The sequence below is a fragment of the Lactuca sativa genome, chromosome 4 (genome assembly GCF_002870075.4).
Source record: "Lactuca sativa cultivar Salinas chromosome 4, Lsat_Salinas_v11, whole genome shotgun sequence".
In the NCBI taxonomy this organism is placed as follows: Eukaryota; Viridiplantae; Streptophyta; class Magnoliopsida; order Asterales; family Asteraceae; genus Lactuca; species Lactuca sativa.
In genome coordinates, this window is record NC_056626.2 from 148,629,846 (window position 1) to 148,774,024 (window position 144,179).

The 144,179-nt window shown below is 36.6% G+C and overlaps 2 protein-coding genes and 1 non-coding gene across 3 annotated transcripts; 2 read left to right on the top strand and 1 right to left on the bottom strand.

The window, feature by feature from the left end:
* Positions 1–55,014: 55,014 nt before the first annotated feature.
* Positions 55,015–55,098, bottom strand: TRNAL-CAA (transfer RNA leucine (anticodon CAA)). The gene has a single exon. It is a non-coding gene; the product is annotated as a tRNA-Leu (tRNA).
* A 33,604-nt stretch (positions 55,099–88,702) lies between these two features.
* LOC111892290 (peter Pan-like protein) lies at positions 88,703–91,332 on the top strand. The gene is made up of 8 exons (XM_023888364.3): positions 88,703–88,920; positions 89,419–89,463; positions 89,616–89,798; positions 89,900–90,130; positions 90,228–90,320; positions 90,402–90,589; positions 90,677–90,870; positions 91,116–91,332. Exons 2-8 carry the CDS (start codon positions 89,446–89,448, stop codon positions 91,211–91,213), a joined length of 1,005 nt encoding a protein of 334 aa, XP_023744132.1. The 5' UTR covers positions 88,703–88,920; positions 89,419–89,445; the 3' UTR covers positions 91,214–91,332.
* An 11,947-nt stretch (positions 91,333–103,279) lies between these two features.
* LOC111892240 (CBL-interacting serine/threonine-protein kinase 25) lies at positions 103,280–105,002 on the top strand. Its single transcript, XM_023888311.3, has one exon. The coding sequence runs from the start codon at positions 103,558–103,560 to the stop codon at positions 104,881–104,883; it is 1,326 nt and encodes a 441-aa protein (XP_023744079.1). The 5' UTR covers positions 103,280–103,557; the 3' UTR covers positions 104,884–105,002.
* The last annotated feature ends 39,177 nt before the right edge of the window (positions 105,003–144,179 follow it).

Consider the following 144,179-nt stretch of genomic DNA (forward strand, 5'->3'; position numbering starts at 1 on the left):
GAATCCATGTAATCGTAATCCATTTCTTCGTGATCAGACTCATCTTGCTCTTTCATCAAGCTTCCTCTCTTTTCACTGATCCTGCAAAAACATCCAAATGTAATCTTATCACATCATGTATTAAGAATCAATGAATAGGAACTTAATGGAGTTAGATAGTGGATTTTACCTGAAGTGGAGCCATACTCCTTGACTCTCCTATCTCTTAGATTCCTCAGGTGATCGGGGCATCTTCATATCCAACGCCCCTTCTTTTGGCAGCAGAAACAGGTGACTTCTTTTGGAGCGACCACGGAAGCATGGTTGGTTGAATTACCAGACAAATATGCTTCATTACTTTGCCAAATCATTTCTAATTCAGCAGCAATAAGCATGTAAGTTAGGTCAATGAGGGTTGCGTCAAGATCCATCATATAATACTCTCTTATGAACTTATTATATGATTAAGGGAGTGAATGAAGAACCCATTCTATAGCCAACATCTTTGGGAAAGTTGCACCCAACATTATCGACCTATCGATGTGTGATTTCATCTCTAGGACGTGAGCACACACGGGTTTTCCATCTTCATATTTCATAGCCAACAAGGCTTGAGTGAGCTTAAACTTTTCAAGCCTTTGAACTTGTGGGTTAGGGAGCACAATAGGAGGAGGTGGAGGAAGTGAAGCATGATCTCTTGTTCCTCAATCGAATCGTGGAATATCGTCTTCATGTGGAAAGCTTGTTCCAAGAGATTTGGGAAGACCATAATTGTCATACTTTGACATCTACAAAACGGGAGAAAATTCAAGTTAGTTGATTGATTGAGTCCTTAATAAAACACCCAAATTAGATATTAAGGCTAGGAACCAACACGATACTCTACAACTTAGGAGAGGGATGTCGTAACCCAAATTGCATAACATTTTAAGGTAAGTGAATGACGATTCACTAATTTTCCACCATGAAAAACGATAAAGATATTAAGTTTTAAATGTATTGAAAACTCCTAGATCCTTTGAGATTCATTGAACTTTTCAATGGCATGTTTAAATCTTGATATGCCCCTCGATTTGTGACTGGGATGTCGAGGATCACAAAACAGGGTGTGAATAACCATGCAAATATACATGGTGCCCCCATTAAACGACCATTTTATAGGTTAGAACCTAATATCACCTTCATAGATCGGCTTCGTGAATGAGGCCTACTAACGGTAAGACTAGCATTTAATTTATACATATCTAATATTAGACTTTTTAATTTTATATATAGTATAATGGTGTATTTTACACTTTTAAAATACTATATGGTCTAATTTAATAAATTACACTTTTAATTTAATTAAATGCAAACCATATCACTATGGATTTATTAACTCTCTTTTAATTATACACTTAATTAATTTAATAAAACCATAAGGGTGCAATTTGAACTTTTCAAAAATTAGGGTGTTAGAATTTAACATTTTAAAATTAAACTTTTAATTAAAATTTAAATTCCAAAACTTGAGGGCAAGTTTTGAAACATTTCAAATCATTAGGGTTTTAATTAAATTTAAAATTTCTGAAAATTAAAATATTTTAATTTGAAGTTTTAAATATTAAAACTTTGATTTAATAATTATCCCAAAATTAAACACTTAATTTGAATTATCAAATCTTGAAGGATTATATATTAAATTAACAATTAATTTAACCTAATCCCTTAAATCCCCTAAAATTCAAAAATTAGGATGAGATAATTCAAAATCTTTAATTACCATATTAAACAATTAAAGGGATAATTACAAGATATGACATTATGCAAATCCCTAAAATTTAGGAATCTTATCTTGGGGAGGAGGCAATTTCGAAAACCCTAGGGTAGGATAACCCTAAAATTCAAAATCTTGGAGGTTAAGGAAAGGGTTTGGGAAACCCTATCAAAATTTCGAAATCTAGGTTTTAGGAACCCTAATTTCGAAAATCAAACCCTTAGGGTTTATTTGCTATAAACCCTAATATGTCAAATTCATACTTTTCTAGAAAATCGAATTGAAAACAAAACCAAAAAGCTCTGATACCACTGATGGGTTTTTTATACAAACAATCTTATGTGCGCATGCAACCCAAGATACGAATCTATGTTCTCACTATTAGTCATATAACATTATGAACACAAAGGAAACTTAACATGCTCCTAGGTAATTTCGAAAATCATGAGGAAGAATGGAATACATACCTCTTGTTGTTATGTTGTAATTGATGGGTTTTTAGTCATAAGAACATCCTATGTACTCATACAAACCCTAATGCTTGGATCTAGGTTTCTCTATTGTACATGCAATTTATCCAAGACTATAAACCCTAGATCTAGCATATGATAATCAATATAACATATAATTAGGGTTTAGATCATACCTTGATTGTTATGCAGCAATAACAATCTCAAATCCTCCTTGTAATGACTTTAGAAAACTTAGAGTCACAAATGTCACTCCTCTAATAGTTCATAAACACCAAGAGCAAGAGGATGAAGAAGAGAAGAGAAGGAGGCTGCCCAAAACGTGTGGAAACCCTAGAAGGAAGCTTGTCCACGTTTTTGGGGCATAAGGGCTCTATATATAGTGAGGCTATTAGGGTTATCTAACAAGGAAACCCTAATTTGGATGCTTAAGCCCTAAGCAACCCATGGACTCCTTTCCTTAAAGGCCTTGGACGATTTCTAATGGGTTTCCCGATAGAATTCGTCCACTCCTTAATATAAGGCAATCCATAACCCAAATTGCAATTATCTTATAATTACAATTCCAGTCCCTTAAGTTTAATTAATCTCTTTTAGTCAAAAACTTAATTCTTATTAATTCTTGACTAATATTAATTAAACAATATGATTTCTCCTTTAATATATTATTCTCATAATATATTAATAAATCATATTTAATCCTTTCTCTCCATAATTCATCCTATCAAGTTGCTTTGGTGAAGGCAACCCAAAAGCACCATGCACCATCGGGTCAAGTACATACCAAAATAGTTATGGACTTAGACACTAATCCAACAGTCTCCCACTTGGATAAGTCTAATAACTATTCTGCGTATGACTTCAGATCCTGATCTGCAATCGTAGCTTTCCAAAGCCGCTGTCAACTCTGATCCTATCAGATACGCGTGTCCTTTAGATAAGGGATCATATATTCCTCCATTCTAGATATCGTAAGACATGATTTCTAATCATTTTCTCTGTACTATTTCTCGACTTCCGATTTATGACGACTGACTAATTGAACAAATCAAATTAGCCCTAGCCTGACCGAGCATTTACGTTTGTCATCACTAAATCATCGAGGGGCCCAAAGATATCGCTTTTATTCTACTTTGAATAAAAGGAACGGATAAACTTTGATTCAACGCTCACTTGCACTCACTAACCGGATCACACACAACAATATGTTTTATGACACCAAGTTACTGGTGCGTTTACATATTATCAATGTGCAACCGATTTGCAAGATACAACTCACACATCTCGGTTTCAAGAATATAAGATGTTATCGTCTCACCAATCACTTGCGATACAATTCATGGAGTGATTCAAGTGAGCGTGGGTTTAATCCAATGCTCAAATTACATTCATAAGCACTCATGAACGTTGCAGCAAACATTTGCTTATGTCTAATACTCTTTAGACAATCCACACACCAATTCACGACAGTCTTTATTCATACCTACTTCCAACATATGAACGACTGTGGCCCGTTCGAATAATTTGACTGTTCTAAACCAATTAAATTATTCAGGAAGTCAAAACATGCAATGTGAAACACAAGAATAATACTAATCCCATATGGCCTCAAACCTTTGAGCATAAATAAAACACCTTTTATTTATCAACATATCGATTACTCATTATTTGTTGTTTCGGGTAATCAACTTTTTACTTGAATTATTAGAACACTTGTCCCATGCTCTTAGCATGCACACAATGTTTACCTATGGTTCTTACTTTGTGAAATAGATCAAATTGAACACATTTCTAATCACACTCATTTCACAACTCCGAATCCTTATCACAAGTGAAAGAAATTCTTGCCACTTATGGAATATGCTAGATTCTAACATTTTATGCAATGATCCTTTCGTAATGTCATAGCACAAAACTCACAATGACTATTGCCAATGATATTACAAAGTCCTCTATCGGAGATTGTTACAAGACAATTCCTTAGATATGATGTCTCTCACTCAAAGTACATTCCTTTGAACATCCTATTGCATAAAAGTTTCTAATCTAGACACAGATTTTCAATATTCAATTCCCAATATGGAAAACTTTCCATACTTACCATATGACAACTCATTCTCAATAGAATCTTATCTATTCAAAATAATGTCGATATGGTCCATCCAATACTATACTTCCAACTACTCACAAGCGACCAATCCTAGGCGAACTTTGGATTGTCCTTTGATAGTTGTTTAATTATCTTAGTCAAAACCGATTCTTGTCCCTTTTCCCTCTAAATGTGCTAGACATTTGGGAAATTTTTAGAATGGTGAAATATTATAGCATTTGCAATCTATCTTATACCCGAAGCGTATGGACACGATGCATAATGTCTTACATGAAGATTCGATACTTTATCAATCTTCTGCCATAATATTTTATGTGCTACGTTCTCAAAATTTGAACTATGAAGAGGAATGGCGTAATCATAATCAAAATTTGTGAAGACACTATGTTTCCTTGACTAAATTATTAACATTCCATAACCTAAGCCTTTAGATTTCAAATGAAGCATAATATTCTCTCCCTTAATTATAGTAAAACAACTATTCAACCCTTACAACTTTGCAAGGTATGACTCTTGTTTTCTATAATTAATATTGCTAACTTGCAATACTTGCCTTAATAATCATACAATCATAACATTTATGCTCCCACTATCAAGATGATTATTATAAACATAACACTTATGCTCCCACTAGCTTTGACATGTATTCAGAAACCGGCTTAACTTCTAGAAAAACAATACTTATTGAATTTCTTAAGTTCATGTTTCTAATACCTAATGCTTTGATAATCCTTTATCTAAGCTTATACACCTTTCCTTTAGATAGCTCATATGTGTGTCTAAACAATTTAGACTAATTGCTAAATCTTACAATTCAAATCATGGAAAGGGATACCGTAACCATAATCGAATTCGAGAATTCAATTTCACAATCACTATCTTCCTAAAATCTTTCTTAGTGAAAGCATTTCCTCACAGTCACTTTCATGAAGGAGGGAATCTTAAGACACTTAGATTTTAATGGTGTATGTGTTCCTATCCATGTGAATTTGTCAAAACCAAGGTTTACGACAAATTCAAACTCATATGGACCGAACTTTCTTAATCTTGATTTCTTGCCTTATGGTAGCACAGCTGCCCACCATGTCTTCCAAGTAGTTAAGCAGCTCACCCTTTCCTGTCAATGTACCTTTCATTGATCAAGGTCCTTGCCTTTTATGCATTCAAATGAGAACTCATAGGGCTCACATGCATAATTAACTCAATTGGAACGGAACAGAAACAATATAGTGTCAACACGATAGGTTGTAAACCTCAACTCGTGTGCTAGTGATGATCAATAAGGTCTATTTTGATTTGTTCGTGAAACCTTTCAAGACCATTAAGACTCCCACTGACTCCTTGACATATAAGATTCTCTTGTCAATAAACATTTCTTGACAAACAAATATTCAAGAGTTAGTGTAGTTTTTATCAAAACACTTCATAAATTGGTCCTAGTTGGTCTTTGTCTTATCCAAGACATCACAACTTTCCACCTTTGATGAATGTTATAAACCTTCTTAATACTTATCACTTAATTTCACAATCTTAACTCTAAGACTTTTTTTGGAACGAAGTATGATTGAGTTCTTGGTTTAACCATTTCTTCAATTCTTGATTCCTCTTCTTAGACATACAATTGTACTAAGACTCACTTAGAGGATCAATTGAGATATGGTTCTTAATCATTAAGACCTATCATAAAGCATAAAATGTACTCTCCCTTCTTCTTAGAATGGAGAAACTTTTATCTTTCTGCCTACTTGATTCTTCTTATTCGTTCTACTATTGACTTAAACTTTTTCAATCAATTCAGAATTACACTTAATCTTATAAGTACAATCATATTTATTAAACCTTTAGTAAATCATGACGAATATCTTGTTACTCTTATCGTGGACACAACTTTGTGTACTCGATCTCCTAGCCCTTCACTTGACACTTTGTCAATGAATTAGTCTATTTTTCCAAATATGAAATTTCTCATTCATCGTGCAACCAAGTTGCATGATTCCAAGTTTCTGTCCAATTGAAACTTGGGCGATGAGAAATTCTCCTTATTTGGTAAATTCTCGACATTTCCACAAACAACATAATTAAGAATCAAATCCATTATTGCTAATATTAGAAACATTCAAACATCAATTTTTCATATATGCCATTGCAAGGATAAATAAATAATATAAAATCAAAATTTATTTTATTGCGGAAAAATTTGTCCTTACAATGCAATTCATTGAAAAACTATGCTAATACATCTTTCTTAGCAATCTAATTCTAACTCTAAGTAGTAGCTCAAGAATCTAATCTTCAAGTAATGCGATCGAAATCCATTCCTTCACGGTTAGATTCTACTCACTTCTTCCCTTAAGCTTCCTTTCTTTTCTTCGATCCTACAAAACATCAATTGTAATCTTATCACATTATGTATTAAGAATCTAGAATACAAGCTTAAAAGAGTTAGTCAATGGATTTTTTACCTAAATCAGAGCCATACATTCTGACTCTCCCATCTCTTAGATCTCTTAGGTAAATAGGGCAGCTTCGTCTCCAATTGTAACATCCCCCTCTGGCACGTATCACAATATTGTCCGCTTTGGGCCACTCGGCACGAGGACTTCCCAGGGGGTCACCCATCCTGGTACTACCCCCGCCCGAGCACGCTTAACTGCAGGGTTCTTATGGGATCTGCTGCCCTCGCGACTTTAAAAGGCGTTGTGATAGGGAAGGTATCCACACCCCTTATAAGGAATTCTTAGTTCTCCTTCCCAGCCGATGTGGGATCAGATCTAACCCACTTTCACCCCCCATTATAGGGTTCGACGTCCCCGTCGAATACATCGACCCGTGCCTTGGCTCTGATACCATTTCGGCTGGGAAGGAGAACTAAGCATTCCTTATAAAGGGTGTGGATACCTTCCCTATCACAACGCGTTTAAAAGTCGTGAGGGCAGCAGATCCCATAAGAACTCTGCAGTTAAGCGTGCTCGGGCGGGAGTAGTACCAGGATGGGTGACCCCCTGGGAAGTCCTGTTGCCGAGTGGCCCAAAGCGGACAATATTGTGATACGTGCCAGAGGGGGGTGTTACAGATTGGTATCAGAGCATTGTTTATAGTGAGCTAAGTATATCAATTCATAAAAGATATACGACCTATAAACACAAAGGGATAAAACACTCTGACCAAGAATTATACTTTAAAATATAACCATATTTTACCAAAGTATAATAACACCCAGAATCTAAACACTCGAACAAAAGTATCACAAGAAAAACAAGAATAAAAGTCTTCGGATGTTGAGCATTACCATCAAACCTGGGCAGTTATGTAATCGTAAGCTGGAATAAATATAACCTGATCAACTACATTTATTCGAGATGCGATGAACGTGTGCTTGGGAGTGATAGTGGTGTTGCAACAGGTCCGAAACTTACCAACTAGGAATGCTAGAGCCAAACACCAAGATAAAATACTATAGGAGTATTTTGGAACACTAAAAGATTCACACTAATCCCAGAATTCATACTCAGAAGATAAGGAAACAAACAAGAATTAAAATACCATAGGGGTATTTTAGAATACATAAACAACCTTGCGTGAAGAACTAAAAAGATCCTCATTGATATACCTACAATTACAGAGAGTATACTCCCAAGGTTATATATAATAAGGATCCCATAGGTTGAGAATGTGTGGTTTCGCCCTATTTCCTTTTCCTTGTTCGGATGTGGATCTAGAGTAGTACCACATATTCAAAGGCCTATCGGATCTAAGCTATATATGATTTGTATACCCTATGTATTCGTAGCAGGACTCGATATGGATCATCCAGTGAAATGTTAATAATCTCTTAGGATTCTTTAGACATTTCCATTCTCGCACGAACCCTGTAGAAAACCCTACCCTCTTCAGTGCTTGACAGAAGGGTTGATTCCGACCCCGAAGAAGTTAGTTGAGAAGATTTCCAACTAGGAAACGAATGAACTGGGTCGAGGCTATTGAATTCACCAAGTGCCTATATCATTTTAGGGACATCGGTGAGAGAATTCGCCTAAACTTCGGAGATTCCCAGTCATCCATCATGAAGTGATGACACCCAGAGTCGGAATCAGAAAGAAGGCGGAGTAGAAATTCAATATGTCCATACGAGGAGAGAACCCTAGGTAACTACCCGAAGGAAACCAACGCCGATTCCAGTCAAAGATACGAGGCAGACCGAGGGAGCCAGTACATGGAACCCGGGAATTGTCTTTTCCTTGTGTTCGTCACGCTAATACACCCATAAAATAATACAATTTAGTGAGTTAGTGGTTACACTACTCACGCTATGTGTTAGGTAAATCGTCGTTTCCCATTGCCAGATACACGATTAGGGCGGATCATCGCATCTCTATTGAGAGAATTTAGTCATTTGCCCTTGTGAGCCTCTCTTTCTGCAGTTTCGTTCCGAACTGTTCTCAAATCTCTCCAGGCTGGAGAGTGAAACCTTTCCCAATATAAAGGTAACTTAGTAGGAACGACTCGCATCTTATGGCCTTTTTCCGATACTCATACTCCTACCTTGATCACCAGGACTACATCATAGGGATGTAGGTCGACACCCAGACAACCAGTACCCGAGGCACGGGGAAGTTTATGCCTAATACAGTCAGGATAGATATGTCCAGGGTTAGCCATTGTCTCTCATTACCTTGTATTCCTTTCTGTGTAGGAAAAACCATGCCACCGAAGAAGCGTAACCAATCCACAAGCGAGAAACCTACACTCCTATTCAATGAAGCTACGTTACAAGTTGCAGTCTCAGCAGCCGTAGCAGTTGTCATGGCTCACCTAAATGCTAACACCGCCAATGTTAGCAAGGGCCCTATCGAGATTTCCAATCCTGACGATGGACAGCAGCAACCAACACTTTCATACCCAGTCACCCGAGAACCTTCATCGAACCCACTAAAGAGAAAACTCAAGAATGAAGAGGGAAGTACCTCGGCTCAAGGATCTTCTGAAGGGCAACGAGCTGAGACAGCTAAAACTCCTATTAATCCTTCCCTCCCGACCTCAAGAAGACCATACCTAGGAGACCTTCCCCACTGCAGCAAGTGCAGCTACCATCATCATGGTGTCTGCCGAGAGCTCTATTGTGCTAGGTGCCACATGTTGGGGCATACTGCTTGCGTCTGCGGAACCCCGGTTGAGTTCATTACATCAACCACCAATGTGGCGACCCGTACAGTTTGCCACCTATGTGGTAAAATGGGACACTTCAAGAAGGACTGCCCAACCGAAGGGAAAGGCAATGACACAGAAGGAACCTGACACTACTGCTTAGGGAGAAGCGACAAGGAACTCGTTAAATTTTGGTACGTCTCTCGATCTCGGGTAACTAAACTAAGAACAATAAAAGACTAATTCAAATGTAGATATTTCCCCAATAAGGCGAAAGTCGCAGCACTGTTTTAAAATTTAAAAATTCATTAGGTAAAACTATAATGGCTAAACATATACGTTACGGCCATCTATATTTAAGATGGACAGACCTAGAGTGAGCGAATGCCGCCTCATTTCCTGTTCCTCGTTTGGTTGTGGATTTAGGGCGGGGTCGCTCAGTCAACAGTCCTCCCCACCTTAAATATACATGACTAGTATATGTGAGGCGATTATAGAAATGCCTCATGAGAATCCGTTCATGAAAAGGTACTCTATTCGAAAACACTTAGGACTCTCTATAGTTCCGCGTCGACTCTATCGGTCCAAGTATCTGCGGTAGTGATACATAGGACGAAACCCGAGACGCCTAGAACTTGTGTGCCTATTCGGCACATGACTCTTTCGATCTTCATTATACATCATGTCGGAGTGTGCCAACTTCGACGAATCTATTGATCATGGTTTGACTTCGTGCAACCATGTGTATATCCTTAAGTGTTGTGTAAAAAGAACTTTATCCATAGCCATGTCGGCAAATAAAGGTTCTCCCGAACCTAAACCTAACACAAATAATCAAACATAATGCGATCCGTCAATCGTCCCTCTTATCTCAAACCTTCCGAAGTACCCAAGAGAGGGTACCCCGCACTGTTGACCGACCCCTCGTAGTCAGATGGACACCGAAGTGAACGACACTACAGATACTCTAAGAAGACGACCACCAACCGAAGCATACTCCGTAGATTCCCCCGGGAGACCCTTCGCACCTCGCACATCAGGTTCGTGAACCCAGAGAATAGAACTCATGAGGCTGACCACTATAACCAGGTATACTGCCTGCATACACCAAGTATTGGCGGTTAGGCTAAGTATGAGCTCTACCACGGACCTCTTCGCAAAACACTTTCACCCTATTCCATAACATAGGAGCCGGAGTCAAGGGAATCACTGCGGGTTAAGCTTGTAAAGTTCCAAGTGATGAGACCCTATACTCACTAGAATTGATCTAGACCGAGGAAACTCAGAACCTTCGGAAGAGTAGTTGCAGTAGATGCTCTTACTACTCAGGCACCTTGCCCACCCTGTTATAGACAGGTAGTGCCTATCATCCTCCACCCTCTCGCATGGAGGAAATCGTCGTCGCCCTGTAGACGATGAAATACACTTGCCGAAGTGAACACTAGAATATCGAGAACCACAGGATAACCTTCACAGCCAAGAATACTTGGTCAAGTGCGGGAGAAGTTGCGTTAAAACTCATGACCCAGATCCCGAAGAGATTATAGACTTGACACTAGCCTTGGTGTTAGTCGAAGGGTTATGCAGGAACATACGCTTTCCGCACTAGAATAAACCAAAGTCTTAAGGATTCATTGGACTATTAGGTGTTCCACGAATACTATCTCAGGCAGAGATAGTAGAACCACCTCCCGAGATAGTCCAACACTCGTCTGGTGAAACCCTATCTCCCCGACCCTCGGGGTTTCCGTATCTCAAGATTCGTTAGTGCAGGCTCATTTTGCACAAGCTTGAGATAGACACTCTACAGCAAACCGATAACCAAAGTCACGCAACCCACTCGACGATCTAGAAAGTCTCTATCAGCCAGTTGACGGAAAACACGAAACCAAAGACCACTCGAGATTTCTAAGAACCAACTTGAAGGACTACACTACCAGCACGAGTGAGAACGTTAGGAACTTTGGAATGGCAATCACGCCAGTGATGATTTTGCCATAGAAGTACACTATGTTCTTAGTACTGAAAAGCTCTACCCATTCCGAGAGCTTAGGACCATATGAGAATCCTTATGGAGATTTGGTCCAACCCTTTTCAGGCCGCTACTACCTTCGGATATACCACAACATTCACACCCGATTGATCCACTCCTTAGACTTGATATGTGACTTCCCGACAACACTCTTCGTACCCCACTCATATCGATAGAATCCATTGATAACCCTAATCTCATAGATACACCAGTTGGAACCCACTAGCTACACGAGACGGAATCCACATCCCGTACGTGAGGGTTTGTTGAAATGACAAACACAGACCAGAGATCACTTGGGAATGCGAGGACAACCGTATAGGAAGTACTCTCTTACCTCTACTTGGCCATCCATACCTACTTCCTTGCCTAGACCTGAATTTCGGGATGAAATTCCCTCTAACGGGGGGATGATGTGACAACCCAAGTTGTCCCGTTACATTTCCCCGTTATCGTTAACGGAATATTCCAGTTATAAAAGTTTCGTTAATTGGAGGTCATCAATTAAATAAACATTTCAATTGTTCATGTTTAATAGGCCGTTAATTCATGATGAAAGGAAATAAAAACACATAACATACATTTCCATTTAATTGGAAAAAAAAAAGTTAGTTTTTATTATTACGACCACTAAATCGGGTGCGACCAAAAGCCCCGTTTAACAGCAGTTTTGGGTAGCATTCCACTGAGCCCCGACTCAAAACCCTATATAACGGTGAGTGGAGTCCATTGGAGACTTTTTACACACTCTCTCTCTATACTCTCTCTCTCTAGACCCGTTTTCGCCCTAAATCCGCCACCAAACGCTTCCAAATCGCAAGTCCGCTTACCCTAGCTTATTCTAAACATATTGATTCGTGTTTATAGCTAACAATTCGGACTTATAAGCTGTTAGAATGGAGTTTACGGCCTAAGCCCCTCCTTAGGCCGTAAACCCCTTAAACAAGGCCAAAATGACCCAAACTTGTCCCTAACGGCTTGGAAATAAATCAAGGAATTAGCCTAGGAGTGTTTGCACATTTAAAACAATCATTTTGAGGCCTAAAAGAGAGTTTACAGCCCAGGCATATGCCAAGGCCGTAAACACCTCTAAACTATGTCAAAATGCCTCCAAAACACTCCCAAACCACCCTAGGGCTTAACACATAAATTAGGGGCTTATCCTCTTGGGTTTAGATCACTTAAACATTAAGAATTGGAGGATTAAAAGGAGTTTACAACCCAGACATGTGTCAAGGCCGTAAACTCCCCAAACCAAGCCAAAATGTTGGTTTTTGTCCCCCAAATGGCCTTAGACATTTACCACAAAATACTAGGATTGAAACAAGGGCTTAAACTCAAAGAATGGAGGGTGTATGAGAGTTCACGTCCAAGCCATAGAGCTTACAGCCGTAAACTCTCAAAGGTTGGTCATTTGGACCATAAACTCTAAAGGAGACCCCTTTTGGAACCCCAAACACCCCTATAGCCTTGAATAAATTACTAGAAGTGATATAAGGGCTTGAAACTTCACAAAACTCAAGGGATGAGAGTTTATGGCCGTAAACTCCCTTAAGAGTTGTCCCTAGGCCGTAAACTCCATTATAGTGCCCTTAAAGACCTTAAACTCACTCATGCCTTTTGGATTTGGACTTAGAATAATTCCATGAACAAGCTAGAAGCCTTAAACACACTAGAACCCTTCACCATGAGTTTACGGCCGTAAACTCATGGTGAGTAGTCCCTGGGCCGTAAACTAAGTGTTAAGGGTTTACTCTCAGAGAGTAAACTCCATTCCTAAGCCATACACACCTTTAGACGCTACCCGGGACACCCAAACACTTAACCAACGTGTTTTCCGCTCCTTTGAGTACGTATACGTGTTTAATTAGTATTAAATATACTAATTGTATGTGAACATATGTTATCATATGTTAAATAGGTCATTGAGAGTGTTTGAGTCCTTACGTGACACCGAACGCCCAAACGGCACCTTCGTCGGACCTACTTACACCAGGTGAGTTCATACCCCTGAATGAGCCTTTTAAATGTTTTTACATGTTTTATAGGGGGGGAATACAAGTTAAACATGCCAGTTATCATATCAATCACATGTGATTGATAACCCGCATGCACATAATTTTACCACACTGTATACTGTTTTACCGAGTAGGACACTATAAATGGCTTTCTAAAAGGTTTTCACTTGTTCAAGTTCTTACTTTTACTGTTTTATCAAAGTTCCATTTCAAACTGATTTATGAAAGGTTTCCAAAGAATTTCTAAAAGTTTTACATCCAACTTAATTCACAAAGTAATACCAAGTCGTGATTTTCTCAAAATATAAAGGTTTTCCAAAGTTTACGTCTATGCTTTTATACTTCTACTCGATAATGTTTCCACTTTGAGATACACTTATACTTGATAACGTTTACACTTCGTGATACATTCATACCTGATGGTCGCTTATACTTGTTCACACTCTTACTTAGTGATACGTTCCTACTTTACTTATACTTGATATCGCTCCTACTTCACTTATACTTGTAGTCGCTTATACCTGATAGACACTCTTACTTCACTTATGTTGTCTCTACTTCGTGATACACTTATACTTGTTCGACACTCCTACTTCACTTGCGACCGCTCCTACTTCACTTGTTAGACACTCCTACTTCACAAGAATCACTTTCACTTGATACACACTCAGTCGTAGTTAGATGTATGACTGTACTTATATAGATACATATAAGTAATGATTGAAAGACTTAGGAAGGTTCGTCCACCCTATTTCCTTTTCTTCGTTGAGATGTGGTTTGGTGGGATCGGATGTCCGTCTGAAGGTCGTTTGGTTCATTAATTATATACTATGTATATGAGTATGGGAGTACAGGAATACTCTAGTCGATTCTAAAAAAGAGTCTCTACCTCTGGTCTACACTTACATTAGAAACACACTACCCACTATTTGGAAGTCTCTACACACTATTTGGGATGCATCTTTAGGACACGGCCTTCTCCGTCGTCTAGTTGGTAACCAGAGTCTCCTGTACGGAGAGCGGACATTTTGTGTATAGATCTATACGAGATTGACAACCCCGCACCCAGACTGCTAGCTACAGTCCCGGCCTACCAAGCCAACGGGTGACAACTGTCACATATTATAGACGCTTGTGGGGCGTCTGGAACTCTAGTCAGTATGGTTACGAGTATCCTGGGTTACCTTATAATTCATGGCTTTAAGGTAACGGTATCACACCGGCAATTTACACTGTATGCTGGTATCACTTTTTCAGAGTCACACTGTTCTGACCTTACAAGACGTATCTTTCATTTGATACTGTCTGGGGTCTGTATTCTCTGTTTTGACCTTACAAGACGTATCTTTCATTTGATATTGTCTGGGGTCTGTGTCTCTATTTGTTAGACTGAACCAGGCGTGTCGTTCATACGATACTTTCCTGGAGTCTATGATTCCTTGCCTTAGTCAGCAGTCCTCACTGCTGAGGCATATGTTATTCCCTGATGTCGTTTGCTTTCCTCAATAATCAAATTTGGTATTTTGATAACGATAACAATTTAGGGAAAACTACTTTCTACCACATAACACTGACCAGTCTTGGTAGAAGGCTGCTTTTATTAAAGAAAATATAGGATTTTCTGGAAAGAACTCTAATGCACTGTAAACACTTAAACTATTACTTCATAACGTTATTTGACTAAATGACACTAAATACTTATGAACTCACTAGCATTTGTAAAAATGCTGATACTCGCTTTTCAAATAACTTGTATTCTCAGGTTAGCATTAGACAGGTACACCCCCGGAGCTGTTGATGAAGATGGCTTAGTACCCGACTGTACTTACTATATTTGTTTGTATACTTTGATGTATCGTAATGTAACATGTAAAACTATTACTATTAATGCAATGTTTTGTTGTACTTTGATTACTATAATGCATGTGTTGTGATACTTGACATAACGTCATCCACCCCAGAACGTTTCCATCGTTCCGGTTTTGGGGTGTGACACCAATGCCCCTTCTCTTGGCAATAAAAGCAAATTGACTCTTTTGGAACAGGACATGGAACTACTTCAGACATTGCCTTTCTCTTATGATCAAACTTTTCTATCATAGCATGTCTTTCGTTGCCATTGTCTATATCCATAGAGGTCTTGAAGTTAGATTCACCAATCAACTTTGCTTTTCTATTGCGCCAAACCATTGCTGATTCAGCAGCAATAAACATATAGGTGAGATCTATAAGGGTCACGTCGCAGTTCATCATATAGTACTCTCTTACGAACACACAATATAAGTTAGGAAGTGACTGAAGAACCCAATCAACAGCCATCTCCTCACAGACAACGGATCCCAACATTCTTAACTTATCAATGTGTGACTTCATCCCTAGGACGGGTGCACACACTGACTTTCCTTCTTTATGTTTACTTTCCAAAAGGGCTTGAGTGAGCTTGAACCTTTCAAGCCTTCAAACTTGTGGGTTAGGGAAAATAATAAGAGGAGGTGGAGGAATTGAAGCATGATCTCTTGTTCCTCGATTGAATCGTGGAATATCATCTTCATGCGGAAAGCTTGTTCCACGGGATTTGAGAAGACCATAGTTGTCGTACTTTGACATCTACAAAACAGGAGAAAACGAATTCAAGTTAGTTGATTGATTGAGTCCTTAATAAATCACCCAAATGAGATATTAAGGCCAGGACCCAACACAATACGCTACAACCTAGAAAAGGGATGTCGTAATCTAGTTGCAGAATATTTGAAGGTAAGTGAATGACGATTCACTAATTTCCACCACGAAAAAACGAAAAAGAAATTTAAGTTTTAAATCTATGAAAACTCCTAGATCCTTTGAGATTCATTGAACATTTCAATGGCATGTTTAAATCTCGATATGCCCCTCTAGTTTGTGACTGGGATGCCGAGGATCACAAAGCGGGTGTGAATAACCATCCAAACTTACATGGTGCCCTCACATGTTACAGTCACCTATTCGATGTGCCGGTAAACCACACACACTCCACCGAACTATGACAAACATTGAGTCACCCTTTGCTACCTTTGCTTAGAAACATTTAGTGTGCCGGTTAACCACACAAGCTCCACTAACGTCTTCGCAAGGGCACAAAGTGTAATTTCATGGAATTGCATCAATTTACTTTTGCCTAAGTAACTAAGATTGGGAATTTGTAAAACATTTAGTTACTTTTGTACTTCATTATACTTATAATGGAAGGTTTTGTCCTATCCTACCCGTTCGGCTAACAACCCTCCACTAGTTAAGAGTGCGGTGGGTAAGAGTGGATACCCATTCAATCGCCATTTTATAGGTAATTTCCTTAAACACCCCTTATAGACCAACTTCGTGAATGAGGCCTACTAACGGTAAGACTGACTTTACTCATACATATATATAATGTTAGACTTTTAATGTTATATATAGTATAGGGTGTATTTTACACTTTTAAAATACTAGGAGGTCAAATTTAACAATTATACTTTTAATTCAATTAAATTGTAAACCTAAACTTTTATTGATTTATTAAACCTCTTTTAATTATACACCTTAATTAATTAATAAAACCATAAGGGTGTGATATGAACTTTTCAAAACATCACTAGGGTTTTAGAATTTAACATTCCTAAATTAAAATTTTAATCAACTTTTAAATTCCAAAACTTGAGGGCAAGTTTTGAAACATTTCAAAACATTTAGGTTTAGAATTTAAATATACATCAAAATTAAACTTTTAATCAAAATTTAAATTCCAAAACTTGAGGGCAAGTTTTGAAACCTTTTCAAAACATTGGGGATCAAATAGCAAATAATCTAAATTAACATTTAATCACATAATTATCCATATTTGATTTATTTAATAATTTCTTGCAAAACAATTTACCTATTTAATCAAAATAATTAATCAATTATCACATAAGGAAATAAATATTTTATTAATTGATAAATATCTTGAATTAGATCAAAAATATACTCATATATATCATAAAATCGGATTTTTATTGATCTAATATGATAAAGTCAAGTATCTCAAAGATAAACAGCAAGAAATCCCGATATTTGCTCTTTCTGACGCTTGGACTCGCCGAGTACCCCAATGGACTCGCCGAGTAGGGGCCTACTCGCCGAGTCCACAATGGGACTTGCCGAGTTCATCAGGCAGTTTCACAAAAATCGAATTTTTCAACTTGAACAAACATACAAGGCATCAATACAATTGAAACCAATCAAGGCTCTGATACCACTGATGGGTTTTTAGTCATAAGAACATCATATGTGCTCATACAAACCCTAATGCTTGGATCTAGGTTTCTCTATTGTACATGCAATTTATCCAAGACTATAAACCCTAGATCTAGCATATGATAATCAATATAACATATAATTAGGGTTTAGATCATACCTTGATTGTTATGTAGCAATAACAATCTCAAATCCTCCTTGTAATGACTTTAGAAAGCTTAGAGTCACAAATGTCACTCCTCTAATGGTTCACTAACACCAAGAGCAAGAGGATGAAGAAGAGAAGAGAAGGAGGCTGCCCAAAACGTGTGGAAACCCTAGAAGGAAGCTTGTCCACGTTCTTGGGGCATAAGGGCTCTATATATAGTGAGGCTATTAGGGTTATCTAACAAGGAAACCCTAATTTGGATGCTTAAGCCCTAAGCAACCCATGGACTCCTTTCCTTAAAGGCCTTGGACGATTTCTAATGGGTTTCCCCATAGAATTTGTCCACTCCTTAATATAAGGCAATCCATAGCCCAAATTGCAATTATCTTATAATTACAATTCTAGTCCCTTAAGTTTAATTAATCTCTTTTAGTCACAAACTTAATTCTTATTAATTCTTGACTAATATTAATTAAACAATATGATTTCTCCTTTAATATATTATTCTCATAATATATTAATAAATCATATTTAATCCTTTCTCTCCATAATTCATCCTATCATGTTGCTTTAGTGAAGGCAACCCAAAAGGACCATGCACCATCGGGTCAAGTACATACCAAAATAGTTATGGACTTAGACACTAATCCAAAATGGTCCCTCCTTCCCCCATTTCTTTCAAATTTAATCCAATATTTACCATTTAAACCCTCAGCAATAAAATCCATTACAATTTAGGTACAAAATTTACCAATTACACCCCTGCTTCCATAATTCCTCTCAAATTTTATCCCTAATTTACCAGACAGCCCCTTAGCCTCAAAAATCTCTTCAAATAGAAATTAACATTTAGTCCCTACCTTCAATAATACTTACAAATTAAGTCCATATTTTACACTTTTCACCCTCAAACTCTCAATTATGACTTTTATCTCCTCGAAACCAACACCTTCATATATAATTATTGATTTTAGGGCTACTATTCATTCATTACCTTGTCTATTTATTTATTTAGAAAACAGGATGTTACAATCTTGCTGAACCAAAGAAGAAGGTATATGAGAAACCATTGAAAGTTTATAAATGAAGGAAGGAAAAACATGATACCGACAATGAAAATTTAAAACCAGATAAGGAAGTTAAAACCTTTTCACATGTGGCTTCTCGAACCAGGCATGGGTCATCTGTAAAATGTTCACAGAGGGTTATGGATGCAACATATAAGAAAATTGGGTGATTGGAAGCTTGATACATGGAAGTGGCCCAAAAAGAAAAAGACATGTAGAAATATGAGACAAAATGCAAAACTGAAAAACACATGTTCTATCTTCTATAGTTAAGGGTAGAAATGATGAGACGCAAAAAGGGAACTTCAGGGAAGCTTTCTTCATCTCAAGTCTAAGGATGAAAGCACACTTTGCTTCCATATACAGGTTATGTGACATCCCCAATTTTCACGGCCAGAAAAGACCGATTTGTTTATGCTTTGTTTTAAAATCAGAGTAATCTTTTAAAGAAAACAGTTGCGGAATTTTTTCCTAAACAAAATATGATAAAACTTTATCAAAACATTTCTCAAAGAGAATGTACTTTTCATTAAATAATAAAACATCGGGATGTCATGTTCCGATACATACCAAAAAGCATAAACAGTACAATTTAACCTTACAACAGTTATTTACAACTACTGGTCTATAATCCAAAATCTCTCGTCAAGTCAACCAACTTATACTCTTATGCCATTACCTGTTATGCAAAGAAAACTGAGTGGGTCAGGCTTGGGAACCTGGTGAGCATATAGGGTTTTCGACCCACAATAATATAATTATTATATTCAATCATCAATCAATCAATCAATCAATCCAAATTACCCATCCCCATTATCTCCTTTATCTGTTAAGGATTTACCCTAAAAATCAACTATCCTTTATTCATTTATTCCTAAGGATTGACCTAAGGGATTAAAACAAAGTCCACCACTGCCAAGGTCCTCAAATTACAACCGCTAAACACTTAGTTCAACATACTTAATGAACACCTAGTTCTAACACTCCTAGTGAAAACTTAATTCAAAACATCTGGTGAATACTTAGTTCTAAAACACTTAGTGAACACACTCAGTTCAACAACACTAAGTGAACACATCTAGTTCAAAAATACTTAATGAACACAATCGTCTAATGAACACATAGTTCAAAAACACTTGATAAGCACATAGTTCAAAACATCTATTAAACACTCAGTTCGAAAATACATGATGAACACATAAGTTCAAAACATCTAGTGAACATTTAGTTCAAATATACTTAATGAACACGTTGAGTTCAAACACCAAGTGAACACATAGAGTTCAAAATACTTAATGAACACATTGAGTTCAAAAACACCAAGTGAACACATAGAGTTCAAAAATACCTAATGAACACATTGAGTTCAAAACTACTTATTATTTCGTCTCACATCAACTATTTCATCTACCCATGTTCTAGCCAACATATTTGTAGATGCAAACACATATACAATTTAAATCTTTTAAAACCTGTATAAAACATTATTTCAACATCCATCTCAAGTAAACAAACAATGTATAAACACATAGCACGTACTTCATAGCAAATACTTCATATCTATGTGTTAGAGGAAAGTAACTACCCACTCACCTGATAATACGATGATCGGACAGCACTACGGCTCTAAATGTAGTATTCTTTGGTGAAATCGGGATGCTTCCTTGAAAATTGGGCCTCTCGCGGGCAGAGTTTCGGCTCGGAAACTTTACTTCTCAGGATCTTCAGGGCTTCGGGACTTGGTTCAGGTGTCGGATTGATACCAGGGCTTTGGGGGTACAACTTGCCAAGAAAAAGGAAGAATAAGGGAATGAAAGGAAAGAAGTGAGCAACCAATTCGGCTGGACTCGCATCCTATTTATAGGAGGGGTTTGGCCTCCGAACGCAGCGTGTTCCCTGAATGAATGCAGTGCGTTCCTTGGATGAACGCAACGCGTTCCGCCATGCGTCATGGCTTACGAACTTCGGACTTGACATGCGACGGGACAGGCTCTGGGCTCCGAACACGGGGCGTTCCCCATTTCGTAAGCGTGCCTCGTACTTCAGAAATTCAAATCTTTCGCATACGAGCTTTGTTTTCGACGTTCTTTATATCCACGAAAAGGTGAGATTATGCTCTACAACTCTCGTTTAGAATTCGTTGGCAAATTTCGAATTTATTTTTATTATATTATTTTTAGTAGGCCGGGACAGGAAAACTCCATTAGAAATTCATAACTTGTTTATCCAACGTCCGTTTCCATCTGTCTTTCTTCCTTTGCACTACTGTCGATGAGATCTTCGATTCTCATTTAGATTGTTTTGGCTAGAAACCACTCGATGTCATATTCGAACTTTGGGTTGCATACCGCTAAGCTGAAACTTAGAAAAATCATAACTTCCTAATACAAAGTCAGATTTGGACGTTCTATTTATGCACGCTCTTGGTTTAACGTATTCTACGACTTTCGTTTAGATCGCTAAGGCCAAATATCGCTTTGTCGTAAATTCACTATTTACGCCGTGTTGTGTCGTGCCTGTCGTGTCGCGAATGTTTAACAAGTCATATCTTCTTCGTTATATCTCAGATTTCGGAATTCCTTATATATTCGGAATCCTTGTCACGACTACTACAACTTAGCTAAGATTACTCCATCTTAATAATCTTCCATCAGAGTCATTTTCAACGCTTATCGTCTCTAAATTGACTAGCCCGGATCTGCGGGCGTTACAATTATCTCCCCCTTAGGATGATTACGTCCCAGAATCATCAACGAAATAGGACTTGTATAATGATTCCATACGTTATTTGTTCATCCTTGGTAACAACCGTAACTTCTATGTTTACTCGAAAGAGTATCTAACTCTTGGACTTCTCGATAGCAGGTAGTGCTCAATCCTGCATCTGCTCTTCATACTATTTTGGACTTTCAATCGTAACCTTCGAGTTACAAAATAAATCCTTATTAAGGACTCCTTCTTCTAAGGATAAGTACTTTCCTTTATCTATTGTAACAAACTGATGGGTCATGTTTTAACGACCTCTCATCGTATGAAGCAACGTTTAGACTCAGGTCTCTTAGAATCAAATTCCAGAATGGAATATACCTTCCCTCATATTCTAATGTGATATAATCATATTTTAGCATGTAGCATCTCTAGCTACAAACTTATTTATCAACGAGCGCGATGCTATCGGTCGCATTGATTTCAATCTTCTGACCTCAGTCAGATGCTACATTGAACTTGGTTCTCCGAACCACGTAACAAACTCATTGTAGTCGGACTCAATTTGAGATGACCACTAGGGTTGGAATAAAAATCATCTCCTTAGTCATTACCAAAACAATGATAACGACATACTTGAATAAAACGAGACCAATCACTAGCTTCTTGGTAACCTTGTGACTTTCCTTGATCCAAGTGCGATTCATGTGCTTCCAGTAGTATAGGCCTCTACTACCATTCACACCTACTCATACTCGTCCCAAGTATTGTCTCACAGTCCCCAAGTCTGATGAAACAAAGAATCGAGAATTGAATTAATCAGAGTGTGAATTAAAAAAATAATTTCAAGATTTGAACACCGATGTAAATATGATCTGTTTGGCTCTATTACGCTTTCAGGTTTTACAGAGTACAAGTGAAAATTCTGTAAAGACTTCGTACTTAGAACTCTGGTAAACACTCCTATTTATAGGAGAGGAAAGTGTACAAAAAATATACTAAGGACCAAAACATTAAGCTTCGAATATAATTCCCTAGTAAAATAGATTACAAAAATGCTCAAAGACTCTAAAGTAAACTTCGACTTATTACAACACTTCGACCCTAACAATCTCCCCCTTTGTAATCAAATTCAAAGTCTTCAGTTTGTAAGTAGTGTAATAGAGTACATCAAAACTCTTCGAACCTCAGTATACCAAGAAATAATTTTCTTCAATTCCTTCTTGTCTCCTTCATTGTTCTTCTTGCAGTGGTTCATACGAACAATCAAATTCGTATATTGAGATGTAGAATATCTCTCCACTTCGCTGGCTTGAAACAAAAATCTCTTCGCTTTTCCAGCTTTGTCTTTTCCCACGAAGACTAGTCCAAAAGGCTTTAAACAAATTTCTCCATCAGCATATTTCTTCAATTCAGCCTAAGTCTTCGAAGGAGCCATTGGGGCTTTTATCTCCATTCCCTTGGCAGTAGCCAACTCCACATCAGTTAGTGCTAGGCACTCATAGTAATTTTCTATGTAGATCTTGATGTGAGCAACTCCAAGCTTGAATTCCTCTGGATTTGTATTTTGAAGATAAGAAAAAGATTTGTCTTTCAAAAGCAATGCAACTTGTATAAGATCATACAAGTTCATCAGAGGAAAATCTGCAATCGTGAATTCGCATATCTTTTCATTTGCCCTAGAAACCACATACTTTATATTTTGGACTGTGTTTTCGAAAACCACATCCTTTTTCATGCTTATCACCATTTTGATTTTAATCAATGACCAAACCTCTTCAGGGGCTTTACCAAGAACAGCATGAAAACGAATTTTCATGTGTGTGCCTTCATCTTTTTCCTTGAAATTCCCTTCAGCTTTGAACTGTGGCATGATAAACATCATTTCGCTTATTGGGAAATCCAACTGGCATACATCAGTATTTGTGATCACATAACTCTGCTTTGGCTTCTTTTCAAATGAGTACATGTGATTGAAAGCAACCTTGGCTTCGATTGTTTCATAGTTATAGTGTTTTGATGGATCACCTTTATCCATCCCCTTCGGATCATTAGCCCTCTGAGTCATGATGGTTTGAATGAGCCTCATTTTCTCCAGTTCAGCTTCTGCTTCTGCCTTCTTCTCTTCTTTCGATTTTTCAATAAGAATTGATTTCCCTTTGACTTTTGAAGCAGGTTTTTCAGTTACTTCTTTTGGTTTTGAACCACTCCCACCGGTTTCCAATGGTTTACCAGTCAAAATTCTTTTCGAAATTGGTCTTGCAATTGGCAACGTTGTTACGATAGTTGAAGTCACTGGTTCAGCAGATACAATTATTGGTTTTGTTGAAGGGATGTTCGAAGGAAACACTTTTCCCACCACTTTTGCTTCTTCTTCTGCTGACTTCCTTTCTCCCCCTTGCACCCCTGTGAAAATAGGAGGGACAGTTGTTGTGGGAAGAAGACTTGAGATATGAAAGAGTGGTGCAAGTTGTTTATTGAGAATGGCTTCGAACTGAACAAACTTCTAGGACAAAAATTCTGGAGTAATCAGTGGAGACAAAACTAGCTTTGTTGAAATCTCCTTCAACTCCTTGAGCAACTTTATCACTTCCTCAAAACTTGCATTTTCGGATGTTGAGATTTGAGTTATTTAAGGACTCAAACCTTCATTTAGCTTGACAAAATGAGTTACTGCATCACAAATAATGTCAACCTTCTAATGCAAGGATGCATAATCATGTTGAACAGAGAGTATTTCCTTTTTCATATGTTCACGAAGTTCGTGAATCTGCAAGTTAACATCCTCCTTCACCTTCTTCACCTCCTGAACAAACAGAACATGTCGTTCTTTTTTTATGCTTTTTAGATCCTTAACTTCACCCATAAAATAAGATCGTTGATTTTTAACACGAAGTTCATTATTCTGATCCGTGTAATCAACCTTTTCCAAAATAACTGATTCTGATGCTTTCAGCATCCCAGAGACTTTGGTAATGATTTTGATTCGAACAGCTTCAGCATGGAATCAACCTCCAAACTCGAAATAGATGAACTTCCTCCAAGATCGCCTTGAGATTGAATAATGGAGTTCAATTTCTGATTAAGAATTTTATACTGCTTCATAGTCATCAGCATATGATCAGGAAATTCTTCTTCTTCATTGAGAAACTCCAACTTTTCGAATGTACCACCAAACCCCTCATTATCAGTTTCAGTCTCCATTTCAATGTTTTCGTGAATAGGTGAAGGTGGTTTGGGTGTATCAGTGGATTGACAAGAGAAAATGGAAGTAATGGGTTGATTGATAATGTTTTCGAAGGTAGGAGAGTTTGTGGTTGATGTGATAGGACTTGTAGAGGATGATGTAACAGAAACAATTGTTTCAAAAGGAGTAGAAATAACTAGACCTTGATCGGCATTCTTCGAACCATCTTTACCCATGTCGACATTTTCATCCGTATCACATACATGTGCAGGGGTGCCTGAAGTTCGAACCTCCTCAAAAATTAATTTGGCAACCGAAACTTCGGGTTGTATGGAATCTGTCATCGCAGGAGTAAAATTTTGAACAATATGAGTGAATTCTGGTGTTTCGGGTATGCGTTCATCTTCTTCTGTGGACTTAGTAGATAAAAAAAGCGTTCAAGTCTTCTTCTTTTTCTTCTTTTGTGACAAGTGTTTTGCCATATCTTCAGCCATCCCTTTCTTTGACCCTAGAGAAACATGAGTAGGTACTTCACGAATTAATACTCCTTTATGAGTAAGTTGATGCTTGCGAAGCATTTTCTGTGTTGGAGACTTGTGTTTGTGAGTGGATTTCATCTTGATTCTTCGAAACATCCCAGTTTTCGAAGGAATAATCACATTTTCTTGAGTTTCTTCAACAATTGGCTCAATCACTTGGGTTTCAGCAACTGTTATTTCAACATTTGCAGTCTTCTTCTTTGGAGACTTTGAGGATTTCGAACCCTTTGTTTTCTGTTCAGATGAAGCAGGATCAGCCTTCTTTGACTTTTCGACTTCTTCTCTTCTTGAGGCAACAAGATCCCTGTTGGAATAGAAGAATCTATTGTCTGTAAATATGCTACCAACACTGAATTCGAAGGATCAATCCTTTTTAGCATCGCGTCTGGATTCCGAGCAACAATGGGGAATTCATCATTATCATCTACAACCTCCTTCGGATAATGAGAAGATTGAAAAGTAACTTTCTCATCGTCATTTGGGACCAAAAGACCTTCCTTATTGTAAAAATATTGCAAAATAAGGCTCCAGTACCTTGCACACGAAATGCCATGAACAGCATTTGTATGTTCTATACCCTTTTGGAATTCCTTCCATAATTGTGTAGAATAATCTGCTTCAAGATCATAATAAAGACCTGCAACCATGGCATACACTTCCATCCATCCTTTGTCTAACCCAAGAGTTCTTCCGGTCAAACATCTTAGAAAAATTCCATAAACGTGGAAGTCTTGACTTCTTAAAATCACTGATTTTTGTCAATGGGGGCTGATATCCCATTTCATTGAACATTTGAACTATTTGTGGGAATGTAAACTCAACAAAAGGAGGTGAATTCGGAATATCAAGAATCTGACAGAAAAGTTTAATGGATAACCTAACCTTTTTGTCATTCACAAGATGGAAAGTTATCGTAACAGAGGCTTTGTTGTATGTTACAGTAGATCCTGCTTGAGAAAGCCAGGATAATGGAACAGAAAACGAATTGAACATCACCGTTGATAACACATAATGTTTAAAGGCCACAATAAGCATCTTCAATTCTTCGGGATATTGAGAAACTTCACCATCCACATAGTAGTTAGTGGATTGTCTCTTCATTACTGGTGCAGATGAAATATCTTCAGTAGAAAGATCGACATGAGTAGAAGTCTCCATTGTTAGGGTTTGAAAATTATGATGAACAGAGGATTTGGGAATTTTTGAGTTTGATCGCGTAAACGTATAATGCACTCTTGAACCCCCTTTTATATGTAACCCTGAATTTTTGAATTTGAAGCAGGATGCATTTAATGAGATCCGACCTGGCACCTTGAAAATCGGACCATTACTGCAGAAAGGTAGCCATGCGTCAAAAAGTGGCCGTCACATCACCTAGAAAACCGGAGAGAATACCATACGTCATGTATTAACAGCCTGTCATTTTCCCCCAAGAGAATTGTAACCGTTAGAACCCTTCGTATGGAAGCAAGGTTCTTTCACTTTTGGGATAAAAAGCGAAGTCGTATGCCAGATGTTCGAAATCATCAGCCTAAGTTGGTATTACTCAGAACCTCAAGGATTTCGTGTGTGCAGTGTTCCAAAAAAAATTAGACAAGAAACAATTAAAAAAAATTGGAATGTGGTGATGTCAAAAATTCAATTTAACACGAAGCCAGTTAAACCCAGGCAAAGGTTGCTTCGTTAATCATCAAGATAGATGATCAACAGCTTGTGTATGTTCCCGTGAATTACAATCGAATACTTTTTGATAAGTATCAAAGGGATTCTTTTGAGAATGCTTCAGGGGTAGGTTCAAAATTTCGTTACATGTCAACCTAAACATAAGGTGATAAATTGTAACAGAAATTACTTGTATGACCAGTGTAGTCAGTGACAAGTCGGGTTTGAAAACTTTTAACATGACTAGGACATTCGAATGAAACTCACACGGAAATCATATTCAAGAAAAAAAATTGTGTACTGGATCTTGTTAGCTAACAAACATCGTGGGTTTCGAATGTTTGATCAAGACCACGCATGCGAAATGAATATGATTTGGAGTTTCAAACTTTGGTACAGAAACAAAAGTGTCGTGAAAATCTGGAACTTAGTTCCCCGTCAATTCCTTAATTTGCAAGAAATTTGGGTTTCACTTTCATCATGGACTCATGATGTTAGATCATAAACACAGAGTTTAGATATATCTAAGTCTCAATGGGTTTGATCAGAGACCTCTCGGACATATGTCTTTGTGTGTGATCGTGTAACAACTTTATGGATGAAAAAGATGGGTTGAAGACACGAAGTGTACGTCTGTTATGATTTTAGACCAAACAGAAAACTCTTAACTCATTTTGAGAAGAGTTAGGTAGCTCAGAGACTAATGTAAATATAAGCCTGATTAGGAAGAAATTTTCGTATGAAAAATTTCATTAAGGCTTTCGTACACACACATTGAGTCATGGAGACTTTTGGGCAACATGCAGCAGCATGCTTCTAGGGACATCCTAACGAGTTCGAATAATGAAAATTTTATCTATTCATATGAAAATTATACCTTACCCTAATACTGCGCGCATAGTCCCCTCTGAATCATCATGAGAATCCGCAACGAAATACTAAAAAGAAGTAAGAATCAAAATATTTTTGTTTTTTTGGATTTTTCGAAAATTAAATAGCAAAAGAAAAACAAATCTTTTTGGATTTTTTATTGTTAGTAAATTGAATGACAAAACAAAATAAAATCTTTTTTGGATTTTTGAATTTTTCGAAAATTTAAAGACAATATAAAAGAAAATCTTTTTGTATTTTTGAATTTTTCGAAAATTTAAAGACAAAATAAAAGAAAATTTTTTTGTAATTTTGAATTTTTCGAAAATTTGAAAATATACAGTATTTGTTGCAAACAGACGAATGTTTATCATTCCTTTATGAGTGATAGATGAATGAATTCGAAGCGGTCAAAGCGTTGACCATGAACAGTAACCACTAACTTAACGCTTAAAATAAGTGACAATCATGCGAATTCGAAGTGGTCGAAGCGTTGACCATGAACAGTAACCACTGAATGCTGAATGACTTTGCATTATCTTTTATTCAGCATCTCTGCTTCATTCTTTGTCACCCATTATTCTACTTTTTTGCATGGAACAGAATTTCCATCGATCATTCCAAGCTCTTCTATTATTCTCACAAGTGACTTTTCATCTAAAGGTTTCGTGAAAATATCAGCTAACTGATCAGTTGTTTTCACGAAATGTACTTCAATATTTCCATCCTCCACGTGATCTTTAATGAAATGATAATGAAGAGCTATGTGTTTAGTCTTCGAATGCTGCACAGGATTATGACAAATTCTTATCGCACTTTGAGAATCACAATATAATGGAATCTTTTTCATATTAATTGCATAATCACGCAATTGACTTTGGATCAATATTATTTGCGAAGTGCAAGCAGCAGCAGCCACATATTATGCTTTAGCTGTGGAAATTGAGACGCATGTTTGCTTTTTCGACTACCAGCTGACTAATTTGCCATCAAGTAATTGACATCCACCACTTGTGCTTTTTCTATCAAGATTACAACCACCCAAGTCTGCATCTAAGTATGCTTATACAAAGAATCCAGTTTTTGAAGGATACCACAATCCTAACGAAATTGTTCCTTTAAGGTAACGAAAAATATTCTTCACAGCAGTGAGATGTGGTTTGTGTGGATTAGACTGATACCTAGCACAATTACACACAGAAAACATGATATCAGGTCTACTTGTTGTAAGGTAAAGTAATGAACCAATCATGCTTCTATATAACGTTATATCAACACCAGGTTTGTCTAAAGAAGGTGTTAACTTTATGCCCGTTGCCATTGGTACACGAAGCTTGGTACTATTCGTCAATCAAAACTTTTCTAGCAGATTTTTCGTATACTTTTCCTGATTAATGAAAATCCCTTCTCTGCTTTGACAAATATTCAATCCAAGGAAATTATTGATTTTTCCCATCATGCTCATTTCAAACTTGCTTTTCATCAAATCTTCGAATTCTCTAGACAAAGTAGGGTCAGTCGAGCCAAAAATAATATCATCAACATAAATTTGAACAAGCATAAGATGATTCCCCACTTTCTTTCGAAATAATGTGGGATCAACTGATCCTTGTTTAAATTTAGATTGTTTCAAAAATGATGTAAGAGTTGCATACCATGCTCGTGGTGCTTGTTTCAAACCATAAAGTGCCTTATCTAAAATATAAACATGATTAGGATATTCTTCGTTAATAAAACCTGGGGGTTGTTCCACGTAAACAGTTTCTTCAATCTCTCCATTTAGAAATGCACATTTCACGTCCATTTGATAAACATCAAAATCTTTGTGAGCTGCATAAGCCAGAAATATACGAATCGCCTCGAGTCTTGCGACAGGGGCAAAAGTTTCTTCATAATCGATTCCTTCTTATTAAGAATATCCTTTAACAACAAGTTTGGCCTTGTTTCGAACAATCTTTCCTTCTTTGTCGGTTTTATTTTTGACAATCCGTTTTAACCCGACAATCGAAACATTTTCAGGTTTAGGAATTAATCTCCAAACCTTGTTTCGTTCGAATTCTGACACTTCAGATTCCATGGCAACAACCCAATCTGAGTGTTCCATTGCATTCTTAACTGTTTTTGGTTAAATTTTAGAGATGAAAACATTAAACATGCAAAATTATTGATGAGTATTATGTACCTCATTCTTCTCACGAATTTGAGCTCTTGTCAAAACTCCTTCTTGTGGATTCCCAATAACTTGATCCTTTGGATGATCTCTTGTCCATTTTTCCATTGGTGGATATGTTGGATCAAATTCCAAAGGTGCATCTTCCTACAGTTCATTGTTTTCTGAACCTGCAATTGAACAAGCATCATCAACATTATGCTCCCCCTCAACATTAAGCTCCCCCTCAACAATTTCCCCTTCAACATTATCATTTAACTTTTCTTTCTCCCCCTTGAAAGAATGCTCTTCATCATCTAAGGTATTTGAATCCAAGTGCTCCCCCTCCACTGGATTATATTGCATACGTTCTTCTTCTTGAGGAGTTGATGTTGAATCTTCAGTAAGCTTCGTAAATTCTAGTATTTTATTATCAGAAGCATGAATTTCAGCATCAACTGCATGATCTGAAATACCAAAAATCAAATCATAATCAATATTATCCATTGGTAAAGATTCAGTTTCAACTTGTGTTTCTTGTAAAATTGGATGAATTGCAAATTTATGATTATTTTGTTTAATATAATAATCATCGAATGTGAGATTGAAAGTTTCTTCCACTTTTTGTGTCCAATTATTTAACACTCGATATGCGACAGAATTGTGCGAATATCCAAGAAAAATTCCTTCATCAACTTTTGCTTGAAATTTCGAAAGATGATCCTTGAGATTCATAATAAAGAACCTACATCCGAAAACATGAAAGAATTTCACATTAGGTTTGCGATTATTCAGAATTTCGTATGGTGTAATATTAAAACAACGATGAATGAAGGATCTGTTTTGAGTAAAACATACGGTTGAAACAGCTTCAGCCCAAAGAAATTGAGGTAAATTTGCATATGCCAACATAGTTCTCGCTGCTTCGCATAATGAGTGATTCCTTCGTTCAACAACTGCATTTTGTTGTGGTGTGTATGGAGATGAAAAATTATGTGAAATTCCTTTGTCCACCAAAAATGAATCAAGAACATTGTTCTTAAATTCAGTTCCATGATCACTCTTGATTTTTCGAACAGTCTTCTTCAGCGTAGTTTCCATCTTTTTGATAAAGTCAATCATAATTTGTGCAACTTCAGATTTGAGCCTAAGAAAATAAACCCATGTAAATATGGAAAAATCATCAACAATAACTAAAATATACTGTTTATTGTTGAGAGTTGAAACAGTCGAAGGACCACACAAATCAATATGTAACAATTCCAGAGGTGCAACAATTTTCTAATCAATCGTTATTGGATGACCTTGTTTATGTTGCTTGCCAACTTCACAAGCTGCACATAAAGAATCATTGTCAAATTTAAGAACAGGTAAACCTCTTACCAGATCTTATACCACAAGTTTATTAATGTTTCGAAAGTTGAGATGTGAAAGTCTTCGATGCCATAGCCAACTTAAATCAGATGAGGCTTTCAAAAGAAGACGTACAGCTGGTTTACCTACAATTGGATTGATGTCCAGAGTGAACATGTCACCTTTCCTTTTAGATTTCAGTAATATTTCTTTTGTGTTAACATTCGAAATAACACTTCCTTCTTCGTTAAAGAGAACTTGATTGTTAGTGCCCACAACAAGTTGAGAAACACTGATCAAGTTACGATGAAGACCTTCAACATATGGAACACGATTCACTGTGAATTGTCCATTCGTGATTTTCCCATATCCTTTGACTTGACACTTTTGATTGTTTCCAAACTTTACTACTCCAGCATTTTTTAGACTTCGAAAATCTCATAAATTCTCCTTCTTCCCAGTCATGTGACGAGAGCAACCACTATCAATGTACCACTTGTTATCATATTGCTCGTCACACAATACCTGCAATCAATGGAAAATTTTAGGTGCCCAAGGCTTTTTGGGTCCTTGGAAATTAGATTTCAATTTCAAATCTAATGAAGAACTTTTAACCCAATGACAAACTTTGGTTTTCAGACTATCAATTAAGTTTACTTCTTCATCTAAAGGAACCGAAACATAGGTGTTTGATGGTTTCGAATGTTCACTAACTTTACCCTTCGCATTTAGAGTTTGTGACTGAACTTTCTTCGCTTTTGTGACTGGTCTCCAAGCTTTGACCGAGATGTTCGAATCCTTTGATGATAAGCTTCCATTCGAAGAAGTGTTCACATATTTTTCATATGCTTCATGAATTTGCTCTTTTGAAGATGTATTTGACTGATACATTTTTCCTTTTCCTTCAAGCCGATGATCAATGTTCTTCCTTGAAGTCACTCCTTTTTCTCGTGACATTTTCATAGTTTCTCTCTTTGTATAATTAGGAAAATTTGGCTTTTGAGGTACAAAATCAACTTTGGGATTTGTTACAAAAGAGTAAGCATAGGATGAATCAACCGTTGATTTAAAATGTTGTTGTTGAAAGACTTGTTGATTTGAATTAGATTTCTTTGAAAAATTGTTTGATTTGTCAGTTTCAGAAACTTTCGAAAACTTTAGTTTTATTTTCACATCAGACTTTGTATTATTTGATTGAGATGAATGTTGGGTTTTTGTTGAAAAAGAGGAACTTTTAGGTTTGAAAACATTTTTGGTTGTTTGAGATTCAGACATCTTTTGAGACTCAACATTTTGCCAAAATATTTTCTTTCTTGCTTGTCGTTTTGAAATGTTGTTTTCCTTAGAAAATTTGTCAATTTGATCTTTAAATTCCTTAGAGTTTAGTTTGACAACTTTTTCATTTTCTTTTTCAATCGGTTTTGAGTACTCTTTTTCAATTTTGGATTTTTCAACCCATTTTCTTTGTGGTTTTTGACGTTGAAAAACATACAAGTTCTTTGTTAAATTGTTTTCAACTATGCTTTGATTTGCGAAAAAAACCTTCTTCAGTTGTTTTTAAAGTATCCTCCTCAATCGACTTCTTTAATTCTGGTTTGATATTCTCAACATTTCCAGTAGTTACGAAAACTTGATTTGGAAAAATGATATCTTCTGTGCATTTAAAATTTGGATAAACCACTGTATTCGTTTCAAGATAATGTTCACCTTTCTCATTCAATACTTTTTCGAACTTTTGTGTATCATCATACAATTGATCAGCAACTATTCGTGGAATTTCTTCTTCCTTTGAAGATGTCTTTTCTTTCGAAACTTTCTCTACATCTTCATCATCACTATCATCAGTTTGGCAATCTTTGAGATCCACCAAGTTCATATTACAAACTTTTGAAGTCGAGGGTATATCAGTTTCATTTTCAACCATCAAATCCTTAACTTTTTCTTTCCCTTTAGATGTTGAAGCAACATTAATAATAGACAACTGAGAGTAATCAACATCTTCAAGCTCACTAATTTCACTAATATTATCAGAATTATCTTCAATATTAGCAAAATTAGATTGAGAATCAGACGTTGAATTCTCAGACTTTTTCAAAATTTGAATTTGTTCAGATTTAGTCAAAGTATCATTCACAATGTTAACTAATTCATTCTCATCAAGACATTCATCAACTTTGACTATTCCATATCTATACTTGTCATTCAGAACTTTGTTGAAATCAGCTATTTCTTTTTCACAGTCATACGAAATCTTATCTACCGTAGCTCTTTCATAAGCTAAAAATGGTAGCAATTTTCTATGTTGTTCCTTACTGATTTCGCATGAATGATGAAGTTCAGTTAATTTCCCATACAATCTTTTAGTCGAATTACAGTAAATGTTCCTCTGGGCTAACAACAATTTATTATCACTAGACAAATTATCCCTATCAACCATGATATTAGTTATTTGGAGTTCTAAACAATCTATCATAGTGATTTTCGAATCTCATTTCTTCTGTGTCTCTAGCAACTGCATAGACAGCTTCTTAGCCTCATTGCTAGCAGATACCACAATTGAATCAAAATAAGTAACAGTTTCATCAAAAGATACTAATTCAGAATTATAAGCATGTACTGGAATATTGAAAGATTCAAGAATATTTCGTACCTTTGTGGTCATTGGAGATTTGTCAGCAGCTTTTGATACGAAGCATCTCCCATGCACTTCGTATTCCTCCTCCTCTGATTCCTCCTCCATTTTTGCAAACATTGCTCTGTGGGTTGGATTTCGCATCTCCTCATCATCTGATCCATATGACCAGATTTGATAAGTGCCTTCTCCATCCTCATTCGCACCCTTTGCAACCAGAGACAAATTTTTGGGTTTAACACGAACCACCTCCAACTTCTCAGCATAGTACGCCTCATCCTTGACCTTATTCTTTCTTTCATCCTTCTTTTGAAGCATACAGTCATTCGCAAGATGATTTGCACCATTGCAATAATGACAATCAATCCCGGCATCTCCCTTTAACTTTTTCTCAGTCTTTCCCTCAACAGGCTTCGTATCTTTCATCTAATCATTCTTCTTCTCATCCCTAGCACTTTTACTCATAAAGTTTCCTTTTGTCTCAGATGACTTTGCCTTCGGATTGAAAGGATTTTTGAAGAACTTTTTCACACGATTGTTTGAATAGAAAACAATTGCCTCATCATCTGAGTTCATGATGAACCCTTCATCTTCATCCGAAATGTCTTTCTCAGCTTCTTTTTCAGAGATCTTCGAAACCAAAACTAGTGGACCTCCCAAATTTGCCTTTGATTCTTCATCTATTTCATTCACTTCAATTTCATGAGTCTTCAGTTGATTGTACAAGTCATTCAAAGTTGACGTATCAAAGCTCTATTGATTCTAAGCCACTCCTTACGAAGTCCCATAACAAAAATTAGATTGAACTCCATGGCTGATCTGGTGATACCATATCGATTGCATCTATAGATCAATTCGTTAAGACGATCATAATAAACTTCAATGGTTTCACCATCTTTCTGTCTGGAGTCCTTTAGTTCCACTAAGCATTGCTTCACAGAGTTAACTTTTGTCTTCTCACTTCCCTGAAATTTTTCCTTGAGATTGTTCCAGATTTCCTTTGCAGTTATACAACTCCTCACATAGTTGTCAACAACTAGAGGCAAAGCTCCTCTTAGCTCTCTTACACACCTCTTCTCCAGCTTTTTCAGTCGATCAGTTTGATTCTCAACTTCAGAATTTCCAGAAGATGATCCTGTTGGGGCTTATTGTGTTGTATCTTAGGGCTTTTTGTATATATCCGGATTGGGCCTGTCCATCCGTGATTATCTCTTAGGGTTAGACTATATATATGCATGCATGTATGCATTATGGTTTACACGTCTTATTAATTACGATTGAGTTTTGTAACCCTAAACACCTCTACAGTCGAAGTTCTTAATCGAGCTCTTCTTAGGTGTTGAAGCATTAATCATTCAACGTCTTCGAGCCATATTCTTGTTCACTTTACGTACTTTCTTGTTTGCGCACCTAGAATCAATCGATCCTGATAGAACTTTGTCCTAACAATTGGTGTCAGAGTGGGAGTTTGTGTGATCAATACACATTCCTTCTGTATCCAGAATTCCTTAGGGTTTCCACTTTTATCGTATAAATAACAAGTCATCTTCTTTGTTTCGAAGGAAACTTTGTTTTAGATAAAACCCTCATCTCGACTTTAACAGTCTGATTCTAAAAACTCAACATGTATCACAATGATTCGCAAACAAATCCCATCAATATCTCAAACAGCATCGGATCTACAACTAGGATACCCATACTCTATACTCAAGACTATGAAGTATGGGCGCTTCACTTTGAAGACTACGTGATCGGTTCTGAAGATCACGGCTATCTCATCTGGGAAGCCATCACTCTTGGACCGTTTGTTCATTCGGGAATGAACACTACTGTCAAGACTCAACAGGAGTACAACAAGCTGGTAGCAGATGAACAGAAGATGCCACAGGATGAGAAAGACAAGTTGCTATGTAATGTGAAAGCCATGCAAATGATGAGATTCGCCTTGCAATCTGACACCTTTTGGTTAGTTGGTTCATGCACGACTGCTAAACAAATCTGGGATAGGTTGAAAGAACTCTATTCAACTGATGAAGATCTGGAACACTCAACTCAAACCTTGTTACTGTCAGAATTTGGCGCTTTCATACAGAAACCAGAGGAGAAACTCGTACAGACGTTCGATCGGTTCAATCATCTCCTCAGCAGAATGGTCAAGCATGGAATAGAAAGAAAGTTAATTGAGCAAAAGGTGACTTTCATGAACGGACTAAGAACCGAACGGATGGCTGTGGTCTCTACCGTAAAAGCGCATGAGCAGTTCAAATCTTACTCGCTTGCAAAACTTGTAGGAATCCTTAAGTCCCATTAAAGTGAAGTAACCAAAGAAGCGAAAGTGGTCTCTGGTATGGGATCACTAGCTCTTATATCAAAAGGAAAGGGTGTTGCAGAAGAAGAAGAAGAGTCAGATATGTCTAAATATGACCTTACAAGCAAAGAATATGCTATGATGGTCACCAATCCAAAGAAGTTTGCTAGATTAAAATTTACTGTCAACAAGAACCAAAACTGGCAAGGAAGTTATAGTTCCTAGAAGGCGAAGGATGAAGTGAAGATCACCTCTCAAAAGACTGAACACAAGAGTGAGAGCAAACTTGCAGGAGACTTGGGATACGACTGCAACTACTGCCATGGCAAGAACCACTTTGCCAAGGATTGTATGTTAAGAAAATTGGCTGAGAAGAGAGACGGGGAAGATGATGAGGCATATTACATGCACAAGCTAGAAGAGATCAAGAACAAGAAGACAACTAACGGTGCAAAAAATACGATGAATGCTTTAATTGTGCAGGAAAAAGCTGATGAAGATGAGTTCGGTGGCGTGGAAGTATGGTAAACCGACTCTGAGGATGAGGAAGTAAGAAAGCCCACTCATTGAAGGGCTTATGTAGCAAAGGAAGCAGGTTCGGCCGGGAAGTGCTTAATGGTCACCGCTGGATCATCAACCGAAAGTGCAGATGAAGAACTGAACCTGAATGAAGACAAATGCTTCGTGGCAAAGCCCGTCAGTGAGCAGATCAACGACTGCGATCGGTTGATCAAAAATGTACAATCCATCCTCGAATCACTTAAAATTCCATTAACTAATTATGAAGAAGAATTAAATGAATTAAAATTTAAATTCTCTAACTTAAGTGGTAGTCTCATGCAAACTCGCTTAGCGAATTCTAACCTAACTGACCAACTCAGCAGGGTGTCTTCAAAGAGTGAGGAGAGAAGGATGTGGATCGAGTTGAAGGAGGCGGAATTAGTTAAAGCTAGGGACGAAAGTTTTTATTTACAAAAAGACAATTAGAAATTTTTGAAACAGAGAAATGTTTTTTGTATAATTGCTAAGCGTTTATACACTAATATAGCTCAATTGCATTTAAGCTGTGAGATAGGAAAGAAAATCCATAAGATGATCTTTCCATTTCTTGAATTCAAGGAAGATGAAGTAATAGCAGAATGCGAATCAATAGTATCATCAGAAGAGACGTCCATGTCATACAAAATTGGTCTGGACAAAATAGAAACCTTCATAGATTCAAAAGAACACAAATGTATGTTAGAAAACATTTTAGATGAAAATGATAAATTGAAAATCAAATCGGATACTATTCACTCATTTGATCAATCCAATGCCAAACTAACTTCTAAAAGTAAAATAGACTTAGATAACGCATCTGAATTTGATGAGATGAGTGAGATATCTGTAGAAGATGTAGTTGATTACTCTGAGTTTACGAAGAGTGAAACTGAGAATGAGAAACCATTAATCTCAGAAGATTCCGTTGAATTTGCTCGTCTAGCAAAGGATAAGGAAAAGAAGCTCAAAGAAAAAGTTGTGGTTTATCAAAAGGTTCAAACCGTGCAAAATCAAGTATATGCAACTGAAGGAGTTACTCCTAGAAAAACCGCAGAACTAAGAGCCTTGGTAGAAAAAGATAATGCAGAAGGATGCGAAGATTTCTTCTGGTCTGCTCCCATAGATAATGCAGACGAAACTGTATGCTTATCTAAGCAGACCTCCTGGAGAGTTAAAGGAAGATACGTAGTTGAACCCTTAAATAAACCCTCGGGCTCTGACAAACCAAGCACGAGTGGAACCAAGGACATTCCTATAGAACAGAGAGAAGAACCAGAAGCTCCAGTCAAAACAACCGAAACCCAAAGAGAAAAGCAAAAGGCAAGATTCAATATGCACAAATCACAGAAGGAACTGGCTGAGCAAAAACGCTTAAGAAATCAAATATATGCTAAGAACTTGAATGCGCGAAAGAGTTACTGGAATTCACAAAATTCCAACTATGTTCCTCCAAAGAAGATCTCACAGGACAAAGGAAAAGAAAAATTAAAAGACGAATTCAGCCCAAGTTCTTACTATTCCAAGTCTAAGAACCAAAAATCCACTTTCGGTCCTCAATCTAGTTTCGGTCCTAAGTCGAGTTTCAGTCCCCCTAATAGTTTTAAACCCAGTTTCGGTCCTCAATCTAGTTTCGGCTACAACAAACCTCAAAGCAAAGCAACTTTCAAAGGAAAAGAATAGCTAACTGCTGATACCAGGAACAATAATAAGCAATCATCAACTAATCCTAGGAGTCAAAGGCCATCAAAAAAACTAACCAACGAATTCAAATTTAAACAAGATAAAACAAAAATTAAGGTATATACAATTAAAAGAAAAGATCAAACCACATGAATAAAACGAACATACTTGGTTGATATTTCTACTGCAATTCCTTTTTCTGTGAAAACTCACAAGGACGCAAGCAACTTTGGGTTCCTAAATCTGCTTAAATTTGCAGGTAATGAGTGACAAGCAGTTCGACGAAGAATGGTACATAGACAGTGGCTGCTCACGTCACATGACAGGAAGGAAGGAAGAACTAAGAGAATTTCATTCGCTGAAAAACAGTGGCTGTGTGAAATATGGGAATAACTCCTTTGGAACAATCAAGGGATATGGCATGATAACAAATGGTGAATTCACGATTCGAAAAGTGGCTTACGTAGAAGGTTTACAACACAACCTCATTAGTGTGTCACAATTAGTTGTGGGCACAGGTTTAAAAGTATCATTCGATGATGAGGGCTCAGAGATAACCGAGAAACAAACCAAGAAGGTTCTGTTGAAATCTGAACGTAAGGGAGAGATGTATCCATTAAATCTCAATCCCATACGAGGAAAACCGGAAATATGCTTGCTAACAAAGGCAAATACAGATGATAGCTGGTTGTGGCATAGACGACTATCGCACCTGAACTTTAAAGACGTTAATAAGTTGGTGCTTGGTGATCATGTTCGTGGACTTCCTCTTCTCAAATTTGACAAGGACCATCTGTGTGCAGCATGTGAAATGGGGAAACAAAGTAGAAAGAACCACCCTACACAAATCAACACAAAGTAGCTGAAGCTCTTGAACTCTTGCACATCGACTTATGTGGACCTTCGGCTATTGAAAGCTTTGGTGGAAGTAAGTATATTCTTGTAATTGTAGATGACTTTTCACGCTTCACCTGGGTTTTCTTTCTTAAACAGAAATTAGATGCAACTCCCAAGCTAAAAACATTCATTAAGCAAATAGAAGTACAGCTGAGGAAAACAGTAAGGAATATCAGAAGCGACAATGGTCTGGAATTCAAGAATAATGATTTTGACAGTTTTCTGGCTAATAAGGGAATAACTCATAACTTTTTGGCACCTTATACACCACAAGAGAATGGTATTGTTGAAAGACAAAACCGTTCTTTGTGTGAAGCAACCAGAACCATGCTAAGTTTTGCTTCACTTCCATTATACTTCTGGGCTGATGTTGTTGCAACTGCGTGCTACACTCAAAATCGGTCCCTATTGGACAAGAGATTCTCAATTACTCCATATGAGATTCTGAACAACAAAAAGCCGAATGTCAAGTTCTTCCACATTTTCGGTTCAAGGTGTTTCATTTTCAACTCGAAAGAGAACCGAAATAAGTTTGATGTCAAAGCCAATGAAGGAATCTTTTTGGGTTACTCACTAACGTCGAAAGCGTATAGAGTATTGAATAAATGCTCAAAACGAATTGAAGAAACTTATTAAGTCACCGTCAACGACAGCTATATGAAGAAAGTCCAAAGAAAAGAAAGTGATTTGGGAGACATTTTTCCATAATCAGGACAAGTCTCGGTTCCTATAGCCAACTTGTTTGAAGAATACATGCGCCTGTTTGATGAACCAGAAAAGGCAGCAACCTAAAAAGCGAAAGCCACAAATAACAAATTTGAAAATCTTTAGAAAATCATAGATGAAGCTGCTAAAGAGATGGAAAATGAACCTCCAACTGCTAAGAGCAATCCACCATTACACGGGGAAAGTTCAACAAACACAGAAACAAACAAAGCATCTTTCGAGGGGGAGGATTCAGTTTCGTCTCCATCTCATAAAGGCTCTAAAAAAGAGGAAAGTTCGACTCAAAATTCACCTATTGGTAGTACAAACGAGGGGGAGAACTCTACTCCCACAGGGATTGCAACCTTAAGTGCAGACACAGGTTATACTTCATCAGTCAAGGGGGAGAAAGAGGCCGACAGCACAACTGATGAAGGCAAAGGTGACATATCTGAAGCTGAAGTAGAAGTGAATGCTGAATTGGATCCAATATATGACCCAAATTATCCTCCATTAGTGAAATGGACTAGAGACCATCCCAAAGAACAAATAATTGGTGAAACATCTGAAAATGTTCTCACACGGTCTCAAATAAAGGCGAAACAAACTGCATTATTCTCTAAAGTTGAATTCTGTATGTTTAATTCATTTGTTTCAAAGATCGAACCAAAAACTGTAAATGTTGCACTTGATCATTCAGATTGGGTCCAGTCAATGCAAGATGAGCTTTATGAATTTGAACGAAACCGAGTTTGTAGGTTGATTCCTACACCAAAGGATGCGTCTGTTGTTGGATTGAAGTGGGTTTTCAGAAATAAGTTGGATAAAGAAGGGAATGTCATTCGCAACAAGGCTCGGTTGGTGGTAAAAGGATATTGTCAAGAAGAAGGGATAGATTATGAAGAAACCTTCGCTCCGGTAGCTAGGTTGGAATCAATAAGGATCTTCTTGGCATATGCAGCTCATAAAAACTTCGAAGTTTTCCAAATGGATGTCAAATGTGCCTTCTTGAATGGAGAATTAGAAGAAATAGTCTATGTTGAACAACCACCTGGGTTTGTAAACGAGAAATTCCCCGATCATTGCTATGTGCTAGATAAAGCAGTGTATGGATTAAAGCAAGCACCGAGAGCCTGGTATGAAACCTTCACTCGTTTCCTAAAAATGTCAAAATTTAAGCAAGGTTTGGTTGACTCTACCTTCTTTCGAAAGAAAGAAGGTGAACATCTAATGATTGTTCAAATTTATGTTGATGATATCATCTTCGGCTCTACGAATCCTAGCTTAACAGCTGAATTCATAAAGTTGATGGAGACTAAATTTGAAATGAGCGCAATGGGTCCAATTAATTTTTTTCTTGGTTTAAACATTAGACAAGGAACAGAAGGTATATTCATCAACCAAGAGGCTTATACTAAGACCTTGCTGACAAAATTCAGAATGACGAGCGACTCAAAAGTAAAGGTTCCAATGGCATTTGGAACTAAACTAACGCCATCTATGGAAAAACCTGTTGTTGACATAAGAAAATATCGTCAAATGATAGGTTCACTTATGTATTTAACTGCTAGTAGACCAGACATTATGTTTTCTGTGTGTTATTGTGCCAGGTTTCAAGCTAATCCAAGAGAACCTCACATGGTTGCTGTGAAGAACATATTCCGTTACCTAAAGCGAACCCCTTCACTCGGTCTCTGGTACCCTGCAAGATCTGGATTCTTCATTCAATCTTATTCTGATGCTGATCTAGGAGGATGTGGACTGGACAGAAAGAGCACCACAGGCGGATGCCAATTTCTTGATGGAAAACTTGTTAGCTGGCTGTCCAAGAAGCAAACTTGCGTGTGATTATCCACAGCCGAAGTTGAGTATATTGTTGCAGCCTCTTGCACTTCTCAAGTAATCTGGATTCAAAGTCAACTGAGAGACTATGGGCTAAGCATGAAGAAGATACCTCTTTATTGTGACTCAGAAAGTGCGATAAGGATTTGTCACAATCTGGTGCAACATTCAAAGACTAATCATATTGCACTTAGATACCACCTCATTAAAGATCATGTTGAAGATGGGAACGTAGAAGTACACTTTGTTCGATCTAGTGATCAATTGGCCGAAATATTCACTAAGGCATTACCTGAAGCACTCTTTAACAGAATCTCACAAGGCTTGGGTATGATGGAAGCAGACTCGGTACTGAATCCTCAATCTTATCACTAAAACTTAGACAAGCGAAATGGAGCGACCGCTCGGTCTATTTTGACTCCTCAAAAAAAATTTTGGAACAGAAATGCACCGATCGCTCGGTCTATTTCGGCTCCTCAAATTTTTTTTGGGAACCGAAATGCACCGATCGCTCGGTTTATTTCGCTTCATTCTACTAAGATAAGGTTTCGGTTGTATTTTGTTTCGGTTTGTTTTCTTGTCTTTACATTGTTTAATGCTTATTTAAACCTTTTTCTTTTTCTGTTTTTATTCTTCTTCAGAAAACTTCAAAAATTCAAAAAAAAAAAATTGTTTTTATTCTTTTTCAGAAAACTTCAAAAATTCAAAAATATTTTTTTTCTGTTTTTATTCTATTTCAAAAAACTTTAAAAAGTCAAAAATATTTTCTTTTTCTGTTTTTATTTTTTTTGTGTGTGGTATATTTGTTTGTTCTTGCCTCATTTCAATCCCAAGGATACACGTAGAACAGAAAATGGAGTTGGTACAGGTATGATGTGTATTTTATGAACTAGTTAAGGGTCCCTAGAAGCATGTTGTTGCATGTTGACTCAAGCCTCTACGACCTAGAGCAAGGCCTTAATGATTCGATCGAATCCTATCGTTTCTTCCCAAACAGGCAATTCTTATTTACTCGGTCTAGAGCTACCTTACTCATCTCATATGAGTAAAGAGTTTCACTGCTTTGTCCTCCTATATAGCAGAAGGTACCTTCATTTCTTTCACCATCCTCAAACCATTCTCCATCTACTATCGGTTCACAATTGTAACCCTTGAGGCTCTCGGTTCTTACCACTGACGTTTATGGTTGCACAACATCTGTGTTTATGATCTTAGATACGTATACCACGTGCTGAGTGAAACCCAAAATTCAACACCCATAATGAATTAACGGTGAATTTCTATATTCAAGAACTTACTTGGTACCGAATGAAATCTCTTTTATTTGCGAGGTCTTTTTAGAATTTGTCTATTACCAAGACTATTCTTCCCATAAATATCCAATTTCTTTTTTTGGGATTTCTATACACTCTTTTGTCATCACAAACTAACACCTGCCTACTTGTTCAACAGACCACATCGGTCTCACAAGTACTTCCTCCGACACTCGGTCGTATTTTAAGTATTGATGTTCGGTTGAAGATAAGCCACCATAAGCTTATGTCATGAAAAGAAGCCTTTCAATGTTTATTAACAAACACTTGATCGTATTCTCGGGAATCCACACAACCACTTTGAGTCTCTCGTGACTTCGAAGAAAGTGATTCTTGCCTGGAATCCTCTGTTTTTCGTCTAATTGTCAGACATCACTCATAGCCCATACACATTTGCTTTATTACTTTATCTTTTGTCACTCTAATGCATGAAATTTTTTTAATTTTCCTCATTCTGTTGATGATATGTTTGAGTATCTTTGTCATCTAGTGAATCAAGGGCAATTCAGGTTCTGATGGTACATTCTAATTCAAATGCAGATTGTTGAAATCTTTTGGGCGCGTGAATTTGAACGGTCGTTATATGCACACGTGCTGACGCCTACCTAGGAACATCCAACCTGTCAAATCGCACTTTTTCAGGCTACTTTTTAGAGATAACGTCACAATCGTCATGATTTTCTCTCTCCTACCAATGGTATATAAAGGGATTGCACGATTCCTTGTCTTCTATCGCTTCAAAGATTACTAAACTGTAACGGCGCTTCCCACTGTTCATCTTCTTCACTTGTTCAACAATGGTGACCTCTTCTTCTGCACAAGATCAAACTGCTTCATCTGCCTTTCTTACCATCAAGCCTAATCAGAACATGATTATTGAACTCACTCCATTCGTGTATGATTCCTTTATGCTGTACGTTGTGGAGTGTTTGAAGTATTCTCCGCTAGTTGTTGCCCTAACCATGTTCGAGGCGGTTCTGATGTCATTATTATCTCAAGTTTACTCATCTGCATCATATGACAAGAACAAGGAACGAATATATTTCCAAATCCACAACAAGAAGGCCTCAATTTCCAAAGGGAGATTTTGTTCTTTACTTCATCTCGCAATCGATTCTTCGGTGGTTTCTCCTGACTTTATCACCACAGCACAACTCTTCTCCTTGATGTATGAAATGGGCTATACTGATGTCTTGAAAACCATTGCCAAAGTCAAGAAGTCCTGTCTACCATCTCAGTAGAATGGTCTTCTTACTTTACTGATCAAAGGCTTAGCAGAACAAAGTACTGGATCAGGTGGCACTAGCAAGGGGTTCCTGACTATTCTCTATGGTCTGTATACTGGTTTAAACCTGGACTATGGGTCAATCGTATGGTCTCAGGTTGTGCAGAGCCTGAACACTTCCACTCGTCAATCTGAAATCTCCTGTGGAAGGTTTTGGACCATTATTACTCGACGGGCCATTGATACTCTGGAAGTTCCGGTGATGAAGGATACTCTAATTGCGTCAATTGCAACCTTCCGTACGAAGAAGATCATCATCTCCGACCCAACCAAGTTTCATCACTATGGTTCCATTCCGGAGACCATGTACCGCAGTGTTACACCTCACAGTAAGGTGATGGCCAACTACAGCAAGCTTCATCCCACAAAGCAGAGAGTTCTCACTACCGAACAACAAGCTGCTTTGGATGCTCTTGACAAGCCGAGTAACCGCAGCAAACGGGTGACTACAAAGAAGGAGACAATCGAGCATAAAACTTCTAAGTCTTCCAAAAGCAAGAAGCGAAAGTCAGAGATAGAGAGTTCTTCTAAGCCAAAGAAGATTAAATGAATGGCACGAAAACCTAAAGGTCCAACTCCTCCACAATCTGACAATGAAGATGATGAAGAAGCCGAATCTCCACATATGTCTCCAAGAGGTAATACTCCACCTCGATCTCCTACCCCAACTCAAGAAGTCAAGATTCCAACTCCACCTCCATTGCCAAAACAATCACCTCCTAAACCAGAAGACGTTCAAATTCCTACTCCAAACCCTTCCCCAAAACAAACAACCCCAAAACAACCACCTCCGAAACAGCCACCTCCAACACCGACACCGAAAGTTCCAGTTCCGGTTGTTCCCACTTCTATAACAGAAACTTCTCTACCACCTCCACCAGTTTCTTCTGTCTCTATTTCCACAACACCATTATCTCCTCCCATCATTACTCCAGTCACAACCACTACAATCCCTGAACAAACAGCAACGGTCCACGTATCTCATATAGGGGCACCTACTGTATCAGAAACCCTTGTCATCACTATACCTCTCTCGCCAACCCAATCAACTGATTCAGGTGCTACTCTAGGAGGCGACAATGATGAGTATGACTCCACATACTTTAGTCCCTATTGGTTACAATCTGATGAAGATACTGAAGCTCCTATTCACCACCAACACTTAGATAGTATTCATGAAAAGTTGGATACATTGCTTGCTCATACTAAAGCCTATGGAGGGGTTGCTCTTAAAGCTTTTGTGGAGACAGCTATAGAGAAATATACAAAAGCTATGGATAAATCAACTGATGCTGTCAAAGAATCGACTTTAGTTTGCAAGAAAGCTACTGCTGATGTTACTGAAGTTATTCGCACCACACACACCTTTTTAGATTCTTTGAAAGGGCATGCGGATATGAATGTTGCTACAATTCGTGAATCGGTTGCCTCTCTTTCCCAGTCTTTAAAGGAAGAACAAACGAAGTTTGAAGAAGTTCGTTCCTCTATGAAAGCTGATAATGCCTCTCTCATTAGTTCGGTTTCCTCCAAACTGGACTCCCTGCATGCAGATGTTGCCAAAGAGGGTGCTCTAAAAGAAGAAATTGCACGACAAGCCTCTACGATTGCAGTTCAGCAAGTCCAACTTGCTCAGGTAGAGATGGAAATTTCGTTGTTGAAGACCGAAAGAGCTATCTTTCGTAGTTGTGTCAATGATGTTAAGGACATGTTGACCAACATACTTGGTGCTCATGATCCGATTCTTACTCTCACCATCCGCAATCATCTCATAAGCAAACTGCTTCCTGCCCTTGCTATTCTTCATGAAATGAAAGGTGTTTCGGAGCCTTTTATTACTCCAAAACAAGGGGGAGATGGATCTCAGAAAGAAGTTATCACACAAGAACTGAAGGATAATGTAGCTTCAGGTTCTGGCCCAACAGAAAAGCTGAAACAGATTGTACATAACAGCGATAGTGATGATACAGATGAGACTATTGCCGATGCCCTGAAAAGAAAGAAAAGGGATAAAGAGTTAGACAAAAATTTGAAGATCACAAAGGAGGCTGAGGAAACAGAGTGACGAAATAAAGAAACCGAAGATATCTTACAATGTAAGAAGGCTCTATTTCCTGAATGGACTCGGGATGTGTTGATCAGTCAAGCAATTGAATCACCGAGTATCTACTGGTTAGAACCGATTGCTTCGTTTGACTACAACAATTCCAAGGACTCACAGTTTGATATGCCGATTACAAGGAAGGCATTTACTTTTCACTGTTTTAACTCAACTGTTGAGGTTCCCTTTCCAAGTCTAAAGGTTGACCGAGAGCTTATCGAATGGTACTTAAAATATGGTCAACCTCAATATCTGACATGGAGTGCACAAAAGATTGTAACTGTCAAGGTATTGAAGCCAACTACAGCTGGCAAGTTTGTGCACGTCCATTTCAAGGTTACACGAGGGACTGCAAACTCTGTTTCGTTGATATCACTGGCTGACCTTCCCAATCTCAATCCACACGATTGGATTTTGCTAGTCAACATTCTGCTCAATAATTCCAAGTAGTATGAACCGATTATAGAACATTTAAAAAGAATGTTGGGATCCTATATCCATGAAGTTGCAATAATAGCAAGAGTAATGAACAAGAAGTCGGCGGTTAAGCCTACTCAAAAGCCCGGTGATGTGAACAAGATGAAGATTGGGCAAATTGACTCAACTCATTTAACTGTGATGTTTACGAAGGGTGATGCTCATTAGTTCTAGTTCGCTTTGGTAGATAAACATCTATTTTCTACTGACTGCTTGGAGCACATCATCAATCTGATACATCGGTGCAAGCAGAACTCGGATGTTGATACGAAAAATTTTATTGATATGCTTCGGTGGTATATCACCTTTCGGTACCATCTGTTAGCTATCATACCGAGAGTGTTCAAGACGGTGAAGAAGCCCTCGGTTCCTAAATAAAGTTGAAGTCTCGATCCCAAAGACGCAAAGGGGGAGATTGTTGGGGCTTATTGTGTTGCGTCTTAGGGCTTTTTGTATATATCCGGATTGGGCCTGTCCATCCGTGATTATCTCTTAGGATTAGACTATATATACGCATGCATGTATGCATTATGGTTTACACATCTTATTAATTACGATTGAGTTTTGTAACCCTAAACACCTCTACAGTCGAAGTTCTTAATCGAGCTCTTCTGAGGTGTTGAAGCATTAATCATCCAACGTCTTCAAGCCATATTCTTGTTCACTTTACGTACTTTCTTGTTTGCACACTTAGAATTGATCGATCCTGATAGAACTTTGTTCTAACAGATCCAATTGGTTGAACATTCGATGGTGGACTGTTATTGCCAGAAATGCAATTCCACAGTTCTTCATCTAATCCATTCAGATAATCCTGCATACGATCAGCCCATTGATCGTAATACTCAGGGATGAGCATAGGAATTTTGGTGGATGATCCTAGGAGATGAGAAAATGAAGTCATGGAATTCAGATTGAAAGACGCTACTGATGTACGGAATAAATCCTTGAGAATTTTTGAAGAAACTTTGAGAATTTGATAACAAACTATATGATTCAAATCAAAATCACTATTAGAACACTCGATTCAATGAATTAAGTGCATAATCGAATCACAGACTAAGATCTAGAGAATTTTTCATTTTCAAAAAGTGCAGAAACTTTTGAATAAAAAAGTTGATTCAAAAATCTTTTGAACAATGTGAAAATCATAACAGAGATATGATTCCTGCTCTGACACCAATTGATGAAACAAAGAATCGAGAATTGAATTAATCAGAGTGTGAATTAAAAAAATAATTGCAAGATTTGAACATCGATGTAAATATGATCTGTTTGGCTCTATTACGCTTTCAAGTTTTACAGAGTACAAATGAAAATTTTGTAAAGACTTCGTACTTACAACTCTAGTAAACACTCCTATTTATAGGAGAGGAAAACGTACAAAAAATATACTAAGGACTAAAACATTAAGCTTCGAATATAATGCCCTAGTAAAATAGATTACAAAAATGTTCAAAGACTCTAAAGTAAACTTCGACTTATTACAACATTTCGACCCTAACAAAGTCCTAAAATCACAAAACAATTTAACACATACGAATGTGTCCAATTAATCATACAAATTTTCCTAGACTCTACTAGGACTTCTCCCATGTGCATCTTCACTCATCAATTCTACTTTAACTCGGTTGTTGATGGAAATTCCAGATGATGGGACAACTTCAAGAATTACACCAATCGTACCATCATCCTGCCAATCGAAGGTGTACTTCAGACGTACCGTACCCTTCTAAATGTTCCGTTATTTTATCAGACATATTCTAAAGGCAAGACACCACTCTTACGATATCTTCCGATAGGTGTCATTCACTATCATAAGCCTTTCATTTCCTCCATTTACTTAATTCTCTACGAGTCTTCACCATAACGTTTTATACACCCAAGCAGACGTTCGGTGCACTTAGGCGAGAATTTTAAGTTAGGAAAGCTTTATTTACGATATACGTATAAATCTCCTTATCACTCCAAAACGTTTACATGCTAGTTCTAATATCGTAGTCATACGCTTAGAATCCTAAACATGTAAGGTTTCCAGATCCGGTCGGAAACAGACCATAGATCCGAACAAATAATAGCATATATGGTAAACATATAGCATTTAGCACAAAAAAAGCATTTTAGGAATCTTTCCTAAAATAAACTAGTGCTTGTGTCTAAAATATGGTAGACAGTCATCTCACAATCATTGCTTAGCATTCTGAGTTTAAGTCTAGAAATCCTACAAATTCCTAGTTCGCTTAAACTAATGCTCTGATACCAACTGTAACATCCCCAATTTTCACAGCCAGAAAAGACCGATTTGTTTATGCTTTGTTTTAAAAACAAAGTAATCTTTTAAAGAAAACAGTTGCATAATTTGTTCCCAAACAAAATATGATAAAACTTTATCAAAACATTTCTCAAAGAGAATGTACTTTTCATTAAATAATAAATCCTCGGGATGTCGTGTTCTGATACAGACCAAAAAGCATAAACCGTACAATTTAACCTTACAGCAGTTATTTACAACTACTGGTCTATAATCCAAAATCATTCGTCAAGTCAACCAACTTATACTCTTGTGTCATTACCTGTAATGCAAAGAAAACTGAGTGGGCCAGGATTGGGAACCTGGTGAGCATATAGGGTTTTCGAACCACAATAATATAATTATTATATTCAATCATCAATCAATCAATCCAAATTACCCATCCCCATTATCTCCTTTGTTTCTTAAAGATTTACCCTAAAAATCAACTATCCTTTATTCATTTATTCCTAAAGATTGACCTAAGGAATTAACCCAAACTCCACCACTGCCAAGGTCCTCAAATTACAACCGATAAACACTTAGTTCAACATACTTAACGAACACTTAGTCCTAACACTCCTAGTGAACACTTAATTCAAAACATCTGGTGAATACTTAGTTCTAAAACACTTAGTGAACACACTCAGTTCAACAACACCAAGTGAACACATCTGGTTCAAAATTACTTAATGAACACAATCCTCTAATGAACACATAGTTCGAAAACACCTGATAAACATATAGTTCAAAACATCTATTAAACACTCAGTTTGAAAATACCTGATGAACACATAAGTTCAAAGCATCTAGTGAACACTTAGTTCAAATATACTTAATGAACACGTTGAGTTCAAACACCAAGTGAACACATAGATTTCAAAATACTTAATGAACACATTGAGTTCAAAAACACCAAGTGAACACATAGAGTTCAAAAATACCTAATGAACACATTGAGCTCAAAAATACTTATTATTTTGTCTCACATCAACTATTTCATCTACCCATGTTCTACCCAACATATTTGTAAAAGCAAACACATATACAGTTTAAATCTTTTAAAACCTGTATAAAACATTATTTCAACATCCATCTCAAGTAAACAAACAATGTATAAACACATAGCACGTACATATAGCAAATACTTCATATCTATGTGTTAGTAGAAAGTAACTACACACTCACCTGATAATACGATGATCGGACAACACTACAGCTCTAAATGTAGTATTCTTTGGTGAAACCGGGATCCTTCCTTGGAAACCGGGCCTCTCACGGGCAGAGTTTCAGCTCAGAAACTTTACTTCTCGGGATCTTCGGGGCTTCGGGACTTGCTTTGGGTTTTGGGATTGATACCGGGGCTTCGGGGGTACAACTTGCCAAGAAAAAGGAAGAATAAGGGAGTGAAAGGAAAGAAATGAGCAACCAATTCGGCTGGACTCGCATCCTATTTATAGGAGGGGTCTGGCCTCCGAACGCAGCGCGTTCCCTGAATGAATGCAGCGCGTTCCTTAGACGAACGCAGCACGTTTCACCGTGCATCAGGGCTTACAAACTTTGGACTTGACATGCGACGGGACAGGCTCTGGGCTTTGAACGTGGGGCGTTCCCCCTTTGGTAAGTGTGCCTTGTACTTCAAAAATTCATATCTTTCGCATACGAGCTCCATTTTCGATATTCTTTATATCCACACGAAGGTGAGATTATGCTCTACAACTCTCGTTTAGACTCCGTTGGCAAATTTTGACTTTATTTTTATTATATTATTTTTAGTAGGCCGTGATAGGAAAACTCCGTTAGAAATTCATAACTTCTTTATCTGACGTCCGTTTTCGTCTGTCTTTCTTCCATTGCACTAATATCGACAAGATCTTCGATTCTCGTTTAGATTGTTTCGGCTAGAAACCACTCGATGTCATATTCGAACTTTGGGTTGCATATCGCTAAGCTGAAACTTAGAAAAATCATAACTTCCTCATACGAAGTCAGATTTGGACGTTTTTTTATGCACGCTCTCGGTTTAACGTATTCTACGACTTTAGTTTAGATCACTAAGGTCAAATATCGCTCTATCATAAATTCACTATTTACGTCGCGTTGTGTCGTGCCGGTTCTGCCGCGAAATTTCGACAAGTCGTAACTTCTTCGTTATAACTCAGATTTTGGCATTCTTTATATATTCGGAATCCTTGTCACGACTACTACAACTTAGTTAAGATTACTACTTCTTAATAATCTTCCATCAGAAAGTCGTTTTTGATGCTTATCGTCTCTAAATTGACTTGTCCGGATCTACAGGCGTTACAGGTCAACCATCTGGAAAGAAACGTTTCAAAGAGTTGCAAGTACATAAATCTGATTTTAGCAACACTAAATGTGTTTCAATGAAGCTAAAGATGATTCCAAAAGCTTTAAATAAATTTGAACACTCATTCGAACCCATACCAACTTTAGGTGGTGAGGAGAAGATAAAAGATTTATCATCAAATGGAAAGAACAAGACACCATCTATTATAGATTAATGTTGTTTAGTTGAATTTTCTTTGAAATTGATGAATAAATTAAGTATATACATCTTTTAAAAGACAACACCAACCATAGTATTAAAATCATTACAAATTTACAATGGGTTTGAACAACTTTTAAAAGAAATTACAATGTAAAATTGAAATACAACACATGCAAATGCTCCTAAAAGTGAAGTGTCCCTAAGTGCCACTTACTCGATGATTCTTGAAAAAGGATGTAAAACGAGTGTCAACTATAACAATAGTTGGTGAGTACTCACAGATAAAAGAAATAATAGTAATATTGGTTTCATGAATCGAAATCAAAGTTTTGATAAAAGTTTCCATAAATCGGAATATATTGCAAAAATGAGTATTAAGTTTGCATAACAAAGTTCGTTGTTGTAATGAGAAACAAAGTTCATTGTTATAATTAATAAACAAGTTTATTGCCATAATAAATAACAAGTTTGTATGTGTATGAGCAAACAATGAGTTCCCAACCAAGCATATGACTGATGCTGTATCAAGATCTATGCTTATCGTTCCATAGATTATATGGTATAATGCACTCCAGCAATTGGGCGAGTGAGGAGTTGTCAGTTCCTAATAACGCTATCCATAATGACCATTGGCTCAAAGAGTTAATGGTTGGAGAAAAGTGTAAGGGAAGAGACTTAAGATGATAAGTTCTCATGTTCCGTGTTGCAGAGACATACATAGAGAGATATAGCAAAATATAGCAATCAAAGTTTGATACAAATCAATTTAAATACAACGAACAATAAATAGTTTTTCGGATATGTTTTTCCACCCCCAAACTGAAAATAGGGGAGTTGTGAATACTCACAATGCATTGAGATGATGCAAATGATGCCTTGATCTAAGTTCCACTAGTATCACTACCGATTCCTACACGATGTTACACACTAATGAGTCTCTAATAGAAAGCTAACACTAGTATATTTGCTACTACAATAGAATTATGCCAATATTGTGTCAAAATTTAATATTGATAAGTTACAAACATTTTTCTGAAATAGTGAAGTTTTATAACTCATGTGATTAAGACAATTTTGGATATCATTTGCCTTATTTTTGTAATATTAATTAAGGGTATTTCAATACATTTAAATGTGTTTTAAAATCCTAAAAATCCAAAAATATTATCAAACAGTTTCCAAAATTCATCAAATTTTAGATTTTTTTTTCCAAATATAGTAGAAGTCTTCCATAAATTTTCCCTTGAATTTTTGATGTGATTAACTATTTTTCCAAATTTTTATGCCTTCATAACAATATAAATTCGTGAAAAATAGAATCCAGATGATAAAATTTCCCAAAATATTTATAATACTTCCAATAGACATACTTAAGCTAGGAAAAATATAAAAATTGATTTCCAAACTATTTAACCCAATTTTATAATTTTTGAGCATTTATTTTAATAAAAATTGAAATAAATAGAAAACATAATGAGTATCACTATATTTAAGGGTTGATTAAACTCAACTCAATTCTACTATCTTCCTCTTTATTGAAGCGGTATGAGTATGAAAACTCTACAAACATAACAATGAGAATGAAGACCAAATAAAACAATAATTAAAGTTATGGTGTTTAGTGGAAGTGATGCATTAAAAAATGAAAATGAACAATGAAGACTATCACTATATTTAAGGGTTGATTAAATGCTTGGTGGATTTTTTAATTCGTAGATTTTTTAGGATAATAGTTTAAAAATAATAGTTAGTAATATCGAAGGCTGAATACTCGTATTACCCAATAAAAATATTATTAATTCATCCCACATCACTTGGTGTAATAAAGATTGAATGATTGAAGGCTCCTAGTTTCATTACAACTCAGGCATGTTTGAAATGAAATTTTAAATTCGTTGGAGTATTTAGGCATGTTGTGTAACACTAAAATGTTTCAATGTTTTTAAAACAATGATTGTGAGATCTCTTTATGTTGATAATTGTTAAAAATTATATATAATTTTTGGCTTAAAATAGTTTGAAAGTGTATATGGCAAGCAGTATTTGGAGCCGGAACTGATTCATGTTCCAAAAATTTAGGAATCAATGTAACCGGTTCTGTTTCCAGTTCCAACATTCTAGGAACTGTTCGTTTCGATTCTGGTTCTAGTAAATTGACCGGGTATCCACTTATGCTCACTCATACTCTAAACTGATGAACCCGCTCCTAAAATTAACATTACACGACGATACCGCCCTATCCCATTATAAAAGCCGCAACGACTCCCTCTGCCCTTAGTGGTAGAATGGTACAACATAATATTATTTAAAAAAATATAGTATATAATAATAATAATACCTCTTACCTACGACCCCCCTAACTCGTTTTTAATATCTCATGTAAGTTCTCATCAACCTCAAATATAACAGATTTTCCAACATTATATAAATATCTCAAATCATTACATTTCACACACAGCAAATCTCTATTTACTCATCCGATTTCATTCTTCAATCATACGCTTTAATTTATACCTCACACTCAAACATCGAAAATCAAGCATAAATTTAGACAAGATTCAAGCTCCTCATTCAATACGCCTCGGTACTTGAAGATGCTCGAAAAATTTAGAACTGTTACTGTGTTCATGGGAGAAGCTTGAAGCTTGGAATCCAAGTGAAGTTTCGTGATTAGTTCTTTAAAAACTGAGATTTACACCTAATTACATGATTAATAGTTATATGAAATATTTGTGGCAAATTGGCAATGCAACACATTGTATCCTTTACCATTATGATGTATAGTAGTATACAATATGTTGTTTAGGATACAAAATTAATTGTGATCCAACAGATTTTACAATATCAATACGTCGATTTGTATGTTTTAAAATCAACTTTGATTGTTCTACTATGAAAAATAAAGATATTTTGGGGTTTTGAAGGTGCAAATGAGTTTGTTTTGTATTTAGGCACATCTTAATGAGTCGAAGGTGACAAAAAGAGTAAATTAAAAGTGTCAGAAGTGGGATTTGAACCCACGCCCTCCTTCGAAGACCAGAACTTGAGTCTGGCGCCTTAGACCACTCGGCCATCCTGACTGTTGTGTTCTATGGACGATATTTTACCTCCTATTTAATATTGAAAGAAAACACCAAGAAACGATAAATCCTTATCTCAAAACAAGAAAAAAAAAATGGGATAAAGATAATCACTAAGGTATTGTTTCTGTTTGATTTAATTCACTTAATATATGAAATATGTAGTGGTTAATTGTTAAGTTACAAAATATATCTCCTTAACATTAAACGGTAATTTTAAATTTATTTTTCGAGTTATGTCTTTTCTTTTCTCTACGTATCACCCCACGTTTCTATTCATTTTATTTTTTAAATACCATTTCAGTTTATTCTTTTTGTGAATATTTTTATTGTTCTTTTTATGTTAATAATATAGGTTTAAATATAGTGGATCATATTTATTTTGCGATTCTATATTTTCAGTAACCATATTTTCAAGCGTTTTTGTGTTTGATGACAATGAAAAAAAAAGAGAAAAACAATATTTTTTTGGATTTTATATAATATATGAAATTGTATATATGTAAATATTAAAAGTCATAATTAAAGCGAATAAAAATCATGATTTTTGGGTACTTGACAATCAAAATTTTTTAAATATATTTTATTTAGAATTTTTATTTATAATAATTAATAAAGTGAATATCATTTCTTAAGTTGACATTAGTTCTATACAATCCAGAAAAGAAATGCATCATATATATTCAATATTTTATACATACAGAAATCATTACAAATTCAGTCACTTTAATTTTACAAGAATTGATATTAAAAAAAAAAAAAAAAAAAAAAAAAAAAAAAAAAAAAAAAAAAAAGGAATAAACCTATGTTGGCCAAAATTGGTTGAATATCGCCAAACGACCACCCTTTGAAAATGTATGAAAAAATAGTCGGATACTTGACAAAATGAATTTTACCAAAATAACTTCACCTGTTAGAATTTCACAAAAACATACACATTTTGTATATTTTTCTTTCAAGATTTTCTGTATTAAACATCATTCATAAGGCAATTTTGCAAGATGAAAGATTATTTTGTTATAAAGCATAGTCATTTGATGATATTTTGGTTATTTTAGCGACTCGATTACAATTTCCAACTGCTTAGTCCAAAAGTTAGAAGTCTTGGAAGCCTTTTTTTCTACTTAATAAACTTACTAAGTAAATGTTTTTTACAAGTTGGCCAAACAGTTTTTTCTCTTTTACATTTTTCTCAAATATTTTCATTTATCCATTGGCAAAACAAGAAGACATTACAATTTCATCATTTTTATGGTTTAAGCACCACACTTGATCTTTATCAATGAAAACCATCCAAGTTTGACAATATTCTTCTGTGTCAACCACTTTAACCTACTATAACATGTTAAAGTAGTCACATTAGAAACTTTTGTGAATACAAAAAAAAAAAAAAAAAAAAAAAAACATAATTAAATGGGTTTAATGTAATTTATCTTATCAGGTAATGAGAAGAAGAATACAAGTTGTTTGAACATAAATAATCGGGTATAGGTATACAAATAAAGTAGTATAAAAGATTAAAATATTATACAACTCATTTTGCTCTAATATGATAATCAGTGAGAGAATTTAGTGTGATGATCAGGATCCAATTGCATTAATGAAGTAGTATTGAGAAAGCACGTGGCTATTTCTTACATTTCTTCTAAAACAACAACAGAGAACCATACCTTGGGTAAGATTTTAAATATCTGCTTCGTTTCCTCTTCAAAGTTTGCTTTCAATATTCTGTCAGCTTCATCAATCACAATGAAAGCACTGCAATTTCCAAAATTTGATTAAAGATAAGGGCAAAGAAGTAAATGATTCAAGAGTCACCACCACTCTTCTTCACCTTCTTCTTTGTCTTTGTCTCTGTCTCCTTTTCCACCTCTTCTTCCATGTTCAAACCCTCATCACCTTCTTCCTCCTGTTTATTATCATCTGTCTCTGTGTTTTCTTTTTCTTCTCTTTCTTCTTCCTCTTCCTTTTCTTCTCTTTCACCGCTGTAACTTCCTCTTCCTTCTCACTGTCATTGATGTCTGCTACTTCCTATACTACCAAATCAGAATCTTCCTCTCCACTGTTCTTCTTGTTCTTGTTCCTCTTTCGTTTCTTTTTGCTATTAGAACCCTCGCCATTTTCGATTTTGGAATTAGGGTTTTTCTCAAGAACCACCATAACAGTCAACCATACTTTCACTGTTCATGTTCGTAACTTTGGGATGTTGCCGCTGTTTCGGCCTGTTGTTTTGGAGGCAATGTAAATAACGGTAGTTTGGCGATGATAAATATTAATAATTTTTTATAGAGTACAGAACTGCTCCCTATGGTTTGTTCCAATTCTCAAGTTTGGTCCGACCAATGAAAATTGGATAGGACCCATCATATGTGGTTTAAAAAAGTTGCATTGGCCATCAAAAACCATCACGTGCGACATTTTTGTCAATTCCTTTTTCTCTTCTTCCCAATATCTATATCTTCGCAGAAATGATCTCATAGGCTTTTATATTCAGTTTCTTCCTTAATGTAGCTTCCGTACTTAAACTATCGCGGACGTAGGAAATAGGAATACACACTAGGTGTTACCAAGATCGAAGTAGGTGTTGTCGGTGTAGAAAAAATAGGTAAAAAAAAAAAATCCACTGCGAACAGACAGGATAGGTGTTGTCGGTGCCACTATTGACACCATACAAAACGGTCACTAACTAAAACCCTTCCTAAAGTTGACTCTTGAAAAACCAAATAATTGTGATATGTGCTTTGTGGTCATCTTGCGATTATACGCACATCATGGATTTATCTCAATCCAGGTGGGCATTTTTGGAGTTGCCCGTTAAATGGCTGATGATGTCTATTTATCGGTTGTTTTGACCCACTGATGTGTGTTAGGGTTGTCATTATCATCCCAAGATTACTGATAGCAAGAAACAACTTTGAAGCAACATTGGCAGCTACAATGATTTACAATGCCCTATTTTTCTTGTCTTAGTTTTTTTTGGAATCATTTTATTCAAAATGGATCATTGTAGCGGTGATGTAGAATTTAAGTATGTACAACTTGTAAGATGTGTTGGTTCTTATGGTTGTAGTAATGGTACTAAAATGGTGTCGGTTTGTTGGCATTAAGCCTTGCTTTTGACTATAATGTTTAAGTGTTAAATCATGGTTTCAATATAATATTTTGTTTGGCACAAATGGTGTACAATGTATTGGTTGTTTTGTTGTGGAAATGATACTAAATTGCAAACAACATAAGATCATAAACTTAAAACCATAAAATTGCAAACAACATAAGATCATTAACACACAACTACATTAATTCATACAATAACACCACAACTACATTAAAACCATAAAAGTGAAAGCATCACAAGTTGTTAATGTCATTGGTACATGACTTGATCGTGAAGAAGGTTTAATTTAGATCATAACAACACAAAACCTAGTACTTCAAAATAGTTCATCGCACCAGAATCCCATTGTTTTTAGGGACATATAACTTAAAAGAAACAGTCCATAAACCCAACTTACATTGTTGCATCTTTCTCCTTGCTCTTGCTCATATTTCTTGCTTTCTTACTGCATTCACCTTCACCCCTTGACCTTTTAGATAGTTAGATAGGGTGTGTCTGTATTAGACCAAGTCCAAGTCAAAGTCAACTTCCAACTGACCCGACTCGCCGAGTTGGGTCGTCAACTCGTCGAGTCCCTTTCTTTTACTCGTCCTTATCCACGACTCGACTCGTCGAGTTTGGCAACGACTCGACGAGTTCCCCTCCTTTACGAACATCAATGAACCTTCATCCGACTCGCCGAGTCGTATGAACACTCATCGAGTTCACCTTCATCTGATGAACAAGTCCTGACCTTGATTCACCGAGTTGTATGAACAACTCGTTGAGTTCATCTTCAAACATAAGAAGATTGCCTTGGACTCGCCGAGTCTGTTCTAGCACTCGTCGAGTCCCATGGACTCCAAGTCCAAAACTAAGTCCAATGCGTTGGGTCACTCTTTCTGTCCTGCTACAACCCTTCTAGTACCCAACTGAGTCCTTTGACCCTCAACAGATATGGGACTCAAAGCCTTGGACTCGTCCACACCCTAAATCCTCGATTTCTTATGTACAACACTTGACCAAATGATAGATCTAAGCCTCTAAGCTCAATCTAGCACGTAAAGTTATGAACTTTACGTGCATTCATGGGACTTTTGAGCCAAAAGGCTCTAAAATGGCTCTTTTGTTGCATGGGGCCTTCCTAGGGTGCAAAAGCAACCCAAATCTACCTTGTGACTCTCCCCAAGTGCTAAATCCGAAGTCTTGACCCCTAACCATGTTTGCAATCATGGTTGGCTACCTCATATGGCTTAAAAAGCCCTAAATCCTTCCCAAAAAGGGATCTAACAAACAAGCAAGCAAGGTACATACTTTATACCTTTCAAAGACTGCAAATGACGAACCAAACTCGAATCCTTCAGTATCCTCTTGATCCTTCTATGCTCTTCCTTCTTCCTTGAGGTCAAAAATCACTCAAAAGCCTTAGATTTTGCACCAAAACACTTAGGGTTTGCTATGGAGGGCTTATGGGAGCATAAAGGGGCGATGGAGGCTGTATAAGGTTGTTTAAATAGGGTGCAAACCCTCATATTAGGGTTTTGTCCAGTCAGAGCCTACTCGTCGAGTCCGGGACCCGACTCGACGAGTCCATCACTTAAATCCCGCATCTCATCTCGCTTCTACTCGGCGAGTTGGGCCTTCAACTCGCCGAGTCCCAGGCCAAAAATGCAAAATTACTTAAATAAAATACATACCAGGAATCAGGTGCTACAAATCTCCCCCACTTATTTTAGACTTCGTCCTCGAAGTCTGCCGCTTATTCCTGGAAAAGCTCTGGGTAATGCTCCATCATCTCATTTACCAGCTCGCAAGTCCATTCTGAGCCCTTCCGGTGCTGCCATTGCACCTTTACCAGCTAGACCCTCTTGTTCCTCAGATCCTTTGACTTCCGGTCGAGAATCACTACAATCGTTTGATGTAATTCAGACTGTCATCGACCTGAATATCCTCTAATGGTACCACTGCCGAATCGTCCACCAAACATTTCCGTAATTGGGAGACGTGAAAAAGTGCTATGAATCTGACTGAGTTCGGCTGGCAGATCCAACCTATATGCCACCTTGCCCACACGGGCTAAAACCCTGAACGGTCCAATGTACCTAGGGCCCAACTTGCCCTGTTTCCTGAATCGGATGACGCCCTTCCATGGCGACACCTTCAGGAGAACCATATCCCCGACCTGAAACTCCAGGTCCGATCGGTGCTTGTCGGCATAACTTTTCTGCCGACTTTGAGCAGTCTGAAGTCTGCTCCGAACTTGCTGAATCCTCTCTGTCGTCTTGAGCACCACTTCGATGCTCCCCATGACCCTCTGGCCAACCTCACCCCAACATATTGGGGTTATGCACTTCCTCCCGTATAACATCTCGAAGGGAGGACGGTCAATACTCGCATGATAGCTATTATTATACGAGAACTCCACCAACGGAAGGTAGGTATCCCAGCTACCTCCGAAGTCTAAAACACATGCTTGCAACATATCCTCTAATGCCTGGATGGTCCGCTCACTCTGACCATCCGTCTGCGGGTGAAAGGCGGTGCTAAAATGCAGACGAGTACCCAGCTCATCATGAAACTTCCTCCAAAACCTGGAAGTGAACCGCACATCCGTGTCTGAAATCACCGATACTGGCACCCCGTGTCGCGCCACTACCTCCCTGATATAGATGTCGGCCAACTTTTCGGACGAAATTCTCTCCTGGATCAGAATAAAATGGCCGCTCTTGGTCAATCGATCGACGATGACCCAAATCGAACCCACCCTTCGCACGGTCCTGAGAAGCTTTGTGATAAAATCCATCGTAATGTCGTCCCATTTCCACAACGGAATATCCAACGGCTGCATCCTGCCATGTGGCCTCTGGTGCTCGCCTTGAACTTCCTACAGGTCAAGCACCGCTCCACGTACCATGCTACATCAATAGTCCATCTTCTTCGCCCTGGGATGAATGGAGAATTGAGACTTATGCGCCTCCTCCATCAGAACCTAGCGCACACCCCCGTGGTACGGCACCCACACCCTATGGTGTAGTGTCAATAATCCTCGGTTGTCATAGTTGAAGGAGGAAACCTGTCCCACAATCTGCTCGCTCTTCCGATGTTCCTCCTTCATGGCCTCCTGTTGGGCCTCCCAAATCCGCTCCAAAAGCGGAGTCACCACTGTCATCCTCTAACAGATATCCCTGATCGGCGCTGCCTTGCGGCTAAGCGTGTCGGCCACCATATTGGCCTTTCCTGGGTGGAAGAGGTCTCACAGTCATAATCCTTTACCACATCAAGCCACCGACACTGCCTCATATTTAGATTTGGCTAATCCATAAGATACCTCAGGCTCTTGTGGTCCGTGTAAATCGTACAATGAACCCCATAGAGGTAATGACGCCAAATCTTGAGGGCGAACACAACAGCCCCCAACTCCAAATCATGCGTCAGGTAGTTCGCCTCGTGAGGCTTCAGTTGCCTCGGAGCGTAAGCAATGACATGCCCTCTCTGCATCAATATTGTGCCCAAACCCGAGATGGACGCATCACAATACACGACGAAATCCTCCATGCCCTCTGGTAGGGCTAAGATTGGCGCCTCGCACAATCTCTGCCTCAATGTCTCGAATGCAGCCTACTGCTCAAGCCCCCAATGAAAGACCACGACCTTCCTCATTAGCCTGGTCAGGGGTATGGCTATCTTGGAAAAATCCTAGATGAATCTTCGATAGTAGCCGAATACTCCTAGGAAACTCCGAATCTCCGATGGAGACCTCGGAACCTCCTATCTCATCATGGCCTCCACTTTGGCCGGATCTACTGAAATTTCGTTCTGGTTGACAAGGTGCCCAAGAAACTGCACCTCGCGCAACCATAACTTACACTTGGAGAACTTAGCATGTAACACCCAGGATTTGAAAGCCAAGAAAGTAAAGGAAACCCTAAATTTAAGAGGGACTCGACAAGTCCAAGGAAGGACTCGGCGAGTCGGAGCGGGATCCGGGTCGAGGAGTTAGTGACCAACTCGGCGAGTCGGCCAAGTGGACTCGGCGAGTCTGGTCTGTGCGAGGAAAACCCTAAATCCGGGGTTTGGAGCCTATTTAAACGTCTCAATCTTCTTCCTAGGGCTCCTTTACAGCCTCTCACACCCAGAACGCCACACCTTAAGCCCCCATTGTGTTCATTCAAGCTTTTAGCCATTTTTGAGTGGTTTTAAGGAAGAAGAAGGAGTGGGAATCTTTGAAGCATCAAGGAGTTGTCTTGGATCCGAAGTTTGGGGAGCATTTCAGAGCATTGGAAGGTATTAAGTCGTTTCTCTCCTCCAGATTTTCCTTGGTTATGAGTTTTGGGGCTTTTAAGCCATGTTTAAGACCAATCTTGAGCTTGAGGTCCAGATCTGAGGTTGCTACCTCAGATCCATGCTTGTTTTGGAATGGAATCCCATAAAGTATCAGCCATTGGGTGGAAGTTGGAGCCTCTTGGTCCTAAACCCTAGCCATGGGTGTATTTTGCCTAGATCTCCTTCTCTACACGTAAAGTTTGCAACTTTACGTGGGAAATAGGCTTGGGGAGGGTAGATCTACAGTTTGGAGCTCATGCATGACTCGGAAGTCCTCTGCATGTAAGTGGATCTTAGTGGACTCGACGAGTCCTTCGAGTGGACTCGGCGAGTAGCTTGAAGATGAGGAGGAACTCGACGAGTGGGATGAACAGCTCGTCGAGTCGGATGAAGATAGGCATGAACTCGGCGAGTTGGATGAAGATTGCCGTGTGCTCGGCGAGTCTGCTCTTAGACTCGGCGAGTCAGGTCGAGTGGTCCCAAACCCTTCAAGTTAAGACTCGGGTCAGCGAGTTGAGCCAGGACTCAGTGAGTTGGACAGGATAGGAATCGGGAATCAGTAGACTCGGCGAGTAGAGTCGCGAGTGGAAGGACTCTGGACTTATGAACTCGGCGAGTCAGTAGGGTGACTCGGCACGTAGGGTTGACCTGGAAGGTTGACTTTGACCAGGACATTGACTTTGACCAGAGTTGACTTGGTTGACCTTTGGAGGTCAGTTAGACTAAGTGTTAGGTTGATATTGGTAGCTCGGGGAGCTAGCGGAGCAGCAGTTCAGAGTCAGTGGTCAGGTAGCGGTCAAAGGGGTTAGCAGCAGCAGTTCAGCAGTATCAGGTGAGTTTCCCTTTGTATGAATGGGTCTACGGCCACAATGCCGGCCCATGTAGTTATGAGTAGAAGACCCGGGGGTTAGCCCTAGGCACAGTATGCTAGTATGATATTTGGACGAGGTCCAATGACAGAGGGCGGGTGCCCAAGGAGCGGTTTATGTGATAGTTTATACTTGTTGTCTGTGTGATACTTGTATGTGCCTGGTAGGGAGGTGAGTGAGGGCGAGGTCCCGTATCTCACCAATAGCAGAGTGTGGATGGTGTTCCACATCTCAGTAGTAGCAGAGCAGGGGCGAGGCCCAAGTTAGGAAAGGAGTGAGGGTGGGCTGGGCCCGTACCTCACTATCAGCAGGAGTATGGACGAGGTTCCATGACTCATCAGTAGCAGGACTCGGGCGGGGCCCAGAGATAGGCGAGGCCTTAGAGCAAGAGTTGTTAGTATATGTTTAGCTTATGTAATGTTATGTGATATGTTTATGTGCTATTATATGTTAGTGGGCGAGGCCCTGTGACAGGCGAGGCCTAAGTGAAACAAATCTGTATCCGAGCAGGGCTCGAAGCCAGGCGGGGCCTGGAGCGGCGGGGCCATTATAGCGGGCGAGGCCCGAAGTAGAGGGCGAGGCCCAGGATAGTGGGCGTGGCCCAATATGTGAAGTATGTGGTTTTGCATGGTATGTGGTAAGGTGGGGAACTCACTAAGCTTTGTGCTTACGGTTTTCAGTTTTGCTTTCAGGTACTTCCGGTAGCGGAGGGAGGAGCTCAGGGTGATCACATGGCACACACCATAGAGTAGTCAGCCTGGGAATGTTTACTCTGATAATAAACATGTGTTTTGAAAACTTATACTCAGATTATGTTTTGGAATGATGTTTTGTTTAAAGTAATGTTTTATTAACAAGAAATTTTTGGTCTTGAATTTTGGGATGTTTCATAGCATATAAGTTCTCCATTCTCAAAGTCTCCAGAACCTCTCGCAGATGCTCCTCGTGCTCCTCCTGCGTCTTGGAATAGACCAAGATGTCATCGATGAAAACTATCACAGACCGATCCAGCATCATCCTGCACACACGGTTCATGAGATCCATGAACGCAGCAGGAGCGTTGGTGAGCCCGAAAGGAATCACCACAAACTCATAGTGACCATAACGGGTCTGAAAGGCAGTCTTCTGCACATCCTCCTCTCTGACCCTCATCTGGTGATACCCTGAACGCAGATCAATCTTGGAGAACCAAGACGCTCCCTATAGCTGGTCAAAGAGGTCATTAATCATCGGGAGTGGTTAACGGTTCTTCATTGTTACCTTATTCAGCTCCCGATAATCTATACACTTCCGATGTGACCCGTCCTTCTTCTTCACAAACAGAATCGGGGCTCCTCAGGTAGAACTACTCGGTCTAATGAATCCCTTGTCTAACAGCTCCTGCAGCTGTGTAGACAACTCCTGCATCTCAGGAGGAGCCAACCGATACGGTGCCTTGGCTATCGGAGCCGCACTAGGGACTAGGTCGATCCTGAATTCCACTTGTCGCTCTGGAGGTATCCCATGCAACTCCTCGGGGAATACATCCGCAAACTCTCGTACCACGGGCACATCGCCCACCGTCGCCCTACCCGCCTCCTGGGTATCCATAACATAGGCGACATAACCTGAGCAACCCTGCTGGAGGTAGCGCCTAGCCCTCGCTGCCGAACATAAAGTTGGTCCTCACTGTGGCCTTTCGCCCTGAACCACCAGCTCTCCCCCACTAGGGGTCCTAATCCACACTGACTGCTGCGCGCAGTCAATCACTGCCCCATTGGGGCTCAGCCAATCCATACCAATAATAATCTTGTTCCCCCGCAAAGGTATGGGAACCAAGTCCACCAGGTAACGTTCCTCGAACAGCCTCAAAACACAATCCTGGTATACCTCTGACGCTCGTACCGACCGGTCGTCCGCAATCTCGACCTCTAGAGAGCCTCCGGAAACTTCTTGCTAAGCGCAAGAGAGACAAACGATCGAGTGGCACCTGAATCAAACAACACCTGAATTGGGATACCGTTCACATGGAACGATCCTAAGCAAGGCACATAATATATCAAAATCACAGCTACATAACATAAAAGCATAAAAATAAGAAATCATACCCGTCACCACATCGGGTGCATCGCGTGCCTCCTCGGCTGTCAGCTGAAATGCTCGGCTCCGAACCACTGGAGCCTCCAACTTGGCCTTCTGTCCATCCACAACCCGTACTGTTGCTGGATTCGGCGCCGCTGCTTCTGTCAATCTAGGGAAATTGGCCTTTTTATGGCCCTTCTGATTGCAACGAAAGTAAATCAGGACTGATATTTGGATCGCATGAGTAGGGGCAGTACAATCTCTGCTAAAATGCCCAACCTTGCCACACTTATAGCAGCCTGAACCCGGCCTAGTGCGACAAGCTCCCTCTTGTGACCGAATGCATTTCTGTGAAAACCGTCAAGTTCAAGTCAAAGTCAAAGTCAAAAAGTCTAAGTCAAGTCAACAATTCAAACTGGTCAATCTTGTATAATACTTGTATGATTAAAAGTTATTCTATGAAAACGTACAATCGTGGGTCAAGAATTTTTGTGTTTATCAATGTGAAACCCTAAGAAGGGAGTTAAACGCATCAAAACATGTCTAGGAACCCTTTTGGGGACTTAAAATAATCATAAACGAAGTATAACGGGGTCCACAGACCTTGCATTGCAAGATTATTCAATGAAAATGGCTAAAAGTGAATCGCTCCCAAATCTCTCCCACACTTTTACACCTTTCTTACCACACAAAAAAGCTTATTTTCTCTCAACTTCCAGCCACTTTGGGAAGTGTTCTTAGGCTATTACTTCAATTTTTGGTAAGTATTTCCTCTAAACTCAAGTGTTATTCCATGTTTTCATAACATCCTTGAATCATCTACACACATTCTAACGCCAAAGAATTGTTCTTAGGATCATCCAAGCTTTTACGTGTCCATCAAGTGTTCTTGACTTGATACTCGTCGTCTTGACCTTCCACTCTTCCAATAATCACTAAAGGTGAGTTCATACCCTACATTTTCTAGTTTTCTTTAGTTTTAAGGGAGAAGATACAAGTTAAAACACTAAAACATATTTGAAACTTAACTTGACAGCTTACAACAGAAAAGTTGTGACCTGTTCACGAACTGTTTTACCCAACTTAAACTTAATATTTTTCAAAACTATTTAATATGCAAATAGTTCAAGTTTATACCTTTAAAATGACTACTTGCACATCTCCATACGATTTTCCTACAATTTTTGGTGATTTTCACAAAACTGCCTATCACTGCAGCAACGAAATCAGACCAGGTTGTGAAAATGAACATTTTCACACTGGTTTGAGACCACCAAAATTTATAAGAAAATTTGTGAACATAGTAGACTCTTTTTCCAAACTCTCCGAGTTTACGGATTTAGTTTACGACTTACGATGATTTTTCTATAAATAATCTAAAACAGTGACAGTTAAGAGTAAATGTTAAAACAAGTTTAAGAGTTATTTACACCTTGTAACATGTTGAGCAAGGTGTGTAGGAGTTTATACTTAGCATTTTCAATGTCATTTTATTGAAATACAAAGTCATGCATAGTAAGGTTCCATTTACAACATAAAACATTTTGATAAAACTATAATAGGTATAGTTTGGACACCTCAAACGGTAATACTATCGAGTTATAAAGCGAGTATTTTATTACAAACTATGTGAACATGTTAATGAATAAATTTGTGAGACATTCATCTTCGGTGTACTCTTTAGTACTACTTAAAAGTCATGTAGTTATAGCCAGAATCTCTTGTAGGGAGAGTGTGATAGTTGTATATAAATCTATACTGGGTTTGACAACCCATACCTGAGCTGCTTGCAACAGCTAGACCGGCAGGTCTGGGGTGACAAGTGTCATAACTTTCCGACGCGTGAAGAACGTCGAGTACGAGGTCCTCGAGTCATAGTATGGTTATAACAACTCACATGAGAAAATTAACAAACACACCGTTCACGGGAATTTAATGATTTCACGAAAATGGGTTTTTATTTAATTATAAAACCACATATAAGTATGATGATTTACTTACATATACTAAGTCTTGGGTCAGTTAAGACTGCACTAAACCTTTTAGAAAATATTGGATTTTCTGGAAACAAACTTATAACAAACTTTAAGGAACAACATGCATTTTTCATTCATAAATTGCTTATGAACTCACCAGCTTTAATGTTGATACTCTTTCAAAAACAACTTGTATTATCAAGTAATCAGTAATACAGGTAACCACAAGACTTTTGAAGGCAAGACGCTAAGGCGTATATTTCTTTTGAACTATTTTGACATCATATGTAATTTATTTGGAAACATGTATTTTGTAACGATGTAACCTTTTAAATTATATTTATGATGGTTGTGTTTATTTTCTTCACTATGGTTATGATACTGAACATGACGTCCTCCGCCCCCGAACGTTTCCGCCGTTCCGGTTTGGGGGTGTGACAGATTGGTATCAGAGCATTGTTTATAGTGAACTAAGTATATCGAACCACATAAGATATACAAACTATAAATACAACAGGACAAAATTCTCTAACGTAGCCTTTCAAAAATACTTGTAAAAGTAAAAATTCGTATTTTTATAAAAGTATTCGTACCATCGCACTCACTAGTTCAGTATCACAATAGCAATAACATAAAAGTATTGAGACAAGTTGGATACCATGATTCAGCTTCGGATTATGTAGTCAAATCTTGGATGAATATAACTTGATCAACTATATTTAGCCAAGGTATGACCCACGTATGCTGAAGGAGGATCATGATGAGCAACAAGTCTTGAACTTACCAAAAATCTTGAGAATCAAACGTAAAAATACTATAGGAGTGAACCTCCTGCTCCATGCCGCATGACCACCATTCTGAAAATAAACATATGAATGTCAGGGTCACATATGCCTTTCGGAGGTCTTGCACACTTTCTAAGTTTCCAGGTTCCATCTAGGTCCTCCTTGATTCGAGTACGGGTTCTCTGCTTTCAGTAGTACGGGCCCATACTACCTTCCACATCTACCTGTACTTTCCTCAAGGATTGCTTCGACTTCACCAAGTCCCTTTTATCGATACCCTCTCCACTGACCTCATCCTAGGCTTCCCTAGGGCACTCACTGACCTACCCTCCGCCATCAGCTACACTAGGAGTCCCCACCACTTCCCCCTCACTAACTTGCAGATACTGTTACATATCCGTTCCTTAGCTAGTTAAAGATGGCCAGAACCCCCATCGCATAAAGCAAGCAACATTCGTGCATTTGGTAACCCACTACTAGAAAAAAGGCCTTTTACGACGCTCATTGCGCGTCGTAAAACGCTCAGACGACGCGCAAATGCGTGTCAAGGAAGGTCCTGTCATAAAGAGAGACGACGCGCATTTACGACGCGCATTTATGACGCGCATTTACGACGCGCGGTTATGACACGCAATGCGTATCAAGGAAGGCCCTGTCATAAAGGAAGACGACACGCATTTGCGTGTCGTAACCTTACGACGTGCGTGTCTATGACGCGTAATGCGTATCAAGGAAGCCCTTGTCAAGAAAGGCCATGTCATAAATAAAGATGACACACATTTTTGCGTATCATAATTTTAAATGTTTAAAAAAAATATTATTTATAGATTTACTAATTTTTCATATTAAATAATACATTAGAAATCTCATAATAATAAATAAAATACCATAAATAACAAATATAATTCATTTCACTAATATGTCAAATACAAATAATTATTCCAATAGTGAGTAAATGTTATAAAAAATGAACTCATTTATATACAATTGCATTATCTAGCTTACTATGTGCCAACAAACTTCTATCTTTTTCCTTCTCTGCATAAACTTCATTAGCAGCATCCTAAAGAACTTCTATCTTTTTCATCAGCCACATCCTCAAAAACTTCTATCTTTTTCCTTCTCTGTATAAACTTCTATCTCACACTCAATGTAGTTTTAAACATCAGGTTTAAAAAATCAACTTTAAGGTTGCCTTGTTAAAGAGAATGACTAGAATAGATTTCCCTTTTTCACAAGGCATGTGCTTGCTTGCACATATATATGGAATCATTCTAACAAAAAAAAAATTGTTCATGTCAACTACTCCAAGGACTATTACGTAATTTAACATGAAGAATTTTGTCCAGATGAAAGGATTGACTTTAAACTTTATAAAAATCATTTAACAGAACTTACCTGACCATGAAGCGTGTTGATCCAGGATCTCCTTGTCTTCCTGCTCTGCCACGAAGCTTTGTAAAGCAAGAAATAAATTAAAAAAGTGAGTCTGAAAGTATATGCTAAATTTATGTAAAACCTTAAAACACAATACTGATGCAAAGTTACCTGATTATCAATTCTTCGGGACTCATGCAAAGATGTCCCAATGACATGGAGACCACCAAGTCGTTTGACTTCCAATCCTTCATGAAAGCAGTGAATCTCACAGTCCTTTAGAACCGATAAATAGGCAATTGCAATGCAAGGACCCAGGGTCGGTCCAAAGAAATATGTTGCCCGGGGCAATAAGACATAATGATGCCCTAATTTTATACTATAGAACAACAACAAAAAAAAAACAAAACACTATATTTGTTGTTTTTCTAACAACAAATTCAATAAAAACATAGGATTATGTTTTCAATAAAAACATAGGACTAGAGGGGCAAAAATGTTCAAAGCTAAAACCAAAAACCCATATAAGGGACAAAAAAATGTAATTTACAGATATTGTTAGATACAATTAAATCTAGCACCTATCATCCAGTGTCATAATCCTTTCATGTAATCACCATAGATAATTAGTTTGCGAATGTTAGTCTTCAAGCGCATATTTGAGACAAGTGACAATATCAACATCCCTTTTATATCAGCACATGCTTCAATTTACAAAAGCTTTGCATTTGCTCCCTTCATGCAACACAAAATGATAATGGCATCACAACAGTATCAGTAAAGAAAGCACCAACACGTTATCACATCAGTAGCAAGAAAAGCTCCAAAATGCTCAGCAGGTGAAGGCTCCACTCAATTGTATGAGCACAAAATACTAATTCGTAAAACAATGATATGTTTACTTGATGAGGGGAAACACCCATGCATTCAGCCATCAGAAAGCCAAGAGAATACCATTATAGCCCCAATGATCGGAAAATGTAGAAAGTGGTATTAAAAATATCAAAAAACAAAGCCAAATAATTCATAACTCTTTTAAAGAAAAATTGCCTACAAATCCTAAACACTTTTAAGAATCTCTACTACAAATAAGTAAACAATATAACTAATAAAAGCAAAATACTGTTTGTGTAAGCATAAAGCATAAAAAACATTTTGTTTATGTGAAAAGCATCACAATCGTAATTTCAAGCATCAGGATAATTATATATTTTCAAAAACTAATATCATAATTCATAAAATTTACCCTAGTTCACTGTTTTTCAATCATAATTCAGAAAAAAAAAACACTAATAATTTTAGAAAGTAAGAAAATTAATATAAAAAATCATAATATTTACCTCAGTACTTTGATAGGTAACAGGGAGAATGCAATGACATGTAGACTACTGATCCACCTTTAAACAATGCTTTAGGTACCTAGCTATCATCCAGAAAACAACAAAACAGACAAAAATTTACACTAATCCCATCACAAACAAAACCAGCTGCTATTATCACAAATAACAAATATAATATACTCCAGACAGTATTAAAATGTAGCAGCATCCAAACATATTATAAGATGAAAAAGTTAATAAGACGAAGAAGTAAGAAGTAGACACCCACTCATAGAGTGATTTTGCACTATTATGACAAAACATCTCCTCACATTGATTTCTGAAATAAAGAGAGAATATTATCTGTAGTGTAATATTCCAAATGGACTTGTAAAGTTCTTATATCTTGACCATCTACCATTATTAAACCTGTCATTTTTATACCAAATTAAATTCAAACCCAAATTTTAGCTTGACCATCCATCATTATTCCGTCCCCTGAGAACTGGGGACAAAAATAGCCTCAGGGGTATTTTGGGAAAGTTCCAATTTAATTAAGTTTTTGTAATAAAATATCATTGTAGTTCGTGAATTGCCATAATATCACCTCCATTGTTGGCGTAATTCAGGAAAAAGCCCACAGGGGCATTTTAGGAAAAATGCTTTTATTATTTTTGTTTCCCGGTTTTAGACTATGAGTCAAACTCTTTTTCTTTTAGTATAAATATGCTATGTTATAGGTATTTAGAAAGAATTTTTTCAGCAATAAAAGTTTTCTTTTCCACCAAGCAAAATAAAAAATCCCATCTTTTTCTTCCCCTGTTATCACCTGTTGCCAGCCATGTAGTTTTTTTTTTCCTTTTTTTCTTCCTGTTCTGTTTTGTTTTCTGTTCTTAGGCAACAAGGTTGCAGCAAGGTATCAGGTAGATACCTTACATCCATAACGTTCAGGTTCTTTGAGAATATCTTCTTTCAGTCGAGCTTCCATTCTCTCCACTCTTTCACAGTAAATTCCCTACATTAAACCACTTGACACTTGAGTATATTTAAATAATAAACATTAAAAATGAGAGAGGATTATTATTATATACCGTATACTCGAGCATGTTTTTGTAGGGTCTTTCAACCTCACGAAGCAGAAAGGGCTTTCCATTAATGTAAATAACAGGTTCTTCTCTCATGTTGTGCCAAAAGACGGGTCTACCCAGGCCACCTTTAAAGCTACCTATTCTTTGCATAACAGATTTAATTCTTTCCATAGTTGGATTTGTAACACCATAGACTGGGAACCCGCCCTAAAGCAGATTTAGTTCTGCATCGAGGTACACTTGTCAATCACTTTGTCCACCTGTCGTTTGCCTTCAACACCACCCTAAAACCATGTCAATCAAAAAGAAGTTACTCAAGAATGTTGTTGTAATGGGAAATTTATAAGGAAAAAGGTTCATTTGCATACTGTAAAAGCATGCAATCATAAAACATAAACTTCACAGAGACAAAAAAAAAGTACCAGAAGCTCCTATTCGATTTAAATAGATCAATGTGGCAATGACCATCCCTATGGTAGTACGCCCATGCCCCATTTGGCAGTTAAAGATTATTTCTGTCTTAAGATCAGCTCTTGAAATTCTATCAACCTATAAAGATCATAAAACACAAATCATATATAAAGTATAATCTAAGTTAAATATTTTCATTTTGTTAAATGAAAATAACACTCACCAACGTATCAAAATCATGTTCCTTGGGTGATTTTTCATCTGTTGCTGGAATGCGTTCGTAGTCAACAAGGAATTTTCTTGTTTGGATTTCTAAATAGACCTACAATAGTGAAAGGAATTATGAAACAGATATTCAAAATGAACATTTAATTTCATAGTATGGTGAACCTGTAGTGATGTTTTGACAGAGTCGGTGTGACTGGCTCCCATTGATCCACCATTTGACCATCTGGTAGTTCATCAGTTACTAGGATCTTATTTCCATACCTGTAATCGAGAGAGGTATTGAGATGATAAGAAAATGGATATCAAACACAGAAACATGTTAAAAAGAATACCTTGCAGCTTCTAGCAATATGTCTTCCTTTAACCGGTCTTCCATTTGCTCCACCCTAGCCGTATTGATACCCTATTCATAACTTTCCTTCAACCGGTCTTCCATTTGCTCCACCCTAGCCCTATTGATACCCTATTCATAACAACAAAGTTTAGGTATAGAATGGGATAAATCAGCATGTTTATGAAGAAAAAAATATAGAAAAATACTGTAAATCTGAAGTGGAAGTTGGGATTTGAGCAGAAAAAATAAGCACACACCGTGTACTCAAGATTGAAGAAGGGTCTCTCAACCTCGCGCAAAACAAATGGTCGTCCATTGATATAAACCACATGTTCCAAGAAAGAGTTTTGCCACTGTTATTCAGGACATCGAAACCTAAAGTTATTACCATAAACAAGTGGAAGCATGAAAAAAAATCATTTTCCAATTCTAAAAAGTTATTGTCATAAAGAAAGGGAATAAGTTATTGCCAATCATCTGGATAATCCATCAGTAAAGAAGAGAGATTTAGGGTTGTAGTGGTTGACTGCCAGATGGATTTAGGGTTTCCTTCGGTTACCCCTGCACATATTCGTAAATCTTCATATGGTGGAGGATAGAGATGAGAGAAAACCTGGTGGAAAAGGAGAGACGAGAAGGTGGAGGTGTCGATTAGAGGTTGTTCAACTGGTAACTTCGATTGACGGTTGATGAGTCGTAGTTGTTGATTGACGCTACAATCGAAAGGAGTTGAAGTTGCCGAACCATTTAGTGTGAGGATGGATTTGGAAGAAATCTCAAACCCTTAACCTTAAACATGATGTGAAGGGATTGATCCATAATTTTCTTCGTCTCCATCAATTCCTTGGGCTCACATAATTGGACGATGGTGGTAAATGAAGCGTTCTTCGAGAAGGAAGGAGCATCGCTGCAGTCGAAGAGGCAACGAGGATTGGAGGCGGTGGATTTGGGTGAGGGCCTGAGGGGTGGAGACGAGGGAAAAGAAGGCGGGGGTTTAAAAAATTTGGGGATTTCATTTTCACTAAGGAGACGCGTGTTTCTTAGAAAAAATATAAAACGACATTCACAAGGACGCACGTTTTAGATAAAGTGCCTTCCGTGTTTTTTTATTTTTTTACATTAGACACTAATTTAAGGGCACGCAATAATGCGTGACCTAAATCCTTAAATTTTTTGAAGAGATGGCACTTTTTTAATGTCACTCTCTTTTGCGTAACATAAATCAATGAGTGTCGTGGTTTGCGCGTCGTAAAAGGCCTTTTTTCTAGTAGTGACCAAATCAGGCATAACCTACACAGGCCATCCTACTGCTGACTAAACAGTCCTAGCATATAGCTCATACAACAGGCATATAAGGCATCCTTCCTAGACCCTTAGCCCTAACTAGCATGTAATTCTCAGAATCAAATATCAGGCACACAAGGCATCCTCCTAGATCCTTAGTCCTATTCTAGCATGCAGTTTTCTGAATCAAAATCATATAGCATAACATAACAAGTATGGGTATCTTGTGGAAACTTACTTGAGCCCGACTGGTCGCATGCATCACACACTTCATCTTTCTTAAAATCCTTCCATTTAGATTTTAGAAAACCATTTTTCCTTGTAAAAATCTTTTAGTCCCTCGGTTTGAGTCCAGACACCCCCGAGGGTGTGTCCGAATCCCTCAAACCAAGGCTTTGATTCCAACTTGTAACACCCTAAAATTCAAGCCCGAAATTTTCATTTTTAAATTAATAATTTCTAAAACATTTTACCATAACACTATCAATAAAGCAACACATTACAAAATCATAATGTTGTGTCCCAAACCATGACATCAATGTTAGGGATTAAATGTTGTAATAGTCGAAGAGTCAGTTAGATTGTTACGAAGTATATTTTGTCTTCGTAAGAAGGAGACTTCGGATGTAATGTTATTTGTACTAAGGCATTATAAAGAGTAGTCTTAATGTCTAGTCCTTAGTATTGTTATGCTTTTGTTCTCCTATAAATAGAGGTCTATACTAAGTGATTAAACATCGTTTTTCACTCAATCTTTACAGTTTATTCATTGTAATATGTAAACTCAAAAGCATAATACGAGCTGAACAAATATTCTATTTACTCTCGTATTCATCGTTATTACTCTTCCTGAATTCATACTTGAATTTGATTCAAACTCGATTACAAATCTCATCAGTTGGTATCAGAGCAGGAATCCTTTCTGTGATCTGATTTTCATAAGTTCAAAAAGATTTTTGAATCTATTGTTTGATTCAAAAAGTTTCCGTTCTTTTTGAGTGTGAAAAATTCTTCTTGATCTAAATCTAGGATTTGATTCTGCGAACATATTTGTAAATCGAGTGTTTGTTGTGTGATTCTGATTTGAAATATACAATTTGATTTCAAAATTCTCAAAGTTTTCGTATCATCTTGAAGTTTTTGTCCGTACAACAATGGCGTCATTCAATCTGAATTCCATGACATCATTTTCTCATTTGCTTGGTTCATCCACAAAAATTCCGATGCTTATTCCAAAATATTACGATCAGTGGGCAGATCGTATGCAAGATTACTTGAATGGATTGGATGAAGAGTTATGGAAGTGCATTTCAGGAGAAATCAATCAACCTGCAACAGTTCAGCCAATCGGTGTGTCTTCAAGCAGTTCGGAAGTTGACAATCAATCCAATCGTTTAAAACAACTGGAGAAGAAATGCATGAGGGAATTAAGAGGTGCCTTGCCTCCTGTTGTGTACAATTATGTCAGAACATGCACAACAGCTAAAGAAATCTGGAACAATCTCAAAGACAAATTTCAAGGAAGTGAAAAGACGAAGATCACATCTGTGAAACAATGCCTGGTGGAACTCAAAGATTTCAAACAGAAAGAATCTGAATCCATTGAAGTATACTATGATCGGTTCAACGAGTTAATCTATCGTTGTAATCGTTATGGTATTACAAGGTCATCAATGGAGTATAACTTGATATTTGTAATGGGACTTCGAAAGGAGTGGAGGAGTGTGAGTGTGAGTATGATGGTGAAAAACCAACAGAGTTTTGATACTTCGACTTTGAATGACTTGTACAATCAATTGAAATCTCATGAAAATGAGGTTAATGAAATAGCTGAGGAAGCGATAGCAAGTCTTGGTGGACCATTGGCACTCGTTTCGAAGGTTTCAGAAAGAGAGAATGAAAAATCGAAGTTTGATGAAGAAGAAGGTTTTCTGATGAGTTCTGATGATGAAGCTGTTGCATTTTACTCAAACAATCGAGTAAAGAATTTTTTTAAGAAACCTTTTAATCCAAAGAACAAGTCATCAGATTCGAAGGGTAGTTTTGAGAACAAAAATAGAGTGGATGAAAAGAAGAAAGAAGTGAAGACGGATTCGAAGAGTGAAATGGAGCAAATGAAGAAGATGTTGAAAGGTGATAGAGGGATTAATTGCCATTATTGCTATGGTGCAAATCACTTGGCAGTAGATTGCTTGTTGAGAAAGAAGGAGGAAAAGAAAAATAAAATAAAGGATGAAGCGTATTACATTGAGAAACTGGAGGAAGTAAAGTCGAAGGCAAAGAATTTGTCGTTGGTGGCTCATGGAGAAACTGAATCGGATGGCACATATCAAATATGGTCCTCAGGTTCAGACGATGAAGAAATGAAGAATTCAACATACGAGGCCATGTATGCAAAAGTTGAAGAAGATTCAGATGAAGAAGAGAATTACGAAGTACGTGGGCAATGCTTCGTATCGAAGTCTACCGACAGGTCGCCCATGACTACCAAGGTACGTAAACTTCTTGAATCCTTTAATATTCCAGTTTCTGCATATAATTCTAAGTTAGTATCTTTTGATGAAACTGTTACTTACTTTGATTCAATTGTCGTGTCTGCTAGCAATGAAGCTAAAAAGTTAAATGATCAATTACTAGAGACAAGAAAGAGGTTAGAATCAAAAGTCACTAGGGTTGATTATTTAGAATTGTAAGTGTCGAATATTATGGAGGATAGGGAGAGTTTAGCAAAGGAAATAAACTTGTTGTTAGCACAGAGAAATATTTTCTGTAATTCTGCGAAAAGATTGTATGGAAAATTAACTGAATTACATCATTCGAGTGAGATAAGTAAAGAACAACACAGAAAATTGTTACCATTTTTAGCATATGATAGAGCTAAGGTAGATAGTGTTTCATATGATTGTGAAAAAGAAATTTCTGATTTTAACAAAGTTCCAGATGATAGGTATAGATATGGAATTGCTAAAGTCGAAGATTATCTTGATGCTAATGATTTAGTAAAAATTGTAAATGAAACCTTAACTAAATCAGAACAACTTTGAATTTTGAAAAAGACTGAGAATTCTACATCTAACGGTCAAACTAATTTTGCTGATATTGAAGATAATTCTGATAATATCAGTGAAATTAGTGATTTAGAGGATGTAGATTGTTCTCAATTGTCTGTCATAAATGTAGCAAATTCTTTTAAAGGGAAAGAAAAATGTGAAGATTTATTCATAAAAATTGACACTGATAAGCCTTCAACTTCGAAATTTTGTGATATGGAGTTTGTGGAAATACATGATAGTCAAACCGATGATAGTGATAATGAGGAAGAAAACAAAAATTCGAAGTCAATTCAATGTTCGAAAGAAATTGAAATTCCTCGAGTGGTTGTTGATCAAGTTTATTTGGATACACAAGAATTTGAGAAAATTCTTAGTGAAAAAGGTGCTCATTATCTTGACTCGAATATTGTTGTTTATCCAATTTTCAAATGCACTGATGATATTGTGTTTCCAAACCAAGTCTTCGTAACAACAGGCAATGTAGAAAATATAAAGCCTGAATTCAAAAAGTTGGTTGAGGAAGACAATAAGCAAACTTCAAATGAAGGTTTCTTTTCGAATCAAAACACAGTTGAAAACAATCTCACAAAGAATTCATATATATTTCAACGTCAAAAACCAAAAAGAATATGGGTTGAAAAGTTGAAAGTTGAAAAGAAGATAATTAACACAACTGCAAATGTGTTCACGAAGCAAGAAGGTGTTAAAACAGAGGTTAAAGCAGTCAACAAAGCAATAAACTTGAATTCAAAAGAGTTTAAAGCTCAAGTTGAAAAATTTTCAAAGGAAAATAATATTTCAAAACCTCAAGCAAGAAAAACAATTTTCTGGCAAACTATTGAGTCATTAAATATGACATCAATAAATTTTTCAAAAGAAGGAAAAGTTTTTAGAGGAAGATCCAAGACTCAAATTTTTGAAAAGAAAAATGCTTCATTTTCAAATATTAAAACAAACGTTTCAAATGGAACAAAAACAACACTCTCAAGAAAAAGTTTTCAGAAAAAGGTTGAAAAACAGATTTCAAAATCACAACTGAATACTTCTTATCATGAGTCTTATCTATCGAAACCAAAAGTGGATTATGTTCCAAGTTCAGCAAAATGTTATAATCTTCCGAAGAAGCAAGCTGACAAAATCTCAAATGCGAAAGGTATAACTACTAAAAGAAATATTGATCATTGGTTGGAAGGAAAGGGAAAAATGTATCAATCAAGTAAGTTTTCGAAAGAACAGATACATGAGGCATATGAAATGTATGTAAATCCTTCAACGAATGGTAGTTCGTCATCCAAAGAATCAAACATTTCAGTTAAAGTTTGGCAGCCGGTCATGAAAGCGAAAAGTGAAACATCACAAACTCAAAATGCGAAGGGTATAATCAGTGAAAATTTAAAAACAATAAAAACTCATATATCTGATCCTTCGAATGAAAATGTTAAATTTATTGACAGTTTCAAAACAAAAGTTTGTGATTGGGTTAATGGTTGTACTTTGCAATTGAAAAACAAACCTAATATAAATGGACCCAACAAGTCTTGGGTACCTAAATTTTTTCAATAATCGCAGGTACTTTGTGACGAGCAATATGATAACAAGTGGTATATTGATAGTGGTTGCTCACGTCACATGACTGGGAAGAAGGAAAACTTGCGTGATTTTCGAAGCTTAGAAAATGGAGGAGCGGTTAAGTTTGGCAATAATCACAAATGCAAAGTCAAGGGTTATGGAAAGATAACGAATGGCACTTTCACTGTCAATCGAGTTGCATTTGTTGAAGGTTTACAACACAAATTGATAAGTGTTTCACAACTTGTTGTGGACACTGGCAATCAAGTTATTTTTAATGAAGAAGGAAGTGTCATTTCAAATGTTGAGACAAAAGAAGTTTTACTCAAGTCGAAGCGAAAAGGTGATATGTTTACATTGGATATAGTTCCAATTGTTGGCAAACCTGGTGTGTGTTTACTTTCGAAGGCTGCGGCCGATATAAGCTGGTTATGGCACAGGAGGTTATCACATCTCAATTTTCGAAACATCAACAAACTTGTTGTACAAGATCTGGTAAGAGGCTTACCCATTCTTAAATATGATAATGACAGTTTGTGTGCAGCATGCGAAGTAGGAAAACAACACAAACAAGGTCATCCAATCACAATAGATTCAAAGATTGTCGAACCCCTCAAACTCTTGCATATTGATTTATGTGGTCCATCGACAGTTGCTACTCTTAACAAGAAAAGGTATATTCTAGTTATTGTGGATGATTTTTCAAGATTTACGTGGGTTTATTTTCTCAGGTTAAAATCCGAAGTTCAACAAATGATGATTGATTTTATCAAGAAAATGGAAATTTTGTTGAAGAAGTCAGTTCGAAAAATTAAAAGTGATCATGGAATTGAATTCAAAAATCGTGTTTTTGATTCATTTCTGGTGGAGAAAGGCATTTCGCATAATTTTTCATCTCCTTATACACCACAACAAAATGGTGTAGTTGAGAGAAGAAATCGATCATTATGCGAAGCTGCAAGAACAATGTTGGCATATTCGAATTTACCTCAATATCTTTGGGCCGAAGTTGTTTCGAATGCTTGCTTTACTCAGAATCGATCATTCATTCATAGACGGTTTAATGTTACTCCTTATGAAATCATCAATAATCGAAAACCTAATGTCAAATTTTTCCATGTTTTTGGATGCAGGTGTTTCATAATGAATCTTAAGGATAATCTTTCTAAGTTTCAAACAAAAGCTGATGAAAGAATTTTCTTGGGATATTCACATAATTTTGTTGCTTATAGAGTGTTAAATAAGCGAACTCGCAAAGTGGAAGAAACTTTTAATTTAACATTTGATGATCATTACATTAAAAAGTCTAATCATCAATTTGCAAATCATCCTATTTTGCAAAATTCTTCGAATGATAATGATTCAATTAAAATGGATGATGATAATTATGAATCGATTTTTGGTATTTCAGATCAAGCAATTGAAGCAGAGAATAATGCACCGGATAATCAACAATCAGAAAATTCGAAGCATGACAATGATTCAATTTCGGTTTCGAATCTAAACACAAATGAACTAACTAGTGGTCCAGTGGAGGGGGAGCACTTGGATTCTAACAGTTTTGTTGAGGGGGAGCATTCTTGTGAAAGTGATAACATGTCAACCAATGTTAATGTTGAGGGGGAGCCAATTATCGAAGAAGAGCCAATTATCGAAGAGGAGATAAATATCGAAGCAGAGCCAATACATGAAGAGGAGCCAATACTTGAGAAGGATCCCATTCTTGAAGAAGAACATTTCGATGATGTTGAGGATGCATGTTCCATAAATGGATCAGAAATAGATACTATGTTCGAAGATGCACCTTTGGATTTTAATCCTAATTATCCACCATTGGATAAATGGACAAGAAATCATCTAAAAGAACAAATTCTTGGTGATCCACAAGCAGGAGTAATGACAAGGGCACAACTTCATGCACGAAATGAGGTATTGAATACTCATCAAGAGTTATGCATGTTTAATGTTTTTATTTCCAAAATCGAACCAAAGACAGTTAAGGTTGCAATGGAACACTCTGATTGGGTTGTTGCTATGCAAGCTGAATTGTCTGAATTCGAAAGAAATAAGGAAAATCAGAGTACAATCCCAGAAAATCCGATGCGGAATCATGTGTGTGTGTGTGATGCGATGCTACGCTGTCGGCTCCTTCCCCTTAGACGAAGAGGTACCTGAAACCAAAACTGAAACCGTAAGCACAAAGCTTAGTGAGTTCCCCCATCATACCACATACCATACAATATCATCGATATCTTTCAACCGGTAACTTCCATCGGTATCTTTCAACCGGTAACCGTCGTCGGTGTCTTTCAACCGGTAATCATCATAGGTATCTTTCAACCGGTAACTGTCATCGATATCTGTCAACCGGTAACTGGAGACTATTCCACCCCTTACCACTAGCATACCATAACAAGATATAAACATACAGTCAGGCATATCTGGGTACTGACCTACCCTTCGGTCCTAGGACCGCTGTCAGGGAAACTAACCCTTATTAAACACATAGCATATCATTTAGATAAAACTCATGACCAAAGCACATATCCAGACCAAGATAATTATCACAAATACAATCATCTTCTAAATACTCCTCTTTGGTGGGCCGGCATTGTGGCCTTAAACCCACCCTACTGGAAGGTAACTCACCTCGTACGCGTAGCTGCTGATAATCTGTGCGGGAAACCTCTGTCTACTGCTGCTCCGGAAATCCTCCGGCTACAATCCCCACAGAACACTCGGTCAGAAACTGATACATACTCTTAGGGTAAAATGACTATTTTACCCCCAACCAAGTCCAAGTCAAAGTCAACTTCCAACTGACCCGACTCGCCGAGTTGGGCCGTCAACTCGTCGAGTCCCTTTCCTTTACTCGTCCTTATCCACGACTCGACTCTTCGAGTTTGGTAACGACTCGACGCATTCCCCTCCTTTACGAACATCAATGAACCTTCATCCGACTCGCCGAGTCGTATGAACACTCATCGAGTTCACCTTCATCTGATGAACAAGTCCTGACCTTGACTCGCCGAGTTGTATGAGCAACTCGTTGAGTTCATCTTCAATCATAAGAAGATTGCCTTGGACTCGCCGAGTTTGTTCTAGCACTCGTTGAGTCCCATGAACTCCGGGTCCAAAACTAAGTCCAATGCGCTGGGTCACTCTTTCTGTCCTGCTACATCCCTTCTAGCACCCAACTGAGTCCTTTGACCCTCAACCGATATGGGACTCAAAGCCTTGGACTCGTCGAGTCCCAAGAATGGACTCGCCGAGTCGATAACGTCCACACCCTAAATCCTCGATTTCTTATGTACAACACTTAACCAAATGATAGATCTAAGCCCTAAGCTTGATCTAGCACGTAAAGTTACGAACTTTACATGCATGCATGGGAATTTTGAGCCAAAAGGCTCTAAAATGGCTCTTTTGTTGCATGGGGCCTTCCTTGGGTGCAAAAGCAACCCAAATCTACCTTGTGACTCTCCCCAAGTGCTAGATCCGAAGTCTTGACCCCCAACCATGTTTGCAATCATGGTTGGCTACCTCATATGGCTTAAAAAGCCCTAAATCCTTCCCAAAAAGGGATCTAACAAACAAGCAAGCAAGGTACATACTTTATACCTTTCAAAGACTGCAAATGATGAACCAAACTCGAATCCTTCAGTATCCTCTTGATCCTTCTATGCTTTTCCTTCTTCCTTGAGGTCAAAAACCACAAAAATCACTCAAAAGCCTTAGATTTTGCACCAAAACACTTAGGGTTTGCTATGAAGGGCTTCTGGGAGCATAAAGGGGCGATGGAGGCTGTATAAGGTTGTTTATATAGGGTGTAAACCCTCATATTAGGGTTTTGTCCAGTCAGAGCCTGCTCGTCGAGTCCGGGACCTGACTCGACGAGTCCATCACTTAAATCCCGCGTCTCATCTCGCTTCTACTCGGCGAGTTAGGCCTTCAACTCGCCGAGTCCCAAGCCAAAAATGGAAAATTACTTAAATAAAATACATACCAAGAATCAGGTGCTACAAGCAACCTTCACCATTCTTCTCTTGTACATTCTTTGGACCTTTGTAAGTGTCCAAGATCCATTTTTTATGTTACTTGCTTCTAAATCTACGCCTTTTGTCCCTTAATCTTCAGTGACTCATTATAAACTTACCAAACATCCTGAATTTTGAATGGTTAAATCAGAGAGACTATCTTTAATTAAGTGGTTAATAGGTGAAGAAACGACCATTTAATGCACATTGTTAATAAGGTGTGTTTTAGTCTAATCAAAATATAAGGGGAAAAAGTCTTAGAAAGTAATTGTGTAAGGTGTTATGTACAAGTATTATCTTTATACTTCAAGAGATACATGTAATAAACTTTGCCCTTATTCACCGTCGTTGTGTAAACCCCTCATGGCGACCACCGCTCTCATCTAGTTGAGGTATGTACACTTTTGTTTTGATTCATGAATTCAATTAATCGGTGTTCATATTTCAAACTTTAAATATCTTATGTTATTTCCACAAAAATATCGAGCTGCTCTAGTAGGTTCAATGTTTCATATTTGATTTGAATGATATTTAAGTTATAGGAAGTGGTAGCACTCCTAACACCTCGCAACATATTTTTTTACAGTCATATCATTTTTTTGTTTGTCCGCTAACATTTTTTTTCTTAGTATTTCATAGAGAGTGGTAGCATCCCTAGCAATCTTTGTTTTTTTCTTTTTCAAACTTAAATAAATTATATTTTTTAATAGACAAACATTTCATATTAAATAAATTTTATTTTTTTAAAACATAAACAATTAATATTAAATAAATTATATTATTTTAAAACACAAAATTTTCATATTAAATTAAAATGTCACAATAAATTAAAACTTAAAATACATAGAAACACGACATAATGCCTAGAAACATCATTTAAAACATAGAAAGAAAGCACACCTTAATATATAAAAAACACTTCATAAAAAAAACACACTTTATAACTAAAACAAGGAGTCTTCCTCCAGAAATTGGTCTTCCAATTCATCTTCTTGTGACATATTAAGATCAATATTGTCAATCGTCTAAAGACGATCAGTCAAATGGTGCGAAGATCAGCATGAATTACTGCATTGTTGACTATCTTCATTCTCAGTATCCTTTCTTGACCGCCGTACTGAAGTGGTTGTGTCTTAGGGATAACTTCATTCTCATTGTACACACATATCACGCTCCCTTCATGTTCTAATATCATATTATGCAATATACTACATGTATACATCACCTCTGTCATAGTAGAAACATCACGAAACAAAGATGCTTTGGATATATAGCTTCTTCGTCCACGTTGTGAAATGCTTGCTTCATGGTTGTTAATATGTTGTTCTAGCCTATTACGTATGAAGATGACTGACTGTATTACGATATCAAAAGCATCGTTCGATGAAGATGACGAAGATGATGAAGATGAGGATGAAGACGATTTTTTTTTTAAATTTTATTAATTGATGTGGTTTGGGAGAGAGATGTATTGTGATGTATGTGTTGAAATGAAAAAGGTGAATGGTTATATATATTGGTTGGGTTAAAATTTGAAAAATTGATTTTTTTTTAAATCGAGTATTTTTTTATTAAGACAAAACTTCAAAAATGGTCCCTGTGGTTTTCGAAAATATCAAGTTTAGTCCCTAAGTTCAAAAAATCTCATAAATGATCCCTGTGGTTTCAAAACTTTTAACAAATGGTATTTTTTGCTAACTCCGTTAGCTTTTGACCGTTAAGTGAAGGACATTTCTGTCTTTTCACTATTACAAAGACCATTTTTGAAGTTTTGCCCTTATTTAAAAAAAAAAGAAAAAAATTATTATTTAATATTAAAGGTCTCTCTCTCTTTTTCTCTTTATCTCTCTCTCTCTCTCTCTCTCTCTCTCTCTCTCTCTCCATTCCAAAAATCAAAAACCCACCATTCCAATTCATGTCTGAGTTCATGTTCGTCATTTCAAAAAATCAACAACTAGTAATCGAGAATCATATTTCTTCAAGAGAAGAAGTATAACCCAATATATATCTATGTGCAGTTATGATCAAGTTTGTTGTTTTGGGTTAGAGAAAAAAGGATCCCGTTCATGAGCACCCACAATCTCCTCATCTTATTCTTCTTCAAACAATGCATTATTCCAATTAAGTTCTTCAATAAAACCACCATTTCCACTAGGCCTGTCGAAAAAACCCGCAACACGTTCTACCCACCCGACCCATTCCGAATTCGGGTAGAATGGGTCGGGTAGAACGGGTAATGGGTATGAACATTCGGGTAATAGGTTAACCCGATAATAATATAGGTCGGGTTTTAGGTATGAATATTTATTTTCGGGTATACCCGAATACCCGAATTCGTTTTTTAAATAATATCAAATATACAATGCAGTCACGTACGCACACTTAAAATAAAACAAAACCCTTCGTTTCTTTCTTATGAACGACAGCTCGACAGTCGACACAAACTTGCATAGGGAATACGACGCTAAAGCTGAAGTCCTGAACCGTCATCACAATTCTCGGTTTCTCACTATCGCATGGAATACAATTAAAAAAATACATAACATATTATAATGATTTGTATTGTTATTATATATGTACTTGTTAATTATACGAAGTATTTTCCTATCCGATTCTTTATTAAACCAACCAACATGTAAAAATAAAAAATAAAGAAAAAAAATTATCAATAAGTGTCATTTAAGAAATTTTCGGGTATACCCGATAATTACCCGACCCGACATCAAACCCGAATACTCGAAACCCGAAAACCCGAATTACAATACAGGTTGGGTATCGGGTATTATTTTCTTAAGGAAATACCCGTTCTACCCGACCCGTTCTACCCGACCCGTTCTACCCGAAACCCGAAAATTTTACCCGTTCGACACCCCTAATTTCCACAGTCTATAAGCTTCCCGAAGTTTGAATTCTTGCATTGATCGATTAAAAGACTTCGAATTGATTTCATGTTACCTGGATGTGGAGCTCCGGCTAAACGGAACAGCCATTTTCGGTCAAGTTTCATCATTCGGTTTTGCCAAGTGAAAACATGATAATCTTTTGATGGATGGAAGTAAGTAGGGTATAGAATAGCGAAATCGTTTGAATTAAATGGAATTGATTCTATGAGAAGAACTTACATGATCCTGGAAGTTGGTAAGAATAAGAACTTGTTTCCCCAATCGGTGTCTTTGTTTCTTAATCTCCTGAAATCCCAAGTGATTCTTCCTTCGACGAGAAAATGATCTTTTCCGTTCATCCATTTCTATTCATCTTTATTCTACAACCAATCAACAAGATCAAGAAACGCAACGTATGTTATACCCCCAAAGATATCTCGAAACTTGGTTGGCTACCTTTATGGTGGTTGAATCAACTCACAAACCCATCTCTAAATCGGCTTCAACCTCTTCTATTCTGCATCAACCATGTCTGTATTTTATGGTTCTAATTCCCCCCCCCCCTCTCTCTCTCTCTTGATTCTATTTCTCACTCGGTAACCTGCACTGGCGGTGAATTATCGACTGGAAAGGATGTTTGAAGGAAAAGGGTGGTTAAGAGTAGAAGTTACAACTATTGCACAAATCCATCATCGAAACTTGGTTGACTTACATGGTTTCATCATAAGGGGATCTACAAAGTTTCTTGTGTATGAGTTTATAATCAAATCATATGGATAAACTGTAAGGTGCCCTTAAACAATCTTGAATCACTTAATGATGAAGATTAGTTACCACCACCCAGAATCGATCGTCGATGAAGACCACTACCACAAAACTAAAATCGACTTTGGACTCCACGATGTTCACAATGGGAAGGAATCAACCATCTTGAAACTGAAATCAAATATGGATATCGAGATCTTAATGACGAGAGGAATCCAACACCACCGTTAAACAAAAACTCCACCAAATCTTGAAGAACACACATCGATTAGCTTCAAGAACTTGACAATCGGTAAGATGTAAATAAGAACTTCACGATTGGTGATGTTAAACAAGAACTGATTTATTGGCTGAAGAGGGAGGGAGGGAGAGAGAGAGAGAGAGAGAGAGAGAGAGAGAGAGAGCTTTAATATTAAATAATATTTTTTCTTATTTTTTTAAATAAGGGCAAAACTTCAAAAATGGTCCCTGTAATAGTGAAAAGACAGAAATGTCCTTCACTTAACGGTCAAAAGCTAACGGAGTTAGCGAAAAGGACCATTTGTTAAAAGTTTTGAAACCACATGGACCATTTGTGAAGTTTTTTGAACTTAAAGACTAAACTTGATATTTTCGGAAACCATAGGGACCATTTTTGAAGTTTTGTCTTTTATTAAAGAAGAAAGAGTTAAAAAACGAATTGTGGTCAAAAGTTCCAACAACCAATAAAATCAAATTCTCTCTCTCTCTCTCTCTCTCTCTCTCTCTCTCTCTCTCTCTCTCTCTCTCTCTCTCTCTCTCTCTCTCTCTCTCTCTCTCTCTCTCTCTCTCTCTTGTTAAGCAGCTAGCGCATTGATGGTGGCGAGCCCCTAGCGGGAGCCAGGGGCAGTGTGTAACGATTCTAATGAGCTCTAGCGAGCCTTCCGTAACATGCGACTCCTTGCAGCCTTAGTAGAGAGTGTTTGATTAAGCTTAAAAAAATGAGCTTTGTAACTTGTTACCGATTTTATACTGATATAATTTAAAAAATGTTTAGATAAATATTAAAAAAGAAGTTTATAGTTATAATAAATGATTTTTGATAAATTTGTTAGACAAAACTGCAAAAATGGTCAATGTCGTATGCATTTTTTCTAAGGTTTGATCCAAACCTCGATTTTTTTGGATTGATGATCATTTTGAGGTAATTTGTTTGTGGAATTAGTCTCTGTTAAACTTGAAAAAGACTAGTTTACCCTTTTAATTAGTTTTTCTATTTTGTTAAATATTTTTCCCTTTTATTTAAATTTTTAAAAATAAAAACAAATAAAGAGGAGGCCCTATTCCCAAAAGGAAATACAAAATCGATTTCAGATTCAACATATGAGGATGAATGCACATACACATAACAAATGAATCGCAAATAATTCTTAGTGAAATGCGTTTATGTGCTCCCATTTGTTGATGTTGAAAAACGATCCAACCGGAGAAGAAGACCAGACCCCCTCCTCCACCAAGCTCCATTCCGCATCTCTCTATACCACCCATACCCACCATTCCAGCTATCACTAAACAAACGATTCCTAAACCCACTTTCCAAATTACTGATCTAAGAGTACCAATTTATGACCAGTAACTGATATGGTTGCTAGAAAATGTCGTCTTCTAGAAACCCTAACATTACTTGCTGTTACATTTCTAGTCACCTGGAAGCTCATATGGATTGAACTTATAGAGTTTGATTCCGATGATGTATGTGAGTGTATGTTGATATGTATGTTCATGAATGCTTATATGTGTCTGGAATCGATGTTTGGATATGGAATTTTGATTAATAAAAAAGAGATGAAGAAGATGAAAGTGTTCTTGGAGAGAGAGAGAGAGAGAGAGAGAGAGAGAGAGAGAGAGAGAGAGAGAGAGAGAGAGAGAGAGAGATTTTGTATTTATTTATTAATTATAAAATAGTTAAAAAAAAAAAAAAGAAAAAAAAATGAAAATAAATATATTAATGGTATTTTAGTTTTTTCAATTTGAAAATGGACCTTTTCCACATAAGACTAGCTTAAAGGACCACTAATCAAAAATAATCAAGATTTAGACAAATCTAAAAAAAATACATAACACAGGACATTTTTGAAGTTTTGTCAATTTGTTATGGCTTAAATATAAAAACTCCTTATTTCTTCTTATTTCACCATTTGAATGAATCGACCATATGCCCTTGAGGCCTTGACCTAAACCCCTTAACCTAATAAACCTCATACGTATCTACACAAATCACAGACGCCTCCATCCATCGCGTGTTCCAAGCGAGGCCTCCCCTGCTGCCGCCTTCTCTCCTGTGAAGCCACCGGCCGGAGACCGTCGCACCCCCACAGCAACACCGGAGACCGTCGACCCCACAGCTAGGTTGGTTTTGTTCAATTTTTCCTGCTAGCGTTTTTTTTCCTGCCGTCGATTTTTTTTCCTGCCGTCGATTTTTTTTCCCTAGCATTATTCTTCATTCTTTTCCCTGGTTTCTGTTAGAATAATTTGTTGGTCCACCGAATTTATCAATTGTATAGAAACATTTGTAATACTGCTATAATTATGTCAAAAAAAAATTGTAATGAAAGTTGATAACTTTGAATTTGAAATGGGTATTGATTTTCCTGCTGTCGTTTTTTCCCTATGTATGAGTTTGTGCTTCAGTTATCAATTGAACCTAGATCTTAAACCTGTAAGAGTAGCCAACACTAGCACCCAATGGTTATGTTTTATGTTTGAATTGATTGATATTTATTCGTTATCACTTTAGTCTCCAAAAGAGCTAAAGTTTTAAGTTATCATCCCACACATATTGCAATTAATCGGAATCTTAATTTAGTTTATTATACTAACCAATTTTGTTTCATAAACACAATTTAGGGCAACAAGCGAACACATAATTCGAAGATGGCTCGTTTCCGTAATGTAAGCAATGTTACTCAGTTCTTTAGCTTGTGGAGACGATTAAAAGGAAATAGTATACCATGATACCCAAATAAATAAAACAAAACTATGTTACTATTTATATTGAAGGTCTTTGAATTTAATACATTTGTGATACAATCATTTGTTATCAGAAAAAGAAAGTGGTATTTGTTAAGCCAGCAAAGAAACAACCACAGCAGAATGTAGATCATGTCACAGGTGATAAGATACCAAGAAGCTTTGTGTTTTCAAGATTGAAATTACCTGGTTCTCTCAAACAATTACAAGCAGACTTGAGAAAGATGATGCTTCCATATACAGCTCTAAATCTAAAGGTAATTCTATTTCGAGCTTTAAATACTTAAACCCTTTAAAAAAATTTCACCACTTTAAGTTTTAATAACTTTTTTTTTTTTATTATGTATTATCGATACAGGAAAAGAAGCGTAACAACCTGAAAGATTTCTTGAATGTTGCGGGGCCCATGGGAGTAACACATTTTCTTATGTTATCAAAAACAGGAAGTTCACCATACTTGAGAGTTGCAAGAACACCACAGGGCCCCACTCTTACATTCAAAATTCAAGAGTATTCTTTAGCTGTTGATATTGCTAACTCCCAATTACGCCCAAGAGTTCCAAAAGACCTCTTCAAAAACTCTCCCCTCGTATTTCCCTAATTTACATCTAATTTTTAATCTACTTTTGTTGATTTATTTGTTACATTTATTTTTTCACAAAAGCTAATATTGATTTTGAATACAGATTGTGCTCTCTGGTTTTGGAACTGGTGAACAACATTTGAAACTTACAACAATTATGTTTCAAAATATCTTCCCTCCTATCGACATTAAAACAGTGAGTATTTTTTTTTTCTCTTTAAATGTTTTCTATCACGCTTAATATTTTATAAATTATAATTTATATTAAATTTTGCAGGTGAAACTGTCATCATGTCAGAGAATTGTGTTACTTAATTACAACAAAGAGACAAAGCTTATTGATTTTAGGCATTATTCCATCAGATTGCAACCAGTTGGAGTCTCACGTAGAATCAGAAAATTTGTGCAAAATCATCAAGTTCCTGATCTCAGATCTCTTCAAGATGTCAGTGACTTTGTAACAAAGTAACGTTTCTTTCTTTTTTTGTTTCTTTCTCTCTCACACACACACATAGTAATGATATCTTTTTTTTAATTATTGAAAATGAAAAGGGCGGGGTATGGATCAGAAAGTGAAGGAGATGATGAAGCAGCAACTGTGAGTTTAGCAAGTGATGTTGGTAGAGTCAATAAGGCTTCTACTAAAAGTGCTGTCAAGCTTCAAGAGATTGGGCCCCGCATGACACTTCAGCTTATCAAGATCGAGGATGGATTATGTTCGGGCACCGTAATTTTTAGTGAATACGGTAACTTTTTTTTTAACATGAAAAATTGTGATATTTACTTTTTTACCTTGCGTAAAAGTGATTTAATGATGATACAATTATGTCCTAATAAGACAAAAATTGAAAGTAGAATGTTGTAATAGAAAGAAATGAAACATAAATGGGGAGATGGAAGAAAAAAGAGACGAGGGTTAGATTTTGTAAAGTTGTGGAACTTAATGGGCTCTCTTTAACAAGTGAATTTTTTTATATTTTGTTTATTTTAGGAAATAGCGAGGAAAAGAAAGAGGAGTCCGAGGAAGGTTCTGAAGGAGATGCGGAGGAGGGAAGTGAGCAAGAGGAAGAAGACATCATGGATGAGTAATATGATTTAATTTTACAATTTATTTAGGTTCGATGTTCGTTTGTTATTTTTGGAAATGTGGATTTGCTTCCAATTTTGTGATGTTATGTAAAATATATGTTTTTTTTTTTTTTTTTTTTTTTTTTCTTTTTTATTTATTTGTCATTTTTCATTCGAAATCTGGCAATGGGCAATTGGGCATGTGAAAATGTTTTATGGATCCAACACTATATCTCTTCTCCACATTCATTTTGTGGATCCCGATTAGCAAAATTAGAGGACTATAAAAATTAGTTGTTTGTTTTTTAACAGATGGAATAGAAATGATTTTACTTTGTGGTTTTTAATGACAAAGGCACATGAATAAAGTGATTTATTAAAAAAAAGAGAAAAAAGAAAAGAAAAGATGATGTATCAAACTGCAGGTTAGCTCAAGGGTAATTCTGGTATTTGTCGTTTTAAGTTTGTTAGAAGATGCTCTATATAGTGGAATGGAAAAAGGTAGTTTTTATTATGGTGTAATTGGAATATTTTATTGTTGGAAAGCGCATGTGTAATTGTAATTGTCTCTTGATTTTCTAGTATCGAATGAGAAGCATTGTTCTTGTGTGTTTGATTTTAATTTTTTTGAGATTCATTTATTCATAAACAGTGTAGTTCATATCACAAACCCGCTGGTAGCACCAATTACGTAAATGCCCTTGTGTGGGTCAGCAACATCTACCTCTACCAAAAGCTGCAAAAATAGAAGATATTTTATCTCTCCAAGTGACTAAGGTGTTGTTTCAATCTTACCAATTACTGGTTTTTTCTCTAAGGTCATTTTATTGTTTATATTGTATAATATAGTCTTGAATTATATCTCTCCAACAATTTTTCTTGAAAATGATAACATCATTTTATTTTTTCAACAAAGGCTAGGCTATATTATTTAAGGTCTTAATAAATGAACGGATTAAATCATATAAATTGATGGCAGAATTTCGTATACTTTCTTGCTAAACATCTAAATATCATATTTGTCCGGCCTAAATTCTAAATATCATATTTGCCATTCTTAATGTTTTTTAATATCATATATAACAAAATCTGTTTTTTTTTTAATAATTTTTATTGATTTATAATCTTTTTTACCTTTTTAAAATTATTAAAACTAAAACAACCAAATGGACAATATCGCTCTTAGTTCTAAATTACAGTACAACAGATCACATGTTAAGGCAAATTAGGATCACAGATCGTAGCCTTGTCTCTTTCCTATGGCAGCCTCTTAAACATACGAGCAACCTCCTATTCCCCATTGTTATCGCACACAAGCAATAAACATCAGGTAATCAATTTCAAGATTAAAATCAACACATCTGAGAGCATAGAAACTAAGATCAAATAGAAAAGATTGAACATACTGATCATCAGTTGCAGACTATTAATGGCGAACATCAACAAAAAAATGATGATGAGTTCCCACAAGAAAGCTTCAAAATCTATAGCGGGATTTGAATATCGAGTTAAACTGTGTCATTTAACTTATTCTAAATCTATTCTCTTTTGTTATCCAATTCATGTATGAACAACATATACAGTTAAAGTTAAAAAAGATTCTCAACTTAATATAAAAGTCAACAATGGTATCATTGATAAACTTCTTCGGATGTCGCAGCTGAAAGTCTCTCTTAGATATAGAAATAGAATCATAATCCCCTCAATAGGTAATTTCTTCAAATAATTCATATGAGCTGTGAATCAATCATACAAAAATGTCATGGAAGAGATTTGAACACAATTATCGGCTTACAGAGAAAGGACTCACTCAAGATCAACTGCCCATTTTTCCTAATACTGTTCATCCAAAGATTTAATAAGCTCTTGTATAGAATCCCAATTAGGGTCACAGATAGTGGAATTCACCTTCAAAATGCCTGGAAGATTGTTTAGAAAATAAACTTATAACTTGTATGTTTAATCATATATCATATATGCATTTGTAAGATTAACCAAATATATATCGGAAATGCATATACCTGACTTTTGACCCTCGATAAACTAGTGCTTATTACCCTTGATGCGACAACATAGCACCATCAGCAAAGAAAGAAGACGGTGAGACGCCGAGGAACATGAGGAGACAAAAGGTGATCGTGAAGAAGATGACGACCAGAGTATAACCTCATCTGAACTGAATGAATTAAATGTGTGATTTGTAAAGGAAGGGAAATATTGTCAATTTAGTTGTTTGTTTTTACTTTTAATGATTTTAAAAAGGTAAAAAAAAATTATAAATCAATAATAATTATCAAAAAAATAGATTTGGATATATATGATATTAAAAAACATTAAGAAGGACAAATACGAAATTTAGAGTTTAGGTCGGACAAATACGATATTTAGATTTTTAGTAAGGGCATATAAATTTTTTTGCTTAAATTGATAACATCTTACTTCGTCAACTTGACAATCCTTGTTTCCAAGTTACTTTTTGTTACTCAAAAGAAGTTTCCAAAAGGGAACCACATACATACCAAGTAGAGCTGGTTCGACTCCTTCAATATCAAAGTAATGACTTACACACAAAGTGATATAATTACATATCTCATAGGAAAATAAAATTAAACTTAGTAAATGTCACATATTTAATTAGAGGTACTTCTCCAAGTGTCAATGACATTCTTGTGCAAGAGAAATGACATTCTGGTGTGTAACTACAACGAACAAAAGGGCTTTTTTGTCACACATCTAATGGTTGAGTAAGAAAGTGGTGTGAATGTAGGGTGTTGACGCCATTTCGCTTCGTGATACCCTGCATCATGCTTCTTTGAGCTGTTGTCTGCATCACAAAATTGCACAATGAAGGAATCCTGATTGGTCAAAATTGAAGACTTTCTTGTTTTATCTTATTAAAAAAAGGCTAGATTTAATAAAAAACTGGAAAATTAACTCTAATTAGATGTAACCCTGTTTGGATGTTTAGTAGAAAAGAAACCCTTAATTACAACGATCATAAGAAAGAAATCCCTTCGGTCAAATTACTTGCTTATGCTTATATTCAAACAAATTCAAGAACACACTTAAAAAAAACATGAAAGATGAAACTTAAAGCATATAGAAAGAGGGATGAAAAATCGTCACCTTGGAACCAGAATTGCTGCATAAATTACCCATTTAGTAATCCGACCTTCTAAACATTGGATTTCACAACCTCAAGAAGAAGAAACCATTACCAAAAAAAAATATCTATCTAATATCTATATCTAGCAGTGAGAACAATAGAAAACAACCACAGAGGAAGTAAGAACAAAGTGCAAAAAAAGAAATACCAAAGCAACGATGACAAAAAGAGTGCCACACAAATAAGATGATAATCACAGCAGAAAGAAAGAACATATAACCTGAAAAAAAAATAAGAAAAGAAAAAAAATAAGCAAGATAACAGCATAACAGAAAAAAATAAAAAAGAAGAAAATGCAATAACATCACAACCATTTCAAGAAAATGAATGAAACTCATTCAAAAAGCATTCATCTTTTAACAAAACAACTGCAAAGTATATATATATATATATATATATATATATATATATATATATATATATATATATATATATATATATATATATATATATATATATATATATGGAAACAAATAAGACCAAAACTCTTTTTTCATTTATAAAAACCAACATAAAACATTTTTTTTAAAACAAAGGTAGCAGGAATGATTGAAAGATCAGTCTATTACTCATTCCAAAAACATTCATATTATGGCAAAACAACTAGAAAGTACATATATGATATATGGAAACAAATGATGCCAAAATTCCTTATTCATTGATAAAAAAAACAACAGAAAAGAGTTTTTTTTTTTTAAACAAAACTAGCAGAAATGATTCAAACATCATTCCATTTATAAGTTAACAGTAAACACATTTATAGAAGGCAACATAAAATAGTTCTTCTGGACAAAATATATGCAAATCATTAAAAAAAGAAAACTTTTTTAATGTTTGACTTTACTCTAGGTATAGTTAAATATTTTGGAGTATATGATTGGTATTCTTTCGTGACACAGAGTCTCTTAGCTTGATTAAATATACTCTCGAAGTCACAAAGATTTCTATATCATCCTTGAATAACAAAGATCAACATAGTTTTTCAATGAACTCATTCATCCAATCATATTGGATTTAAACTTCTAAAGGAGTGTACTCTTATTTTGTAGTATATTGTGTCATTTTGTTTTGGTTGGACCTCAACTTACTCTTCATCTCACAATGAGGTCATAATCCAATTATAATTCATAACTATATATATATATATATATATATATATATATATATATATATATATATATATATATATATATATATATATATATATATATATATATATATATATTTGTTTAGAAATCGAAATCTTATGTAGCTCTTTACATGGAGATTTTTATTCTAAACTAATTATCTCATATATATTCTCTTAGCTCTTAGGGACCTAATATGGAAAAATGAAAACCTTATTACCCTCCTAAGTCATTAACTCTAATCCATTAACCATGCAACCATTCCAAAAGAACCGGTTGCAGGCATCTCAACTTGTAAATATTATACAATCATGCTAGCAAATTTCATATTTTAACATATAGACATTCTTTCACCCAACATTCATGTCTTACCAAAAGTTATTATAATAATTATTGTACGTAACATACCATTTTATATTATGGTAGTATTTTCTTGTACGTATTTATATAAGAAAGTAGAAATAAAATCTTTGTACTACTTAGATTTGAAACAATAAAAACATATTTGTAGGCTACTATCTTTAGCTCTCACAAGAGAAAAAGAGGATGTACAATACAAATGCTTACGTTGCCAAATAAAAAAGGCACAAATTGTACTCGGTTACTCAGACACAAATATAAAAATATATATTTTCATGTCAATGAGAAATATGACAATTTTTATTCTACCAACAAAAAGAAAGAAAATGTTTTCATATCACACCACAATTTAAGGTTTTATTCAAAAGCTTCACTTTTTTTCAAGGCCGATTCATAACCAATTAATCTGGCATTTTTTCTTTAACATAGTTTGGCAATTGGCTCTGTATATCTAAGATCAAGCCCAGTTCAGGCCCAATTACATATCCTCGGCGAGGATAAGTAATTAGTGCTTCTATGAAATAGTATTCTTTTGTGTTCATTTGTGTCGGGTCTTATTTGGTATCTACCCTTTTTAATAAAGGATTTATATAAAAAAAAACCGTTATATTTACGTCATCATTCTCTTTTAACCCTAAATATTTATTTTGTTCCACAAAAATCCTTATCATCTTATTATATACTTATAAAGAAAACATTTTTCCTTTCATCATATTCATTTGAAACTTTCATTCATTTTTACTTTCACCATATTCATTTGAAACTTCTATGACTTTTCAATTTCTTTCTAATAATGAATATAAGTTGGTTAATAAGGTTAAATAAATATAAAACATAAAGTGTAATCATATATAAACTACATTTCAATATTAAAAAATATATTTTCTTCAAAATATAAAGTTATGTTTTTAACTTTTAACATATTATACTTAATTTATTAGGTCAAATATGTTGTTGTATGTAAACCATTATCATTTTAAAGCTACAAATTTTGAACAATTTGTATAAAATACTTAAATTGTTATTTTAAATATAACCTTACAGGATCAACTTAAATATAAATTTTAGTTCAACTAAAACAGTCTAAAGAATATTTTGTAAATAGTTAAAAGTGATAAATTATAGTGTTTTTCTAATAAAGATTATAAGTTGGTTAATAAGGTTAAATAAATATCAAACCTAAAATGTAATCATAATAAATTAAATTTCAATATTAAAATAATATATTTACTTCTAGTTATAAAGTCATGTCTTTAACTTCTAATATATTATATTTAATATATTGTTGTACGTAAATCATTATCAATTTAAACAACTTTTGAACAATTTGGACAAAACACTTAAATTGTTAATTTAATGATAACATTATAGTATCAACTTAAATATAAATTTCAATACCACTTAAAAAACCCAATGAACATTTTGGGAATAGTTAAAAGTGATAAATTGTAGTGCTAAATGCAAAAACTAAATTATAATATCAATTTAACTAAAATATTTCCTAAAGATATATATATAATCATTAAAAATTTTCAAATAAGCAGTTTAAAATAACTTACAATAACAATAGTTAAAAATGATTATATATAAATGATTATATTGTTACCTTTAAAATAAAAAAAAAAACAATGTTTGATGTTTTAAATAATTATAATCATAGAACTTAAAATGCTTAGCAAATAAATTATAAATAACATTAAACCATATATTATATTTAATTTTATTCATGAGTAACCCACGGGTAGAGGTCATTCACAAGATTGAGATTATGCAATTTTAATAGATAAATATATATTGTCATATAATTCAAAATAATCAATATATTATATCAACTTAGTATATGAATTATTATATCAAATTTAACAACATTATTGTTATATTTAAAAAACATATATTTATAAATATTTTAACTATATATATACTTAAACACAACGCGCAGACATTCGCCTAGTTTTTAATAATGTGATTCGTTTTTTAATCATTGTTTCAATTAGCAAGGCACTTTGATGATATGGATGCTAGATTTGTTGATGTGGTGGCAGCGTCATTTGAAAAATTAAATTGGATGAATGGATCAAGAATCGAAGTCGAGTGTTTGGCAAAAAAGGAGAAGACGTTTCCCGCTAAGCTGAAAAAGCCATTTTGTAGGTCCCCACCTTTATTCCTTATTATAACTGTTTCCACGGCTAAATATATATTTATATATATTAAAACCATATATATATATATATATATATATATATATATATATATATATATATATATATATATATATATATATATATATATATATATATATATATATATATATATATATACTGTTTTACATGTAAAATACTACTTTATATAAACATATAAAAACTATTTTATGCACAAGTAAATTACGTATTTCATTCTAAAGAAGTGACAAACTTTACCACTAAACCAATGTTAGAAGTTATAATTAAATCCAATCACCATTTACATAAAGTGTATATATTATATACGTTTATTAATATATATTTATAAAAAATACGTATCTAATATATAAAAAACATATTTATATTTTATAATACATATTATTTTATGCATCTATATTTATAAAAAGAGAAATTAAATATTCTTTTTTCTTTTCTTCATACTTATTTTTCTATCTATATAAAATGGTGACAAATATCATATTTTGATAAAATTAATTATATTTTAGGATATTTGTCATCATTTAAAATAGATGTGAAGATAATTAAGAAGAAAAGTAAGAGTATATTTAATTTCTCTTATAAAAATATAAAGATGTAATTAATGTTATACAAAATGTATTTATATGGATAAATGAGATTTTATGTATAAAAGAATATTTATATTTTATATAAACACTATTATACACATAAATATACAAAATACATCTCTTACATATTTAGAGAAAAAAAAAATATACAAAACGTTAATAATACATATGATATACATTCTATAGATACATAAAATACAATTATATATATATATATATATATATATATATATATATATATATATATATATACACACCAATGCATAAGAATATTGTTTTATATTTAAACTATGTTAAAATAAAATTTTCATAGTATAACTAAAAGGTCTATACATCTAAATATATAAATATAGTTTTATGACTACACATATATAAAAACTATGTTTATACATTAAAAACATTTTTTTAATATATATGTATATATTCGTAAAATTACGTTTTTGTTGTATTTTTATATTTAAAAATATATTTTATGCTTAACTATGTATTTTATGTATTTAAATGTATAAAAGAAAATATGTTTTCTAATGTATTCATATGTATAAATAAATATTTTTTATATATAAATAAATATTTTATATATTAATGTACTTGTGTATAAGCAAATATTTTATTTTAATGTGTTTGTTTGTAGAAAAATCCTTTTTGTGTATTTAAGTATAAATAAATATTTTTTGTGTATCCAAATTTTATAAAAATATATTTATATCTATAAATGTGTATTTTTATGAATAAATATGTTTTTTTGTATATATTTGCATAAATAGATATTTTACGTGAATAAAAATATATTTTATATATTTGTATGTATAAAAACATATTTTATCTATTTATTAGAATGAAATATCCTACTTTTAATTCATAAAATCGTTTTCATATGTCTATATTCATAAAAAAAAAATTATATATAAAAATATGTTTTTTGTGTATTTACTATATGAATCGGATAATATAGAAAATGGGCAATGCTAATGTAAATGATTCTTTGGCATGTTGGAAAAAACACCTTCTTTGCATCCTGATGGACCCGAGTTCTAAACTTTATTTGTACCAGTTTTTGCTTTCTTTTTAAGATGCTGACAAAAAGTTGACTTGCTTAATGAAGCATCCGGTTGATGCCTAAAAATTGAAACACATAGCGAAAAGTAATTTTTTTTTTGTAGAACAAAAAAGTAATTAAGGTTAAAACAGAATTAGGACGTAAATATAGTGGTTTTTATGGTATAAACCCTTTAATAAAATAGTAGTTTTTTATGTCATGTTCCAATTTAATAGTCATTTGGCCACATGGAATCTTTCTATAACATGCTTCTGTCATGTGTGTCATCACTTAGCTTCAACTTTATTTCAGTTTCTTAACTATATTCCTTAAAATCAGTTGTTTATTTTCATTTATATGAATCAATCTTTTAAAAACCGGTTTGAACTAGCAGGTCGAATCGGAAATCGGGGAGGAAACGATTTAACTATCACCGGTTTTACGTCGATTTTTAAACTTGATTGAACCGACCGGTTTTTAGAAAAACTCAGTTGAACACAGTGACAGAGTCAGGGTCAACGTAAAGGCGTATCCCGAACCAATGGGTTCGGTTTCTCAGTTTTCTAAACTCAGTTTCGGGTTTAAACCCAAACTCATTCAAAGGTTTAACTTGTTGAGAATTGAGAATCTTGTGTTGCTTATATAACATATGTATAGGGGCTATGTTTCATTTTATGGCCGATGTGGGACAATTTTAGAATTATAAGAAATAAGAAAGAAGTTGAAGGGATATAGGATAGAAACCGATAAACAAAAAAAAAATTAACATATGTCAAGCCCAAAATTCTAACTTCCAAGAAAAACACCAAGTCATCATAACCAACTAAACCAACTAAGAGTTTTTGTTATTTTTTCGCAAAACACATTTATATTAAGGAACGCAAAATAAACAAAATTTTTCGGAAAAATTTATACTACTAAATTTTTTTGAGGGGCATCCCGGGATACCCTGGGATCCAATGTAGATCCGCCAGTGGTTGAACAGGTAAACCGAATAAAAACACATGAAAAATAACCATTTACATAATAAACTTTGATGATTTTTTTTTCATATTTATTTAGTTTCCTTTAAATAAAAATATATGATAAATGTTATATAGTGTTTTTGATGTGTTTGTATTCATCTAAAAGACTATATATATATATATATATATATATATATATATATATATATATATATATATATATATATATATATATATATATATATATATATATATATATATATATATATATATATATATATATATATATATATATATATATATATATATATATATATATATATATATATATATAGACCGATCAAATCTATGTTCATTTTCTTCAACGGGTTTTATGAATAAAGCATTAAAACCTGAAAGTCATGACGAATTGCTAAAGCCTACCGATTTTTAAATGGAGAGTAAGAAAATAGAAGTAAAAAAAAATGAAAATACTCATCATTCAATCAATGACATTTGGATAGAGTTTTTCGATTAAAGGATAAACATTTTGATTTATATTCATTAAAAAAATTGTTTTCTTATTGTACCTAGAAACTATGATGTATTTTTGAAATATATATATATATATATATATATATATATATATATATATATATATATATATATATATATATATATATATATATATATATATATATATATATATATATATATATAACTGACTTTCAATTATATATTATGACACAATTCATTTGTATTTTATTAAAACAAAATCCAAAGAAATTGAATTTCTTTTCTTTAAAACTAAATCGGTTTAAAAGGTTTTAGACATTTTTTGTTAATCATTATAAATGCTTTAAGTACATTCATTTTTTTCAATTCTCTATAATTATTAGATATTAGTTTATAACTCGTGAGAACCGTTGTTATAAAATTAATTGAACTTTCATATTAAAAATTCAATAATCAATTATTTTAAATAAATTATTATTTATGAGATATTTTTTTTAGTTATATCACTTTATAATCTGTATTAATTTAATTTAATTTTTTAATCTAATGTTATTAATTTAATATAATAAGAGTGAAAAATTTTAAAATGAAAAATTAATTATTAATTTAATGTAATTAGAGTGAGAAATTTAATTTTTGAAATTTGAAATTGATAATTAATAGGAAGTTGTACTATAAGTACCCCTTAACCAATTTTACACCCTAACATCAATATAATCAATGATTTACTTTTGATTTGACATCTTTTTTTTTTTTTTTGTTTATTTTCCTTTTTGTTTGTTTTGTTTTGTTTTAATATTTTAATCTTATTATTATTATTATTATTATTATTATTATAAATTTCGATAAACATATAAAATTCGGACAACATTATAAAATTCGAACGACTATATAAAATGGAATAAAAACAAAGTTTGTCATTATTTTAGAAAAAAAATAATACCATTATCGTATATTGGCAAATTACAATTCACCCTAACCATTATGTAATAGTTGATTATAAGGAGCATATCCAATGTCTGATGTTTTGTCCAGACTTCTCCATACATACAAATCAGAATATTCGGCAGCATGAGTATATGATTGCTCAACTAAATGCTTTCAATCGCATCACGCAAATGTAATACTTAATTAATTAATATCCATGATAAATAAAGACAAACTTTGTTTTTGTTCCGTTTTATATAGTCGTTTGAATTTTATAATGTTGTCCGAATTTTATATGGTTATCGAAATTTATAATAATAATAATAATAATAATAAATAAAAAATAATTAATATCAACAAAAACATAAGGAAAAAAACAACAAAAGACAAAAAAATCAAATCAAGGGTGGAATTGGAAAATGAGGGGGATAAATGACATATAATATTAAATATGTGTAAAATTCGTGTATTATACGAGTTGATTAAAGAAAATAAAATATTAAAATATAAATAATAAGTATTTTTTAAAATAAAATTTTGAAATAAGGAATAAAAACATATTAATTGAATTTATTATAATATTTATTAGATTTGATATTTTACATATATAATATATAAGTATAAGATTATGTGGCATTTTAATTTTAAAAATTGAAAAAAACCATAAATTGACATGTAAATATTATTTATTTAAAAAATATTACAAAATAACAAGTGTCAAAACTCATTTGAAATTATAGTAGATGAAGAGTTCTAATAATATAATACTTGTCAATAAAAAAATAATAATATTTATTTATTAGAATAAAAAAAAATTCAATTATTAGAATAAAAAAAAAAATTAGTAATATATTTAAACTTTTAATATACATATTTCTTCCCAAAACAATCTATTATCAATTATTAAATTTTGTCAATTTCTCCGTTCGATCCAACCGTCGACGACATTACTTGTGTTTGCCATCTTACTAATCTCGTTTTATTATGTCCACTCATATCAACAAACACCCGACATTACATGTTTATATCCAATCAAACTAAAATTAGAATAATTAATCACACAAATCGTATACACAAAAAAACAATTATTATTATGCAACAGCAATTAAAGCTAATTAGGTATGTAAGCTGGCAAAGTTTTTTCATGAATTACACGTAGCAGTCGACCATTGAAAACATCTTCAATAATGCAAAAACTGTGGGTATAGCCGCTCCTTGAATAATGAATATTCATCGAAACTATGTCCTCCAATCATCACCTCACAAAACCCCACAATCTTGGGTCCCTCTTCCGCCTACCACTCTCACTCTACACCCGGCCCATTTATATACGGCTTCCACCCCTCAAACTCTCAAAGTTCAGCAGAAAACACCCCTCCGACAACCGTCAACCACCGTCTCATTCATACATCAGAACATCTATAACACCATGGAGATAAGCCAGCTCCGCCACCTTAACCCCATCTAAAACAATTAGCTAGCCTCCCATCGATAGAGAGATAAAAGGAAAGAAAGATAAATGGAAGATTTTACCGATTATCGTCACGGCAGCAGTGGTGGCCGGAATATAATCTTTGGGAAGTACGAGATGGGGAGGTTGTTGGGACAAGGGACGTTCGCAAAGGTGTACTATGCTAAAGATCTTGTTACTTCCGAAAGTGTAGCGATTAAAGTCATCAAGAAAGATCAAGTTCGAAAAGAAGGTTTAATGGAGCAGATCACTCGTGAAATCTCCATCATGCGGCTTGTTCGACACCCAAATGTCGTTGAATTAAAAGAAGTTATGGCGACCAAACGGAAAATCTTTTTCGTTATGGAGTACGTCACCGGCGGCGAACTTTTTGCTAAGGTTTTGAAAGGGAAATTGAAAGAAGATGTAGCGAGGAAGTATTTTCAGCAATTGATTAGCGCCGTCGATTTCTGCCATAGCCGTGGTGTCTCCCACCGTGATCTGAAGCCGGAGAATTTACTGTTGGATGAAAATGGTGATCTGAAAGTAACAGATTTTGGGTTGTCGGCGTTGCCGGAGCAGTTAACGAACGACGGGTTGCTTCATACACAGTGTGGAACACCGGCTTATGTTGCACCGGAAGTTCTCCGGCGAAAAGGGTACGACGGCGCCAAGGCGGATATTTGGTCTTGTGGGGTGATTTTATATGTTTTATTAGCCGGGTTTCTTCCATTTCAAGATGAAAATATCATGCGCATGTATAAAAAGATCTTCAAAGCCGAATACGAATGTCCGCCGTGGTTTTCCGCCGACACACGGCGGTTGATTTCCAAAATATTAATTGTGGATCCGTCGCGTAGAATCACAATTCCGGCGATCATGCGATTACCATGGTTCTTGAAAGGATTTCAAAGACCACTTGCGTTTTCAATCAAAGAAACCGAAGATCAGGGAACAGAAACAGAACAACTCCCAAAATTGAAATCATCGCCGCCGTTCTACAACGCTTTCGAGTTCATTTCATCAATGTCTTCCGGGTTCGATTTATCAAACATGTTCGAGAGTAAACGAAAATCAGGATCTTTATTCACGTCAAGATACTCTGCTTCCGCCATTCTCAACAAACTCGATTCAGCTGCTAAGAAACTGAACTTCAAGATTTTGAATTCAAAGCAAAACGAGTACAAAATAAAGATGCAGGGGATCTCCGAGGGTCGAAAAGGGAAGTTGTCGGTGACGGCGGAGGTGTTCGAGGTGGCGCCGGAGGTTTCTGTGGTGGAGTTTTCGAAGTCAGCCGGTGATACACTCGAATACAAAAAATTCTGTGAAGAGGACGTTAGACCTGCCCTACACGACATCGTTTGGAAGTGGCAAGGCGAAGATAACAATACCTAGTTAACCGTAGAACAAACAAGCGCTTAATTATTAGTTATTTCCCGCATGTACAAACACGCTTTTTTTCGGGTTTTTACTATTAGAGTAACTATACAATGATACAACTTCTAAGTTCTAAACGATGTCGTATAACCATACAACTTCTAAGTTTAAAATGATGTCATATAATATAACCATATACCTTCTAATATTTAAACGATGCATATGCACTGACACCCTTTTTTGGGTTTTTAATAAGTAACTTGCAAGGTTTAATCCATAGAATATAAAACCATGGTTTTGACTTTTGACTTTGACCATGCAAAGACGTGTACACGTGTCGGTTTTTTGGAGCCTGGGCGGCTGGACGCTGCGAATGACACAAGAAGAGCTTCTTACTTGACAACTCACTTTAGAAACAAAAGCACTAAATGTTGTGCTTGGTTTGTCGTGTTCTCAAGTGTTGGGCTATAATTGGTGTTAAAATTGTACAAACAAAAACAATTTGACAGTTATAATTGATTTTTGATTGTTTCCTTTTTAATTTTTGATAAGGATAACTTTGTTGATCCAGCTGGCGTACTGTCATTCTCAAAGGATGTGAGGTGCATGCAATACTTGAAGTCTATGGAAATAAAAGAGGACATTCTTGTGAAATGTTTTACGCAGTGGCGGACCCTCTTAGGGGCCAGGGAGGCCATGGCCCCCCTGCTTTTGAAGCTCATATTACCTGATTATATATAACCAAGTTACAAAATATTTACTAGAATGAAAAATTAGCCATCCCGATTTCCAGATTTTTAATTATAAGCAATACATTTAATTTCTACAACTTAGTTTTTAACTAAAACAATAAATACCCAATGATAAACTTTCAGAAAATCACTAAACAAAATCACATATCAAAACTAATTCACTTTTTTTTTAGGAATCTGTTGTAAATAGGAAGCTATATATCTATTAAATCTATAAAATAAATCAAATCCAAACATACAATCAAATTTACTACCATTTAACTTTGAGTTTAAGAAAACTGTAAACCTAAAATTATATTTTTGCCGCCGTGAAAGATCTCTCAAAACTCACCGGAAGAACAATGGCGTTCGCTTAGATCGCTGCTACATTTGTACGCCCTTCCGGTGTTCGTCGCATGTGTTTAAGGTATGCTTTCTATCTCTCTCACCGTCTTTGTCTGATGTCGGAGCCTGCTCGATTTTCCCCAAGTCCCACTGCACTGTAGGTAGCCTCTTTTTGCCTCTTCTCTATTTTTCTCTCGCTTATTTAACACATAAAGAAGAGCATAAAATTGTAATTAAACCTAGTCCCTATAGTTTGCAATGTGACTACTCCCTGTAAAGCTGTAAAGTTGTCAAGCTAACAAGCTGACATTGCTATTTTATTGGATTAAACTATTTATTTTTATATGTAAGTTTATTGTTTATTAGTATGTATAAATCAATTCTAGCATTTGAAATATTTAGATGCTTGTTACTTATTTGTTGATTTATTTGTAAGGTGCGGCCAAATGGAAGTAATTTAGTATGACTAAAAATTAACTGTAATAACTGCATAAACATTAAAATAATCGTATGACTAAAAATTTACTTATAAATGATCTATTTCAGCAACGAGTCTCGTTTAGACTTTGATATGTCATAATTTTGAACCACTTAAAATATTTTTTATTTTGAAGATTTGAGTTCGGCCCCTCTAGTTCTAATGCTCGTGTTCCGCCCCTGGTTTTACGGAGTAACTTTTACCTGGAACTCTTTAAAAAGTGGGAGAAGGACAAGTCATAAAGAAGTGGTTTTTCGAGATGCATGCAATACTTGAAGTCTATGGAAATAAAACATGGGACGAGGACATTCTTGTGAAATGTTTTAACTTTTTTCCGGAACTCTAAAAAAAAAAGGTAAATGTCACTGTAGCCCTACAATGTTTTGCGTTTTGATTGATTCGGTCCCTTAACTTAATTGCTTGCTTAAGAGGCATTCTAAACGCACCCGATTCTAAATGCACCCGATTTAAAACCACCTTAGTCAAAACCATTTTGACTTTAATACCCCCATTTTGATGGGACTTAGATGATCATCATATATTAAATTGATTCGATTCAGTAATGCTTAACTAAAATTTGGAGGTTAACAGTAATGGCCGAAAAGGTAGTCTCGTAATTGATTTGATACGTCCACTTTTTAACCATTTTCACTTTTTCTTATTTAAAGTAGTTAATTAATGTTTAAAATAATATAATTTCACTTATTAACTATTACCCATATATTTTATTTTTTATTTATATATACTATTATAATATTTTAATTAATATTTTTTAATAAAAAATATATTTGTTACAATCTATCATAATCGTTGTTTTTTAATTTACGTTTGATTAGTCTCGTATTAGATTTTTTTTGTCTTTTGATAGCTTATTTTATTTCTTTCTTTTTATTAGTTTATTTTAGATTTTTAGTTTTTTTTTAATTAGTTTTGCATTGTATATTCTTTATTTCTTTATCATGGATTGTATCGAGGACTTTTTATTTTGCATAAGAAATTTTGCAGGATTTTGAAGCTTATTGCGGTTGCGGTTTGACTGGAGTTGGGCTTAGTGGGCTTTTCGATGTATTATTGGGCTTGGCGGATCTACCAATGGAGATTTGGGCTTAAAAAGATAAATGCTTGGATGAAATGGGCTTATAAAGATGGATCAAGGATTGTTAATTTGGACTTGGAGCATCTATATTTGAAGCTAAAAAATGATTGGTTGATTTGAATCATGTGACATATGGAGGGGACCAAGGGAATCTTTGGTAATGGAATGGTTAGTGGAGGAAAAATGAGCCAATAGCGGCCCATCAACATTTGCACGGGTGGAATCTCCGTCGCGCAGGTACGCGCGCAACTGCCCAGTTTGGGCATTGGTGATTGAATACAACCATTTCCCCGATGATCAATACCTCTTTTTTCCATTATATTACATTTTATTTGCAAACAAAGAGTGTAATTTGCTTGGTGGACTTGACATCCCACCATCTTTATTTTTTATATTTGATTAAGCTCATATTAATATTTGATTAGTCCATAGACGATAGGTGGTCATTTCGGCCGCACCTAGTTGATTAATTTATATATAGACAATTACTAAAATTATGATATTCGTTATATCGGTGGGACCTATTTTTTTTATTTTTCCTTTATTATTATTAACGTCAAGTAAAAACATATTAAAAATAACAAAATTACAACTATTTTTAACAAAACACAACTACAATAAATAAATAAAAAATACATTTGTCATTTACCATCTCTTGTTAAATACAAATATACTTTCGTAAATAAATAAACAAATAAATTGAAATTTTATATGACAATTCATATAATAAAGTTGAAATTTTATATGACAATTCATTTACCGACGTACTAGTCAATCCCCATTTATCAATCCAAATGACTTAAATACATTAAGCCCAGAACGTTCAAACCTCATATCTACTGCTAAATAAATTGACAACTTTACTCATTTGCATGCGTTAATGGGACCCAATGCTCGTTTTTATCCATCTAATTCCATAATATAGATACCAGTTCTTGCATGGTTCATCAAAACCCATCAAACTAGAGCCTTATACACCTAGCGTACTTCCTTTGCGCACAGCGTAAATATCTCATGACTTCAAACAATCATAAATTCTTCATTCCAACTTCGGTTTCGACGATCCTTATATCCACAGAAAGGTAATGAAAAGCTCTACAATCTTATCAAATCTCATTTGCTTTAAAACTTTTCAAACTTAAATCCAAAATTCATAAAAGCCCGTACCATAATTTTACCGTTATATGCTTGGGCTCCAAAATACAAACCAAACACTTGGTACCTACAAACCTATATTATCCATCACCAAATGGGTCTAACCCTCTCTTTCCCAAGGCCCGAAGCCTTATGATACTTGATCCTCAGGTTACTCCCCCGACTTATGAAACGACCTGAAACAGGGTATTATAACAAATCTATTGCAACCAACAAGACTATTTCAACTAAAAATGTGTGTTTCAACCCACCAAGACTATTTCAACCAACATAAATATATCATACAAGCATGCCAACAAGAGTCACAAAGATATCAAACACTTAACAACACCTAGTATCCTAATGCATTTTAGAGATGCATGCTTTCTTTTAATAAAAATTACAATGAAAAAGATTATCGGGTTCTAATAAAATTTTAAGTTTTCAGAATATATATATATATATATATATATATATATATATATATATATATATATATAAAGAAAAAAAATTGAAATATCGATATATATTAAATTAAAAGTAATACGGATTGAAAATAGGTTTCAAAATACAAAATGATATAAATTGAAAATACGTTTTAAATAGAAGAGGCAAATATGTAAAAGTTTTTTTTAATTTTGATTAAGTGATTGTTCGATGGGATTTGATATCCGATATACAATTCAAATAATAATATCACAGTAATATGCAATTAATATAAGTACCATCGATAAAAAAAAATTGTTGTCCTTAAAAGTGGTGTTTTGACCTCAACACCCTTCAATGTCATTTCAGTTTGAGTTTTTAATCAAAGAGTGGTTTTGACTTTTAAAATTGGTGGTTTTGATCCTAAATTCTGGTGCGAATAGCAACACCCCACGTCAACTAAAATTGTCAAATCATCACCAATATGGACTCACTTAGTAAAATCAACGTCACTTAGAACAGTTGAAGATGGAGATGAATTTTGGTGTTTATGGAACTTACTTTGAAAATCAAAATTATCGAAAGCACTTGACGTGTTGACTATTGAAATAGTTAAGGCTGTCAATTCTCGACATGACACGCGACACGACCCGCGACACGACACGAAATAAATGGGTTTGGGTTGAATTTTTCAACCCGCCAACCCGTTTATTAAACGGGTCATATATGGGTTTCTCAAAAATTAAACGGGTTGACCCGCCAACCCGTTTATATTCTTAATAAAAAAATTATTTTATTTTTAAATGTATTTATGTATCAAGTATTAATATTTAATAAGTATTATATAATATATATATCATTGATTCATAGATCATTTGACTGTTTTGATATTTTAACTCATGGTGGATGGTCTAAGGTCGTAAGTCGTAACCTATAAGGCTAAGTCTGTAACATGATTCTATGAATGTTTTTACTTTTCATTTGGATGTTTAAAGACTTAATTGTCTGAAATTCGGACCCAAGAACCCAAATCTGACCCATGAACCCGCCAACCTATGAACCCGTATAAATAAATGGGTTGGCGGGTCATATATGGGTTTATGTTCCAAACCCGCCAACCCGTGACCTGTATATTTAAATGGGTCGTGTTTGGGTTGGCATATTTTGACCCGCCAACCCGCCAACCCGTTTATATTCTTAATAAAAAAATTATTTTATTTTTAAATGTATTTATGTATCAAGTATTAATATTTAATAAGTATTATATAATATATATATCATTGATTCATAGATCATTTGACTGTTTTGATATTTTAACTCATGGTGGATAGTCTAAGGTCGTAAGTCGTAATCTATAAGGCTAAGTCTGTAACATGTTTCTATGAATGTTTTTACTTTTCATTTGGATGTTTAAAGACTTAATTGTCTGAAATTCGGACCCAAGAACCCAAATCTGACCCATGAACCCGCCAACCTATGAACCCGTATAAATAAATGGGTTGGCGGGTCATATATGGGTTTATGTTCCAAACCCGCCAACCCGTGACCTGTATATTTAAATGGGTCGTGTTTGGGTTGGAATATTTTGACCCGCCAACCCGCCAACCTGCGACACGCCAACCCGAACACGACACGATTGACAGGCCTAGAAATAGTCAAATTGGTTCTGATGCGTCACTGAGTTGGTTATCAAACAATTGAAGAACAGTTAATGTAAAATTCAAAATTAGTGTTTATTGATGTTTCGATAGTAATATGGATTGAAATCGTTTCGATAATCACAAGTTCAAGATCGAAGTTTTATGTGTGGTGATATCGAAGTTCAGATGAATGGTTAGTGAGTTACCAAAGAATGGTCGAATCATAGAATTGAAAAGTCAAACTTGGAGTTCTTTTGGTTAAAAAAATCGAAGTGAAGTCAGTGAAATCAATTGCAGATTGAAGTGTGAATCGGAAGTAAAAGAAAAAAATGTTAGTCGAAGTGGTAATATTCAATCGATTGGTTAAGGATTCAAGATCTCAAAGGTTTCCAACTTCAGAACTTAAACCACCGGTGAGATTGTTATTGATTAGATCGAGAATACGAAGAGATTCAAGTTTGAAAAGCGATTGAACAATCATACCCTGGAAACGATTCACACTCACCTTTAATGTTGTCAAGTCCGAAGAGAAACCTGTTCAGGTCCTAGTCCATCTTCAAGCGAATTCATGCTCATATCCAAATAACGTAACTTTGTTAATCGGAAAAGTTGGTCGGGAATGGAGTCATTGAAGCTATTCTGCATTATATCAAGATGAAAAAATCAGGTGAGGTTACCAAACACATCTTCAGGGATCTCACCTACCAACAAATTCATGGAGATATCGAGGAATTTCAGGGATTGGGTTTTGAAAAGGGGATTCAAGATATTGGAATACACCAGAACCTGGTCAACAAACAGGGGAGCAACGGTGTCAAGGCGGAGCTGGGTGACAACTTTTGTTTTGTTTCTGGATTTGATTATTGAAATGAGTTGAAGATCGAAAACTTCATTTTTGGTTATGATTTGATTCAAGCGTGCTGCTTACATTCTATTCACAAGGAAATTTGGGGAAGATAATAACACATGTTATATATTTTGTAACGCCCGTAGATCCAGGCTAGTCAATTTTGAGGCAATAAGTGTCGAAAAAGACTTTTCAGCAAAAGATTATTTATAATAAATAGTCTTAACCAAGTTGTAAAATAATTCTCAAGGTTTCCGTACATATAAAGAATGCCGAAATCCGAGTTATAATGAAGAAGTTATGGTCCGTCGAAGTTTTACGGCAAAACCGGCACGACACCGGGAAGCGTAAATAGTAAATTTACAATGGAGCGACTTTTAGCCTTAGCAATCTAAACGAAAGTTGTAGTATATGTTAAACCGAGAACATACAAAAAAAGAACGCCCAAATCTGACTTCGTATGAGGAAGTTATAATTTTCTAAGATTTGGCTTAACAGTGCGCGACCCGAAACTCGAATTTTAGTTCGAGCGGTTTTTGGCTTACGCGACCTAAATGAGAGTTGAAGATCTCATTAATAGGAACTCAACGGTAAAAAGATAGACGAAAACGGAGTCCGTATGAAGGAGTTACAAATTTTTCGCGGTCATTTAACAGTCTAAACGCCTCCTACTGTTAAATTTGAGATCGGTCGAGAATTAGCCGACGGAGTCTAAATGAAAGTTGTAGATCTTGATTTTACCTACGCGTTGAAAAAAAGAACGTCGAAAATGGAGCTCGTATGCGAGAGTTATGATTTCTCTAAGTTTGAAGGCTGATACGCGATAGGGGGTGACGTGGCACCACCAGAATTGGACACGTGGCACCACCAGAAGGCTGCCACATGCCCCAACTCGGCGAGTAGGTCCTCCTACTCGGCGAGTCCATCAGTCAGCACCCCTATAAATAGAGGTGTCGGGTTCCCTCACTTCCTCACTCCTTCAAACCCTTCTTTCTCTCTCTAGTTGCTCTCTCTAAAGCCCCACCCCCCCTAAAGCCTAGGTAAACCCCCTAGCACCCGAAGGAAGCCCCGAGGCTCCTGGAGTCCCAAGAAAAGAGCTTTTCGGCTCGGGAACGCTACTCCAGCGAAGCCCGGTTTTGCGAAAAACCCGCTGTAAGTGAGTTGTACCTATCCTATCTTTAGTATAGCTTATGTTACAATATAGTAATGTTATTAGGACCTTATAAGGAGTATTTGGGCTATTATTATGGGTTATATAAGTATTGTTTAACACTTATATAATAATAATAATAACTAGACTATTAAATTAGTCTCGTTAAACGTTAGACTAAACTCTAGTGGTAATGATACTAGGTTTCGTCAAGGGATAATTGTTTTAAGAGTAACGAAGTGATGTCCGAGTACCGAGTCACCACCTTCCCAGGTGAGTGCATAGTTACTTTCATCTTACACATAGATATGAAGTATTTTATATAAATTACATGCTATATGTGCATATTACCTGAGTACTTGCTGTCTATGCTGGATGAACGATTTTATACACTTTTTAAATGATTTAAACTGTATATGTATTTTATATCTACGAAAATGTTGGGGTAAGACATGGGTAGATGTAATAGATGAAATATGATTTGGATGATGAGTTGAGAGGTGAAATAGACCGTGAGGTGAGGGTGAGAGGTGGACGATGTGAGAAGCCTTTTTCCCAAATGATGGCCCCGTCATTCAGCAGAGTATGGATGACAACCACAGACTATTCTAGACAGTCCGGTGGAACACTAGCAGGCTCGCAACCTATAGGTGTTGTGAACGATGTGTTCACCGGTGTACTCTAAAAACCCATTGATATGTATTGCGAGTGGACTCTCGAAAATGATACTGTCAATAAAACCCTGGCAGATGCGCCTAAAGGGCTCTACCGATAGAAGCGCCTAATAGAGAACCTCATAACCCCCCGATAAATGCGCCTAAAAGGACTATTCCGGCAGATGCGCCCCATAGAGAATGTCACAATTTTGGCAGCCGCGCCTAAGTGACAGAACTAGCAGTTGTGCTTGACATATGTGTCATTTACAACGATGGAACTCATACCTATTCCTTAGGATACTCCTTAGGAATGAATGAACAAGAAATAGCTGATTCTTAGGGTAGATCCCTAAGAATAAAGAAGATAATGGGGATGGGTAATTGGGTTAACTTTTTGATGATTAAACATAATAATTATATTATTGTGGGTTGAAAACCCTATGTACTCACCAGGTTTCCCAACCTGACCCACTCAGTTTATTTATATCACAGGTGTCGATATGAAGTGACATTACACTGAGAGATTAAAGAGATGTAGATCACTAGTGTAAATAAATGTAAGTTTCGTTTATGCTTATGTTGCTGTATTGACGATGACATCCCAAACGTTTTAAAATGAATAAAATACGTTTCTTCGAAAATGTTTTGATAACGTATTTATCGTATTTTTCTGGGAACAAATTCCGCAACATTTTTATGAAAAGAAGTACTCTGATTTTTATAAAGCATAAACAAAATCGGATTTTTCTGGCCGTGAAAATGGGGATGTCACAGTTGGTATCAGAGCATTAGTTTAAGCGAACTAGGAATATGGATTTATTTCTAGACTTAGACTTAGAATGCTAAGCGATGATTGTGAGGTGTGAGCACTAGATTATTTTAGGGATTGTGCCTAAAGTGCTTTTATGTGCTAAATGCTTGTGCCTGATATGCTGTTATTTGTTCGGATCTATGGTTTATTGCCGACCGGATCTGGAAACCTTATGTGTTTAGGATTCTAAGTGTTTAACTACGATATTAGAACAAGCATATAAACGTTTCGGGGTGATAAGGATGATTTAAACGTCAATCCTAAATAAAGATCTAGATTCACATTATTCGGTGTATAGATCAAGATGGCAAGGACCCGTAGCGGAAACATGAATGCAAATGGGAACTGAGATCATCCCCTAGTGATTGAGCAAATACCGGTTGTGGTGGCCACTGCTGAGCCAATAACGATGTCCGGAGTGCAAGCGATGATCCAGGCGATGTTGGATCGTCAAATGGAGGAAACCAGACGTTTGCTCCAACAAAATCTAGAGGAAGCAACCATACAGATCGAACAGCCCGAGTTAAACGAAGGGCAAACTGAGGTGGGGAACTACAGTGGAACCGTTAGTCAAGTCAACGCACCAATAGTTCGACAAAACAACCAAGATGACGGAGTCGAGAGGAATGGATGCAAGTACAAGGATTTTCTGACTTGCAAGCCATCGACTTTCACTGGAAAGGAAGATCCGATCGGGGTCATGGATTGGATCTCAGAGATGGAGTTACCTTTCATGACGTGTGGTTGCAGAGGCAAACTACAAACCATGTTTGTGGTACGCCAGTTCAGAGGAGGCGCAGTTCGTTGGTGGAACACTCTGGGGAAGACTCTAAGCCCCAATGAGCCCCTGCAACTGAAGTGGGCAGAGTTTATGGTGCAGTTCAAACGTAGGTACTGCTTAGCCCAAAATCAGCTCGAGCTAGAAAACCAATTCCTTACCTTGAAGAAAGGAAGCATGTCTATTGATGAATACACCAAAAACTTCACAGAGAAAGATGGAGTTCGCCTTACGTCTTGTTCCGGATGAGCCGACGAAAATCGACAAGTACGCAAAAGGGATTAGTATGTAGTGCCAGTGCGTCAGGAACCTACTTTGGAGGCAGCTATCTGGGCTGCCAAGTCGGTTGAGGAGATGATCAAGGGAAGAGCCGCCAACAAGACCAAGGTTGGCGAAAAGAGGAAGTTTGAGGGGTCTACGAAGCCTGATGAGAGAAGCAAATCCAGTACAAGGAAGTTTAGAGGAGGAGGGAGTGAAGAAAGATGGTGCGAGAAGTGCAAAAAGAAACACTCTGGAAAATGCGGTGAGGAGGTGACTTGTTTCAAGTGTGGGAAGCATGGGCATTATGCCAATGAGTGTAAATTCAACAAAATGGTGTGTTACGAATGTAATGAGGAAGGGCACTTCAAGCAAGATTGCCCAAAGAGAGAAGGGGCAACAAAGCCAAATGTGCCGCCAAAACCAAAGCCAAAAGCATTCCATATGATCCTAGACGAAGCAGCTGACGATGCAAGGAATCAAGAATGAGGATCTATGAAGTAGTCGTGTAAATAGTACCACGTGGTGTAGCCTATTAGAGGCATAGTATAGGTTGAACTTGAACACCCATGTAATCGTTTAAAGGAATAATATAAAACCTTCGTTTTGATATTTGATGTGTGAAGTTTTTATGTGATTTTCTTGTATGGTGACTTGGAAAACTACGGTACAATACTTGGGACGAGTATGAGTAGGTGTGAATGGTAGTAGAGGCCTATACTACCTGAAGCATAGGACTCACACTTGGATCAGGGAAAGTCACAAGGTTACCAAGAAGCTAGTAATTGATTTTGTTTTATTCAAGTATGTCGTTACCATTGTTTCGGTAATGACTAAGAAGATTGTTGTTATCCCGACCCTAGTGGTCATATCACATTGAGTCCGACTACGATGAGTAGGTTACGTGGTTCAGAGAACCAAGTTTGATGTAGCGTCCGACTTAAACCAAACGATTGAAATCAAAGAGATCAATAGAAGTATCGCGCTTGTTGTTAAAGAAGTTGGTAGCTAGAAATGCTACATGTTAAAATGTGATTATATCACATTAGACCATGAAGGAAGGCATATTCCATTCCGGAATTTGACTCTAAGAGACCTGAGTCTAAGCATTTCTACATACGATGATATCTCATTAGAATATGACACATCGGTCAATTGTAGTAATCAAATTAAATTATCCTAAGTTTGTTAAGAAGAAGAAGGAGTCTCTGATAAAGAATGAGATTGTGACACGAAGGTCATGATTGAAAGTCTAAAGAGTAGGTGCAAGACCGAGCACCGCCTACAGTCAAGGAGTCCAAGAGTTAGATACTCATTCGAAGAAACAAGGAAGTTACGATTATTACCTAGGATGAAGAGATAATTTTTGGACTGATTATACTGCCCTGTTTCTTTGATGATTCCGGGACGTAATCATCCTAAGGGGGAGATAATTGTAACGTCCGCAGATCCGGGCTAGTCAATTTTGAGGCAATAAGTGTCGAAAACGACTTTTAGGCAAAAGATTATTTATAATAAATAGTCTTAACCAAGTTGTAGAATATGTCTCAAGGTTTCCGTACATATAAAGAACGCCGAAATCCGAGTTATAACGAAGAAGTTATGGCACGTCGAAGTTTTACGGCAAAACCGACACGACACCGGGAAGCGTAAATAGTAAATTTATGATGGAGCGACTTTTAGCCTTAGCAATCTAAACAAAAGTTGTAGTATATGTTAAACCGAGAACATACAAAAAAAGAACGCCCAAATCTGACTTCGTATGAGGACGTTATGAATTTTCTAAGATTTGGCTTAGCAGTGCAAGACCCGAAACTCGAATTTTAGTTTGAGCGGTTTTTGTCTTACGCGACCTAAATGACAGTTGAAGATCTCATTAATAGGAACTCAACGGTAAAAAGATAGACGAAAACGGAGTCCGTATGAAGGAGTTACGAATTCTTCGCGGTCATTTAACAGTCTAAACGCCTCCTACTATTAAATTTGAGATCGGTCGAGAATCAGCCGACAGAGTCTAAATGAAAGTTGTAGATCTTGATTTTACCTACGCATTGAAAACGGAGCTCGTATGCGAGAGTTATGATTTTTCTAAGTTTAAAGGCTGATACGCGATAAGGGGTGACGTGGCACCACCAGAAGGCTGCCACATGCCCCAACTCGGCGAGTAGGTCCTCTAACTCGGTGAGTCCATCAGTCAGCACCCTATAAATAGAGGTTCCGGGTTCCCTCACTTCCTCACACCTTCAAACCCTTCTTTCTCTCTCTAGTTTCTCTCTCTAAAGCCCCAAACACCCCCTAAAGCCTAGGTAAACCCCCTAGCACCCGAAGGAAGAACCGAGGCTCCCAGAGTCCCAAGAAAAGAGCCTTTCGGCTCGGGAACGCTGCTCCAGCGAAGCCCGATTTTGCGAAAACCCCGTTGTAAGTGATCTGTACCTATCCTAGTCTCGTCAAACGTTAGACTAAACTCTAGTGGTAATGATACTAGGTTTTGTCAAGGGATAATTGTTTTAAGAGTAACGAAGTGCTGTCCGAGTACCGAGACACCACCTTCCCAGGTGAGTGCATAGTTACTTTCATCTTACACATAGATATGAAGTATTTTATATAAATTACGTGCTATGGGTGCATATTACCTGAGTACTTGCTGTCTATGCTGGATGAACGATTTTATACACATTTTAAATGATTTAAACTGTATATGTATTTTATATCTACGGAAATGTTGGGGTAAGACATGGGTAGATGTAATAGATGAAATATGAGTTGGATGATGAGTTGAGAGGTGAAATTGACCGTGAGGTGAGGGTGAGAGGTGGACGATGTGAGAAGCCTTTTTCCCAAATGATGGCCCTGTCATTCAGCAGAGTATGGATGACAACCACGGACTATTCTAGACAGTCTAGTGGAACACTAGCAGGCTCGCAACCTGTAGGTGTTGTGAACAATGTGTTCACCGGTGTACTCTAAAAACCAATTGATATGTATTGCGAGTGGACTCTCGAAAACGATACTGTCAATAAAACCCTAGCAGATGCGCCTAAAGGGCTCTACCGACAGAAGCGCCTAATAGAGAACCTCATAACCCCCCGATAAATGCGCCTAAAAGGACTATTCCGGCAGATGCGCCCCATAGAGAATGTCACAATTTTGGCAGCCGCGCCTAAGTGACAGAACTAGCAGTTGTGCTTGACATATGTGTCATTTACAACGATGGAATTCATACCTATTCCTTAGGATACTCCTTAGGAATGAATGAACAAGAAATAGCTGATTCTTAGGGTAGATCTCTAAGAATAAAGAAGATAATGGGGATGGGTAATTGGGTTAACTTTTTGATGATTAAACATAATAATTATATTATTGTGGGTTGAAAACCCTATGTACTCACCAGGTTTCCCAACCTGACCCACTCAGTTTATTTATATCACAGGTGTCGATATGAAGTGACATTACACTGAGAGATTAAAGAGATGTAGATCACTAGTGTAAATAAATGTAAGTTTCGTTTATGCTTATGTTGCTGTATTGACGATGACATCCCAAACGTTTTAAAATGAATAAAATACGTTTCTTCGAAAATGTTTTGATAACGTATTTATCGTATTTTTCTGGGAACAAATTCCGCAACATTTTTATGAAAAGAAGTACTCTGATTTTTATAAAGCATAAACAAAATCGGACTTTTCTGGCCGTGAAAATGCGGATGTCACATATTTAGCCCTAAAATTTCAGCATTTTGGCAATTTTAATTGACATGGCATGTGAAACCGGCTACAATAGGTTAGGATGGCTAAATAGACAGGTTGCTATAGACTTTAATCCTTTAAAAAGCAAGAAATTAAGTTAAGGGACTGAATCGACTAAAACTCAAAACATTGTAGGGCTACAGTGACATTACCATTTAAAAAATGGGAGAAGGACAAGTCATAAAGAAGTGGTTTTTTGATTTCTTTTGAGAAGAATTTACAACCGCTTAAAACCAAATTGAAAAGTATAAGGTTGCTTGTGTGAATGAGACTAAAAAACTATGAAATATATACAATATTTGGTGTTAAATGGAAAGGTTTGAGGATGAGGTGATGGCGAGGTCGAGTGGTCAACCATAGGGGGAATAGGGCAATCCCAATAGGTAGTACGGGTAGCCCAAACTACCCCTCAAAATTTCCAACGTACCAAAACTTTTGACCTAGTGCAAAAATTTTCGAAATGCTATCCTAAAATCATTGTTAAATGTGACTTGAGCATTTAAAGGATTGTCATGAAGCACCCGATTTCAATGGAACACTTGGATTTCAATGGAGCATTTGGAATTCAATGGATCACTTAAATGAGCATGGATCACCTAAGAAGGGAATGTATCATCTAAGAAATGAACGAAGCACTCAAGATGGGAATGGACCACCTGAGAAGAGAATGGAGCACATGAGAAGCGAATGAATCATCTAAGAAGGGAATAGAGCATCCTCGATGAGCCATGAAGAAAGCATGCACCATTTTGGAGGATAGTACGCTGCGTATAGAGAAGATGTGCCATCTTCATGCATGGTGCACCATCTTGGTGCTTGGTACGCCACTTTGGAAGGTAGATGTGCCATTGTGGAGGTGCATATGTGTTAACACGCTGTCGCACACGTATTAAACAAATAAATTTATCACTGTTGGTTGCACTAAAAATATAGCACAGGGAAGCAGGGTTGAATCCTCAGGGACACAGCCTAAAAGTCAATGCCTTTTTGCATCAGGCACAATCTAGTCAAGACAAAAATGTTTAAAAGGGGGATTTGAATTAAACTAAAAACAAAAATTGCAGTGATATTAAACTAAACGAAAATCAATATAAAAAAACGATTTCAGCTCTGCTGCAACATTCCTAATCATGCAATCAACCCAGATCTGATTATTTGAGATGTGTTCTATCTAAGCTGGTACTGAGAAAAACTAACAAGCTCTAGTAATTTCTGTTTTATCATATTTAGTTAACCAAAACAAGCTCTTCAATTAACCCTAACTTTTTACCGTCTAATCAAACAAGCTCTTAATTAAGATCAAAAAAGTTGCATTATAATCTATGTAAAATTCCCAGCAATACCCAATACTTCTCACAAGCTCGGAAGTGTAAAGATATGATTTTTCAGTTTATAATAAAGTCAAATCCCAAACACGGAACCGATTTATTACTTGTTACTTATTACCAGTTGAAAAGAATAATTATCGATTCTATTAACTGATTAACTGGAATGATAAAACCCTAGCTAGGTGATCAGGCTAACAAGAATCAAAATCAAACATTCATTAAGAACAAAACTGAAGAATCTAGATAGAAGCACAAATAAAAAACGAGATCTAATGATCAATCACATGAAAAGTACTCATCTTTGCAGAACTGAAAACTAGGGTTTAGCCAAACATGGCTAAAATATGATCAAAACAGATGAAAAGAGACATCAAACAACTAATTTTACTAATCTACTTGAAGGAGATGATCCACCGTCTTCAGATCTTCAGAAATCGGAGAAATCGGAGAAGAAAATCCTCCAAAATCGTATTTTCGTCGTCTGGTACCTCTGGAATTGCCAACTTAGGTTACTAGAATGCTATCAGGGTCTATTTATACGTCCAACAGCAAAAACAATGTGCATGCAATCGCATGGGCAGAACCTGCGATCGCAGGTTTTGAAGAAAACGCGTCTCGTTCCTTTTTAATGAAGTAGGATGCTATTTTGATACTTTTTTGGCCAACCTGTGATCGCATGTACACAACATGAGATCGTAGGTATTGAGTTTTCATTCCCGGATGAATTTTGGGCACTAAAAAACCTCGAATCCATGCTGCGACCTAACCTGTGATCGCATAAAGGCTCCATACGATCGCATAAAGGCAACATGCGATCACATGTTGTGCCTATGTCATCTGGAATTTCATCTACTTTTCAAATGATTTTGAATTGCGTCAATCAGAGTTAGGGTTTTCAAGATATGGTCAAAATACTGACAGGGGGTCGAAGCTACCAGCAACATCCTTTAACTTTAGATTGCATATTCTATCTTCGTGTGATCAATTCGATCGAATGTTTGTTGACCAAAACATCTTGCAAGCATTACTCAACATACTCCATAAGTTCCAAGCTCCATTTTAAGCTCCAAACGCGCATCCAACTGCTCCCAATGCACTGCTCCACTCAAACTATTTGGAATTGACATAAAAACATGAGCAGTATGGGAATTCTAACGAAATACATGAGCTGAACATTGTTTAAATAAATGACATGCAAATGTACAAAATATGATGCTAAAAAGATAATGAAAACTACCGTAAAAGATGCATAAAATGGCATCTAACAATGTGCCACTTGGAAGTTGAATGTGCCATCTTGGGAACATGGTGCACCACTTATGTTTTAGACGTGCCACCTTGGTACAAGGTGAACCACTCTAGTGTGTCATTGTGTACTCCGAAGTATTGATGTGTTTCTGATGCATTTTTAAAACATAGATGTGCCATTAACGAGTATGATGAGCCACTTGTGCATCATGACGCGCCATTTGGTGGCTTGATGCGCCATATATGTTCTTGATGTGCCATTTTATCCCTTGATGTGCCATTTAGGTTCTGATGTACCCTAGGCTACTCAAGATTGTCCAAGGATGCTCAGAAGTTGAAGATGCTCAATGTGGATGCCCCAAATGACTTGATGCACCACTATGGTGGAGGATGTGCCATAATGATGGAGGATGCTCCATCATGATGCATCATGGTTACTTCTAATGAGCCATATTGGTTCATGATGCTCCATCATGTGTTTTGTTGGTGCTCATGCAATGTATCTAAAGGATGAAGGTTCCAGAAGTGGATGCATGGCAGAATGTGATTGGTTGACACCTTTCATGGGCCTATGGATTAATGGGTTTATCCCATTAGGGTTTTAGGTTTAATCCCTAGTCTATAAATAGGGATGTCTGCTAATCATTTGAATGTGTCTTTTTTTGTATGAATAGGTTTAACATGTTTAGTGAATCTCCACCAAACAACCCATGTTTACTCATTTGAATAATGACAAAAACAGAGTTGTAGGATCATATATGGGGCACATGAGTGATGAAGGTATGATAGTGTAACATCCAACTTTTTAACAAAACATGCATCCGAAATTTTCGCTTTAAATTTAAAAAATATCTTGGTGTACATTATATTAATCAGCAAGATACAAGAAGTTAGGGGTGACAATTGATGACATGACACGACAAAAATATACGAAACGAAACAAAATTGAGACGAAATTGAAATTCGAATTCGTGTTTGTATGAGGTGTAAAAAACACGACGTCGTGTCATGTCGTGTTCGTGTTCAAAATTTGACACGAAATTGACACGATTTAACATTTTTTGTCGTGTTTTTCGTGTTATGTATGAATAAATATTAATTAAATACATTAATTTTTATTTCGTGTTATCTTTGTCGTGTCGTGTCGTGTTTGTCGTTTTTTAATCAGTTCGTTTTCGTATTAGTTAAAAAAACACGAGATCGTGTCGTGTCGCGTTCGTGTTACATAAAACCTCGTCGTGTCGTGTCGTGTCAGACAAAAGCACAACACGATGACCCGATATGCCACCCTTAGAAGAAGTTATCAAAAATGATCATATAAATTAAAACTACAACAATGATCTGATCTAAGCATTACTAATCTTCAATCTTATTCTCCACTCCTTATAAGTTTTCGTGAAAGGCACACACAACAAAAACAAAAACAACATAAGCTGCTATGAAAGCAAAAACAAAAACAACATAAGCTATGAAAGCTTTGTGAGTAACCTGCTCATATATTTATATATAAAAGCAATTATAATCACATTATAATTCGCAATTTCATCTCTTAGTGCCATTCAAATTTACTTGATATATAATCACTCAAAATAGATTTATTAATTACACTTGTCACGTCTATGAATTTCACCAAAAGGACTCATTATACTCCATAACTCGCACGATAAAGACTCGTTATACTCAATAATTCTCAATCACACCATTTCTCCACATACTCATTTATAGTTTCAAAGCACTCGTTATGAAACTCACTATACTCAACCATATACTCGTAATCATTTTTTTTAACTGCTCAAATTTATCAAATATGACCTTATAGTTACTCATCAGCTATTTCGACATCAATGTAACTTGGTTACAATAGTTCGGCTAAGTAATAATCAAATGTAGAATTATAGCTACTTAAACCATTATTTCAACTAACAATTTTAAAAATGTTTTTACGACTCCTCATCCTACGCTCTATATTAAATATTCAACAATAAACTCTCAATTAACATCAAAGGATATTATCATAAAGTACTCGTTATGCGGCACATCATACTCATTGGATGTTGTCACAAGATACTCGTTATGTGACCCATTAAACTAGTTACACATCGCCACAAGCTTCTCATTATGAGGTATTTCATACTCGTAAATTATCATTATAAAATATTCAGTGAACATTACCACCAGATACTCATTATTTTAGTATATTAAACATACTATAATCTCTCTCTCTCTCTCTCTCTCTCTCTCTCTCTCTCTCTCTCTCTCTCTCTCTCTCTCTCTCTCTCTCTCTCTCTCTCTCTCTCTCTCTCTCTCTCTCTCTCTCTCTCTCTCTCTCTCTCTCTCTCTCTCTCTCTCTCTCTCTCTCTCTCTCTCATCAACTATAAACATCTATATTAGCTCACTACACCACGTGACAACAAACAACTATATATACATACTCTAACTTGTAGTATATTGTATAGAAAAATTCAGCTATAAATCCCACTTACGCCAACTCTTTAACACGTGTAGCAATAGTATGCTATATATATTACAAATCTCCATTACACCAATTAATTTACTCATATAATTTCAATTAACAATAATTCACACATTGTATATTTTTTCATATACACAATAATCACTATATATATATATATATATATATATATATATATATATATATATATATATATATATATATATATATATATATATATATATATATATATATATATATATATATATATATATATATCTAAATTGTAACTGTCTAGAAGAAGTATAATTACACACCTCAGTATGTGCTTAGCGTATGGATTTCCAGCTCTTGAAATTCAATAACTGCTCTTGATTCAGAAATTCCAACAACCGTCAAAATATCACATAGTTCTTGAGTATTACAACTCAAAACAAAACCCATTAATTCAACAATTTGACTTAATGCTTTCATTAAGCCTTTTGTCCTATTTTTCTCCAAATTAATCATATCTCATCGAGTTGACTTCCATATATCTTAATCACTTAATACATAAACCAAACACCATTTAATAATTATACAATCACCTCAAAACTATAGATTAAGGTGGAAGTCCTTAAAGCGTGACTTAATTACATGTCTTAATCTATTAAGACAAAATCAATTATAGTCCATTAATATGTTATCTATATCACTTATTTCATCCAAATATCATTTAAATTTCAATTGAAACAAAAGTTCATAAATTAGTGTTCATACCCTTTTCACCCAAATCAAGAAATTAGCAAAGATTACCATATATACCATTCATAAACATGTTTATTAAGCTCACTAAACCACTAAAATCAGAAATTCGTGTCATATATAAGCTATGGTTTCATCACCCTTTTCAATTTTTACCACAAAGACCACAAATTAAGCTTAACAAGGAGAGGGGTTAACCTTTCATCTTGTTGTGTAATCATCTCCTTACAATCTCCCTTGAATTCATCTCTCATCCAATTCCAAAATCGCTCCTTTATCGCCCCTCTTCTGTTCTTTGGAGTGTAGATATGATAAATAGGATAAAAGATTGATTTTGGCCTTTAAAACCCGATTTTTTCTAATTTTGATGTGTCTTCATGCCGTGGTGGCTAACTGGCCACGTCATGGTTTCGCAACATTTTATCTCAACTTCGGACAACCATAACTTCTGTCACATCCCCGAACCAGGACGGCGGAAACATCTGGGGACGGATGACTTCATTGTATTGTATCATCACAATTGAATATAATTGAAAATATAGCAACCAAACATCATACATTAAAATATACCAACATACATTGTTTACAGATAGTATTTGTCCACAAATTTACACAAAAGTGACATAAAATATGATGTTCCAAAATGTAGCAAATATCCAAAATCCATAGCCCAAATACCTGTTCACTGAGTCCCTGAGAATACAAGTCGTTTTGAAAAGTGTCAACTAAAAATTTGGTGAGTTCATAAACATATTTGTATAAAAAGCTTTGGAACATCTTTGATTGTAATAATTTGTAAAACTCTAGAAAATCCGATATTTTCTGTGAAAAATGGTTTGTAAGTCTCGTTCTAAAACTGTGAATAATTGTATGTGTGTCCTTTGTTTTCTTTTGTTCGTAATTGAAAAGAGTGTGTGTTCCCAGAAAATCTCATATTTTCTTTTTTATGAAAAATTGTAGTCTTAAAACCCTAAGACCGAGATGGTGATAGTAATGTACAAAAATGATGCGTAGTTTTATATTTTATAAAACCAACGAAGTGTATAATTTCGTAAATCCAAAATAACATTGTTAATCCCTATGTGAGTCGTTACAACCATGCTTAATACGACTGATATGCCTGCCATGACGTTCTTCAGGCGTCGGTTTTGGTAAGCTATTTGTCACCCTAGACTGGCCCCGTCTAGCTATAGAGAACAGCTCAGGTGTGGGGGTGTCAGCCCCCTATAGATCTATATACAATTATCTCGCTCTCCCTTTAGGAGATTATGGTTATAACTATAAGACTTACAGTGTACGCTAGGTAGGTACGACGAAGGAAAGTCTCACAAGTGCCTTAACAGATTTACGTGAACATTGACTCCCATTATTGAATAATGAAAATAACATTACTAGTGTAAATTTGTGACTGAACTTTTATGACACGTGTTTTACAGCTTTATGATATACGGATTATACTTGTACTTTTAAAAGCTTTATGATGGACGGATTATGACACGCAGATTTTTCTGTCGTAATAATTCTGTTTTGTATATCGTTTTAGTTAAATTATTTATAACACTTTTTATAATTAATCATTAATGGACTTGTCTACTTGTAATATATGTTGTGTAAATAGCATAATCCTCTAATTTTTTAAACCATTAAAATGATGACAACATATTACGACTACTTTACTAGAAAAATCAGTTTTAACAAAATAAACAAGTTTTGTAGTGTGTTCAACATACCAAAATTTGTTTGAGAGTTTTGTAAAACAACATATTCTATTTTGTTGTGACCCTAACATGTCATGATTTCCATAAAATACACATAAAATCTTGAAATTTGTTACGTCCAAATATTTGTGTAAGTATAAGTGTTAAAAATGCATATGTCCACAAGTTGACCATTTTTTAGTGTAACCCCATATTTTTGCCATTTTAGGTGTGGTACATGACCCCACAAACTTTTATAACACATATATGTTACTAACATTTTCTTTGATTTTTAACATACATTAAGCACCCTTTTTATTTGAGAACTTGTTTCATCCTCAACTCATAACCATGATACATGAAACTTTCCAAAGGACAGATTTACTCTAGCATTATGAGGCTTGTAAATCTCAAGTTTATGGAGTATTAGGATGAGGTAAACAACATTTCAACCACAATATTTAAGATGCATGCTATTATCCAAAGGTTAAACACATTACACACCGGTACATGCAATTATCCAATGGTTAAACGAGATTTGACTTGTATCCCCCCCCCAAAGAGTAAAAACATAAAAAATAGTGGGTTATGAAGCTCATCTTGGTTGGTTTCGTGTGGTAGTAGGAAAAAGGAAGGAGTTTTCGAGCGAAGCTTGGTCTTGGAGAGGTTCTCGAAAATGGTGGTGTTCTAAGAGACTACACATAAAAATGGTGAGTAAACATGAGCTTTAATTTGAAGTGATGCAAAATACTTGAAGTTTACAGGATTACTTACCAATTTTTTGAGTGTTGCTTGAAGAAAATCTTGAGGATGGCACCACACACCCATGAATTTTTGTGAGAAATGAAGGAGGATTCTTGAGAGCAAAGTGTGAAATTAAAATTGTTTTGTGTGTGTGAGGGTGTGGAGGTTTCAGCCGAGAGATAAGAGGGAGAGAGGGAAGAGTTGACTTGCGGAAAGTTGATGGGATGCATGCCTTGATACATGGAGGTCCAAGCCTTGATGTATGGGGGGTAATAAGGAGTTGGCAACTCCTTTTTCCAATCCTTTTTTTTATAAGCCTTAACCGAACCCTAGGGTTCTCAGCCCAAAGGGTGGCCCAAAAAGAGTGGGTTTCGATTTTTGGCTTGGTCCAATAGGGGGTTTCGGTCCACTAAGGCCTAAGGAAAAAGGTTTTCAGCCCAAAGAGGCCCAAAGGAAGGCTTTCGGCCCAATAAGGCCCAATGAAGGGTTATCGACCCAATGGAAAGCCCAATAGAAGTTTTCGGACCAATAGGGCCCAAAGGAAGGTTTTCGGTCCAATAAGACCAAATGAACAAGTTATCGGCCCAATAGGGTTTTGGGCCGAGGATTCTTGGGCTAAGGCCCAAAATTGATTGGACTTAGCTATTGGATCGAGTTTTTGGGCTTGTGTGAGGCTTGATTCCCAATGTACGCACGTATGAATTTATATAGCATTGTAGTTTGAATTTCACTAATTGGATGTTGCAAAGTTACATGGAGGAAATTGTCTCGTATAAGAATCATAATCTCAACCCTAATTTGCTAGTTGTGACATCATCCCCCTGTTAGAGGGAATTTCTTCCCGAAATTTTTTCTGGATTAGCCTTCAAGAACTAGGGAAAAGATGGGGGTATTTTTGCATCATCTGGTCTTCGCGTTCCTAGGTGAACTCTGGTCCTCGTTTGGCACTCCATCAGACCTTCACAATGGGAATTCGACTTTGCTTTGTTCGTTTCACTTCTCTATCCATGATTTCAACTGGTTCCTCAACGAAATGGATATTTTCATTCACCTTAATTTCGTCAAGAGGGACAACGAGAGTCTTGTCAGATAAGCATTTCTTTAGGTTTAACACATGAAAGACGGGGTGTGCATTGTTGAGCTTTGGTGACAACTGCAGCTTGTAAGCCACCAGAACAATCCTGACAAGGATTTCGAATGGTCCGATGTATCTTGGATTCAAATTTCCCCGCCTTCCAAAGAGTATCATCCCTTTCCATGGAGAGACCTTTAGCAGTACGCGATCGTCAACTTGGAATTCTAGGGGCTTTCGTCGTTTGTCAGCGTAACTCTTCTGTCGGTCTCAAGATGCCTGAAGTCGTTCCCAGATCTGAACGATCTTCTCGTTTGGTTCCCTGATAATCTCGGGCCCAGTAAGAGTGTTGTTGGGTACCAGTCCCTTCGCCAATTGTGTGTCTCCTACCTCCGCCCAATAGAGAGGTGATCGACATTTTCGTCTTTAAAGGGCGTCAAAGGGAGCGACCTTGATGCTTGTGTGATTGCTATTATTGTACGAGAATTCAATCAGTGGAAAGTAGATGTACCATGCCTTGCCAAAGTCTATCACACAGGCCCTAAGCATATCCTCCAATGTTTGGATGGTCCACTCACTTTGCCCATCTGTATGAGGATGGTAGGCAGTGGTCATATCGAGCTGGGTTCCCAACGACCTCTGTAGCGATTGCCAAAACCAGGAGGTAAACCTACTATCTCTATCCGAGATAATAGATATTGGCATGCCATGTAATCTCACAACCTCTTTTATGTAGATCCAGGTCAGCTTTTCCATTTTATACGTTTCCTTAATTGGCAGGAAATAGGCGGATTTGGTCAATCGATCGGCAATCACCCGGATGGCATCCAATCTGTCTGTCGTCTTGGGAAATTTGGTTATAAAATCCATTGTGATTCTCTCCCATTTCCAATCAAGTATCTCCAGTTGTTGAAGGAGTCCCAAGGGATTTTGATATTCTACCTTCACCTTGGCGCAAGTCAGGCACTTTCCCACATAGGTAGTAATTCTTGCCTTCATATTCGGCCACCAATATTGTTGTTTGAGGTCTAAATGCATTTTTTTGGAACCCGGATGGACGGAGTACCTTGTCTTGTGTGCTTCATTCATGAGCATGTCTCTGAACCCTCAAAATTTTGGGGTCCAGATCTGGTCCATGAGATAGTAAGCTCCGTCCTCTTTGATTGTAAGATTCTTGTCCATCATACGCAAAGTTTTGTTTGCGATGTTTTCCTGCTTCAAGGCTTCCAGTTGAGCCTACTTGATTTGTGAAGACAAGTGGGAATGGATGGTCATCATATTTGGATAAGGTGTCTAAGTCCATAACTATATTTAGTATGTACTTAACACGATTTGGCATGGTCCATTTGGAATGCATGGCATCATAACAATTGGATAGACAAAATGAGAAAAGGACACTTATGGTTTGTTAATATATTATAAGTTCTAATATATTAATATGAAATCATATTATTTAATTAGTATTGATCAAGATTTAATTTGGAACTAATTTTGTGATAAAAAGAGAGACTAGTTAAATAAATGGGGATTGATTTGTAAATCATTCATTCTTGTATAGTGGGCTTATGTTTCATGATTCACTAGATTGGGCTAGGACCCATTGGGTGCTCCATGGATGCTCCATGGAGGTTATAACCCATGGATCATGGGGGAAATGAAAAGCCATGTAGATTAGGGTTTACATGGTGTAACCCTACATGTGACACACTATATAAAGAACCTCATATGGAGTAAAATCGACACTAAGACTAAAAGGGTGAGGGCTAGCTGATTTTGTGATCAAGTGTTTTTCTCTCAAGTTATTCCAAGAGTTGTGGTCTTGTGTGCTACATTTGAGGCATCACATTTGGGGTGTTAGGCTCACAAGGTCTTAAGGAATCCAAGCTACAAGAAAGGTATGTCATTCTACTAGTTTTTATATTACAAGTACCCCATGCCATGCTAGTTAGGATGAGAACCTTGGAAAAATCAAATTTGCATGAATATTAGAGAAAACATAGATCCAAGTTTTCTAGGGTTGCATGTACACCATAGAAGTGTTAGAATGCTCAAAACCCATCAATGGTATCAGAGACTAGGCTTGTTTTCTTTGTATTTGATGCAAACTGCTTGAAAAGATCGAAATTTATCTTCACTGTTCAGTGAACTCGTTGAGTCCATGGGGGGACTCGACGAGTCCAAGAGGAAATTCATCCTACGCGTCGATTAGGTTCTTGCACTCGACGAGTAGGAGGCCCTGTGTGCAAAATTTCGAGATTTGCTGCTAGAAATGGACTAGAATCATTACCCTAAACTGTTTTGGACTTATAAAACCTGTTTTTGATGGTGTAATGATTATGCTAATCCATTTTCAATGGTTATTATCAAATTTTCAAGTTTTATAAATGTTTATAAGATTCTTGAAATAGTTGATATGAATGTTCATGCGTATGAGTTTTAGTAAGATCATAGGAATTATTTGCAAATTGTTTGATGATGTCATTCTTGATCTAAATGTTATTGATGGAGTCCATAATTTGTCCTCAAGTTATGGATTACCAAAAGTAACTTCTTTAAAGAGTCATTAAAGAACCATAGGTTACATAAAATGAAGAGTCTTCATTTTAATAGACCATTAAACTCATAAGTTATGAAGTTGAAAGGTTTTGAATAGTTTCAAAACTTGCCTTCAAGTTTTGGAATTTGTAAAGTCACTTTTGAAAACTTTAATTCAAAACCCTAGAGTTTTAAATGTTTAAGTTCAACCCTTATACTTTATATATATATATATATATATATATATATATATATATATATATATATATATATATATATATATATATATATATATATATATATATATATATATAAGAGCAAGTCAGTTTTACCGTTAGTAGGCCTCATTCACAAAGTCGGTCTATAAGGGGGGTATAAGGTTGTTGCCTATAAAATGGCAGCATAATGGGTGTCCACTCTCACCCACCGCTTCCTTGATTGGTGGAGGGTCGTTAGCCGAACGGGTAGGATAAGGACTATAATTCTCATTAAAAGTATAATGATAAATATGAGGTAACTAAACTTTTTTTTTAAATTCCCAATCTTAGTTACTTTAGCAAAATGTGAATTTGGTGCTATCCCATGAAATTACACTTTGTACCTTACCAAGTCGTTGCTGGAGCGTGTGTGGGTAACCGGAACACTAACATGGACTAGTAAGAGTGGCAAAGGGTGACTTAATGTTTATCATAGATCGGTGGAGCGCGTGCGGGTAACCAGCACATTGATTAGGTGATAAAGATGAAGGGTACCAAGTAAATTTGCATGGTTATTCACACCTTGTTTGTGATCCTCGGCATCCCAGTCTCAAACTTGAAAGGGCACAATCGAGATTTAAACATGCCATTGAAAAGTTCGATGAATCTCAAAAGAATCTAGGAGTTTCAATCCAATTAAAACCTAATAATTTATTTCGTTTTTCATGGTGGAAATTGGTGAATCGTCATTCACCTACCTTCAAATATTTTATAGCTTGGATTACGGCATCTCTCTTCCAAGTTATAAAGTATTGTGTTGGGTCCTAGCCTTAATATTACATGTGGGTGTCTTATTAAGGATTCTATATCTAATCTAAACTTGTCTTTCTTCTTTTCAGATGTCTTCCAACAATGTTGCTTCTGGCTCAAACCCTACCGGCTCCTTCTCTCTCATGAACCTTTGTGGGCGAGTCATCTTTGATGGTTCAAACTGCAATGATTGGATCAGGAACATTAGGATGGTAACGCGTTACGAGGACAAGGAATATGTCCTCGAAAAGGAGTTGAAAGAAATTGATGAGTCTACTACTAATCCAGAGGATATCACTGACTTTAGGGCACATGAGAGAGATGGTACCAAAGTGGCATGTATCATGTTGGCCACAATGACAGCTGAACTCCAGAAGTCCTATGAGGACTTTTACCCTTTTGAGATGCACATAGACCTGATGGACCGCTACCATCAAAGTGCTTGTCAAGAGAGGTATGGAATCATCTCTTCCATGATAACAACCCAAATGAAGGATGGTGAATCCATCATGGGCCACATGCAGAAAATGAAAAGGTTTGTGGACCGTTTGCTGAAGTTGAATGTGAACTTCCCTGAGGATTTGGCTATTGATATCATACTGCACTCCTTATCTACTTGTTATGATCAGTTCCGAATGACATATCATATGAACAAGGAGGAGGTCACACTCAACAAGCTTCAAGGACTTTTGAAGACCGCCAAAACTGGTCTCAAAGGTAAATCGGTTGTTACTACTCCTACTCCTAACACCGTCCCTAATCTGGCAATCGGGCAAAGTAGAGGGAAAAAGAGGAAGATCCCTTTGAAGGGTACCAAGGGAATGTATCTTGATGTCTCCTCTTCAAGTGGAACCAAAGGTGGTTCTGTCACTCCTTCTTCCAACCCAAAGGAAGCTTAATGCTTCTATTTTCAGGAAAATGGGCACTGGAAACGAAACAGCCCCAAGTACCTACAAGATGTTAAGGACGGGAAGGTCAAACCTACCCATGCAGGTATTTACACTATATTGTCTAATAACTCACCACATACTACTTCTTGGGTTCTTGATATAGGTTGCGGTATTCATATATGTTCTGATTTGTAGGGCCTAAGAAGAAATGAGGATGTGGAGCACGGAAAGATAAACTTGATCATGGGGAATAGGAAAGCTTCACCTGTCACCAATATTGAAGTTTATTCTTTGTTGCTAAGTAGTGGGTTAGTGTTAGATTTGAATAAGTGTTGTTACTCGTCCGAAATGGCGAGAACTAATATTTCTTTTCATGGTTTGTAAAAGCAAGGATTTACTGTTTCATTTGATAATGAATGTGGTGGTATTAATGCTTTTTATAACAGTGTTCTTTATTTTAAAGCATTACCTTGTGATGGTGTACATGAAACTATGTCGATTGTAGATAACTTAGGAAATAATGTATTGCATATCAATTCTTCCATTAGTTTGGATAAAGCATCCTTGTGGCATTGTCATCTTGGACATGTTAACAAGAAGCACATAGGACAAATCCAGAAGGCTGGAGTCTTGGAGTCATTTGACTTAAGTTCAGATGATAGTTGTGAGTCTTGTTTGCTTGGAAAAATGACAAAGTCACCCTTCATTGGTACTTGTGCTAGGGGTGAGGGTTTGTTGGACCTCATACACACAGATGTGTGTGAACCCTTCAGAACCGCCACTAGGGATGCTAACCGCTTCTATGTGACTTTTACTGATGATTGAAGTAGATATGGTTATGTCTACTTAATCAAGCATAAGTCAGAAACCTTTGAAAAGTTCAAAGAGTTTAAACAGGAAGTGGAGTATCAGCTGGGCAGGAACATTAAGATACTTCGATCCGGTACAGGAAGAGAGTATCTTAGTACAGAGTTCCTTGACTATCTTAAGGAATGTTGAATTGTTTCACAATCGACACCTCCCAGAACACCACAGCTTAATGGTGTGGCTGAGAGGCGCACTCGAACTTTGTTAGACATGGTTCGTTCCATGATGAGTCGAGCTTCATTACCAATCTCATTCTGGGGGTATGCCTTAGAGACTACCGCCCATACGCTTAATCTAGTCCGAACCAAGAAGGTTGCCAAAACACCTCACGAGATGTGGACTGGGAAGGTTCCCAATTTAGACCACATCAAGATTTGGGGTTGCGAGGCTTTCGTGAGACTTGAGACTCAGGACAAGCTCGAACCTCGTTGTAACACCCCGCTTATTAAATAAATAAGTAAGTAAATTAATGAGCGTATAGTAGCCCTAAAATCAATAATTATATATCAAGGGTTGATCTCGAGGAGTTAACTGTCACAACTTTAGAAGTTGGGGGTTAAGAGTATAAGTTTCGGGATTTATTTTGAAAAGATTTTAGAGGACAGGGGGTGTTTGGTATCATTTGGACCTAATATAAAAGGAATTATGGAAGGAAGGGATAAAATGTAAATTCTAGATTTATATTGTAAAGATTTATTAAATCAGGGGCTAAAGGGGTAAATATTGGATTAAATTTGAAAAGATTCTCATGGGGACGGACCAAACTCGTCAATTGTGCAAAGATTTGCTTGGAGCGGGACTTTAACCCCATGTATCCCGTCCCTCCTGTTGCATTGCTTAAACCTAACCCTAGATCGTCAATTCCCCAGCCGCCACAACCCTTGGAACGTCTCCACCCACCGTCACCTTATCGCCCCTCATCCCTAGCCACCGTTGTCAACCACATCGCCGCCGGATACCGTTGCTTGCACCACCATCATTTATGTCGCCGAAGAAGTCAAGGATGAAACCACAACCACCTTGAAGGCCGGACGACGTGGGTGTAACGACCACTGTGGTCGTTACTGCATTCATCGCCATCCTTCCACCTGCTGGATTGCTGTCGGCACCTCATCAACAACCCCTGTCGTCGGACGTCTTGTGTAGCCGAGAAAAGACCGCCGAGATCAATGCTGCGCTCATGGGAATATCGGTCGAAATAGTTGTTGTTGGGTCTTGTCACTACGGTCGCCGCCACGTGACTGTTTCACCGGGAGCTGCTGCCAAACACCGTCGCCGCCGCATGCGGCCGGGGAGGGACGACTGTGTTCGAGTTTTGCAACCGGGTGTGTGATTTGCACGTGTGTGTTAGTTTCAGCTGGCTGTTTGGTGTTAGTATGTGTTGTGTGTGTTTTTGTCTAGCCTGAAAACCAAGAAAAGGCAACCACCACTACCGTGAGGTGGTGGCTGCCACCCTCTACCACCACCGGCCACCACAAGGTGGTTGTGTGTGTGTTTAGCATTAGTGTGTGTTTATTTTGCAAATTTTCATTGTAAATTCTATCAAAAATGGAATAATGGAAAGGAACTCAAAACCACCATCGTGAGGTGGTGGCTGCTGCCTCCTGCCGTCACCGATCGCCGTGTCGGGTGGCGGTGTGCTTAGTTGTGTTGGGATTGCTTTTTGGATGTTTGGACAAAGAACTAAAACCCTAATGGGCCTATTAGATCCTAATGGGCCCAATGAAGCCATAATGGACCCAAAAACCAAAACATGTGACTAATGGGTGTAATAGACCCTAATTGACCTAAGGAAAACCCTAATGGGCTTAAGGACTTGGTTTTGGGCCTATTAGGCTATGATGGGATTGGAAACCCTAATTAGGGTTTAGAAAACCCTAATGTTGAATTTTTGGGCTTGGGACTTTTCGGGACCGCATCGGAATTATTTAATGAATTTAAATATTAATTAATAATCATTGCAAATTAACCTAAGGCCATGTGGGACTTAATGGATTAAGTCCTTAATGGGTTAAGTAGGAAACTTAGCCCTAATCATCATTTTATAGGAAACCCCAATTTCACTTGGACTTTAAGTTGGGCCTTTCTATTGGGCTTTGATGATTGGGATAATAATGGGTCATCCAAGAACAAGCTAATGGGCTAAAATTATTTAATGGGCCTAGGGTAAGGCCCATGTGAGGAGTTGGGCCCAATTTGGAAAATTAGGCAATAGTGAGCCATAGTTTGGGCCTTAACGATTATATGATATTGGGCCATTAGAATGTCAAATGTTGGACTGGAATATATGGTTGGGCCTTATAGTGAGACCATGTAGAGGGTTGGGCCCAATTTGGAAAATTGGGCCATATGTTGGGCTTTGACTCATAGTTGACTTTTAGGCCTTTGGATTGGGCCTTGGGCTTGAATAAAGCTAAGTTAGGGTTAAAGTATTATTTACCCCAAGTATGTACATATGATTATGTATTGGAACCTAATTATTAATTGGGTGATGTTTTGTTATTGATAGTTTGTGAATCTGTCATCCAGCAGCTGGGATTGTGTCTACGGGACTTCAGCAGTGTGAAGTGAGTTACCTTCTAGTAGCGGTGGATCTATTGCCACAATGTCGGCCCACTAGTAGGATATGAAGTTATGTGATAGTGGTAGTAGTAAGGGGTGAAATAGTCCCCGATTACTGGTCGATAGGACTGAAGGGGTAGATTAGTACCCAACTATGCTAGATAGATTATGATATATGTGATATGATATTATGTGGTAGTAGTAGGGGGTGAAATAGTCCCTGGTTACCGGTCGATAGGACCGAAGGGGTAGATAAGTACCTAACTATGCTAGACATATTATGATATATGTGATATGATATTATGTGGTAGTAGTAGGGGTGAAATAATCCCTGGTTACCGGTCGATTGGACCGAAGGGGTAGATTAGTACGTAGCTATGCTAGACATATTATGATATATGTGATATGATATTATGTGGTAGTAGTAGGGGTGAAATAGTCTCCGGTTACCGGTCGATAGGACCGAAGGGGTAGATTAGTACCCAACTATGCTAGATAGATTATGATATATGTGATATGATATTATGTGGTAGTAGTAGGGGGTAAAATAGTCCCCGCTTACCGGTCGATAGGGCCGAAGGGGTAGATTAGTAACAAACTATGCTAGACAGATTATGATATATGTGATATGATATTATGTGGTAGTAGTAGGGGGTGAAATAGTCCCCAGTTACCGGTTGAGAGGACCGAAGGGGTAGGCCAGCACCCAGATATGCTAGGTAAGGTCACCGGCCGAGAGGACCGAAGGGGTAGGCCAGCACCCAGATATGCTAGGCAAGGTCATCGGCCGAGAGGACCGAAGAGGTAGGTCGAGCACCTAGATATGCCTGGAAATATGTATGTCTTATGATTGTATGGTAAGTCGTATGATGGGGGAACTCACTAAGCTTCGTGCTTACGGTTTACAGTTTTGGTTTCAGGTACTCGTTTTCAAAGGAAAGGAGTTGGCTTGATCGCAGCGCATCACACTATGTTTTCCGCACTTGAGATCTTTGGGATTACACTCTGATATGGTTTTATGATAATATGTTTTGATTATTGACACTTTGGTTTTGACATGAGATATTAATATGAATGTTTTTATACTGTTGGTTTTGTATAATAACTTAATTAAAACGAAATTTTTGGTCTTGAATTTTGGGATGTTGCAAGTTGGTATTAGAGTATTGGTTTGAGGGATTCGGGCACACTCCTGGGTGTGTCTGAACTCAAACTAAGGACTTGGTATGAAAATTTTCAAAAGTAAAACCCTTTTATAAAAATAAGTTTGAAAAGAATTTGAAAGGAGAAAAGAACAAGGTGTGTGATGCGTGCAATCAACCGAGCTCAAGTAAGTTTTCCCCAAGATACTCATACATGTTATGATATGTTATGCTATGATATGATTATGAGAATTGCATGCTAGATTAGGGCTAAGGATCTAGGAGGATGCCTTATATGCCTATTATATGTGCTTGTAGACTTGCATGCTAGTACTGATCAGTCAGTGATAGGATGACATGTTTAGGTTATTCCTGATTGTATGAGCCTTTGAATTACATGTACAGATTCCTGATTAGAGGATATAAAGGTTTGATTAGAATATGATGGATAGATTTTCCATTGTCTGAATGTTGTTTGGTTTGTGCTTTGTAGGACTCTTAGTGATGTGAGTTAGCTACTAAGTGAATATGCTAAGTCACATGGGACACATGCCGGATAATCTCAGAGTGATGGACTTGACCCTATTATGCAGCTCTTGTCGGAGTCCAACCATTCTAGGGATGGGTCTCTTACTTGAAGGATTATCTGATCTCTGTTGCATGTGGCTATATTCATAATGTAGCTAGTTGAGATTACTGGGAATCTTTTAGCAGCTGAGGATTGGGTGGGTACGGGAACCTAGGGAATCCTAGGATATGTTTCAGTGGGTTAGTAGTGAGGCTCAATGAGACTTGCGTGTACCAGTTTGAGGAAGTGACTTAGAGGATTCAGGAGGATTACTGAGGAAAGTATGGATAGGTGTGGAAGGTAGTATTGGTCTCGTACTACTAAAAGCAGAGTATCCATACTCGAATCAGTGAGAGACTTGGAGAATCTGAGAAGCTTCGGGGAGAAGTTTGTGGCCTGGTTTGGGGACAGAGGATGTTTCAGTTGTTGTAACTTAAACATTAGAAAGCGAGCTAGTGAACGTGACATGATGTCAGACCCTGAAGGATATGATTTCCAAGAAGTTGCAGATGCGACCCTAGAAAGAGAGGTTCATGCCAGGTGCGTATAGCAGAGGGTCCCAGGAAGAGACCCATGACTTCTGATCATCGGGTAAAAGGCTAGTAAGGCCAGAGTCAGTGCAACACGTACAGGAAGGTGCACAAGGGAGTTTATCACTCCAAGGGTTTAGGCTGCTACAGGTGTGGCAGGAGTATTGTTTGGAAGATCCTCGGTCAGGGTTAGAGTGATAATTCTCCAGTGAAGTCAGCATTCAGGGGTTCTATCGTTGTTCAGGTGTGGTCGACAATTTTCTATGGATGATCTTTGGAGTTCAAGTCACTACCATTGCTAGGACAGAACTAGTAACATGAATAGGGTAGTGTTAGTTGCAGCTATTTGATGCATGGGTGTTCGGTCATTGAATGTTCAAGAGAATTTCACTTTTGCATGGGTTGTGTTCGGTTAGAGTTCAGTCGTGCTGCGAGATTGGAAGTGAGAATGAGGACTCGTCAGCCAGAATGAAGATTAAGGCCTCTAGTTGTCAGCATGGGAGGTGGATTGAGGTATCAGTCTGGACCAGATTTCAACAGTACTCATCAAGATTTCTGAGGATGGGCGATCTTAAGGTTTAACCGGTGACTAATTGGTAAGTACATGTTGTCATCGGTGGGATACTAGAAAGAAAGAAGGATTGGGAATCCTTCAATTCTCGCGTTCCGTGAAGACTTAGTCGAATCTAAGTGGGGGAGAGACTTTTTAAAAAGTTCTACAAATGTGAGTTCTGGTTGCGCGAGGTGCAATATTTTGGGCACCTTATCAACCAGAAGGGTATTCTAGTCGATCCGGCCAAGATAGAGGTCGTGATGCAGTGGGAGATTCCGAGGTCTCTAACTGAGATTCGGAGTTTCCTGGGTCTAGCGGGTTATTACCAAAGATTTATAAGAGACTTCTCCAAGATTGCAGTTCCCTAGACCCGACTGACCAAGAAGTGGATGGCCTTTCATTGGGGGCCTGAGCAACAGACAACCTTTAAGACTCTCAGAAAGCAGGCTTCGGGAACCAGGGTAGAGCTCCAGTAGGACTCAAGTTCAGTTGTGTGTTAGGTAGAGTGTGTGTTCGACCCAGTATGGAAAGTGTTGTAAGACTACGGGGGTAGCCGTAGCATTCACTAACAGTCAGATGGTATGGAAAGTATTGTAAGACTACGGGGGTAGCCGTAGCATTCACTAATAGGTAGATAATGCTAGGATGTTGTAAGTGTATGGGTGTAGCCGTAGCATTCATGAGGACGACAGATAGTGATAGAGTTTCGTAAGGCTACGGGTGTAGCCGTAGCATTCACTAGGTTGGTAGATGGCATGAGCGTGTTGTTAGAACGCGGAAGGAACAATAGTACCCACCAGTTTGGGTGCAACAGTGAGGATATGGAAATCCACAGATTGGATTTCGGAATTACCCAGATGGATTAGATCTAGTTGAGCCAGTGATAAGACTATAGGAGCGCCACTATAGTTAGGGAATCAGGAAAGCAATGGACTGTATAAGATTGCTTGTGATATAAGGCTACCATCGGTTAGGTGGCAATCAGTTTTAGGCTTGGATTGATGATGATAGGATTCGACGCATGGACCTGATCGGTTAGATCAAAAGGTTGTTAGAGCCACATTGGCATGATAACTAGTGGTAACTAGTTCCAGAGAAGGATTTTGTTTAGTAGTCATGTGAGGCGACCAAGTAAGGGGTCCTTTGGCTCCACAGTCGGGCCGGAATCCAATATTTCAAATGACTGACAAATGAATTGGGACTAGGAAGGTCTCGGTGGATTTTGGAAAGCATCCATGTGGTAGCATACTGCTTCAGACAGTTCAATGTTCGGACAATTTCAGTGATTGGCAGTATTAGTATTTGTGTTTTAGGTTTCAAGTTTGGACGGAATAACAGATTGCTTGGGTTATGCTAAATAACTTGCAGGGATAATTAAGTCTATGATTTCAGTATTCTAGTGGGAGCCTCAGGTTATCATAAGTTGAGTAGTCAGTTGAGGGATAAACAGACTAGATTCGACGATAATGATTCAGTATGAGTGGTCTGTCAGGGATTCAGACAGAGTATGATGTTATCTTGTTGTGAGAAATTCGTTCATCTGTGGAATTTAGGGCTTTGCGAACATTGGTCACGGCTACCCTGGGAAGGCTAGGGTGTGCTTAGGATGGTGACCATGTTACTAGAGTGGTTTAGCGTGAAAGGAATGGTAAGGAATGATTTCGAGGACGAAATCTAAATTAAGTGTGGGAGTATTGTAACACCCCGCTTATTAAATAAATAAATAAGGAAATCAATGAGCGTATAGTAGCCCTAAAATCAATAATTATATATCAAGGGTTGGTCTCGAGGAGTTAACTATCACAACTTTAGAAGTTAGGGGTTAAAAGTGTAAGTTTTGGGATTTATTTTTTAAAGATTCTAGAGGCCAAGGGGTGTTTGGTATCATTTGGACCCAATATGAAAGGAATTATGGAAGCAAGGGATAAAATGTAAATTCTAGATTTATATTGTAAAGATTTATTGAATCAGGGGCTAAAGGGGTAAATATTGGATTAAATTTGAAAAGATTCTCAAGGGGAGGGACCAAACTCGTAAATTGTGCAAATATTTGCTTGGAGAGGGACTTTAACCCCACACATCCCGTCCCTCCTGTTGCATTGCTTAAACCTAACCCTAGATCATCAATTCCCCAGCCGCCACAACCCTTGGAACGTCTCCACCCGCCGCCACCTTATCGCCCCTCATCCCTAGCCACCGTTGTCAACCACATCGTCGTTGGATACCGTTGCTTGCACCACCATCATTTGTGTCGCCGAAGAAGTCAAGGATGAAACCACAACCACCTTGAAGACCGTATGACGCGGGTGTAACGACCACTATGGTCGTTTTCGGTGGAGGCGCGACCTCCGTTCCCCACTGCCTTCACCACCATCCTTCCACCTGTTGGATTGCTATCGACACCTCATCAACAGCCCCTGTCTTCGGACGTCTTGTGTTGCCGAGAAAAGACTACCGAGATCGATGCTGCGCTCGTGGGAATATCGGTCGAAATAGCTGTTGTTGGGTCTTGTCACTACAGTCGCCGCCACGTGGCTGTTTCATTGGGAGCTGCTGCCAAACGTCGTCGCCGCCACATGCCACCGGGGAGGGACGACTGTGTTCGAGTTTTGCAAACGGGTGTGTGCTTTGCGTGTGTGTGTTAGTTTGTTCTGGCTGTTTGGTGTTAGTATGTGTTGTGTGTGTTTTTGTCTAGCCAGAAAACCAAGAAAAGGCTGCCACCACCACTGTGAGGTGGTGGCTGCCACCCTGTACCACCACCGTCCACCACAAGGTGGTTGTGTGTGTATGTGTTTAGCATTAATGTGTGCGTGTGTGTGTTTATTTTGGAGATTTTCATTGTAAATTGTATCAAAAATGGAATAATGGAAAGAAACTCAAAACCACCACCATGAGGTGGTGGCTGCCACCTCCTGCCGCCACCGGCCGCCATGTCAGGTGGCGGTGTGCTTAGTTGTGTTGGGATTGCTTTTTGGATGTTTGGACAAATGACTAAAACCCTAATGGGCCCAATAAAACCCTAATGGACCCAAAAGCCTAAACATGTGACTAATGGGTGTAATAGACCCTAATTGACCTAACAAAAACTCTAATGGGCTTTAGGACTTGGTTTTGGGCCTATAGGGATAAGATGGGATTGGAAACCCTAATTAGAATTATGTCGAGAACATCTCCCGTGAACTCTTCTGGTAATTCTAGCTTGTAAGCTTGATTCCCGATCCTCTGAAGAACTTTAAATGGTCCAATAAAACTTGGACTCAACTTTCCCCTTTTACCAAATCTTATAAGTCCCTTCCACGATGAGACTTTAATTAAAACCGAATCTCCAACTTCGAATGTTATCGGTTTTCTTGTCAGTATAGCTCTTTTGACGATCTTGATCCGCTAACATCCTTTCCCTAATCACTTTCAACTTTTTAGCAGTATGATGGACTATTTCAGGTCCCATAAACTGCTTTTCCCCAACTTCCAGCCAACACGACGACGTTCGACACTTTTCTCCATACAAAGCTTGTTAAGGTGCCATCTTGATGGTTGAGTGGAAACTATTATTATAGGAAAATTCTACCAAAGGTAAATGTTCATCCCAATTACCTTGGAATTCCAAGGTACATGCTCGTAGCATATCCTCCAACGTTTGAATTGTTCTCTCGCTCTGACCATCAGTTTGCGGATGGTAAGCTGTACTTAGACACAATTTTGTACCCAATTCCTCTTGTAGACTTCTCCAAAAAATTGATGCGAAACGACTATCACGGTCTGACACAATCGTCAGGGGAACACCATGAGATTTCACTATCTCTTTCACGTAAATCTTTGCAAGCTTTTCTATAGACCATTTCTCATCAGCGGCTATGAAATGTGCACTTTTTGTGAACCGATCAACGACCACCCAAATCATGTCGTGACCGTTCTTTGTTGGGGTAGTTTAGTTACAAAATCCATAGTGATGTCTTCCCATTTACCCATAGTTACAAGTAAAGGTTCTAAACTCCCATACAATTTTTGATGTTGTGCTTTAACCCTCACACATGTCACACACTCGGCCACATACTTTGCAACATCGAGCTTCATTGTCGGCCACCAGTAGTAGGGTTTTAGATCCCTATACATTTTCGTGCTACCGGGATGAATCAAGTACATGGTCTTGTGAGCTTCCTCCATTAGAAGATTTCTCATTCCTCCTGTCTTAGGTATCCAAATCCTATATTGGAATACCTTCAAACCTTTGTTGGTTGTACCGAAAACTAACGTTTTGCCCAAACGTTCTTCCTTTCGGTCATTTTTCTCTGAAGCTTCCTCCTGAGATTTCTTTATACTTTCCACAATTGTCAAGACAACTTCAATTCTCAACGCTCTTGGCCTTTTCTTTTCAAGGTTTACCTTTCGACTGAGAGCATCAGTGACAACATTTTCTTTACTAGGGTGGTAAAGTATCTCACAGTCGTAGTCGTTGAGTAACTCTAGCCAGCGTCGTTGCCTCATGTTCAATTCCTTTTGATTAAAGAGATATTGAAGACTCTTATGATCAGTGAAAAGTTTGCATTGTGTGCCATAGAGTTAATGCCTCCATATCTTTAGGGCAAATACTACCGCTGCCAACTCTAGATCATGAGTGGGGTAGTTCATTTCATTCTCTTTCAGTTGTCGAGATGCATATACTGCGAAGTCTTCAACTCCATCGGGTAGAGAAAGAATCAGTGTTTCACATAATTTCTACTTTAACTTCTCGAATGCTTCCTTATGCTTATCACTCCAAGCATAAGTAGCACCCTTGTGGGTCAAAGTTGTCAATGGAGCAGCTATCGAAGAAAAGCCTTGGATAAATCTTCGATAGTATCTAGCTAATCCTAGAAAGCTTCGGATCTCCGTAGGACTCTTTGGTTGTTCCCACTTTGTTATAGCTTCAATCTTAGCTGGGTCAACCATAATCCCTTCTTGGTTAACCACATGACCCAAAAATTGGACTTCTTGAATCCAAAAATCACATTTGGAGAACTTTGCATACAACTTCTCCTTCTTTAATACTTCTAACACTTCTCGCAAGTTTCTGCCATGCTCCTCTTGGCTTTTCGAGTAAATCAGAATGTCATCTATGAACACTATCACGGATTTATCTAGGAATGGTTTACAAACCCTGTTCATTAAATCCATGAAGGCTGCTAGAGCATTGGTTAGTACAAATGACATAACCAAAAACTCGTAGTGTCCATATCTTGTTCTAAACGCAGCTTTCTCAATATCATGCTCTCTTACCTTTAGTTGATGATATCCTAACC

Excerpts from the sequence above, each read along its gene's own strand:
- LOC111892240 (XM_023888311.3), top strand. The coding sequence starts at position 103,558 with ATGGAAGATTTTACCGATTATCGTCACGGCAGCAGTGGTGGCCGGAAT.
- LOC111892290 (XM_023888364.3), top strand. Across the intron at positions 90,131-90,227 it reads TCTTCAAAAACTCTCCCCTC|ATTGTGCTCTCTGGTTTTGG; the intron begins GTATTTCCCTAA and ends TTTTGAATACAG. Across the intron at positions 90,871-91,115 it reads CGTAATTTTTAGTGAATACG|GAAATAGCGAGGAAAAGAAA; the intron begins GTAACTTTTTTT and ends TGTTTATTTTAG.